This window comes from Vigna unguiculata, chromosome 5 (assembly GCF_037176805.1).
Source record: "Vigna unguiculata cultivar grain cowpea cultivar isolate G323 ecotype 2 chromosome 5, ASM3717680v1, whole genome shotgun sequence".
Classification (NCBI taxonomy): Eukaryota; Viridiplantae; Streptophyta; class Magnoliopsida; order Fabales; family Fabaceae; genus Vigna; species Vigna unguiculata.
This window is the reverse complement of record NC_140796.1, coordinates 10,863,099-11,007,277: the sequence shown is the minus strand read 5'-3', so window position 1 is coordinate 11,007,277 and position 144,179 is coordinate 10,863,099. Positions and strand designations below refer to the sequence as shown.

The 144,179-nt window shown below is 31.3% G+C and overlaps 11 protein-coding genes and 1 non-coding gene across 21 annotated transcripts; 7 read left to right on the top strand and 5 right to left on the bottom strand.

The window, feature by feature from the left end:
- Positions 1 to 10,352: 10,352 nt before the first annotated feature.
- On the bottom strand, positions 10,353 to 23,915 carry LOC114185648 (cuscuta receptor 1-like). Of its 6 annotated transcripts, XM_085673529.1 has the most exons (16): positions 23,566 to 23,915; positions 23,335 to 23,478; positions 23,014 to 23,175; positions 22,798 to 22,947; positions 22,613 to 22,693; positions 22,317 to 22,472; positions 19,536 to 19,610; positions 18,657 to 18,812; positions 18,143 to 18,298; positions 16,526 to 16,681; positions 14,115 to 14,270; positions 13,368 to 13,442; positions 12,978 to 13,130; positions 12,748 to 12,897; positions 12,477 to 12,609; positions 11,119 to 11,250 (listed from the first exon to the last, which is right to left on the bottom strand). In XM_085673529.1, exons 1-16 carry the CDS (start codon positions 23,900 to 23,902, stop codon positions 11,244 to 11,246), a joined length of 2,247 nt encoding a protein of 748 aa, XP_085529655.1. In that variant the 5' UTR covers positions 23,903 to 23,915; the 3' UTR covers positions 11,119 to 11,243. The 6 variants fall into 6 exon arrangements, with proteins under 6 accessions (XP_085529650.1, XP_085529652.1, XP_085529654.1 ...); XM_085673524.1 differs by having other exon boundaries at positions 10,353 to 12,609; XM_085673526.1 differs by lacking the exon at positions 13,368 to 13,442 and having other exon boundaries at positions 10,353 to 12,609.
- Positions 23,916 to 42,272: 18,357 nt separating this feature from the next.
- LOC114183904 (mitochondrial uncoupling protein 1-like) lies at positions 42,273 to 45,797 on the top strand. Its single transcript, XM_028071081.2, has 9 exons — positions 42,273 to 42,612; positions 43,659 to 43,877; positions 43,982 to 44,060; positions 44,157 to 44,290; positions 44,390 to 44,488; positions 44,577 to 44,681; positions 44,828 to 44,902; positions 45,156 to 45,242; positions 45,508 to 45,797. Exons 1-9 carry the CDS (start codon positions 42,529 to 42,531, stop codon positions 45,541 to 45,543), a joined length of 918 nt encoding a protein of 305 aa, XP_027926882.1. The 5' UTR covers positions 42,273 to 42,528; the 3' UTR covers positions 45,544 to 45,797.
- Positions 45,798 to 49,566: 3,769 nt separating this feature from the next.
- LOC114185474 (RING/U-box superfamily protein) lies at positions 49,567 to 54,610 on the top strand. Its single transcript, XM_028073210.2, has 4 exons — positions 49,567 to 49,832; positions 50,315 to 50,662; positions 51,934 to 51,992; positions 53,406 to 54,610. Exons 2-4 carry the CDS (start codon positions 50,408 to 50,410, stop codon positions 54,406 to 54,408), a joined length of 1,317 nt encoding a protein of 438 aa, XP_027929011.1. The 5' UTR covers positions 49,567 to 49,832; positions 50,315 to 50,407; the 3' UTR covers positions 54,409 to 54,610.
- A 4,909-nt stretch (positions 54,611 to 59,519) lies between these two features.
- Positions 59,520 to 65,062, top strand: CAC3 (acetyl Co-enzyme a carboxylase carboxyltransferase alpha subunit). Of its 2 annotated transcripts, none has more exons than XM_028072251.2 (12): positions 59,520 to 59,809; positions 60,192 to 60,546; positions 60,699 to 60,773; positions 61,439 to 61,546; positions 61,668 to 61,828; positions 61,953 to 62,067; positions 62,150 to 62,304; positions 62,776 to 62,827; positions 62,912 to 62,980; positions 63,246 to 63,323; positions 63,412 to 64,492; positions 64,785 to 65,062. In XM_028072251.2, the coding sequence occupies exons 2-11, from the start codon at positions 60,229 to 60,231 to the stop codon at positions 64,489 to 64,491; spliced, it is 2,211 nt and encodes a 736-aa protein (XP_027928052.1). In that variant the 5' UTR covers positions 59,520 to 59,809; positions 60,192 to 60,228; the 3' UTR covers position 64,492; positions 64,785 to 65,062. The 2 variants fall into 2 exon arrangements, with proteins under 2 accessions (XP_027928052.1, XP_027928051.1); XM_028072250.2 differs by having other exon boundaries at positions 64,753 to 65,062.
- Positions 65,063 to 69,119: 4,057 nt separating this feature from the next.
- DET2 (3-oxo-5-alpha-steroid 4-dehydrogenase family protein) lies at positions 69,120 to 70,146 on the bottom strand. The gene has a single exon (XM_028071154.2). The coding sequence runs from the start codon at positions 70,050 to 70,052 to the stop codon at positions 69,267 to 69,269; it is 786 nt and encodes a 261-aa protein (XP_027926955.1). The 5' UTR covers positions 70,053 to 70,146; the 3' UTR covers positions 69,120 to 69,266.
- A 15,306-nt stretch (positions 70,147 to 85,452) lies between these two features.
- LOC114184940 (cuscuta receptor 1-like) lies at positions 85,453 to 90,270 on the top strand. 2 transcript variants are annotated; one of them, XM_028072356.2, is made up of 10 exons: positions 85,453 to 85,919; positions 86,015 to 86,152; positions 86,269 to 86,427; positions 86,510 to 86,659; positions 86,746 to 86,823; positions 86,940 to 87,095; positions 87,283 to 87,357; positions 87,509 to 87,658; positions 87,739 to 87,888; positions 88,032 to 90,270. In XM_028072356.2, the coding sequence occupies exons 1-10, from the start codon at positions 85,571 to 85,573 to the stop codon at positions 90,188 to 90,190; spliced, it is 3,564 nt and encodes a 1,187-aa protein (XP_027928157.2). In that variant the 5' UTR covers positions 85,453 to 85,570; the 3' UTR covers positions 90,191 to 90,270. The 2 variants fall into 2 exon arrangements, with proteins under 2 accessions (XP_027928157.2, XP_027928155.2); XM_028072354.2 differs by having other exon boundaries at positions 85,454 to 85,919; positions 87,503 to 87,658.
- Positions 90,271 to 94,918: 4,648 nt separating this feature from the next.
- LOC114183980 (cuscuta receptor 1-like) lies at positions 94,919 to 99,665 on the top strand. 3 transcript variants are annotated; one of them, XM_028071199.2, is made up of 9 exons: positions 94,919 to 95,392; positions 95,491 to 95,646; positions 95,736 to 95,894; positions 95,976 to 96,125; positions 96,293 to 96,448; positions 96,634 to 96,708; positions 96,870 to 97,019; positions 97,104 to 97,253; positions 97,378 to 99,665. In XM_028071199.2, the coding sequence occupies exons 1-9, from the start codon at positions 95,071 to 95,073 to the stop codon at positions 99,537 to 99,539; spliced, it is 3,480 nt and encodes a 1,159-aa protein (XP_027927000.1). In that variant the 5' UTR covers positions 94,919 to 95,070; the 3' UTR covers positions 99,540 to 99,665. The 3 variants fall into 3 exon arrangements, with proteins under 3 accessions (XP_027927000.1, XP_027927001.1, XP_027926999.1); XM_028071198.2 differs by having other exon boundaries at positions 94,920 to 95,392; positions 96,864 to 97,019; XM_028071200.2 differs by lacking the exon at positions 96,870 to 97,019.
- Positions 99,666 to 102,450: 2,785 nt separating this feature from the next.
- Positions 102,451 to 102,523, bottom strand: TRNAK-UUU (transfer RNA lysine (anticodon UUU)). The gene has a single exon. It is a non-coding gene; the product is annotated as a tRNA-Lys (tRNA).
- A 95-nt stretch (positions 102,524 to 102,618) lies between these two features.
- Positions 102,619 to 107,464, top strand: LOC114183531 (protein PEP-RELATED DEVELOPMENT ARRESTED 1, chloroplastic). Its single transcript, XM_028070581.2, has 9 exons — positions 102,619 to 102,963; positions 103,814 to 103,969; positions 104,724 to 104,792; positions 104,897 to 105,067; positions 105,538 to 105,681; positions 105,880 to 106,029; positions 106,142 to 106,207; positions 106,441 to 106,500; positions 107,173 to 107,464. Exons 1-9 carry the CDS (start codon positions 102,673 to 102,675, stop codon positions 107,218 to 107,220), a joined length of 1,155 nt encoding a protein of 384 aa, XP_027926382.1. The 5' UTR covers positions 102,619 to 102,672; the 3' UTR covers positions 107,221 to 107,464.
- Positions 107,465 to 111,495: 4,031 nt separating this feature from the next.
- Positions 111,496 to 115,783, top strand: LOC114183864 (uncharacterized). Its single transcript, XM_028071024.2, has 5 exons — positions 111,496 to 111,750; positions 113,054 to 113,200; positions 114,212 to 114,314; positions 114,947 to 115,121; positions 115,486 to 115,783. The coding sequence occupies exons 2-5, from the start codon at positions 113,087 to 113,089 to the stop codon at positions 115,532 to 115,534; spliced, it is 441 nt and encodes a 146-aa protein (XP_027926825.1). The 5' UTR covers positions 111,496 to 111,750; positions 113,054 to 113,086; the 3' UTR covers positions 115,535 to 115,783.
- Positions 115,784 to 117,750: 1,967 nt separating this feature from the next.
- LOC114183628 (uncharacterized) lies at positions 117,751 to 119,162 on the bottom strand. Its single transcript, XM_028070710.2, has 2 exons — positions 118,523 to 119,162; positions 117,751 to 118,038 (listed from the first exon to the last, which is right to left on the bottom strand). The coding sequence occupies exon 1, from the start codon at positions 118,893 to 118,895 to the stop codon at positions 118,557 to 118,559; it is 339 nt and encodes a 112-aa protein (XP_027926511.1). The 5' UTR covers positions 118,896 to 119,162; the 3' UTR covers positions 117,751 to 118,038; positions 118,523 to 118,556.
- Positions 119,163 to 124,169: 5,007 nt separating this feature from the next.
- PHT4;2 (phosphate transporter 4;2) lies at positions 124,170 to 128,618 on the bottom strand. Its single transcript, XM_028070467.2, has 8 exons — positions 127,967 to 128,618; positions 126,961 to 127,187; positions 126,205 to 126,553; positions 126,079 to 126,123; positions 125,511 to 125,657; positions 125,069 to 125,206; positions 124,779 to 124,812; positions 124,170 to 124,669 (listed from the first exon to the last, which is right to left on the bottom strand). The coding sequence occupies exons 1-8, from the start codon at positions 128,369 to 128,371 to the stop codon at positions 124,500 to 124,502; spliced, it is 1,515 nt and encodes a 504-aa protein (XP_027926268.1). The 5' UTR covers positions 128,372 to 128,618; the 3' UTR covers positions 124,170 to 124,499.
- Between the last annotated feature and the right edge of the window lie 15,561 nt (positions 128,619 to 144,179).

Here is a 144,179-nt window from a genome sequence, read left to right as displayed (position 1 = left end):
ATATATATATATATATATATATATATATATATATATATATATATATATATATATATATGCTGCAATAAAGACATAAGTTTAAGAGACACTCTCAAGTCAAAAACCAACCTCCCCGAGTAGAATATGGGACAGACAAACTTTCACAAAAATAATCATATATGACTCTATATATATATATATATATATATATATATATATATATATATATATATATATATATATATATATATATTACTAAAATTTTGAATTTTAACTTCAGTTAAAAGTGGTATTTAATGGCAGTTTTAACCACCACTATTTTCTTTTTTTTGTCGGTTAATTAATCGACATAGAATTTGGTGCCACAAAAGTACTATAGTGTCGGTAATTATAACTGCCGGAATAATCGTCACTAAGAGTATTAAAGACAGTTTTAACCGCCTCTAAATTTACTTTTAAAAAATTATTTAATACTTAGTGGCATTTATAACCGCCAGAAAATTCAAAAGATATAAAAATTTGGAACCAGCACTAAATTATGACTTTTTTAAAATAAAAAAATCTAAAATTTATTTTTTAATATATTTTGAAATTAAAAAAAAAATCTAAAATCTATTTATCAATCTATTTTGATAATTACATTGGCCTTATCAATAATAAATTCACATAACTCTTATACTTCATAACCACTTTGAGGTAGGTTTTCTCCCATGAAAGGACCGCAACAATAACTAGATTTCCTTGTTTCGTTTTTAGATCGTTAGATAAAAAAATTATGTAAAATTTAATAAAAGTAATATTGGCCACATAAAAATTTCTTGGATCCCTAATATTGCAAACATTGCAATGAAGCTGCAGAAATAAAATGTGATGAAATTTAATTTTTCTAAATAAAACTATATGTATGGTCAATTATTTTGTAGTATTTGTTAAAATGAGCAATTTATAATTTCTTTCCCTACATTATTCCTGTAGAAACTTCTTACAAATCTAGTAAACTATATATCTTTTGCTAATATATTTTTAACAAAAAAATGAAATTATTGTAAGTGAGCTTGGACATTTCCGCCCTGTTCTTATGAATGGAATTACTGTTTAGAAGAAAGTGTGAGCGACGATTCAAAGGTTATTTTTGCATTCGTTTAAAGGGGATAAGAGGTGATGATAGACGATGATCAGTGGAATACGTTGAAAATTCAATCACGCTGTACGTAAAGAGATTATAAGGGATTACATCCATATTTACATAATTATCCTTTGATTATTTACTATTTTCTACACACTGCACATGGAAACTAATAACTTCCTCAGCAAGATGGCTATTCAATCTAAGCAACAGCAAAACATACAGACCCCATATCACTACACATAGCAGATTCCTAAATAAAATAAAATTTATTATTCATTTTTTAAAAATAAATTTATGATTATTTCAAACAATCAACACAAATTAAATAATTATTTTAAATTGTTTTAAATTATTTATATAGTATTTTATATTAATTTTAACATTAGAGATATTTTGGTAATCTCATTTTTTTATTTATTAAAAGTTTTTTTTAATATGTCACATCACTCAATTCAATCACAAACTTTCACCAATTTCATTTTCTAATCCACTCTAAAATCACTTCCTAATCTCTTAAAAAGAACAACATCAACTTCACCCTCTAATCCTTTCAATCTCTTCCTCTTCCTCTCCCTCTAATCATTCATCTCAAAAAAACACGGCCTTCAAACTACAATTTCCATTACAAATTAGTGGAACACAATTAAAAGAAGTGATAGTATTATGTTGTCTCTATCATTGTTATTAATTATATTATTATTAACATAACTTCATCTTCATAAAATAAAGTGCAGGTTTTTTCATATAATTATTCGTGTAGCTACAGGAGAAAATTTTATCCCTAATTAGCTCTTTGACGTAACAAGGATGGGCACAATATATAATATTATAATATATTAGAATAAGGTCCATGAATTAGACAGGGTACACTCTCAATGACTGCAACACTAATTATGGAGAGAAATCTATCTTAACTAGTTGAGTTTTTTAAACATAATCATAAATCATAAGCTATTATTGTCCTGCAGCAACATTAGATACATGTTATTCTAGAAAAATAAAGGCCAAAGAAATGCATAGTAAATAATATGGTTTTCTTTATTGTGTATGAGTTGAACTTGCTGCTTAGATGTGTTCAATGTGTGTAGTTTCTTAATTCACCAGCAACCATAAGCATTTATTTGGCACCTTTTTGTGCAGAATATCACTTGAACATGGCCCTGCCTCTAAATTTCAGCTTTTCCCATCATCTGTGTCCCAAAGAAAGCATGTATATGCTGCTATAACATTGTTGAAAGAAGAAAAGTTGTAAACAGTTGCATTTTAATTATTTATGTAAAGATTTCTTCTTCTTTTGTTCAGAAGGGAACATGTATAATGTATTGCACACTAGTTATAGATGTTACACCAATGGTTTTAACGAAGGATCAAGAAGAACCGGGACACCATGAATTTTTCTCTCCTATTTTTCAGAATTATAAACATGTTCAGAAGCATAACAATTTATATAAGATGTGTCTCAAACTAAATTTCCAAGTTAGAACCTTCGTCGAAGCTAATGTTAGGCCCATCACCTTGTTCAACAGACTGGGAATCTAGTACCACGTCCCCACTGCTACACCTGTGTAACAAACTTAAAGCCGAAGAACAAAAAACTCAAAAATGGATGTTATCAATCTTGTCAGAATTGCATATGCCACCAAATGTATTTTAAGGAGAAACAGAAAATCCACATTCACAAAAAATAACAAAACATTTTTCAACCTCTAAGCTTGAAACACTCACTAAACTGCTCGCAAGCATTCCAAAGATGAGGATATGTTGTTATTGCCTCCAATAGAAGAACAATTTGTCATCATCCAGAGCAACAAAATGTTTATATGCTCCCTATCTTATACGGATATCTGTAGAAGCTGTAAAATTTTTGAGAGGGTGATCTAAAAATATAGGATGGAAATGAGAAAATAACAAATTAGAAACCTAAAGAAATGTGAATGTTGTTGTCCGGAACATCTATTCCCTCTTCTTTATGCAAGAGGTTCAACCCTTCTTCTACTTGGATTCCTTTATGAATAACATTTTTCAGAATTATAAACATGTTCTTAATTTTCAAGTCGTTTGAGAATTTTGAACATAATAGAATAAATCTGACATTCCTTTGACAAATTACATTCCCACTCACCATCACATATATTGCATCCAAACTTGAAAAATTTAAAACACAATAGTGACGAGTCCAATTAATAACTTAAAGAAAAATTCTAAGATCATGCTTTCAAAATTATTTTAAACGTGTCTTGTAAACAGAACTAACTTAAACCTAAGTTTTACATTCATATACACAAATATATCCAATCTAACGCTTCCTCCCCAATATTGCAGGTTCAGGTTAACATTTATTTATCATATTGCATTCAAGGAAAAAACAAAAAAACTATGAATAAAAGGAGTACGAAACCAATAATCAATATTATTTATCATCTGAACATAAAAATAGAAATTAGGATTCCAAAATTGAAGTTAGGTTTATAACAAGCTAAAACTCAAAATTATTCATGGAGAGAATGAAACAACTAAACTAGAGAGAAAAAACACTCACAAGAATTCAATGAAGGAGAAAATGGCTCTGGATAGAAGAGAAGATGCTGGAGAAGAGATGATTCCACAGTAATAAGAAAATGCAACAGTTTCATAGCAGTTTTGAAATTGATGATTCCACGAAAATGGTGAGCTCTCCATTAATATAGAACGAGAAAGAAGCTTGGGAAACTTGCATTGGTAAAAAAGCTTGAAAGGCGGAAGGAACTCGTGTGCAACAGTGGAAGACAAAAGAAATCAAGGTAAAAGAAGAAAAAAAAGAGAAAAATTAACTATTTCATTTCCCGTCAGTTTTAAATTGACTTTAAATACAATACAAATTTAAATTTTGAATAAGATAGTGTCAGTCATCAAGAACCACCAAGAAATAACTGCCATTATAATATATTTTTGTTGTAGTGATATATATATATATATATATATATATATATATATATATATATATTTATATTTGTTTCAATATAAAATCTCTATGGACTAAATTTAATATGGGTTAATAAATATTTTTATCCAACCCTAAGACTATTTTTTCATATTAATCTTACATTTATTCAATTAAGTTAAGTTCATATATGTTAAAATGTGATGAATTTGTTGGTTTGAGTTAGGATTCATTTAAAATAGAAATACATGGAGTGGAGTTAAGATTTATTTGTTATATATACATTTTAACTTGAATTAAAACACTTGCATGATTTCAAAACATTAAAAGTAATGAAACCGTGTTCAAAAAAACGATTTCTAATATATTATATTAAAATTATTTTTTAAAATATAATTTTATGTATTTCTTTTTATGTAAACTTATTTTTAATTTTAAACTATGTCTTAATAATTTAGTTAATAGTTTTTAAAAATTTTCTTACCTTTTCTTAAATTTTTATACAATTATATTTCATTTATATATATTCTTTCTTTTGATATATTTATTAATAATTTAATTAATGTCAATATGTATATTTTTTGTTTGTATTCCATAGGTTTTGCTTTTTTATAGTTTTACTGAGGCATTTATGTTTGTTTTTTTTTTAGATTTTGGTTGTTATTTCGTATTTGGATTTTTTAGGATAACATCTTGAAACTTTCTTTGCTTTCTCTCCCGTTCATCTTATTTTTGAAATCCTAACTTTATAATTTTCGTTTTAGTTTTTGCTTTGATTGTGAATGTTTTGTTGTCTTGATCAGGTGATTCTTTGTTTTCATTTTGGTTTTACTGTGATGGTTTTGTTTGCATGTCCTATTACCGTCTTTCCCTTCATCTTTATGTTTTTTTTTTTCAACCCATATTTGTGTTGGTTTTGTTGATGGGTTGATTGTTAAGGTTTTTGCTGTTTTGTTTTTGGTTTTGATTTTTGTTGTGGTTTAATCTTTGATCTTAAAATGTAGTTGTGTTACTGTATTTTCGTGGATCTTTGAGATGGCTCTGTGTTTTTTTTTTTGCATTTTTTATTTATTTTTGTATGACTTCATTCTTCGTATTGTCTTCTAAAGTTCCACTTTTGATTTTTCTTATTTTTATGTTGCTTATTTTGTAAAGCTTGTAATGGCAAAAAAATTGGATATGATCAAAGATATTGAAGAGTAAATCTTTTTATTTTTTGGATTCTCTGCTCCGTTTGATTTCTAACCTGTTGTGTTTTTTTTCTTCTTATCTGACCTTAATACCAAGAAATACGAAAGCATTTAAAGGCAAAAGTGGCATCTGATGCATGCAAGGTTCATCCCCTTATTGATGAGTTCATACCAAGTCTTAAAGGCGAGAATAAGATTTGCTTTACACACCCAGAGAAACTACTAGGTGTTCCATGTTTTGCTTTATTTTATTTTATATTATATTATTTTAGAAGACCTATTTTATTTTATATATGTTTTGTATGCATTAATGAAATTCTAATTTATTGGAAGACACACGTCTTGCTGGATACAATTTCACATGTATGAAATTAATTGTTTTAGCAATGAAATAATTTTTCTTCCAAAAAGATTTGTAACCATAAGGCGGTTGAATTTGACATTTAACAGGTGAACATGATGAGAATCATCAAAGGGAACTGCTCGATGAATTGAGAGCTAAAGTATAATCATTGTGTTATAAAGCTTAAAAAAAGAAAACGAGTTTTTGTTCATTATCATTTATCTCATCTCATGTAAAATGCAAGATCATAAAGCATAGAAAAAAAATTATATCAATGATATTAACATGCCTATCCTGATGGACTATAAATTTACTAAACTTTTTTAAATAGCAGTATGCACCACCTGTTTTTTTATTTTTCTTTACAATTTGTTTTTTCATGGTAATTATGATATCTGCAATATCTCATACGTATACTACTTTATCTTTAAGTTTTGATTATTATTTTCTTTTTCTTTCTATTTTCTATCATTTTACTTAACTTTTTACGATTTTCATATTGATGATTGATAGTAAATACTAAATACGACTATATAAGATACAAACACCATATATATTATAATTAATTTGAGTTTCTTAATATATTTAAGTTATTATAAAGTTTAATCAATTATTTTTAATTTGTTTAATTTTTTATTTTTTTTGTGAATAATAAGATTAATTTATTATTGTCAAAAAGTATTGGATATAGAAAGTGGACATCTATTGATTGTAATGCAAAACTAAGATATAAAATTTATAATTTTATATTTGTACTTTAAAAATAAAAATAATTTTATATTTTGGAATTTGTATTTTTCCTAAACTATTTTTTTCACCTTCCCCACAAGATTTCTGCTCCTTTTCAACTTTTTATTTTATTTTCCCAAGACGTTCCAAATTCAATATAGTATGGTAAAAAATTTTCAATGAAACATCTGGATGTCTTGGTCCTTTCAAAATTACTTTTCAAGACCATTTAATAACATGTGAAACACAACTTACTATTCAAAATCATTTAATAGCATGAAAAACATAAATTACTATTTAAGACCATTTAATACAATAACTTACTCTATTAATAAATCTTACATTCAATACAAACCTGCACAACTTTCAACGAAAATCTAAATTTATCATTGGATTGAAAATCTAAATTTACCACTGCTCAAGAAACTCTACCCAACTTCCCATGAATTTTTTATAAATATATTTGCATAACGTCTAAATAATGAATACAAAATCTGAATAAACGTTTATATAAATTTTTGTAATTATTATTTGTACTGCTCCTGCTAATCATCATTGCACCACTATTCTAGATAATTGAACTGCTCCGTTAATTTGAACTACTCGAAATAAACGTTCTGATGATTCAATTGATTGGGATTCAACTATTGAAGTAATTCATTAATCTCTCTTGATATCCGAATATGGTGCACGTTTGTATAAATATTTTTTCATTATTATTTGCACTGCTTAAGATAATCATCATTGCATTGGTCCACATATTTCAACTCAACTATTTTAGATATTGTTCAATCTCTCTCACACGCTTTCATCATTTAACAATTTCAGATTCCAACACTTAAAAGACCTGAAAATGATATTCACAAAATACATTTTCAGAAAGACTTGAAAACTTCATTTTTATATTTTATTTACCAAAGTTTTTGTCATCATCTATTTCCAAATTTGGTTGATTAAAAATTATTTTTGTTATTTATTTCTAAATATTATTTAGTATTTAAATTAAAATTTATATTCAATATAAATATATTCCAAATAAAATATTTTTTTATAAATAAAGTAATTAATATATTATTCCTATTAAAATTGTTTACATTTACCAATTCATCAATAAATATTTATTAAATGGTTTACATAAATAACTTATAAATGGTTTTATATTCAAAAATTATAATTGTTTTGATTGCATTGCAAATAAACGTAATCCAAGATAATATGACAGTGATGACTGCTCATGAAACAATGCAACTATCTTTGTATTAGTAAATTACTAAATTTGAGCGTATTCCAACTCATGAAAACACAACTTTCAATAAACACATTTTTAAATTTATTTAACCATTAAAATGATTATTATTTTTGCATTTTTGTTTAAGTTGATTATTCATGTGTGGACATTACTTTTGCACAAGACCAAAGTACTCAATATTCCTATATTTTATTTTAACAACTATATGTACATATGAGTTTCATTTCAATATAATATATAACTCAATGTACATTTTAAACAAAAAGAAAATAAAATGTGTGTACCAATCAAGAACTAATTATTATAAATTTAATGTCTACATTGATAACAATACCTGCATTATTTTTGTTTAAAAATGTTAACATCAATCTTACATTACATTTGCATTTTTGTTTAAGTTTATTTGTGTGTGGACATTAATTTTGCAAGAGACCAAAGTTCTCAATATTCCTATATTTTATTTTAACAACAATTTGTACATATGCCTTTCATTTCAATATAATATATAACTCAATGTACATTTTAAACAAAAACAAAATAAAATGTGTGTACCTATCAAGAACTAATTATTATAAATTTAATGTCTACATTGATAACAATACCTGCACTTATTTTTGTTTAAAAATGTTAACATCAATCTTACATTAAGTTTGCATTTTTGTTTAAGTTGATTATTTATGTGTGACATTACTTTTGCACGAGACCAAAGTTCTCAATATTCCTATATTTTATTTTAACAATATGTACATATGCACTTCATTTCAATATAATATATAACTTAATGTACATTTTAAACAAAAATAAAATAAATGTGTGTACCCATCAAGAATTAGTTATTATAAATTTAATGTCTACATTGATAACAATATCTGCATTTATTTTTGTTTAAAAATGTTAACATCAATCTTACATTATGTTTGAATTTTAGTTTAGGTTGATTATTCATGTGTGGACATTACTTTTGCATGAAACCAAAGTTCTCAATATTCCTATATTTTATTTTAGCAAAAATATGTACATATGCATTTCATTTCAATATAATATATAACTCAATGTACATTTTAAACAAAAACAAAATAAAATGTGTGTACCCATCAAGAATTACTTATTATAAATTAAATGTCGACATTGATAACAATACCTGCACTTATTTTTGTTTAAAAATGTTAACATCAATGTTACATTACGTTTGCATTTTTGTTTTAGTTGATTATTCATGTCTGGACATAAGTTTTGCACGAGACCAAAGTTCTCAATATTTCTATATTTTATTTTAACAACTATATGTACATATGCATTTCATTTCAATATAATATATAACTCAATGTACATATGCACGGAACAAAAGTTCACAAAATAGCTAATTACTATACCTTGCCATCAACCATACCCTTCAGATTTATTCTCAAATGTAATCATTTCAATATTTCAATATAAATTAAGTATAACTATAAACTATGTATTGTGTAACTATGAATTCTATAAACTATGTATTGTGTAACTATGAATTATATCAATATATAATGAACATAATCAATGGTCTTGAATAATTAAATAATGAAGCAAATTGTCATAATTAGCTAAAATCTAAATGATATATTTACAAATTCACATAAATTATATCAATAATAATAATATTTTAATTTAATTTTTAACTAATATAATATATAATATTTAAACAAAATACCTATAACAACAATAAAAAGAAACAAATCGTGTATACGCACGGATCTGGTACTAGTATATATTATAATACAAATACCACAATACATTTAGGATAAATAATCAGAACCGCTAATTTCAGGGGCTTAAACCACATATGCATCGGCGCTATACATACCCATTCTGAATCAAATTATTTCACTCTTTCTTATGTTTTCAACACGTCCTTTCGTAAGAAAAATGTGGTTTACGTCTTATTCTATTTATAAAATTTCATTCTTTCTAGATCTCGTAGCCTAAGAGATTAACGAAAAAAATAGTAAATCATAACTACTCTGATTTTCATGAATGAATCCAAGTCATCTGCTATTATATATATATATATATATATATATATATATATATATATATATATATATATATATATATATATCCTAATATTGTAAAATTGCATTTTCTGTTATCTTAACCAATTGCGTCATGATACTAATTGTCATGATTTTCTAAGAAATCACACATGGCTTCTAAGAAAACTTTGTAAGGGTCACATTCAGGTCAAGAGATGTAGCTTTAAATTAAATGAATAATGAATATATTTTTCAATAAATTATTAAATAGATCAAAAAAAAAATCATTCTTCATTTTTCTTAAGAATTCATTTCTTTAAAATTATCTTCATTTTCTCTATGATTCGAGATTAATCATCCATCTATTTTACGATGGAGTCTCACCTCTATGTAGTCACTAAAAAATACCAAGCTAAGTCAATCATAATCTTGATATGGGAAAGCTCATATTTCTCACACAATTTATCCTATAAATTTCTCTTCATTTTTTTTAATTGGTGGGATTTTTATCATTCATCTATCTGAATCAATTGAGGAGAGAGGAAAGTTATACTAATATGAAATAATAGAGGTGTTGGTTGCATATGCTAAAGCTTTTGAGTTTTATTCGCTTGCTTGGGGTGTTTTTGGGCACTGAAATTATATTTCTTGCAATAGAAGATGTCTCCATGTAGGAGAAGTTAATATCTTACATTTATTTAATTGAGTTCAGTTCATATATGTTGAAATGTGATGAATTTGTTGGTTAGAGTTAGTTTTCTTTTAAATTAGAAATACATGGAATTAAGTTTATTTGCTATATACTTATTTTAACTTGAATTAGAAACACTTGCATGATTTACTTTATTGAATCAATCTCAAACAGATATCCTAGGGATACAAGGAACATATTGCATATTTCTTACACCACAAAACCTACAAACATTATCCACAATAAAGTAGTAACAATTTAAACCGACCAATTCCATGTAGTAAAACCATGCTTGCCTCAAGTAAGGATTGATGTATAAAACTCCAATGGTTGCTATCAGTGCTAATGTGTATGACACGACAAAGCTCACACAAAAGACATAGATGTCCAGCAAACTATCATTACCTTTGTGAGTATTTGTCTCATTTGGAATATTTGTAGAAGAAGGATTACAACTCTTTAGTAGTGGAGGTCCACAAAGGAATGGGTTACCCTCATAGCTGCTCTCATCAAATGTGGCAAATTGGTTTGTCCATTCAGGTATTGGACCTGATAAATTGTTGTGTGCCACACTTAATACTTCAAGTGAGGTTAGGATATTGAGCTTTGGAGGAATTTGACCATTCAACTTGTTAAAAGAAAGATCTAAACTCTCTATTTGCTCCAAATTCGAGAATGAATTTGGAATTCGTCCACTCAAATCATTATGAGACAAGTTCAATGTTTTGATTCTTGTCAAATTTCCAAGCTCGTATGGGATATTCCCCTTTAGTTTATTTTGGGATAAATTAATTCCTGTCATGTAAATAAGGATGCTTCCTATGTAAGTATAAGTACTTCTCTTTGAAGTGAAACTTGCTTTCTCTTTCTTATACTCTGATGGCAATGGTGCTTGACTATGTTCTTCAACAATGAAGCTCCCCTTTGATGCTTTTAATAATGGATCAAGGTTCTTATTATCAAAAGGCATTGTCCCCAAGCAGTGGGGAATTTCTCCAGAAAATTTATTGTCTGAAAGATCCAACATGGTTAAATCTATCAATTGACATAATTGTTTAGGTATATCCCCATTAATGTGATTACTTTTTAAAAGGAGAAAATTCAACTTTGTATAACTAAGGTCTTCTGTCATATCTTGAATGTTGCCAAATATTTCATTGTAGCTAAGGTCTAACATCACTAAAGGAGAGTTTCCATTGAACATCTTTTTAGACAATCTTGTTAAATGGTTATTGCTCAAATGGATAAATTTCACAGAAGAATTTAGAAATGATGGCACAAGACCAGTCAAATTATTTTGGGAGAGATCTAAATAACTCAGATTTCTAAGTTGTTGTGGCAATTCTAATGGAATGAACCCTTGAAAGTGGTTATTCGACATACGAAGTTCTGATAATTTTGAAAAATTTGTCAAAATTCTTGGAATGTTTCCTACCAAATGATTATTGCTTATGTCCAATGAAATGATAGATGTGTTAAAAATCCTTCTCGGAAGTGTACCACTAAAGTTATTATCATTCAATGATAGATACTCCAAATTAGTGGGTATTGTAAAGATGGATCCCTCGAGCATATTATTTGAAAGTATCAAGGTAGTGAGTTGTTGTCCATCTTCAAATATGTCATCTGATATTTCTCCAGCCAATTGGTTGTTTGAAAGATCCAACTCACTCAATAACTTCATTTGGCCAAACTCACGAGGAATTGAACCTTGGATCAGGTTTCTAGACAAGTTTAGATTTCCCAAATTTGGAAAAATTGAACTGATATTCTTGCTTGGAATTTCACCAGTTATGGCATTGTTAGACACATCAATACTTCGTAACTCAAGAAGGGGATGCAATGGTAATTGCATGCTACCAGTCAAGGAGCAATTTCTAAAAGTAACTTCAGTCATTTTTGTGTTGTTTTCCAACAACCAATGAGGAAACCTTCCTTCCAACTTCAAATTACCGAAATCTAGTATATTTAAATCTTTTTGATAATGAAGAAATTTGGGAAGCAGAAAACTACTAGTTTCAATGTTTGAAGACAAGCTAAGCTCGCATAACTGAAATTTTGGAATCCAAGTGTGCAAATTGTGTTGTGAGTCCAATATAATTTTATTGCCTTTACCCCTTATGGCTATAAGGTTTGAATGATTGGCAAATGACGAAAAAGAAATAGGAACTTCAAATTGGTTTTCTGTAAAACCAAATTGTTCAAGTGATGTAAGTGTTGCAATTTTAGAGTCAAACCTTCCAATGAAGTTATTTTGAGAAAGTTCCAATATCCGAAGAGATGTCATGTTAACGAAAGAATTGGGAAGAGATCCTTCAAATCCATTATCTATTAGATATAACTCTTCCAACTTTTTCATCTTAGACCAATCTGAATGAAAATTTGAAAAAACAAGAAAACATCTTGCAAGGGTTATAATAAGAAAGATATAAAGATTTCAATGAAACTAACAAAAAAATTGCATAGAGCATGTATTTCAAGAATAACATTAAATAATAATATAATTACCAGCTGCGGAAAGGGTGTCATTTATATGACAGTGTGAAAGAGAAAGTGTTTTTAAGGACGTCAAGTTTCCAATACTTTTAAAAAATTCATTTCTCATGTTATTATTTCCATCCAATGCCAATCGTTCTAGCTTCCTTAAATCATGAAAATCTGCGCAGTAGAAAAAAAATATTAATCTTAATGTAACAACTATGAAATTAATTTATCTTTGTAAAAAATCATAAATATACCTTCGGCTACAATGGTTCCTTTCAAGTTATTGTAAGATATAGAAAGCTGTGTGATGGATGATGATAAAGCTCGTAATGAGTCTCTTAGTTTGTCTCCATCTATCATATTCCCATCTAAATCAAGAAAATCCAATCTACTGAGACTTATTGGGCCTGAAACATATGTAAATTGAATTAAAAAAAGTAAACAAACTTTAACTGGCTAAATTAGATAGATCATGTATCCCTAAGAAGGTGACAAATATATTTTGTGCAAAAGTAAATATATGAACTTTCGACAGAATTATGGGATTCAGCAATGTGTTAGTATTATGAATATATTTAATATATCATTTCTTTGTCCCTAAACAATTAATTAAACCATTTTAAATCATTTTTTTTCTTTAATACCTTGATGGGTCACAAAATTATGGATATTATTATCCCCTAGATAAAGATTCGTCAAATTGGATAAAGTCGATAGTCCTGCAAAAAAAATAATAAAAAAAAAATCAATGAAGAGTTATATTTTTCTTCGCTCAGAAGCATTATATAACTAGTTTACTTTCAAATAACCAAAACTTTTATTTTTCCAAAAACTGGTGTAAGTTTAACCTCTAAATGTCGACTTATGTTTAATGAAAGATATTAATGTAAATTTCAACTTTTACTATCTTTACTTATAAATAAGCATTGGAAAATAGATAAATAATCTCTAAATACTTTTTACTAAGTATTTGATAAAGAAACAAGGACTTGATAACTAACACATTATGTTGAACTTACACTCTCATATCATATGAGGGTAAATTAGCTGTTGTTAGAAGTTTGTGTTGACTATTTCCAGGATGGAGGTCATTATCGGATAAATTAACATTGGATATATATTAGTCGCTAATATTATACATATTATTTTTAATCTCTTTTAGTACTGGTATTATATATTATAAAGTTAACAAAATTAAAAGTAATATATGGATTAAAAATTATTAAAGTGATATTTGCAAGATTAAAATGAGTAACTTTTTAGTATAGAAACTATAAGATAAAATTGGTAGCATTATGCAAAGTAAATGAATAATCAAATCTTAATTCTAAAACATTAGAATAAAGCGATAAATAATGAATGTCCTAAAATAATCTATAAAAAATACTGACCGCTTATATCGAGTGCTCCTTCTAATTGATTGTCGCTTAAATCAAGATATTGGAGATGCGGAAGGTCCGTCAGAGTTGAAACAAATATGTTGTTCAATCTGTTTAAACTCAGGTCTAGGCGTTGTAAAGTCGTTGGCCATTTAAATGTCTCATTCTCTAATAAAAATAAAATTGAAAACATCAACATCTGTATCACTGTAAATAAAAATAATAAGAATGATGCATATAGGAAATATTCATATCTACTTAAATAAATAAGTGTTGTTTTTTTTACAGTATTTTATGATATAAACTATTATATATCTATATACAGTAGTTTGTGTACATTTTTAATATTAATTATCTTAATAAATTAATAATGATTTGTAATTCACCATGTAAATATTTACTAAACTCCTGATTAAATCATTACTTCTAACAAATAATTGAATATATTAATTCTAAAATATTAGAATACAATATATCTGGAAATATTTTTTTAATATTCTAAAAAGATAATGGATAAAGATATTGATTATTTATATCCGGCGATCCTCTTAACTGATTGTTGCTTAAATCAAGATATTGAAGATGTGGAAGGCCACTAAAAGATGAAATAGATATGTTGCTCAAACTGTTATTCGATAGACTTAGATGTTGTAAATAGAGGTGTCAATTTGGTCCAGTCCACAGGGTTTGGCCCTGATCCATGTGGCTAAGGCCAAAAAAGTCCACATCAAAAAAGCGCCCCCAACAAAGAAGTCCACAGGGCCAAAAACCCTACAAAAGACCTGTGGCCAGGGCCAACCAATGAGCTTTCATCTTCCACATGAAAAATATATTACTATATGTGGGACAGGCCCAACGAACCAAAAAAGCACCACGACCCGAATAGGTCTAACGACTCGGACCTGCCCAATGACCTCGACAAGAACGACGACTCGAACGGGCCCGATGATACAAATAGGCCCAACGACCCGAACGGTGCCGACAACAAGGATGGGCCCATCTGGGTTGTTGGGACTATCCGGGTCATCGGGTCCGTTCGGGTCGTCGGGCTCGTCCGGGTTGTCGAGCCTGGCCGGGTCGTCCGACCCGTACAAGTCGTTGGGCTCGTCTGGGTAGTCGGACCTGTTTGAGTCGTAGGGCCCGTCCGGGTCGTTGGGTCCATACAGCTCGTTGGACTCGTTTGGGTCGTTGGGCCTCTCTAGATCATTGGACCCGTTCGGATCATCGGGCCCGTCAGGGTCGTCGGCCCGTTCGGATCGTTGGGCTCGTCTGGGTAGTAGGGCCCATTCGGCTCGTCGGGCCCGTCCGGGTTGTCGGGCTCGTTTGGGTCGTCGGGCCCGTCCGTGTTGTCGGACATGTCCGGGTTGTCAGGCCCGTCCTGGTCGTCAGGCCATTTTGGTCGTCGAGCCCGTCCTCTTCGTCGGGCCCGTCCTGGTCATCGGTTTGTCCGGGTCGTCGAGCCCGTCCTGGTTATCAGGCCCGTTCGGGTCGCTCGACTTAATCTTTGACTCTAGCTTAATGTAGTATTATTTGGGGAACTAACCCACCTTAGCCCTAGTCCTAACCCACTAGAGAGGGCTTTGAGGGTTGGGGCTTTTTTTTGGCCCCCTCATTTGAGACCATAAAATGGAGCTTTATGAAGAATGGATCAGGACTGGCCCATGGGTTAGGGGCCAAATTGACACCTCTAGTTGTAAATTCGTTGGCTTTAAATGTCTCATTGATGAAAACAAAATCGAAAGCATGTGGTTATGAGTACTCACTCACCGAGAATAATACCGACTCTCTTTGGTTATTAAATATACTAAATTATTAAAAACAAAACTTACTTATATTTAACATTATTAAAATAATTTAAAAATTATATTTTAGTTTGCCATATTCTTGTTATTAATTGTAATTGAGTTTAATTTAAAAAATAAAATAAAATAACGATTACTCTTAAAAATTTAGTTAACACCAAGAAGTAAAATAAGAATATAAATTGTGTATAAAAAAGTGGAGAATTCTTTTTATATACAACTAGTATTGTGTCTGTGTGTATGCATTTTTTTAAATATACCTGCTATTATATTAGTAGGTGATGATAATGTAATGTTATTAAGTTAATATATAAAATAAAATTATATTTATTAAAAATAGAGTGAAATATATAAGAAAAGATGAGAGAATAATTATTGATAAATAGAAAAAAAGAGAAAAGCAGAAATAGACGATTTTATAAAAATATTTGTAAAAGTAACGATCAATTTTTAAAAATTAAATAAATAATTATATTTTAAAGAGTAAAATTGATATTTAAATATATGAAAATAAGAGAGAATATTTTTATATATTGTTATATAATGTTATAGATTATAAATATCAATTATAAAATATTAGAATATAATGATCGATAAGAAATACTAATAAGAAATACTGACCGCTTATATCCAGCGCTCCTGCTAACTGATTGTTGCTTAAATCAAGATATTGAAGATGTGGAAGACCACCGAAAGATGAAAGAGATATGTTGCCCAAACTGTTAGATTGGAGGTCTAGCTCTATTAAATTGGTTGACCATTTAAATGTCTCATTCTCTGATAAAATCAAAATTATGAGAATCAACTTATCGGTACTCATCGTAAGTAAGGAACTGCATATAATGGAGTCATAAGAATTAAAAAAAATAAAAATAAAACTAAAAATTAACTCAAATGTGAAATTAAATCTAACCAAGATTATATGAATTTAGATAAAAGAGGAGGAAAATAAAGAACAAATAAGATAATGAATATAAAATATTTAATTTTATGGGACATAAATTAATCCAATCCAGCGCTCCCTCTAATATTTTTGAACACGTAGTAACGGATAAAAATAATAACTGTTTATATCTATTGTTCCTTCTAACTGGTTATTGCTTACTTCAAGAAATTGGAGATGAAAGAGATCTCGATATGTTATTATCGAGGTGTAGCTCTTGAAAATTAATAATATTAATGTATTAATTAATTTAATGTAACTTTTAGCTAATTAAAAATTGACTAATCTACCGTTGAAGTAAAGTATTAACTAATTAAAATTTCAATAATTAGAACTTTTATAATCAATATTATTTTGATATAATGGTGTAAAAAAATATTTAAAATTAAAATCTAATAAATTAAAATTTGTATAAAAGTGAAAAATTAAAAATTAAAAGAATCAACAAAATGGTAATTATATGGGGAGTGAATTGGCTTTTCACTCAAATCTTCCTACTCCAAAAAAATATCATTCTCTTCACTCTTCCAAATTTATTATTATAAATCATCACAAATCAACTTATATAAACACAATAAGTACCTGCATTTCCATCCTCTGGAATTGATAAAAACAAACAACTGCTAAACATAAAGAACCAAATAGAACTTTTTGAACGTGTAAAAGATTAAATTAAAGCATAAAAGTAGGATAAAGCACAAAATACAATTAATTTTTTTTTTTTGGTAAAATCATTGTGTGTCTTCTATCATATTGTTTTAAATCTTTAAAAAAAAATCCCAAATATTCTCTAATTAAATTTTTAGCCTCTAAACTTTTAAAAACTTCATATATCCCAAAGTCATCATAAACACATGGACTTGGATATTAAAATAATAATTATTTCAGGATATTAAAATACTTAAGCTTAGAAGTTTAATAATATAAATAAGTTTTAATTAAGCTGAGGGTTATTTAATTAAATTATTTGAAATTTCAGCATCTTAAATGTTGTTAGTTTTTTATTTTAATTACTAAATATTCTATTTGAGTCAAATATTGTAAAGCTTTAATTGATAAATGTTTGTTAGACTCCTAATTAAATCATGATTTTAACACATGAATTTTTGTAAAGCTTTAAAAATTATTAAAGTGATATTTGCAAGATTAAAATGAGTAATATTTTAGTATAGAAACTATAAGATAAAATTGGTAGCATTATGCAAAGTAAATGAATAATCAAATCTTAATTCTAAAACATTAGAATAAAGCGATAAATAATGCATGTCCTAAAATAATCTATAAAAAATACTGACCGCTTATATCGAGTGCTCCTTCTAATTGATTGTCACTTAAATAAAGATATTGAAGATGTGGAAGGTCCCTCAGAGTTGAAACAAATCTGTTGTTCAATCTGTTTAAACTCAGGTCTAGGTGTTGTAAAGTGGTTGGCCATTTAAATATCTCATTCTCTAATAAAAATAAAATTGAAAACATCAACATCTGGATCACTATAAATAAAAATAAGGATGATGCATATCGGAAACAATTCATATCTACTTAAATAAATAAGTGTTGTTTTTTTTTTTACAATATTTTATCATATAAACTCTTATATATATACAGTAGTTTGCGTACATTTTTAATATTAATTATCTTAATAAATTAATTATGATTTGTAATTGACCGTGTAAATATTGACTAAACTCCTGATTAAATCATTACTTCTAACAAATAATTGAATACTATATTAATTCTAAAATATTGGAATACAATATATCTGGAAATTTTTTTTAATATTCTAATAAAATAATGGATAAAGATACTGACCATTTATATCCAGTGATCCTTCTAACTGATTGTTGCTTAAATCAAGATATTGAAGACGTGGAAGGTCACTGAAGGATGAAAGAGATATGTTGCTCAAACTGTTATACTGGAGGTGTAGCTGTTGTAAATTGGTTGGCCATTTAGATGTCTCATTCTCTGATAAAAACAAAATTGAAAGCATGTTGTTATGAGTACTCACTCATTGAGAATAATACTGACTCTCTTTGGTTATTAAATATACTAAATTATTAAAAACAAAAATTACTTATATTTAACATTATTAAAATAATTTAAAAATTATATTTTAGTTTGCCATTATTAATTGTAATTGAATTTAATTTAAAAAATAAAATAAAATAACGATTACTCTTAAAAATTTAGTTAAAACCAAGAAGTAAAATAAGAATATAAATTGTGTTTACAAGAGTGGAGAATCCCTTTTACATAGAACTAGCATTGCGCCGTGTGTATGTATTTTTTAAATATATGTAATATTATATTAGTAGGTGATGATAATATAATGTTTTTAAGTTAATATATAAAATAAAATTATATTTATTAAAAATAGAGTAAAATATATAAAAAGAGATAAGAGAATAACTGTTGATAAATAGAGAAAAAGAAAAGAGTATAAATAAACGATTTTATAAAAAATATTTGTAAAAATAACGGTCAATTCTCAAAAATTTAATGAATAATTATATTTTAAAGGATAAATTTAGTATTTAGAAATATAGACACAGAATAGAGAATCATATTTATATATTATTATAGATTATAAATATCAATTATAAAATATTAGAATATAATGATCGATAAAAAATACTAATAATAAATACTGACTTAAACCATTTAAAATCATTCTTTTTTCTTTAATACCTTGATGGGTCACAAAATTATGGATATTATTATCCCCTAGATAAAGATTCGTCAAATTGGATAAAGTCGATAATCCTGAAAAAAAAAATAATAAAAATCAATGAAGAGTTTTATTTTTCTTAGCTCAGAAGCATTACATAACTAGTTTACTTTCAAATAACCAAAACTTTTATTTTTCCAAAAACTGGTGTAAGTTTAACCTCTAAATGTCGACTATGTTTAATGAAAGATATTAATGTAAATTTCAACTTTTACTATCTTTACTTATAAATAAGCATTGGAAAATAGATAAATAATCTCTAAATACTTTTTACTAAGTATTTGATAAAGAAACAAGGACTTGATAACTGACACATTATGTTGAACTTACACTCTCATATCATATGTAGGTAAATTAGGTGCTGTTAGAAGTTTATGTTGACTATTTCCAGGATGGAGGTCATTATCGGATAAATTAACATTGGATATATATTAGTCGCTAATATTATACATATTATTTTTAATCTCTTTTAGTACTGGTATTATATATTATAAAGTTAACAAAATTAAAAGTAATATATGGATTAAAAATTATTAAAGTGATATTTGCAAGATTAAAATGAGTAATTTTTTAGTATAGAAACTATAAGATAAAATTGGTAGCATTATGCAAAGTAAATGAATAATCAAATCTTAATTCTAAAACATTAGAATAAAGCGATAAATAATGAATGTCCTAAAATAATCTATAAAAAATACTGATCGCTTATATCGAGTGCTCCTTCTAATTGATTGTCGCTTAAATCAAGAAATTGAAGATGTGAAAGGTCCATCAGAGATGAAACAAATTTGTTACTCAATCTATTCGATCTCAACTATAGTTCTCGTAAAGTGGTTGGCCATTTAAATGTCTCATTAATAAAAATAAAATTGAAAACATCAACATCTGTATCATTATAAATAAAAATAAGGATGATACATATAGGAAACAATTCATATCTACTTAAATAAATAATCTAACTAATTGTTGCTTAAATCAAGATATTGAAGATGTGGGAGGTCACTCAGAGATGAAAGAGATATGTTGCTCAAACTGTTATCCCGAAGATTTAGGTATTGTAAATTGGTTGACCATTTAAATGTCTCATTCTTTGATAAAATTAAAATTGTGATAATCAACTTATCGGTACTCATCGTTAATAAGGAACTGCATATAATGGAGTCATAAGAATTAAAAAAAATAAAAAACTAAAAATTAACTCAAATGTGAAATCAAATCTAACCTAGAATTTTTAGAATTTCTATAATCAATATTTAAAATTAACTCAAACTAAAAATTTCAATAATTAGAATTTTTATAATCAATATTATTTTGATATAATGGTGTAAAAGAATTTTAAAATTAAAATATAATAAATTAAAATTTGTCTAAAAGTGAAAAATAAAAAAGTAAAAGAATAACAAAGACAAAATGATAATTATATGGGGGAGTGAATTGGCTTTTCACTCAAATATCCTTACTCCAAAAAATATCATTCTCTTCTCCAAATTCATTCTTATAAATCATCACAAATCAACTTATATAAACACAATAAGTACCTGCATAGAATTGATAAAAACAAACAACTGCTAAACATAAAGAACCAAATAGAACTTTTTGAACGTGTAAAAGATTAAATTAAAGCATAAAAGTAGGATAAAGCACAAAATACAAATAAACCTTTTTTTTTGGTAAAATCATTGTGTGGTCATAGTCTTCTATTACATTTAAAATTTAAATCAATCATATTGTTTTAAATCTTTTAAAAAAAAATCCCAAATATTCTCTAATTAAATTTTTAGCCTCTAAACTTTTAAAAACTTCATATATCCCAAAGTCATCAGAAACACATGGACTTGGATATTAAAATAATAATTATTTCAGGATATTAAAATACTTAAGCTTAGAAGTTTAATAATATAAGTAAATTTTAATTAAGCTGAGGGTTATTTAGTTAAATTATTTGAAATTTCAGCATCTTAAATGTTGTTAGTTTTTTATTTTAATTACTAAATATTCTATTTGAGTCAAATATTGTAAAGCTTTAATTGATAAATGTTTGTTAGACTCCTAACTAAATCATGATTTTAACACATTGTTGAATATTATATCTAGCGCTAAACACATTGTTTAATAATAATTGATAAAGATACTAACCGCTTATATCTAGCGCTCTTTGATAAGAAAAAAAAAAGGAAAGCATGAGACTATATGCTAATTAAGAATAAGGAGGATGCATATGCATAGGTTGAAATACGTTGAAATGGAGTGATATCTACTTTAAATAAAATACTATCAAATAACCTTTCAACGGCCTCAACATATTTTAAAATTTAATTTAACTAAACAATTAGAAAATATGATAAAATGTTCACATATACATATACTACATTCGTAATTTTACAATTAGTTCTATAACTTAGATTGATTGTAGGTAAAATTATTTTTTCTACTCTTAAAAACTGAAAGCATAAACTTATCTGTAATCACTATAATAGGGAGCATGCATATTGGAAAGAAGTCACATCTACCTAAATAAACAAGTGTATTTTTTTTAAATATTTTATAATATAAACTATTATATATACGGTAGTTTGTGGACACTTTTAATATTAATTATCTTAACATTAAATTAATTATGATTTGTAATTAAGTGTATTATGTTTATTATAGAGTCCTATTAAATCACTACTTCTAACCAATAGTTGAATACTATATTAATTCTAAAATATTAGAATGTAATAATGGACAAAAATACTGACCGCTTATATCCAGCGATCCTTCTAATTGATTGTAGCTTAAATCAAGAAATTGAAGACGTGGAAGGCCTCTCAGAGATGAAAGAAATTTGTTGCTCAAACTGTTAGACCAGAGGCTTAGACGTTGTAAATTGGTTGGCCATTTAAATGTGTCATTCTCTGATAAAAACAAAATCGACAGCATCAACTTATCGGTACTCACTAATTAAGAATAAGGAAGATGCATATATGCGTATGTTGAAGTAGAGTGATATCTAGTTTAAATAAAATACTATCAAATATTATTGATCACAACTAACCTAATATACTCCCAGTCCCAGACTCATTCAAGTTGTTCCCGCCTAAGTGAAGCTTTTCCAAAGAACTCAATTTTGAAATATCTAACAATACATATTTTGATTATAGACCGTTAGATATATTGTATAATAAAAAACAAACAAATGATGAAGATTTCTATAATATGAAAAAGTATATGGGTGCGTACTATAAATTGATCTCCAACTCAATTGACTGTTTGTTAAATATAAAGAGTTGAGGGATGAGAGTCCGGTAAGAGCAGAGCCAATATCAGTGTGGTTGAGGTTGTTGTAGGACAAGTCAAGAACCTCAAGATTCTTGAATGATGAGCATAAAGCTGCAAAGAATATATCCTCCATTAATTAACAACTACTCAGCTTTATTAATCAAATGGAAAAGTTACCTTGAAAGTGAAGATCCGAGTCCAATAGATTTCCAGACAAATAGAGTTCCTTTAAAGATGTGAATCCCTCCATGGATGCCAAGATGTCATTACTCAAATAGTTTCGACTTAAGTCAATGACCTCCAGATTACTACGCAGCTTTGGTGACACACTTTCAAAAACTTACATATATGCACATCATGTATTCATTAAAACCAAAAGTTGTGAAAGAAGCCAACAATGTGAAAAAAAGTATAGTATAAGAAAATTAGAAGACCTTCATGCTAATAAGAAATATTATTGTTGTGATTTCTTAAAATAAATAAAATAGCTAATCTCACCGTGGGTTAATGAAGATGTATTGAAGCTGTTATATCTTAAATAAAGAGACTTAAGAGATGGAAGGCCATCCAAACAAGATAGAATGCCGGCAGCAGTATCCAGATTGTTATAACTCATGTCAAGAAGCTCCAGATTTGACAACTCTGGAAAATAAAGTTGAAATAATGAGTAATCCATAAAACATAATACAGAGAAAAAAGGAGCTGCAATGAAGTTTTATTGAATAATACCTTCAGCCTCCACACAACCAACTATATTACTATCCTCCAAGTGGAGTTCCTTCAAATCTTTGAAGACAGAAAAATGGGAGTAATTTATATATTGTTCTGTTGACTTCCACACGCCATAAAGATAGAGTTGCGCCACTCTCCCTGTGGAGGAGTTGCACTCCACTCCTTCCCATTCACAGCAATCCGTTTCGACATTCCAATTGGCATAGTCGAAATGGGAACGTAAGCCCAAAAGAGCTTCTCTTTCTTCCTTCCTACATCCTTCAGAGCACAGAGCTTCCAATAAAAGGAAAATGAGGAAACACAATCTCACACCACCCTTCATTTTTCTCTTCATTGCATCAACAACTTCCTCGTCATCCCTTAAATAGACATGTCTCAATAATTATCCTATAAATAATTATCATAAATTTTAAATATAGTACAATTAATTTATTTTATTATGAGAAAATAACCAAGAGTAGTAGTGATCTTTAAAAAATACACTCGATTGTTTTATTAATAAAAGTCCCTCTAAATAGAGATTTATATTAAAGTTTTATTTTATAAGAATCACCATCTTTCTAAAACACTTTTCAAACATTTTTTCTCTTTCTCTTTATCTTTAAGTTTTTTTTTTTTTATTTGTTTGATGATCAAAGACCACCAATAAATTCATGGTGGTGAGGTCTATACTTCTAACCGATTAGAATCTCAAACAAAATAGTTTAGTATTTTTTAGATACACGTAGTTTTAAGGTCCAAGAATGTAACTTAAAATAGTTTAAAGTTGTTCAAAGTTTCATATCGAGTAGAGATAAAGTTAATTCACAATATATAAATGAGTACAATTCTTACCTTAGAAGTTGGTTTTGTGATATTGAATTAGATTTAAAACTCACTTCCTAACATTGTATAGAAATCTAAGGAGCAACTGTGAGTTAAAGGGTTGTTTAACCAAGGTAATGAGAGTTAGATATTTAAAAAGCTTTTGTTGAGACGATGAATGAGTCAATTGATGAATTTGCTGCTGCGATCAATTTAATTTAACATGTAATGTGTTTTTTTTTATTGATGAGTATGATTCTTTGATATAGTAAATTTTGTTGGTGAAGAGTTAAAGTGTATGGGAAAGGAAAGTTAGATATTTAAATTCAGTGCCTTCATATGAAATTGTGGTTTAATTGGATTCGATGTATGGAATGAATTTGTTGGTTGAGAATGTGAATCATATTGATAACTATGGAATGTTGTTTTGTGAAATTGTTAACCGAAGATGATTTTGTTTTAAGAATAAGTAAATTTGATTCAATTGATATCAAATGGTGTATTTTGCTCGTATAAAACCTAGTTTTTTGGGTTATTGGTGAGAACTTCTCTATAATACCTTTGATCGATTAAATTAGTACTTCTTGAGTTAATATATGATTATACTATAGTTTTCTAAAATTTATTAAGTGAAGAACAGTTCAATAATAGTTAATTTGCCCAACTAAAACTTAGAGAAGAAATTCAAGCTTTTGGTGCAACGTCATCTATTAGTAATTTTAATTATAAAAACTAGTTACATACTAAGCAGCTTATTACTAATTATTAAAACAAATAAAGTCTAAAAAAATAAAAAAGAATGAGTTGACGTCAACTAATAGGCCAAAACCAGCACCAAGTGGAATCCAAAATAGACTTACTTCTTCTACGATTATGCTATAACTAAAAATAAATTCATATCAATATATTATTCGTTATAAATTTAAAATATAATTTATACATTTAAAAATATTATTTATTACAAAATTTTAAAGATAGTGTAATTAATAAATTCAATTGATATTTATTTAGTTTTAATTATATAAAATAAATATGTATACAATCATCGAGAAATAATAGATTAATATAATATATAAAAAATACTTTTGTAGTTTTCAGCAAGGAAAGAGCAATGAAGTTTTAGTGATTATGAAATGACAAGTCCACTCTTGGCGTGGAAGAGTTGCAGTGCAGTCCTTCCTTCCCATTCACAACAATCTGTGTGAAAATTCTAAGAGAAAGTTTCCACGAAATCAGTGTGAAAATTCTAAGAGAAAGTTTCCTGAAGAGAGTTTCCACGAAACGAGTAAAGGAGTATGTAGGCCCAAAAGTGCTTCTCTCTCTTCCTTTCAACATCCTTCTCACACCACACGGTTTCCAATAAAAGGAAAATGAATAAACACACTCTGCATTTTTTTCTCTTCATCTCATACTTCATTTGGTCTTCATCCTTTAAACAGGAAAGCATCACTTAATACCTTTATAGATGTTGACTTGACTCAAATCAGAAACCAACCTCCCCGAGTAGAAGACAGACAAACTTTCACAAAAATAATCATGTGCTATGTAAATAATATTTATTTATTTGATTCTTTTATGACTATATATATATATATATATATTTGTTTCAATATAAAATCTCCATGTACTAAATTTAAATAAGGGCTAATTAATATTTTTATCCAACACTAAGCCTATTTTTTCATATTAACCTTACATTTATTCAATTAAGTTAAGTTCATATATGTTAAAATGTGATGAATTTGTTGGTTTGAGTTAGGATTCATTTAAAATAGAAATACATGGAGTGGAGTTAAGATTTTATTTGCTGACTATCGATTTTATTTAATTAAAATAAATATTAATAGTTAATTAAACATAAAAAAGACGAAGGAAAAATAAAAAACGATGACTTGACTTCATCCAGAAGCCACATCCACCACCAACTTAAATCCAAGATAGACATGTCTCATAAATTATGCTATACTTAAAAGAAATTAATTAATATTACTAACAATCATATTTTTTAAACTCTATTAGGAGAAGGGATCGAAATCGCAACATCCTCCTCGCATATTACGTTCTAAACAAAATTATAATTAAAAATAAATTTGAATATAATTATTATTTTCAAAAAGCAAGAAAATTTAAAATTTTCAATGACAATAAATAAAAAAATTAAGTTGTAAATAATTTATTATAGTTCGAAATCCAAAGTCAACTGGTAATTAAAAATTACAAGTTCCAAAATAAAATCCCAGTAGCTATTTCTCCCGCTTCGTCTTTATGCATCGTCATCCTCACTTGGAATCACATATGCTTTTATGTGACAAGTCACAGGATCGTTACGAAATACAAATAGAAAAGGTGAGTTTAAAAGAAGTAAGCATGCATAAATAAGAGTATAAACCCATCACCTAAAATAACTTAGCCAATTTATTATGTTATCAAGACCTTTACACTAGAAGGTACATAGACAACCCCAGTCTCATAACCTATATGCGATCAACACATACTCACTCATGATCTTAGGGATTCCACATGCTTCCACGAACCTCCCCGCTCGTGGTCCAACTTTACGAACCTCTCCGCTCGTAGTCCAACTATATGAACCTCCCTGTTCGTAGTCCAACGCGCGTGAATACTACCTGTTATGAACCTCCCCGCTCATAACAACCTCAAGTGTGAGCACAAAACATATGAACATTCCCACTCGTATTCCTACACAAGAGTACATATAATACGAACCTTCCTGTCTGTATTAATCATGCATTTCCAACTCCATTACAAACTTCCCTGCTCGTAATTCATCCAAGCATATCCTAGACCAAGACCCTTGCAACAAGCCATGCAAAAACACCACAAACGCACCCTACCACTACATTATCGCCTGACGCAGCCTAAGCGTCACCAAGCGAAGTTGTAGTGCAGACCGCTTGGCGATCTCAACTCACCATCGGGCGCTACCTTTTCCAGGGTCCTTGGTTGTCTTTTCGCTTGGCGGTCCAACCAATATCATTAGGCGTTATACCAATAGCGTGAATATTCCTGGTTTTTGAACTTCACCAAAGGTTTTAACACATCAAACATCCATGCACAAATTCAAATTACCAAATTTCATGTCTATACATTGCACGTGACTCAAATTTACATTATCACACCTCATACACATTAATCCTATATGATCACGTACACTTTCCAATTTAAAGTCATGCCAACATTTGAATCCAACTAAGAATGACTCATGCTCATGGAATGTAAAATCACCAAATACATCAATAGCAGCAATTATCAACAATTGATAATGGAATCACACAACACTATCAACCACAAAGAATCCATAACATCAACATTGCCCTAGAATCTATAAAACTAAAAAAAATGAACAACAATGCTTGCATCGCCTAGTGGCCCATGATTGTCACCAAGCATTTTCTAGGAAAACCCAAAACACGGGCTCAACAACTTGAGGTGCCTAGTGGGCCTTCATTGCCGCTAGGCAGTTTCTAAGCAGAAACCCATAAACTTTGAAAAAACATACAGCTCCCCTTACCTGAATTTCGTCTCTCTAGCCCTTTTACACTCCTTTCTCTCTCCATCTATCAATGTAAAAAAACTACTCGACTATAAAAATGAAATATTTAATGCTAGTCAAGGTTCAAACTCACATCCACCCAATTACCAAGCATATGCACCACCAACAAACCAATAGATGTTTCATGCACATAAACCAACACAAATCCACATCAAAAGCTCATGCATACACAAAAAGTAAAATAATAATTAAAAATCCCACTAATGGAATACACAAGACTCAAACCCAAGTCCTTTCAACAACACCTAACACACTCAACCACTTAAGTTGCTACTCACGGTTATTTTATGCCCCCAACAGGTAAAATTAATAATCATTTTGTGCTAAGTTATGATCTTCCATAATTGTGATTTAATAAAATAACATTATCATTGGCTTTGACAAGTAGAAGTAGAAAGGGAAGTGGTTCGGCTCCAACTATACCAGGGATGATGTAGACGACGCTCATCAATGTGAACTATATGTTCTGCATGGTACAAGGAAGACACTAGTGGTTCGTGGAATAGTATTTGAGGCAACCATTGTTCTTCATGGTATGGAGCTAACAGATGATGAGGTTAAGGTCATAATAGAGGAAGTCATTGTACCAGATGCTTTAGTTCCTGTGCCAACAGATGAGGTATATATTGTGTCACAAGCATTTTAGTCTTTCCTCGCCTGGCCTAAAGATTTGGTTGGTTCTATTTTTGACCCATCGGTATGGATCCCCAATCTCATCTTATAGTACTCTGCATTTTAAGTTTACATGTTATTTATGTTCACAATCAAATTATTTTTTCCATGTAATAATAGTCGCATGAAGTGGAAAGTCCTAAACCTATGAAGATTCCAATATCTTTGGACGATCCTCTTGGTGCATTACACCAACTTGCTAACATCATAAGTGACAAGTCGATGGTAGTTTCATGGGATTCTGATGTATTTGGGAGAGATAGTGACATCCCAATGTACCTGCATAAGCAAGATGTCTTTGAGCTTGCATCGAGGACAGAAGAACTGAATATTACCCTTATTCAGTTATGGATGATGTAAGCATATAAACCATTCATTATGTTTAACTAATTTATCTAGTAATTTATATTAAATAAATGTTTTTGTTCAGGTATATATTTGGTGTCAGTAACAATATGGGGTTGAGTGATGTATATGGGTTCATAAACCTGCCACTAACTCATGTAGGCAATAAATTTGATGACATTCAAGCATACATTACCCAATGCTTTGGACGAGGGAAGGAAATATATTGTGTCTTGTATATTGTTGGGTATTTGTAGTTTGTTGACTTCTAATTATAATCTGTCATTTTAAGGTAAAACAATGAATTTTGTTTTGATTGCAGGCATCATTGACAACTACTTGTGATTTTCATGAAGGACAACACTACTGTGTGGCTTTGTTCCTTGCACAGGCCTCCCTATAACCATCTCAAACAAGTTATAGATTGGTAAGAACCTACTTTTTATGAACTTTCTTTCTTATATAATTGTATCTTAACACCTTACTTTTTTCATTGTTCAATTGCTGGACATAGCATGTTGTTAGAGAAATCAACTGCTATGACAAAAAGGCTAGCATGGTTGGGTCCAGGTTTGCTATTTTGGTCTATAGTATTATAATTATTCAATTTCTTTTCTTTCTCAATTACTTATAATTGTGCATTCATTGTAGCGTAATTTACAAGTCGGCTCATATAAGTGTGGTTATTATGTAATGCAATGGATATCAACCATTGTACATGCTCGTATCACAAGTGGTTGGAAACAATAATAGTTTTACTATATCAAATACTTATCTACAATTTTGTCTTAGTTTAGATACTAATTTAAATTATTCTCTTGTGTGCAGAGATTTAGTACCACTACATCAATTCCCGTTAAGTCCATCAAATATTTAAGGATAACTTGTGCAAAGTACATTATACAAATGTATAATAGTACTTAGTATATTTGTTTATGGTAGCATATGAGATTGTAATGAATACTACATTAATATGAATAGTATTTAAGTATTTTGCCACATTTTCTATTTGAATAGCATTTGGCTTTTGTTTCTAGCTGGTTTTGGTTTTCTGGTTGAAAATTTGCAGGTTAAATATGGTGATTATGAATAAAACAAGACCAGAATTTAAAAAAAGAAACGACAACTTTATGCCTCGATTTTAACCAAAACTGAGGCAGAAGGTTATTATGATTTTTTAATAACTAATATGCCTTGGTTAGACCAGAACCGAGATAGTAAATCTAACTTTCTGCTTCGATTGGACGAGACCTAAGGCAGAAACTATATTTAATTTTTTTTTTTAATTTCTAATACACCATTAGGTCTCGGTTGGACAGAAATCAAGACAATAACTATTTAATATGCCTCAAGTTAATAACCGAAATATAAAGAAGTGTCTTTTTATCTCGACAATATATACCTCGGATACGTATCCGAAACCAAAAATTAAAAATATTTGCTGTCATTTTCCTTCCCCACATTAGTGACTTAAGTAGGCATATTTCGTACGTGGTTGACCATGTCAAGGAGTTTATTTTCGTATGAGATACGCACAGCATATGATATCTACATCATACAGGTAATAATGACCAACCATTGAATGTGAAGTTTACATATGAAGACCTATTACACAGTCTTCATGTTTGCACCTCGCCAGCTGTAACTTTACAATAAAATCAACTGTAACATCATATCTGAACCCCGATGTACGTCGACTTAATAAACACGAATAGAAAAGTGTTCCTAGACACTTACGTCTCCATTATATAAATATTAAAAGGAAATAGGATAACAAAACGCGTAGAATTAAAGATTTTTTTTTATCAAAAGATATCCATACACTTAGTGTTCATTTTAAACATTTCAAATTTTAAATATATAGATATATATGAAAAAATGCAGACATAATAAATAATATAATATGATAAAAAGAATATCAATTAACTGTATGTACTGCTCCAATATTCATATATTAATATATACTTTTTATTTGTTTTGGCAAATTTCTAGAGCAAGAAAAATGAAAATTTGTGAGTGAAGTAGGTAAACAGTGTTTTCGGAAGAGTGAGATGCCTTAGTACTCGGTGTGTGGATGGCATGCCATGTTCTTTTCCGATTTGTTTGTTTTGCTGATAACAAATGGTATCTTCTTTGTGTGGTTGGAGCATTTGGGTTCATTAAAATCCCATAATTTCCCACTTTTTCAGAGCAATGAATCTAATTCAAGTGGCATCTGATGCTTTAAACGTGGAATTTGAACATTCAAGGGAACTTTTTTGTATCTGAAGTATATATAGTTAATCGCACTTTTGTGATGTGGGTATGATACTTAGACACAATGCTGCCACTTCAACCTTTTTATTGATAAATGATAGATAAATAGAAATTTTAAAAATAATGAATTATTAGTTAAATAATTAATTAATACAAGGAATAGCAACAAAATAGTAATTTAATTGTTTTTAATATTTTGAAAAAGTAAAAGTATAATTGATGTAAAATAAGTAACGCAAAATGACTGATAAAAAAAACAATTGTTATCTTCTTCTAAAATCACGGCTATAAAGGAAGAGGATAATATTTAATATCCACACTATAAGTAATTTCTATCAAAGAATTTAACTAGTAATATTTAATTACATCTATTCTTTTAACTACTTTTTCTATAAAATGTGGTGTTAGATTCAATGTTGATTGGGTTAATAAGTTCAAAGACGATTGGATCATGATTGTCATATATTATATATCTTTGCATTTGGGTTAGGTTAGGTTAAGTTATTTTTTTTAGCCAACACATTGATAATTTGTATTTTTGAGATTTTGGTTTGTATTTGGAGTTTAACATTCTTTTGGAATGTATTTGGATTGTATTGAAGTTTATTTATATTATAATCAAAACTATAATTTAATTTTGACTATTTTTTCTTTTTTAATTAAGTGAGCTAGTGAGCAAACCTGTTTAACCCACCAACCCATGGTGGACCAAGCCGAGTTCATATTTTTTTGGCTCACTAATAAGGGAGCTGGGTTGGGTTGGCTCACTAAGTGACTAACCCGTGGTGGGTCGAGCCGGGTCGGGTTACCCGTTTTGACACCTCTAATACTGATAGCCTTCACTTTGAAAAGTTAAGGCTAGGAGACTATGTGGTGATAGGCTTAATATCGATTGTGTTGGTAGTTAGGTTAAGGGTCAACCTCCTTTATCAGATTTAATATTAATCATTAGGAAATTGTGTAGATAGGCCCAATATCATTGGGACCTTGATCAGTAAAATGGCCGACTTGATGAGCTTAGTAAATGGCCGACTTAATGAGCTTAGTAAATGGCCGACTTGATGAGCATTGATGGAAGGTTTCACAAAGGATGCGAAGGACTACACAATTAAGAGCGAACATAAATGCAGATGGCAGAATTAAAAAGACATTGAGCAGGAATAAAGGAGGGGGGAAACTAAGAGGTTAAAGAATGATGAGTATAAAAAGACTTTCAGAAATAGGAAGAAGAGGGATCATTGATTGCATGTTCTAGTAGATAGGATTTTATCTCTTTCGTGACCATTGTGTTCCATGGACCCACCACCTTGAATACACGTAGTATTTTCTAAAGGAAAAGTGTGGCTTCACACTTTACCTCTAGAAGCACCATCACCCTCATACTCCTCTCGAGCTCTAGAAGACAAACAATGGATGTGCGGTGTCATTAAGTTCCCTTAGATTTTTAATTCATAAATTTATCTATTGTTCTATATTTCGTCAAGGAAGCACTACATGCCTCCTTTAAGCCTTTCACGACCATTGTGTTCCATGGACCCACAACGTTGAATACATGTAGGATTTTCTAAAGGAAAAGTGTGGCTTAACACTCCACCTCTAAAATCACCATGACCATCATACTCCTCTCAAGCTCTAGAAGACAAGCAATGGATGTGGTGTCGTAATTCATTAAGTTCCCTTAGATTTTCAATTCATAAATTTATTTGTTGTTCTATATTTCCTTTTTATTCTTAAATTTTTTCGTGTCTTCTGTCACCAATTATAGATGTCATTAGTGATTATTCTTTATAGAGATTTGTGGGGTAGGATGTGGAAATAGTGGCAAGAGATCCCGTGAACAACGCATAATCAAATATATAGTGGAGGGCCAGAGAATATCTTATTTTAGCACATGATCATGACTGATAATGTAAATTTTTACCATTATTTTAGTTATCTTTTGTTAACAAAATCAACTTCTCTTGAGTTTTTAACCCACTTAATCCTCATTTTTACTTTGCTTTGATGAATAAATACATTTAGGGTTACATTGATCTAATTATACCACTAATCACCATTTGCCTTAAACCAAAAAAGTTTTCAACCATAGAAGAAAGGAGAAAAACCATTTTGGAAGATTTAAAGCCATGCAGCGAATGCTAAGCATCAAAAAGCCAACGTTGAGCGCTATTCTTCTCGCAATTATGTGTGTTGAGCGTTAGGGTCACCATTAAGTGCAAATTTTCTTGCATGTTTGGGCGTTAAGTGTAAGACCCGAGAAATTTAATTAAATAAAAAAATAATTAATTAATAAATGTGGGTAGTGTGAGCCTTTATGCCATTTAATATTGACTTTTATGGTGTGGAAAAGTACTAACTCAAATGGTTAAGAGTACTTGATTGTGTTGAGATGACTTAGGTTTGAGTCTTATGTATGCCCAAATTGTGTGTTATTTTAATTGTGCATTTTTTGATAATATATAATTGATTGTGATGAGTTTTAATAAAATCCTAGATTTATAGGAATTATCACGAAACATGAATTTGTTGAATTTGTTGTGTATTGGTATAGATAATCGAATGGTTGTGTGTTTGAACCTGGTCTATGCAAAATAACTTTTTTTTTCCAAAATTCTTTTTAGCATGACTGTGAAGGAGCAGAAACCCTAGATGTCTAAGAGGGCAGCTGAAAGGAATTTTGAAACCACCATAGAACCAATATTGAATGACCTTTAAGCTAATTTTATTGGAATTTTATTTTTACTGTCATTAAGGTTAATCAAAGCATAGTTAAGTGACCAATTAAGGGTGAGAGAGTGGTTTGTTGGGGCTGCTATTGGTGCAACTGTGAGCAGAGAAGTTTGAGAGTAAACATTGGATTAGTGAGAGAGATAAGGAGTTGAATGGAGGGGAGAGCAATAAGAAGAAAAAAAATGGTATGTGAAACCAACTCTGGCATGGGATAAGTTATTTATAGAAAAGGTATTAGTACCTTATGATGTATATCATAACATGATTCCCTTTAATCAAGTGTGAAAACCAAATATAATTTTTTAAAATATTTCTCTTTCCCAAAAATCAAACAAATAATTTTTATATTTTTATTATGAAAATATTTATTTGTGTCCAATAAAGATTAATTTTGCTCTTACATATTATCATTTCATTCATAATGAAAAAATAGGGTTAAATAATTCTTTGTGTAAAAGGAAATTTGTTTTGAAATTTTTTTTTCATATTGACCTGGCTATGAGGTGTAAAAAGATGTTTTTTTCAAAAAAAAAAAAAAATCATGTGACTTTGATAAAGATTAACCTCACTGGTACATATTTTTATCTAGGGTTAAATATGTTTTTGGTCTCTCAAGTTTTAGTGAATTTTGGAATTAGTCCCTCATTAAAACTTTATACCAATTTAGTCCTTCATCTTTCAAAATGCGTGAATATAGTCCTTTTAACCAGATTTTTTTAAGTTTATCTGACGTTTCAAGCACATTTCATTATAGTATTTAAGTTAAAATTGAAGCAAAAATGTGTCAAACAATGTAAATAATTTAAATACTATCATGAAATACGCTTGAAACGTCAGATAAACTTAACAAAATTTGGTTAAAAGGACTAAATTCACGCATTTTGAAAGATGAAGGACTAAATTGATCAAAAGTTTTGATGAGGAACTAATTCCAAATTACGCTGAAACTTGAGGGACTAAAAACATATTTAACCCTTTTATCTATAATGAAAAGTTAGGGATTAGAAATGAAATCAGGCACAATGTAAATGTATTCTCCACTTTAACCTTCAAGAGGCCTTTTAAAGACAAATTTGTTAAGGAGTTACATAAGTATTAAACATTTTAGTTTTTTAGAAACAATTAATTATTTCACTTCTTTTAATATTTATTAGATTACTTTTAATTTTTTATGTACTTTAAATTGAAAAATATTCAATTTGACAAATTGAAATAGCTAATATTTCACACATAATTTAAAACTGAAAATTACATATAATATTTCCTTTTTATACAGTTTCAATCAAAAAATAAAGAATTCTAATTTAAAAAAAGAAATAAAATTAAATTCCATTAATACTAATGGTTCAACTATTCTAAATAAAATAATCTGTTATAATGCATCGATATTTCAAATTATGTTACATATGTATGTCTAACATGTATTTGTATCTAACATGTATTTGTGTTTGATATGTATTTGTATCATATATTTTAAGATACTTTATCGATAATTATCAATATACTTATCAATAGTATAAAATTTATATAACAATAGTATTTTTAGGGTTTTGTTTCCCCTTATCAGTGGTTTTGGATTACTGCTTAAGTAACTTTATTAACTAAATCAAAGAATTGAAAAATTGTGTTAAATTTTATATTTCGTATTCTAGCAGGCAAAGGCAACGTAGGATCCAGAAATCCAGAAGAAACAGGAATCTTTATATTGTTTAAAAGGTTGAATCATTAATTTATATTGTTATAGCAATTAGTAGGAATCTTCCTGTAGTTATTAATATATTTAGTTTGTTTTATGTTATGCTTTGCTTAATGTCTATCACTATTTTATGTTATACTTATCATTATTGTTATTGTTCTACTAAGTCATAAATCTGTTCAAGTATTTTTATCAGGGTTCATAAATTTGCTTATTTCTACGTTGCTTCAAGTTATATTATTTCGTTGTTCTATTCCATTTATTTGCAGATCCACTTGCTATTATTCTTTTGTTGAGATGTTAACTACCGAAAATGTGTCACTGAATAAGTCAGAAATAACTAAACTGACTAAAGGTTTTGAGCAGATGAGGGCGGAAAATTTTGCATTGATGGTATGGCTATAATGTTTCTTGATACTATTGTGACATTTGATAGGTATTCTGTGATATTGAGTACTTCATTGATTTTGACTCAGGAAAAACTGATAATTTTACATATTATTGTTTGTTGATTTTTGAACTTATTATTATGTTCCTTCTCAGACACAATTCTTAGAAACTTTACTGGCAAAAGATTATGGAGGTTCTGAAGACTTGCTTTTTGGAAAATTGCAGTTTGCATTTGTTACAGATTGATTTCTACTGATGATATGATTTGGTATTGATAGGAAAATTTATAGGGTCGGAATAAGGATAAAAACATCCTAACTAGGCCTGGGTATAATTTACTAAATTATACTAAACTATAGTTAATTATACTATATTAAACTAAAATGTACTAAACTATTCATAATAATAATTGAACTGTACTATAAAATAGTTTAGTTTTAAGAAACTAAACTTATGTTAAGTTAACTATTGAACTATAATAGATTGAAAGAGCAAAATACCTCAAATAAAATATTGGTATTAGGATAAGAATTGGACTTATGTGTTTTATGTCTTACGTTCTATTCTTTCTCTTTTATATTGAAATATTTATTTTATTTTGTCTTAATTTTTTTCTTTACTCTTTCTTTGAAAAAAATATAAAATATTTATAATTAATTTATTAAAAAACATTATAAACTAATTCAATATCTTATTTTATTTTGAATGAATTTTACTATGTAATGTTATTTTTATGTTATGATTTTACAGAAGTTATTTTTAAAAATTAAATTTTGTGACAGCCAACATTTTTATAATTTTTTATTTATATTAAAGTTTTTTGTAACTTAAATATTAAAATTAGTATAATAAATATAAATATTGGTACTAACGTATTTTTTATTTAAAATCTTATGTAATATTATTTTTTAGTTTTAAAATATTTATTACGTGGCATCAACTTTTTTTAAAGAGAATTTATTTTAAAAAATTCTTAAAATATTAATTTTATAACTTTATAAAATTTCTATAACATTTTTCACACAAATATTAACGAATACAAATGTTAAAGAAAATATTAATTTTGAGAATTTTCTAAAATAAATCCTTTTAAAAAATTTTACGCAACATAATAAACATTGTAAAACTAAAAAGCAACATTACATAAGATTTTAAAATATAAAAAATAAGTTAATACCGATATTTATATTTATTATATTAATTTTAATATTTTAATTACATTTTAAGTTACAAAAAACTTTAATATAAATAAAAAAATTATAAAAATGTTAATTGGTGTATTGAAGTATGATGCATATTTCAAGTATTATTTTCTAAGCACTTTCAAATTATAAACTTTAGATTATTATTGCGTAGTACAATCATATGTAATTAGTGCAATTCGATTCAAAATAGTGTAATTCAGTTCAAAAATAGTGCAATTCAATTCAAAATCAATGCAATCCGGTTCAAAAATAGTACAATTCAATTCAAAAATAGTGAAGTTTATTCAAAATCAGTGCAATTCGGTTCAAAAACAGTGTAGTTAAGTTAAAAATTAGTGCAGTTCAGTCCAAAAATAGTGCAGTTCAGTTCTGACGTAGTGCAGTTCATAAAACAATTCAGTTTATAATAGTTCAGTTCAATTTATATTATAGTGCAGTGCAGTTCAGTGCAGTGCAGTTCAGTCCAGTTTATTTGTAAGAATAACAGTTCAGTTCAGTTCATCTGAATTGTTTTTCAGTTCAGTGCAGTTCATGCGAACAGTCTTTTAGTTCAGTGCAGTTTTTGGTAGTGTAGTGCAGTTTGGTTTATTTTGCTCAGCCCTAATCCTAAGAGTAGTTTGAACTCGCATATCTTTTTCCAAAGCCTTCTCAAGTAGTCAATCGTTGCACTGAGGTAGCTTTAAGCTCCCTTCTTTATAATATATATTTAAAATTGAAATATCAATGTGTTTTCTATAGGTATCAATAATTAATTATTTAATTTTTTTATATTATCAAACTATTTATTTAAATATTCTATTTAAAATTATAATAATTAAATATAATAATATAAATAAAGTATTTATTTATACATTATATTAAATTTCTTAATAAAAACTAAAAAACCTTAAAAAAACAATGACCCGTGAGTAAGCACGGGTCTAATACTAATTTTATATACAAAATACAGTTAACTAAAGAAAGATAAATATATTTATGCCAGCTTTAATCAAACTCTTATGATTTATACTTAATTCTATATATTCAAATGTCTAAACAAAATCTTATGAATATGAACGTCATGATATAATATGAGAATTTTAATGTGTTTAACATTTCAGTAAATCAGCATTCGAATCATACATTTGAAACAACTTATCGATATATATTAAATCTGCATAATATTGCAGGATTTAATTATGATTACTTTAATCAATTTTAAAAAAATAATAATTTTAAGGCATGGTGTAATTTAATATGTAACATCTCATTTTACTAGTATAAAATTAATAAAATAAGATATTTCATAATAATATTTAAAGACAAATTAACTAATAAGAGTATAATTATACGATCCTTTAAGAATTCAGATTATAAAATTATATTATTTATACAACAATCCTGAACCTTTAAAGGTATTCCTATACTGAACGTACAAACTGCTCATACCTCTCATGCAATCTTATGACTCTAACTACGGACTCCTCACATGTGCCTTCATCTCCTCCCACCAAAATGGTGATCATCGTAAAAGAAGAAAATAACACAAAACCACAAAGTGCAAGGGTAAGCTAGTATGCAAAAGAGTTGTCCTAAGACCATTTAAATCATATCAATTATAATTCATACATTGTAACTCTAATTAATTTACATAACTGTACACAAATAGTTGACACTAAACTCGATTATCCAGATACATGCATTTGGATTCGGAATCAATAGAGACTTACACTTGTGGTGGCCTCTACTACTCTGCAGAGCCATTGTCAATGGGTTTCACCCTACCACACACAAGGTTAATCCATAATCATCTAAGGTCATTATCCTATCTTAGACTAGGATCTCTTGCTACTCTCACCACATGAACCATTTACTCTATTTGAATGTGAATGATCATTAGAGTTTTAGGATATCATCTTACTTGAATCCATAGTCCAATGCATATACTAAATTAACACCACCATAAAATCTACCCATGAGACCCATGGAATTACGTCAAATATATTCTTAATCATATTTTCATATTCACATATCGATAATTTCATCTCAAATTTCAAACATCAAAAACAATCACATATTTTAAAAAAACATGCCAAGTCAAGCCTCAAAATACCAACATCATCCATGCATAGCTTCATACATCATATTTTTAAAATTTAATCAGTCAATCACAGGTTAAAAATAAGGAATTAAAATTTTGCAGCACTCTCTCTTAAGCTAGATTTTTCTCGCTTGGGTGAGATTGTTCTCGCTTAAGTTAGATTTGTCTCGCTTGGACGAGATCGCTCTTGCTTAAGTTAGAAATTCTCGCTTAAGCTAGAATTTGAATAGAGAACAAAGTGACATTCTGCTATTTTCGCTTAAGCTAGATTTTTCTCGCTTGGACGAGACTTATCTCGTTTAAGCTGGAAATTCTCTCCTAAGTTAGAATAGCAGATTTTCACTGATTTTAGCATGCAAAACCAAAAACAATACAACCACTCCAATTTAGTATACTCATCAAACCAACACATCAAGATGCAATCAAAGACCAGGATAAACAATTTATTTCAAAATCTAAAAGATGAACCTAGCTTCCATTACCTCGAATGTAGACCAAGATTGAAACAATGAAACCTCAAGGACAATTTTCGAGTTATAAAACCCCAAATCAACACGGATGGGGAAACTATTTGGATGGATTTGAAGAGGACTCCGCCACGAACCAAAAACTAACCTCTAATTCAAGTAGAGATGAAGATTAGAAGAGAAAAAAAAAGGAAGAATCAAGGTTGTGTTGGGTGGGAAAAACATTGAGTTGAGAGAAAAGAATAAACAAGCATTTTGAGAAGAGAATTGAGGTTATGGTGTTTGTTTTTAGAAAAAAAATGGCTTTTTTCATAATCTAGAAAGTATAGCTTTATTAATTTACCAAACAAAATATCCCAATTTCACTATAAGAATATATTATATTTCAAAAAATTTCAAATGAGTCATTTTCGTTAAATTTTTCTGTTACCTATATGATATATGACGTGCTTGCATTGTTACCTTGTCATGTGCGGTGGCGGAACTTGACCAAAATTTTAGGGGGGCCAAATTATTTTTGTTATATATAAATTATTTTTTTTAATTAAAAAAAATTAATTTTTTTAATTAAAAAAAATCAATTTCTTTAATCATTTTTGTTATTCAAAATAAGCACTCGTGACAATAGAATCTAAACAATATAACAATGGATAATTTTCTAGACGCATTTGATATGGACCCCATTTTAGATAAACCCTCTATACCTCATCAATTTAATTTGGTAGGTATTACCAAATTTGAATACGCTTTTCCAGATCACGTTCTAAAGTATTTTCAAATTCATTATATGTAACTTTAGGAACCTTAGAGAGTTGTTTTTCGTTTTCAATATTTGGATTCTCATGAAGTTTCTTAATTTTAGATGACGTAGATGCATTTTTTTTCATCTTCATCACAAGCCTTCCTCTTGAAAAAAAGAATTAAATCTTTTACTCTTTATCATAATTTTTCTAATATAAATTTTTCACCTCTCACCTATTTACAAAAAGATAAAATTATGAATACCACAAATTAAATCTTAAAAGCAAGATTCAATATTTTAAGAAAACTAATAACTTCTAAATGATTAGCTTCCCTTACCGTAGACTAGATTCCTAATCTTGTTCTTCCCTTACACAACTTCAAAGCCTAAAATAGCTCTATCTACACAAATAAGAGTTTGATGAACAATTAAAGCATGATTTTATGATCTCTAACAGATAAAGATATGCCTAGAGTGTAGAAAAACCACATACAAGAGAGAAACATATTGCTTCAAAAATAAAAAGGAAAATATGAACTTACTCAAAAGAAGAAATTGTTCGATTCAAGATATTCCTTAATTCTTCAATTTTGTCGTAGTGCAATTCGATTTTGAAAATAATAAGAAATTGATGGTGAAAATTAAGATGAAAATAAAACGGGAGAAAGAGATGAAGGCACGGAAGAGAGAAACCAAATAAAAAAGTTTAAGAAATTATATTAGAAAAAAAACATAATTTTTAAATTTTAAAAAAGATTTTTCAAACTAAATTAATATAAATAAGGTAATAATATATAAATAAGTAATAATATATAAATAAAGTAATAATATATAAATATATTTTTTTAAATATATAAAAAAAAAATAAAAATCAATTAACATAAATAAAATAATAATTTATAAAAATTATTTTTTAAATATATAGAAAATAAAATAAATAAAAAATGGTTTGGGGAGTCGTGGCTCCCATATCCCTTCATACTTCCGCCAATGGTCATGTGCTTAAATATTGTCAGATAATGTAAATTATTTATGACGTACTTGCATTGTCACCTTGTCATGTGCTTAAATATTGTCACATAATGTAAATTATAAATAATGAGGATCTCTCAAAGATTTGTTAATATATTAATCTAAAATTATTCTTAAAGTTAATAAAAATTATAAATTTTGAAAATATCAAATTAGAAAAATATATAATATTACAAAATAAAAAAATTATAAATTATAAATTTATAAAATAATTTTAGGTAAATGTATGATTAGGTAGGTATAAATGCATAATATTGTTGAATTTCTAACACTTGGCTCCATTGAACTTGAAAGTCTGGCATGCTTTTGTTGAAACTATACCCTGTCATGAATGAGAAGTGACAAATAAGGTGTTTCTTGAGCAGGTGTATTCATGATTATGCGAATTTAGAGGGTCAAACTGAAATATTATTCGTGTGATCTTAGTTATTGCCCTTAATTAATCACTATATCTCTGCAGACACATGTAATTGAATAAGCAAATACAGAGCATTACAGTTCAGTCAATTAATGGCTGCATCCTTATGCATCTCTCTACCTAAAATAAGGAAAATAAATCTTCAAAGGACTATTTTCCCATACAAAACGCGAGCATGCTTAAAACATGATGGCTCATGGTCCAACTAAACTAATAATACAGGGTAACGCATGTTTGAAGTAATTATTATAAAAATTATACGTTAATACGTGTAATTGCATTCTAAAATTAACTTCTATGTTTAGATTTTAATATAATTCAGTTTCGAACTTTTAGGTTTATATATATTTTCATATGATTCTTGGAGTATTCCCAACACGAACAAAATGCTATATAAGAACTCCTCTGCCTAGTACTGAATTTCACTGTCTTAATGTCGTTCTTCTGAACACCAATTATTTTCTTCTCTCTCTTCCTGTTTTGTTTTCTATTGCTTCTTGAATTCTCTGTCTTCATTTGTTGTGAACATCTTTTGGCCTTGTCGAAGCAATGGTGGGAGGTGGCAGTTCCAATTCTGACATCTCCTTTGCTGGCATTTTTGCAAGCAGCGCTTTCGCTGCATGTTTCGCCGAGGTACATCTGTCACTCTAATATCTCTTTCTTTTCAATAACTCTCATCTGGGTATTCACTTTATCAAAGTTTCTCTTCTGGGCAATTTCTCTTTGTTGTGATCATGTGTAAAAATCCCGTCTTTTTTGCGTATTGGAGGTTAATTTCCCAAAATGTTGTGCTTTCTATTCAAATTTCTTGCTAGCTACGTACAGTAATAGGTCCTATCTGCAGTGATGGCTGCAATGGACCTTTTCTTAAAAGTCTTGGGTGATCTTGCTATAGTGTGACAAATCATGTATCTGATGAGTATCTGAGAGCTTCTTCTTTTTTGCGTTTAAGTAGTCCTTAGTTGATTTTGATACCTTTTGAATTGAATATGGGAGGTGGAACTGTGCTTAGTTATCAAATATGGTGTGCTGGTATAAGTGCCTAGCCAATTGCTACTTGCGTGTTGTGTATTGAACAATGGCCATAGAGGAAAGGTGTTTTTTACTGATATGATGATGACAGACAGGTCTTCGCACTTTTCTGTTTGATTTCCATGGTTCAATATGGATGATTATTTTCCTGGGGTTTTTCAAAACCTTCCGCATCTGTTATTTTGGCCACAACACGAAGGGTTTTGAATTCTCTCTACGACTGTAACTATGGCCACATTGGCTGCAATCATGCAACACTATGACTACAACACCTCAATTTCGAAACCTTGATTATTCTCTGGTTTGTGGATCTTGGAATTAAAGGGGTGGGATCAATTGATTTACTCTAAAATCATAATACCTGTTTGGCTAACCTGTCTAATCTTTGGCTGCACTGAAAATATTGCTTAAGAAACAAATATTTCATTAGATATCTTACGTGAAACAGTTAAAGATGTATACTAAAATTTTCCTTAGCTGCGAATTGTAGTCCTATTACTCTGTAAAGATTGGTAATTGGTTCTGCTTGTTATATATTTACTAAGCTATCTTGTGTTTTGAGTTCACTTGTCATATTGCTTTAACAAATACTTAGTCTTTGTGTTGTATATAACTATTTGTTTGAAATTATTGCTCCAATAATTCAGGTGTGTACTATTCCTCTCGACACTGCAAAAGTTAGGCTTCAGCTTCAAAAACAGCCTGTGATTGGTGACGTGGTGGCCTTACCTAAATATAGGGGAATGCTTGGAACCGTTGCAACCATCGCCAGGGAAGAAGGTCTTTCAGCACTTTGGAAGGGGATTGTACCAGGGCTACAACGTCAATGTGTGAATGGAGGCTTAAGAATTGCATTATATGATCCTGTGAGTTTGGAACCTTGCATTGGAGAATGTTCATTTATTTGCAGTTCATTTCCACCGTTTGCTTATGTGATCTGATGACATAGATTTCATGGGGTTTATAACAGGTTAAGAGCTTCTATGTTGGACCTGACCATGTTGGAGATGTTCCATTGTCTAAGAAAATTCTTGCAGGATTTACAACTGGTAAAGCCCATTCCTGGACATTGTTGCTGTTTTAGAATTATTGATACATTATGCAAAACCATGATGTTGAACCACATGAACTTGTGTTATCATCAGGTGCTATGGCAATTGCTGTGGCTAATCCAACAGATCTTGTGAAAGTTAGACTTCAATCTGAAGGAAAATTGCCCCCTGGTGTGCCCAGGCGTTACACTGGATCATTAAATGCTTATTCAACAATAGTGAGACAGGTATTTGCATATAACTTAATATGGTTTGTGAAAATGGGACGTGTATTCAGTCCTTTTTCTGGTTATACTTGGTTTTGTTCACTTGCTTCCTACACATAGGAAGGAGTTGGTGCTCTTTGGACTGGGATTGGACCCAACATAACAAGAAATGGTATCATTAATGCTGCTGAATTGGCCAGCTATGATCAAGTGAAACAGGTAATGCAAAAGACACTGGACTTAATTTTGGAGTAAAACTTTGTATTCTCTTCATTTTACTTTTGTATAACTATTTCTTTTGTTGCAGACTATTTTGAAGATTCCAGGATTCACCGACAATGTGTTAACTCATCTTCTAGCTGGTCTAGGGGCAGGGTTTTTTGCAGTTTGTGTTGGTTCCCCTGTTGATGTGGTAATTTCTTGTTGTTTACTTGTGAATATACATAGTTGAGCTTCTTATTTCATATTTCTTACATAACATCTTTTGAGCTCTTCATTATTCTGTACTTTTATCATTCTCCTAGTTCATTATGCTATCTTCTTTTGTTGTATGGACAGGTTAAGTCAAGAATGATGGGAGATTCTAGTTACAAAAGCACCCTCGATTGTTTCATCAAGACATTAAAAAATGACGTATGATTGTTTTCCGCTATTACTATTTTTCTCTCTTGCATGTTTTCTTTGATTTTAGTTAGTATATTGCATGAATATAATTGCTCTGGCTTTTTATTAAGATGCATCACAAAATTTTACAGTGTCAAACTTTAAGTGGTGGTGACGAAGCACGATCTGCTAAACAAACTGCCTTGATAATTTCTAGCTTTGGCTACATTACATCATTGTAAATTTGCCACACTTAATTGCTTATGGAATGTAATGTTTGCAGGGACCTTTAGCTTTTTATAAGGGGTTCATACCAAATTTTGGACGACTAGGATCATGGAATGTGATCATGTTTTTAACTTTAGAGCAGGTACAAGTTGAATGCTTTGTAATACCTTTCCTTTTTATCACCTTCTACTTATTTTTATCGCACACATTTTTATACCACACTTATCTATTGAGATAGAGATCAGAAAACCCAAAAGTTGCAAAAGAATTTTGTATCGACTTAACCATGACAATTGTGATTATGGGTTGAGTCTCGTCATACTGATATTTTCGCACTATTCATATTGCGTTAACCTGTTAAATTGAGCAGTTTTCAATCTCACTTGTTTTTGTGTTTCCTGTGACAGGCTAAAATCTACGTCAAAAGATTAGAATCAGCTTGAACTCAAACAGTTAGCCGTAGAATTTTCTTCAGTAGAATTCAACTTTCAAGAGAATAAAACTTTTCTCTTCAGTTGTTTATTGGAAAGTTCCAAAACATTTATTTTGTGGGGGGAAAGGAAGTATCAACAAATGACAATAGTTATGTCATCTCTATGTAATTCTCATAAATTTTTTGCTAGTTGGGCTTAGTCATGCAGTGTAGTGTGTTTCTTCAATATCAAGAGAAGATAGGAGCTTAACAAAGGTTTTCTCACTGCAAAATCCCTATTCTAAATCTTTTTTTCTTCACTGCACACAACACAGTAATCCACAGTACAATTTTCTTCTCGCAAGAGGAGAAATTTTATTCAGGACCCATGAAGATGAGTTCAAATGATATTAGTTGAACTCAACTTACAAGTTTAAATACAATGAAATGTCAACTCATTCTATATCAATACATTTAATAAGTAATATCCTAAAAGTTAATTCATAAGAAAGAACTGAATAAAGAGTTCAAATGTAAGATATTACGCAAAAATTTAATTATAAATTAAAATTTCTGCTCGGTTCGAAATAGAGTTTATACATTTAACCCCTAGATTATTATCTATACCTGTATTATAAAGAGATACCACTTTTTAGTATCCACATTTTCTTTTCTCAGTTTTGTCCTTTACATAAAAGTTTTTTAAAAATTGAAATCATAATTTTACTAATTTTACTTTTCAAATAATCATTTTTTTTAATTAACAGTTTTTCTCAATTTAACTATTTTTTTTAAACTTAATAATTTATTAATTAAAAAATTATATACAAAATAATAAAAAATATTTATATTTAATTTTATAATTATAATAATAATATTATTATTATTAATTTTATTATTTTTTATTATAAAAAATGTGAATACAAATAGGCGTAGCATATATGTTTTTACTATTATCTTGTTATTTCTCTCCATCATAAAATTGAATATGTCTTACTATAATTAAGGAAACTATTTATTTAGAAACCATGCAAATCGTATATTTTAATATTTGTTTTCATTATTAATTTATATATTTTTTAATTGAACAAAAACATTTTTTATCATTTTTTTTAATTTCTAAAAATTCTTTCAATTAATAAAAAATATAGTTTATTAACAAAATTTGAATTGAGTTAAAAATGAAATCATTTTCTAAATAAACAATATCTAAAAAGGACCTATGTGCCAAAAAATTATTTACATTGTTTATTGAAAAAATGTATACAAATTACATAATCAATAAAAGATTTTAAAAAAAATTCGTACACGAATTATAGAAAAATTGAAAAATAGAAGTGGAATCCTGCATGTGACCATATTCTTATTTAAAAAATATCACAAAGTTTTCGCTAGAATGATAACATGTGAGTTTGAACATGAAATTTTATCTTAACTTCATCTTCTTATAGAAGAATGGATATATCCGTATCCATAGTTTTTTATTTACCGTTTTAAATATTAATTAATATTTTTTACAAAAAATATTAAAATTAAGATAAAAAATCAAATATTAAATTTAAAAAGTATAAATTTTTTATCAAATATTAAAAATGAAATTATAATTATAAATATTGAGTATAAGTATGATAAATCAATTGGATAATTGCTAATTAAATCATATAATAATATCAATGATCAAATGTATAGATTATAAATAAATTATGACTCAGTAATACTTTAAGTTGAATCACGTATTCGTGTTTGATACATATCTATATGATATATTTTAAAATAGGATATTTTATCAATACTTATCAATAAAATATGTAATCTATAAAATAATAGTACTATTGTGATGACAATAATTTATAATTTTTTTATTTTGATAATATTAATACATATGATTTTAATTTGAATTCAAATTATAACAATGATATATATTTATCATATTTTAAAAAAATTTATATATTTTTTAATATACATATACTACAATATAATATTTTATTATTTTCAAAATAAACATATCGACGTATCATAAATATGTATTATATCAGATACAGGTACCATATCCGTGCATCATAATACATAACTAAAATATATAAAAATTATATTACGTATTAAATTAAAGATATGAGTAGTTTAAAATAGAAATTATAAAGTCGAAGACAACATATATGTATATATTATTTTTTTTAGATTTGATTTGAAAAATAGAATATTAAATATATTCATATATGTGTCCAATTGATACGAGAGAATTTCCTGTAAAAAAATATGGATTCAAATATAATGCTCAGGAACATGAATTTATTTATTCACCGAGCTCAACTTCGTAAAAATAATCACTGCGCATCTGAACATAAATCACCTTCTAAATATACCTCTTAAAATATATCTACTTCGGTAACAATCTAAAAATATTATCCAATATTGGTAAATTTCCAATACAAATATTAGACCCGAGGAAGAAAACACTTTTCACCGTTCACTCGGTTGAAAACAATTTTTGTTATTTTCGTATGCACTCAGAGTTTAATATTCTTTTGAATGCATTTGGATTCTATAAGAAATTTATTTAAATTTAAATTTAAATTATAATTTAGTTTTTTTAGATTGAAGATAATTTTTTTTTAATTAAGTGAGTTAATGAGTTAACACGTTTAACTCACCAATCTGTGGTGGACTGGACCGATTTCGAATTTTTTTGACTCGCTAATAAGTGAGTCAAGTTAGATTGGTTCACTGAGTGATCAACCCGTGGGGGGTCGAGTCGGATCGAACTGGGTTGCCTATTTTGACAGCTCTAATTGGAGTCTTGTAACTCAAGGTTGGTTTTTTTCACTTAAAGCTTTCATTAAGGGTATAAGGTTTTTTCTTTTATAGGCAAATGGTAGGTAGTGGAGGAGTTGAACCTACAACTTCTTTTACAACTTCTTCCATCATTTTTTTCAAATCTTTCAAATCAATCTTATATTTCTCAAAATTTAAAATTTAGTGGAGATGTTGAACTCACATCCTTCCTTCTAACTTTTACCACTAGGTCAACCTCATTAAGAACATAAATGATTGATAGAATAATTCTAAAGTTGAGAATAATAATAGACATCGAGAGAAAAATGTGATTAGACGTTAAAACTATGTGAGCGATAGAAAAAGAAAAAAGAGTGAAGAAACTAGAGAAAAACTTATAAGTTAACGAAGATTGAGTCATAGGAGTAGGCATGAGAACACAATCCATCCTTATTGTTTCTTGTAAGAGATTGAAGGTGTATTTTTTTTGACTGAGGTGGATGTCAATGTGATTGCAACAAACTTCTAACCTTTTATTTTTTGAACTTTCTACCATACAATAAAAATGTGTTAATAATTCAAGTTGAGTTAACAGGACCACATTAGATGAGAATGAGAAAGATGACTAATATATAAGTATAGTAACTCATAAACTCACTGTCTTAAGGTTTTTTGGTTAGGAAATGTCGTGGTCTCTTATATGGACATGTTCACAACTCATTGGTACCAAATATCTAATTTCTATGTATAAATACATAATATTGTTTAATTTTTATGATTGTGAGTCATGAGTTTACATTTTATTGATATCTTTGTTGAATTTCTAACACTCGACTCCATTGAAACTTAAAAGTCTCGCAATGGCATGCTTTTGTTGAAAGTAAACCCTATCAAGAATGAGAAGGGGGTGAATAATGTGTTTCTTCCGAAGGTGTATTCAGGATTATGTGAGTTTACAGGGTCAAAATGAAACATTTGTGTGATCTTAGTTATGGCCCTTGATTAATCACTATCAGCATACACATGGATTTTATAAAGCAAATAAATGGAAAGTATTATATATAAAAATAACTATTAATTTTTAAAAAATAAATAAATAATTATATTATAAAAAATAAATTAAGAATAAAAAATTGTAAAAAAAATTTAGTATATAATTATAGATTATTATTAAAAATATACAGTTATATATTATTAATAATTATAATTATAATAATTATTAATATTATTTAAATATCTAAATCGGCAAGCAAAATAAAAACTATGAATTCTGAACACTTCAATAGAACTCTTCGAGTACTCTTTGATTAAACTTTCTTAAAATTTTGCCCTAAAATTTTATTTGGATACACAAACGAACAAGTGAGATCTAATTCGGGGTTTAAATTACACTTTTCCTCCACTAAAATACTTTAATATATTTTCTGAAAGTGTCATATTTGTTCGTAAAAAGCACATCAGTACGTTGGATTTGGAGGGTCTCTGCGTCGCGGCGAAGTAGGAAGACGCAAATCCGAGACAAGAAGCTTCTAGCTCCGTCAACTGCGAGTTTGTTTCTTCAATCTTAGCTTCTTAGTTCTAATTTCTGAATTTCTTCCTCAATTAAAAATCTTATCGATTCAAAATCCCTTGTTTTTTTTTTTTTTCAAAGGGTTTAATAGTGTCCCTGTGTTATCTTCCCTGAATTTGAACCTGTTTGAGCATAAATGCCTCTGATTCTTCTAACGCCAGATTCGATGCTCCACAATTTCACGGCATTCTTGTTTGTCTCAGTTTAATTAATATGAAATAATTTGCATGCCTCTGGGTTCTTTTAGATCTTCTATATTCATTGATTTGATTAATGTGATAAACGTCAAATTAAATAAATATACAGTTTCCTTAGCACATGTTGAATGCTAATAGTCTTTCTCTTTTATTTATTTTTTCTTTTTTCATTAATTGTCGTCTCTGGATATATGTCTCTTATCTGTTATTCACCATTTTTTAGGGTTTAATCTGATTTTTTTTTTCATCTCTTTATGTTAAAGGAGGAGGAGGCGTATTTTGCGTAACCCTATTATACCCGTTTCTGAGCAGTGGTTGGAAAGATTGTGAGTTGGGGGAATAATTTTGGTTGAAACATGCTTCAGATTCGGCTTAGCAGGGCTCCTGCATCAGAGGGGTCAGCAGGGGTGAAACAGTCACCTGTTGAGAATGTTACAGTTGCGTGCCCTGATCATCTGGTTCTTGCTGATCTTCCTGTTGCAAAGGGCATTGGTGCAGCCACGGCTACTTCTCTTGTGAAAACTTTGGGCCGTAGGTCCCGTCGCCAGCTTGGCGAGCGAGTCCATTTCTGTGTTCGCTGTGATTTCCCTGTAGCCATTTATGGACGCCTGGTAATTATTTATGCATGGTTGCACGTTTTTAAATTGAGATCTCTGTTTGTTACAATGCTTTGAATCATGACAGGATCTAAGTTGTTTGATTCCAGTTTAGCTTTTGTGTGGGATTTTTTTTCAAAAGTTTATTGAAATATTATTTGGCGTAGTTCCAGCCTTTATCTGATGCAAGATAGAGAAATTAATTTATTGAGTAGAGTATGCTAGCTGCAATACTGAATGTTTATTAAGTGGAAACTCAATTCTTTTCATGTACATTCGATTTATTGACCAGAGCTTTCATGGGAATATAAGTTTTATGTTCCTTTATGCCTTTGATTTGGAGTTAGCTTCTTTATTTTAGGGCTATATAGAGTTATTATCCTCTTAGTATTTTCCTATAATGGACTTATGGTTTTATTCTTTAGCATTTCTTCATGACACTGGTTATTACATTGACTGTGTTGCTTTATTATCTTAAATTTGCTTTTGAAATGAAAAATATATATCTAATAATATCTGCATCGAATACATTTGTTTTTCTATGTAGCATGTTTTCTTTCAGAGTTCTAGATGTAAAGCATGCTCTCAGAAGCAGACCTGTTTATTGACATGGTTGTCATTGTATAAAATTTAGATTGTTTGTCTTAGTCTCTCCTAAGTGTGCTACAACAATGACGATAGTCATAGTTCAAAACCAAATTCGCAAGGATATACTATTCACCTTTGAACCTATTTAATAATTTCTCACAATGTCCTTGTTTCCCTCTCCCCTTTTTCATAGGGCTAATGTCCATATGATCTCCTGTCCCGACCAATGACTCCAGTGGTCTTATTTGCACTTGTTCAAGATGCCTTAACTGGATATCTGTTAGTTTTTCCTATATTGATATCTTGTTGTGCACAATCATTCCAAATTTTGTCCCTCTTTTGTGTGCTTGTTGGCTATACATTCATCTTAACATTCTCATTTTTGCAACTCTACTTTTTCCTCATCCCTTCAAAGACCATCCATCATTCACCATTGTAATTGGTCATAGTAGTAAGATAAGACTTTCCTTTGAACTTGGTAGGTACTTTGTTATCACAAATAACCTATATTTTCCTTTTATATCGTATGCGTAACACATTTATTAGTTTCTCCATAGTTTTGCTATATTTAACTTAGAAACACGTGGTATGACATCTCTAATTTTTACCTCAGTCATTTATCCACTGAAACTGTGCTACAACTAGTTAAATACTTTGATGTTGGCTGACTTTAAATTAACGTGCTTATGGTCATGCAGAGCCCTTGTGAGCACGCCTTTTGTCTGGATTGTTCTAGAAGTGATTCAATGTGCTACCTGTAAGAATATTTCTATCTTACTGATCTTCATACAGAAATCAATGAATATTGGTGTCTTTTGGATCATAATGTTTTGCTGTATGTTTTAACCTTTTAACTCATTTGTCTGGGTCCATCATATATAGGACTTCACTCTGAATCATAATATTTCCTCAGCACATTCTTTAGATGGTTCCATCCCCCTTTTTCGTCCTTTTACCGGTGTTTTTCACATATTAACTAAGTTGAAGTTAAGCTATGTATGCTTTCAATTTTCAAGAGGTTCATTGTGATTTTATATTTCTGAAGGGCTATTGAACATTTTCTTTTTACATGATTTCCAATGAATTTGGTATTACTTTGGAAATATGATATTAGAATTCATTCATAAATATTTGTAGACACCTCTTGCTTGCCATCATTTGCACCTGATATGGGGCCGATGACATGATTTTAATTGGTACATTTATATGGGGCCAGTTACTCCCAAACCAAGCACTGCCAGCTTGAATAGGTGTGAGTGATTGGTATGCGAGCAATGTGTAGTAATATACTAAAAATACTTAAATAAGCATGGAAAACGTATCGTTTTTTATTCATTCATTTATTTACTGTTTTCCATGTTTTTTTTGAGCACCCGAGGTATGTCCATTGCTAAATAACTTCAGCTTTTGGAATATTTAGTAAATGACAAGGTGTCACTAACCTGACCAATTGGATCAGAGTTTGATTCCTCTTAGTCCCTTTATTTTAATAGAAAGTTGAGTTTTAACACAAGTCAAGGTGGGTTTGTGCAGAGTTTACACTTCAAATTTCAAGGTCTTTTTGTGAGGCAAGGCCAGTTTGGGGATGCCTGTGGGGGAGATCACCCTGGGCCCATGGTGAAGAGGGCCCTAAAAAAAAGTTATTTCTATTTTGTAATGATGCTTTAACTTCATCTTTTTTAATAAAATGATTAAACCCTCTACACATGTAATAGTTTGTATTTATGAGTAAAGAAAATATTTTATGTGCAATAAAATATATCATTATGAAATATGTATTTTTATTTTAAAATATTTATACATCAGTCAAGGCCTGTACAAAGAGCTCTGAAGTGTGATAAAACTCTAGCCTAACGGTCTAAAGTTTTAAGCGTACTTTGGAGTCCTGCTGAGGAGGCAAAGGTTGTGTACAGTATTTACAAAAAAAATAAATAAAAAATTCGGGGTCCTTATTTATTATTTCACCTTAGGTTCATAAGATGTCAGGATCGACCTTAGTGTAAGGGGGGCATGTTGGATATAAAACCATACTTGAGCTTTTACCTAATGACTGAAGCTTTCTTGATAGTCTCTTCAATTGATAGCTTCCATGTATAAAAGTTCTCTACCTTTTATGTTTAACATCATATGGTTATGTAAAAAATGTTTTTTTGACATTCTTGGGAAACAGGTGTGATGAACGAATCCAGAAGATTCAAACAATCAAAATGATGGAAGGAATCCTGATTTGTGCTGCCCCTCATTGTCTCAAATCTTTCTTAAAGAAAGCTGATTTTGAATCTCATATCCAAGACAGCCATGCCAACCTTCTTCGACCCAATGCTGATAAAGAAGATGGAAACGACTCAGAAGCACAGAGTGTTAGGCAATCTACAGCTTCAGATTCCACTGCTAGAGGTCCCCAAAGAACAGTTTTTTCTCCTGGTTCGAATTCCCAGCAACATGATCTGGAAGATAAATCTCGTAGACAGACACCAAGAGAGCAACCACCTTCAAGGCAAACCCTGCAGCCAAAGCCACCATATTACGGTCAACAACACCCTTCAGATACCATGTCTGGCTCTGTTGGAGGCGGACAACAGGGTTTTCATCAACAAAGTTTTGACATGCAGCAACCCCCACAAGAACCTTCCCAGTTTTCTGACAGGCAGCAAGCAGTGGGTCCAGAGACCCCATTTCCTGAGTATGCAACGATGCACCCTGCACAACCTTCCAATGTTCCCTCCCTGGTTACTTCAAACCCAATGTTGAACCCTCCTCTGCCATTTGGTTACCCCCCTTACCCAAATGAACGAGCTCAACCCTTTTATGGTGGTCCCTATGATATGCCTAGGCCGGACTCAGGTGCTGATATTGGTGGGGAGCAGAGTTCATTATTGGGATTCCCACAAGGTGCCCCAAATGGCCCAAATTTTCCAGGAAATTATCCCCAGCCCTGGAACTCAGGAATTGGTGGTGTGCCTTTTGAACAAACACAGGGAGGTATGGTTGTGGATCCAAGGGAGGGCAAAGGTATATTGGCACCGCAGCCCATGCCCCTGCCACCACCACCTCCGCCTCCACCCAACATGTCACATTTGAAACAGAACTACTATTCTGGGGAGCTTGGGCATGATGGTCAGGGTTATGGGTGGCAGCATGATAACCGTGATGGCTTTGGTAGCCAGGGCTAGTTAGGCTTTCTATCGTTATTCTATTGGATATATCTGTTTACTTTTGAGGATGTTTCTGCGCATGTTTGTCTCGTCATGCATTAGTCGAATCGCTAAACAGCGATTAAACCGTTTACTTTTGGGCCTATTTTTGTATTTGTATATTTTAACTGCATTGAGCTTTTTTTTACATTATTATTTACCAAAGGCAACGAAATTTTTTGTCCCCTTGGGTACTAGAATCACGATATAAAAGTGAAATCATAACGAGATGGCTCTCCAATCATAATGTGCGTGCAATCAGTTTGTTCCAGATGATATAATTATCCCTCACGAGTTTCAGGAACAACAGCTTGTTTGCACGCGGTGATGTTGGTGGATTTATGGTTTTCGCTACTGGCTGACTCTAGTGGGTCAACTTTGCTCCTCTGCAAAAGTACCTTTTGCGGAATTAAACTTTATATGCGCTGAAAACATTAATATCCAGTCATGTCTAATTTGGATTTGGAAATGGTGCCAAATTTGGTTTTTGCATATCTGTTTCTTATCCAGTCCTTGTAATATGAAGACATTTCATTGTGAATGGGTTGTGGTCCTGGCCATGCTTTTAGCTAGCTTTTGTGTGGATAATTTTTTATACAGGAAAAGAAAATAAGATAAAATAAATTATAGTTTTTGAATTAAATTTAGTTTGTATAATGTCAATTGAAAGAACTTATAATTAATTCATTTAACTTTTTTCTTCTCTTAGATACTTAGAATTTATAACTAGTACTTTATTTTGTCTTTTACTTGTTACCCATAGCAACATCAACTATAGAGAATTTTTTACTACTGTCTTTAACTGTTGAGACTAAACCTTGTTTTGTTTTTGGTAAATTTCCAAATTTTATTATAGTAACTGTGACACAAGTAATATTTCCAAGTCCTTATCTATTTAACATAATCGTTTTTTTAATTGGTTCTCCAAATAGTACCTTAAGTATTTGTATAACAAGTCTCTTAAACTTACACCACTCACACAACAAAAGAATGTTGTGTAGATAAGATTATGTTCAACATCTTTCAAAATTGTGGGTCGAAAAGCTTGAATCTTACTTTATTTCATGTATATCTAGAGTATAAGGGATTACAAATAAAGAAAAAAGTAAATATAAAAAATTGCCAGATTGTGTGTTCGACGCTTAGATTTTAATCACATAATACCTGACTCATGGAACTCTTCTTCTTGTATGTCAGTCATGAATCAAATTTACATAAAAACTCTTCTTCTTGTTTGTAACTTCATACAAAAAGGAAATTATGGTGTGATGGATCTTTTGAAGTGGAGAGATGAATCAAATTTACATATAAGATATAAGAGATTAATATCACTTATAACTCAGATTTTTAAGGTAAGGAGTTTGTGAGTATTTCTTTTATATATTACTCAACCTTTTTAAATTTATATTTAAATTTTTTAACATGGTCTAATATAATTATTGTACTAACTTGATTTATCGTAACAATGTATAAACTTTGATGTCTTTCATTGTATAATGAACAAAAAGAAGATTTTCAATCTCTCAATGGTCCTTTAAGTATCTATATCAAAACATGGTTTAATTTGGTATATTTAGGCATTTAATTTTGTTTTGGTCTCTATAGTTGCTTTTTATTCAATCGAGTTTCAATATTTATTAAATAAAGTCAATGTCATCTCTTTTGTTAAATTAGTGTTAACTTTATTTGGAATGTGACAACAAGTCATTCTAATAAAAGTTTAAATTAGTAGTTTGATTCATATATTTAGGCCTATGATTTATTTATCCCTACATTGTTTTGGATTCAACTAAGTCCCTATATTGTATAAATAGAGATAATGTGATCCTTCCATCTAATCAATGTTAACATTGTTAGAATCCAAACCTTCTTCTCCATTTTCACTCTTCTTTGGTGACACAATCTCACCAAAATCGTCTCCTTCATATTCAATATCATAAATTCTTTTCATTTTTGTTTATTGCATCATCAAAAATAAACACATGAACTCACTTATAACTTTTGAGTTCATTTCTAAGATCCCCGAAAGACGATACTAATAAATAAGGGACCACATTGCTCCTATATAAAAATATAGAAATTCAATTGAATTAAAAAAAATCATTTATTTTCATGTCTTTTTGAGATTATATATAAAAACAAATAAAAAAGACTAAATATAAAAATCAAATCAAGAACTAAGCGTCAAAACATAGAATAACACAATAGAATAGCAAAGTAGATCTTAAACATTTATTTTCATGTCTTTTTGAGATTATATATCAGACGTCACCGTTCATATATCAATGAATAGAATTTTTGTTTTTATAAAATACAAATTTTTGTGAACATAAAATAAGTTTGAGGGTTTGGAATGTAAAAAGTAAAAGTCATTATATGAATCACCTTAATATTTATTGTGATTTCCTCAATCAAATAAGTGTAGCTTACTGAAATATGTGCAAAATAAGAAATCGGCATTACTTATGGCCAGTGGCATGATCCACACTCCATTCCTATTATTGAAAATTTATTTTTTTTTAAAATGAAATCACGTTTTTATAGTTATTTGTTGAGTCACGTGACATTTGGTATCTTTCTTCGGTCTTAGTAATTTTGATGATTTCATAACTTCCGAAGAATATATAATTGATCGTACAAAGTTACTAAATGTGTTGTATCTAATAATTTTCTAAGGTGTTTTAGTGTTAGAATCTTAAAACGGAAATAATTTATATATTTATTTATTAAACATGTGTTTATATAATTTATTATTAGATTATTAGTAAACAACTAACTACAAAAAAGTATAAATAATTCGTAAATAAGTTTCAGTTTAAGCCAAATAGAATTGCAGATCACCAAACCTAGCAACATATTTTTGACTTTCTCACTTTTTTGGTCCGCCGTCAGTTTCCTTTTTAACTTCCGTTTAAGAAACCCTAACACAACATAAACACTCAACCACATTTATAATACACATATTTTTTTATAGTTTAACATTTTTTTCATTTTTGATTTCATAAAAAAAAATTCTTTGTTTATATTTCAAATTTATTTAATTACGTAGAGATTAAAACTTTAAACATTTTCATTGATATTTTTCCTTAATTTATGTTGTTATTAAATTTTATTAAATTTATAAACACTATTTCAATACATAACTGTAGAGATTGTAATTTTAAAAAAAATTGGTTAATATATTATCTTAATTTATATTGCTTTATACATATGTATATGATAGACAGCATATCTATGCTGCTAATAAATTAAATTATTTAGTTGCACTCCAAGTTACTTGTATATTTAAAATCGAAGAAGTAATAGAAGGTACTGGAGCATGCACGTGTAGGGCCAAGATGAAAGTTCTCAAACATACATCAACGGTTCTCTTCATGTATCTACTGATTTTCTTTAATGATTAAATGATCAATATCAGAAAATTTTTGTGATTACCTTTTAATTAGGTTTTTTTCTTTTTCTTTTCGTAATAAGAGACATGACTTAAAAAAAGTTTAGTACTGTTGGGACGAACAACTTAGTCCTATAATCATTCCTTCTATTATTTTATAATTACCGTTTCTTAATAATTTTTTATTTTTATTTTAATTTTTTAATTCAATATATTTTTTCAACTGTACCTTTTTATTTTGTAGTGGATTGAAAATAGTTTGAGTATAACTTATTTAAAATTTTGACTGAAACAGAAAAATTAAATGTTTTTTATAAGAAAAATCTTAAACAACTATCTTATATAACTGAGAGAATATTCATTTATAAAATTTTTAAATTGGTTCAGTATTCTTAATTTTGTCCTCCAAATATATACTGAATTAAAAATTATAAGTATTCTACAAACCAAACAAAAAACGTGTTATATTTAAACATAGGGTAAAAGTTCATGTATACAAGGTAAGTAACTCTGATAATTACAAAATTGATAATAATTTACATATTTAAAAAACATTATAATACATTTTTACATGTAAAAAAAGGATTTAATATATATATATATATATATATATATATAATTTTATTAGACGAAACTAATAAACATGTATAGTATAAATTATTAGAAATTATAACTAATTTTAATTTTTGTTTGTGGTGATATCATAATTGTACTTGAGACTCGTAGATATTTTTATTGAAAATTTTTATTTTTTTAAGATTTAATAAAATCTGTTGACGTAAATCCAAATAATGGTATGATAGTTAATGTATTGTTCCACATGTAAATAAGCATAGTTTAATTATATTCTCACTAACTTTCACATTAATTTGTTTTATAGGGTCTTTTTATCTTTTCTTTTTAAAAAGTACATTAATATATAAGTCAAATAACATGTTAATGGTCACATTATTAAAATATCACATATAAATCTGCTATATATATATATATATTATACATAAAATATCTTATAATATATTTAATACTATGTCCATATTAACACAATTTATGCTATATTATATTATATTATATTATATTTTATTTGGTTTGTTATATGTGTATTAAATATTTAATATGATTAATACAAATGTTAGAAAATTTTTTTAAAAAAAATTCACAATTATAAAATCATATTTATCCTAAAACTGATACAAAGTACATACTTGATCCAAAAAAAATAAATTATATCCAGCCATTAATTAATTTTTTATATTTACCATAAAATTATTTATGATTACAATATCTAGCTTAAAATAAATTAAAATAAATTAAAATAACTTCAGATGGAAAACTATTATAAAATTTCTCAAACTCTCATTGTATAAAATCCCGGCACTAAAAACTGAACATTTGAAACATGAAATTAGGAAAATCTTAGACAAAATCCAACAAATTTAACTAAAATAAACTTTAATATCATCGAGATAAATGAATTTATACTTGATTTAATTTTACAAAATCAATAAAACGAATTTATATTTAGTATAATTTTTGTTCTAGAGCTTCAAGACTGTGTGAGTAGCTAAAGAACATTTTTTTGATTTGGTGTTAATGTTGGTGTGTTGTTTTTTTACGTTACACAAAAGATTTGTGTGTGTGTGTTTGGATGAGGTGTGTGTATATGCTTAACGGCCAAACCGAAAAAAGCTGGCTCATTATTGTGAGTTGTGACAGTCATTGAGCATAAGAAGTATCGCCTCCTTCACTTAGGTGTTTGGCCTTTTCCTTCTTTGAATAACAAAACCCCAATCTCTTCCTTTGCCTTTCACTCCCTCAACAAACCAACAACAACTACTCCTTTTCTCTTCTCTGTTTTCCTCTTTTTCATTGGCGATCTCACCGAAGTTCTCCCACTTAAACACACCCCTTAATTATATCGCATTCTCTTCCTTGCCATTAGATTGGACTTTCTCCTCTGCCTCTTTCTTCTGGATCTTCAACCTCTCCCTGGTAATTTCCCTAGAAAACTTTTCCTTCTTTTTCTCCTACAAAGTAGTGTTTGCTTTCCTCAATTCCAGGAGCTTCGTAAATGGTTTGTGAATGAATGGTTGTGGTTTCTATTGATTGTGGGGACTTGAAACTCTTGCTCAATGTTGCTTGGATTTTGTGAAAATGGAGCTTAGTTGAGTAACTCAAATGGGTTCATGACAAGATTTGTTTTTTTTTTTTTTCCTTTGTTTTCCTTTGGATCGAGATAAAGCTTTTGTCTTTTTTCATTCTTTTTTCAAATTCCCTTTCTGGGTCTTGTTGATTTTGTCTTGTCGCTTCCTTGTTGAGTGTTGTTTTTTTTGATCTTATTCTGAGTTTCTCGTATTATTGCTAATTTTTTCAGATTTTTCGGATTTGGGGGATCGAGTTTGAAGGGGAGAATGGCTGCTTCTTCTGCGTCTCTTGCTGGTGCTTCTGCTTCGGACCTTTTGAGAAGTTCAACCAGCGGTTTCAATGGTGTTCCTTTGAGGAGCTTGGGCAAGGGAAGGTTGATTGTAAAGAGTAGGGATTTTAGTGTTGCTGCCAAGCTGAGGAAGGCGAAGAAGTATGACTATCCTTGGCCTGCTAATCCTGATCCCAATGTGAAGGGTGGGGTGCTGATCCACCTTTCCCGTTTCAAGCCACTCAAGGAAAAGCCAAAGCTTGCCACTTTGGATTTTGAAAAGCCTCTTGTTGATCTGCAAAAGAAGATCTTTGATGTAACTTCTTGTTTAATCTGTTTGCGTCTTTGTATGTGTTGATGAGTGCTTTGTTTGCTTGACTGAGGGTTAATTTGCAGTAGTTGTCTGATTCATGGAGGTTGTGCTGAATGCTAATGGCTAATAGGAGTATTTTTTATGGTTGGAAACAGGTACAAAAGATGGCAGAGGAAACTGGGCTGGACTTCACTGATCAGATTCAATTATTGGAGACTAAATACCAGCAGGTTTTCGTGTCTTAACAAATAAATTTTGTTCTTAAGAAAACTGAATTACTGTGAAAATTGTTGATGATTATGATTGTGGGCTCAGTCTCATACTTAAAACAAGAGTTCTTATTAGAATACTGCAACTGTGGTGCTCTCTGATTGCTACTTTCTTGATTGAATATATAATTATTTTTAAATTTTAACCCACTCTGATTTCTTTTTGTCTTAAAGAAACTAATTTAACCCTAGTGTCATTCATGTTAGCAATCCCTGTGAAAAGTTCTTATTCTCTGTGATTTCATAGTTGCTTATAGTATGTGTTGTTTCTGAAATGCAGATTCAAGTGTTTCTGCTATATATATATATATATATCTATCTATATATATATATATATATATATATTGTTTTTTATTTTTTTTTTCTTCTCTTTATATTTAAGCAACTGTGATATCTTCGGTAAAGAATATTATTGTGTTTTTATATTGTGTTGGTGTGAGTGTTATTGACTTGTTTGCATTGCACTTGTTCTTTGCCTGTATTATGTTATTATTTTGTTATAGAATTATCTGGAGTTTCTTTATACAAGATTCAAATATATATTTTAATGTTTTTCCTCCCAATGCTTGCAATTTCAACAGTAAATTTGGTAAAAGTCTCATTTTTCACCACTCATTATTTTTCAGGCTTTAAAGGATCTCTATACGCATCTGACTCCTATACAGCGGGTCAACATCGCAAGACATCCTAACAGGCCAACTTTTCTTGATCACATCTTTAACATAACTGAAAAGGTGTTCTAAGTATTACTTTTGTTTTTAACTTCAATATTCTAGTTATTTCATTTTCTTATTTCTTAATTGGTCTTGTGTATGAACCACTTTACCTGAAATTCCATGTTTCTTCATGTTTCAGTTTATGGAAATCCATGGTGATCGGGCAGGTTATGATGATCCAGCTATTGCTACAGGTATAGGAATGATAGATGGTAGAAGATACATGTTCATTGGTCACCAAAAGGGTAGAAATACTAAAGAAAACATTCAGCGTAACTTTGGGATGCCAACTCCTCATGGGTATGTCCACTAGGAACTCTAGTTGATGCAACAAATTACTAGATTTAAGATAACGTCTGAATGCTAATTTACATTGATTTTATCTGCGCATTTGACACTGATGGTAAACTTCCAATTGAAACAGGTATAGGAAGGCTCTTCGTATGATGGAATATGCAGATCATCATGGGTTCCCCATAGTTACATTCATTGACACACCTGGTGCTTACGCTGACCTTAAATCAGAGGAACTAGGACAGGTATGTTGTGGGTTAGGGTCTAAGATTCTTTGGCTTTCTTTTGTTACAAGGTTAATCAATTTGTTGATTTTCATACTTGCAGGGTGAAGCAATTGCTCACAATTTGAGATCCATGTTTGGTCTGAAGGTTCCAGTTATATCTATAGTTATTGGAGAAGGTGGTTCAGGTGGTGCCCTTGCGATTGGATGTGCTAATAAACTACTGATGCTTGAAAATGCCGTTTTCTATGTTGCAAGGTGATTTAGTTTTTTACTTTGCTATTTGCATAATTTATAATATTTTAATAATTATTTCAATTACAGGCTTTTAGCCCCTCACCTGTGCATGTTAGATTTCAATTATGTTACATATTGTTGAGTTTAGTCCCACAAGCAAGCTTCATGGTTGTATTATATAAATTTTATCTCTCACTTTAAGAATTCAGAAAAACAACAGAATGTATTTTCAAATTTACTATTAAGAAAGAACTCTTTTTATTATGAGAAATGAAAACTATAAATTTGGGTCATACAAACCATACATGGAGGATCAGGAATAGAAGTTAGTAGTCACATGACCACCTAGAAAAGTCATTGTTTGATTTACTATTATGTATGTCCGTGTTGTGATATGGTTGACTACTTGTGCTGTCATGAATCATTTTACTAATTGAAGAGGTCTTACTGTTGTTTTTTGCTGGTTTAACCTTTATTTATTACGTGATTTAGTCCAGAAGCATGTGCAGCAATCTTGTGGAAGAGTGCTAAAGCTGCTCCAAAGGTATTTATGACCCCAGTACTTTGACTCTTTCATTTCATAATATTTTTTTAAATTCAACTATTTTATTTTTATTGTCCTATGCAGGCTGCTGAGAAACTGAGGATTACAGCTCCTGAATTGTGCAAATTACAAGTTGCAGATGGTATTATACCTGTAAGAAGCTATTGATTATGCTTTTCTCTCCCTTAAATCTTGTTCATGTACATGGAATTTATCATCTTAATGGTTTAATTATGAATATATAGAGTATTTTATGTACTCAGGCAAATTTGTTGAATCTATAACTCCTGCTTTGATTTGTTCTAATTTACCTTTTCCTGTGCAACATAAGCATTTAACATTACGTGGATTGATAGCAATATTCTCTTGGGAATAGAATCTAAATAGAGGTTCATTGTTCATTGTTTCTTTTCAATAGGAGCCGCTTGGTGGTGCACATGCAAATCCAGAGTGGACATCTCAACAGATAAAAAAAGCAATCAATGACACCATGGACGTAAGTTTCAAGAAGCAAGAATTCTACTGAAAAACATATATGTGTAATTTTGCGTAAACTTCATATGTTTTACTTGCCCATTATGCAGGAACTCACCAAGATGGACTCTGAAGAGCTTATTAAACATCGAATGCTTAAGTTCAGAAAGATCGGTGGGTTCCAGGAAGGTATTCCTATAGATCCTAAGAGAAAGGTCAACATGAAGAAGAAGGATCTTTCTATCACTAAGATGCCGGATGCTGAACTGGAAGCTGAGGTTCAGAAACTGAAGAAACAAATTGTGGAAGCTAAAGAATCTTCTCCCGTTCCTCCAAAACTAGATTTAGATGAGATGTTAAAGCAACTGGAGAAGGAGATCAATCATGAATACTCTGAGGCAATTAAAGCTGCAGGCTTGACAGAGAGGTGGTTGCAACTACAGGAGGAAGTCGCAGCAGCAAATGCAGATTATGAAAGTCTTGATCCATCGGTGAAGGATAAGGTAGATAAGCTAAGGGTGGAGTTTGAAAAGAAATTGCATGCATCTCCTAATTATGCTCAGCTGCAGAAAAATCTTAAGTATTTCAATGAATTATCTATAGCAAAGCAGCTGTCAGGTACAAGCAAGGACAGTGTCACATTTAAGCAAGAGTTGAAGACTAGAGTTGATCAAGCCTTGAGTAATCCTAGATTAAGGAAAGAGTTTGAAGCATTAAAGGATGAAATTAGAAGTGCTGGTGCATCCTCAGGAAGTGATTTGGATGAGGAGTTGAAGAAGAAAGTCACTGACTTTAAGAAAGAGGTAGACTCACAGGTGGTTAATGCTCTGCAGTCGATGGGCTTAGATGTTGCTGTAAAAGAAGATAACACCACCTACCCAGTTTCAAAAGAACTAAAAGAAGAAATGCAAAAGCAAATTGATAGGATGGTTAACTCATCGGAAGATATTAAGAGCATGATGCAACAACTGAAATCGGAGGTTGCCAAGAATATGAAGTCGCCAAGTTCTGAATCCAAGAATAGAATTTCTGCTTTGGTGCAACAAATTAAGCGGAACCTTGCAGAGGCCATTGACTCGTCCGGCTTAAAAGAACATCTGCAGTCTAATGGAATTCTTGATTCAGTCGCAGACACTGTCACCGATGAGGAGTCCAGAGAGAAAGTTGGTGCAAACTCTACCTTTTCTTAATGTGAGTTCATCTGATCTACACAAAATAGTCTCAGTTCGTTTTCTGAATCATTAAAACATTGTTCTTGTTGGTGCTAAGTTCAAACCTACATCTTGACATGCAGAAAGAAAAGGGTAGTTTTTAACTACTTCTAAGATGGATTTATGTGATTTTGGTTTAAAGATTATAGCAGTGAAAAAATTAGGTTGGATTTATGTGTACACTGTTTTGTTATACCTCATTAGAAACTGAAAGTTTGCACCTTTTTTAACAAACTGCAGAAATGCTGCTCATATGATGTTGGCTGCAACAGGTGAATGAACGGAATAGTGGAAACTACACCAGTGCGAGTGATCTTGATACAGTACCTATATCATCAGCTGGCTGGTTGTGTATGATCTAGCATCAAGGCCATGTTTCTTAGAAACAGTTTTGGTAATTTAAAGGAGATACCATGTTAATGGTGGCTAATATTTTTCTATAATCTTCCAATAGAAGACCAGCATGGGAATAAAAGTGAAAACCATCTTGTATTTGTTTGAGTCAGAATGTTGCAGTTAAATTTAGAATGACCTTTTGTGTTTTTTCTTATTTTTTTCCTGGTTCATTTTTCGATTTACTTAATCATTTTAAATGTTAGATTTCACCTTAAATAGACTGAGACAAACATTGTATAAATTGCTTTAGTTTGAAGAACCAATTAAATAATACAAGTGTGGTGCTGTAAGGTGTTTTCATCTGCAAGAATGATCGCCCTACTTTCTAGATGAGCTTTTAGGCATTGGGAGTGCAAATCCTTAACTTATCCTAGGAAATACTTATGGAAGCAAATTTTGGAATTAATTAATTTAACGTTAACAAATTGTCAAGTGTTGTGTTCTATTTTTCGAAGGATGAAAAATGAATGATAATGTTTGATTGTTTGGTATTCTGTTTGAATGCTTTAAATAGACTAGTACTTCAATGAACCATGGGAATCCCAAACGTAACAGGGAAAAATTGTTGCTAAATAAAGTAACATCCATTTTTCACAACCAAAACTCCAAACACTAAAAACCACAACTTAATTCAGTCACAATACGAATTTAACAACACGGAATCACAACTATTTACAGAGACCTTGTTTAGCTGAAGTACCATACCAAGCCACAATATTACTACAAAACAAACAAGTCAAAAAATTTCTAACAATATCTCTTAAAACAGTTATAAAAAAAGTAAATTTTATTTTGTGATTGTGAAAAAAAGTTTTACACTCTTTCAACAGGATCAAGAATATTGACGAAAAAAATGTAACGGAAAGGACTGTCACTCTTTCAACAGCTATAACATGAATATAATGAAAGAAATCATATCTACTCATTTTAATTAAAATTGAGACTACGTTGAAAATTTTAAAGAATAATAGAATTACATTGAAAATAAAGTTCAAATATTGGGAGAGAAAAATTCTATTTAGTCTTCCAGCTATAATCTTTAGTGTTTTTCTTTTACATTTGCAATAATTTTTAAAAGTCACAATGAGTAAAACTAAAAGTTATTGCCATGACATTTTAAAATACTATTTTGATATAAAATAATTTTTGTGAATTTTAAGGAATAATGTAAAAATGTAATGAATTATACTTTTTTTTCCGTCATTGTATGTGTTCTACTATTAGTATTATCTTTTTTGTTAATTGTGAATTTCATAGTAGTGACATTGAACTTTTGATGAATGTTAGAATGTGAGTCTTCATGTACTTTCTTCATTTGGATATCAAATTTTTTCAAGAAATATTCATCTTCTTTTGATCTTGATCATTCTTTTATATTTTCTTTATTTGTAGTCAATTCCCCTTCATCAAATCCAATTTTTTTTTCTATTTTTCATATGAACTTTGAATACTTATATGTTATTAGCATCTTTAATCACACAAAGTTTATTTTCAAATAAAATTTTATAATTTTTCTCTAATATTTGAGCAACACTTAACATATTTTGAGTAATCTTAGAAATATATAAGACATCAAAAATTAATTTGATATCTAAAATGAGTTTTAATTGAAATTGATCATATATTTTTCACAACAAGTTATTCTTCATTCCCAATTTTGACTTTGGAAATATCTTATTTGTTGAACTCTTTGAAAAGTTCTCGATCATGAGTCATGCGGTTTGTACCACCACTATCTATAATCTTACATTTTGTAGACTTGTTTGTTATAACATATGATGTTACAAGAAGAAGTTCCTCTTTTGATTTGTGCTCCACAATCTTGACATCTTCTTGAGGATATTAGGATTTGCATACCTTTTCCATATGTCCTAGTTGACCATATTTGTGGATTTTACATCTGACATCCACCAACACTTGTTGAGTTGGCAATTATTTTTCTTACAATAGGGACAAAATGGAAAAATCTGTGTTGTATGTGTTTCTTTTGTTGTTCTTGACTATGAAAGCATTATCTCTGGTATGAAGTAAAACACCTTCAACCACATGATCTTCTCTCATTAATTTTCGCTGCTCTTATGCTTACAAGACATGTATCACTCATGTCAAAGTAATTGCAGACAAATCTTTGTTGTGTATTTGAGTATTCCTTAATTGTCTTAAACTCTTTCACCCTTTGCAGCTCAAACTCCCTTAAATAATCTCAAATTTCTTTGGCTAGCTTTAGAGTCATGAACTTGATAAGAATCATTTGTGAAATATTTACAAACAAACATGACTTTGTCTTTGCCTTCTTTGTCTTTCTTTCCTTTTGCATTTTGATTTTGGCCATGGGCAGATTTTTGGGCAACATATCATTTTTTTTCCTTTACAACTTAGTCCCTCTAGATAACTTTGCATTCTTACCGTCCATCGATCCTTGGTTTCACCATAAGAGAGTGGAATAACGATTTGCGAGAATTTCTTCCATTTTATGGTCCCATCCATATAACAAATCGACATCATTCTTAACCTAAAACCTCAAGACATTAAATTTATGGGTCTTTTTCCTTATATAGTGTTTAACTTTGTCATTTTATCCAATTTGAAACTTAAACTCACACTTGGATTATTCTATAAGATAGTAACTCGATGATCGACTCTAATTATGTTATTTTAATAATTTTGAGTTCAGAATATAGACTCTATATGAATAGAAAAGGGATTTTCATTGATTGATCCTTAAGATGCTATTTTAGTGGGCTTGAGATTACATCATTGGTGTGTTACATGAGTATGAAAAAGTGATTTTAAAATGAAACTTTCATGTTCTCGGGTTTCGATTGAGAGCTTTTGCGGTACATCTAATAATTACAAATCAAAATAAAAAACAATTTGAATAAATCTTATTATCTTAAGTCTTTGAGATGCCATTTAAAGTCAAAGTCAAAATTAAAAGTTAAAAAAAAATCTTAAATATAATGATTGATCTAATAATACTATTCTAACATATTTTAAATTAAAACATTACGCGATACTGTAGTGTCAATATTTTCTTTACCCAACTACTTTTGATAAACATTTAAAGTACTTACTACAAATCTTGGAGTTATAAAATCAAACGGGTCTTGTATCATTAGATGTAATGAATATAATTTTTGTATTCTTCTTTTTAATTTCAAGGGTCAGTTTGGTTAAACATAAAATAATTGCTTTTGAAAATAAACTTTTAAAAATATTCCTTATTTAAGAAACAGATAGAATGTGCTATAATTTTCCTTTAAAAATAAATAGATTATATATATATATATATATATATATAAAATTTTTGTATTCTTTTTTAATTTCAAGCAATGGGTCAATTTCGTTAAACTTAAAATAGTTGCTTTTGAAATAATAAACTTCTAAAAATATTACTTATATAAGAAACAGATAGAATGTACTATAATTTTCCTTTAAAAATAAATAGATTATATATATATATATTTCAAAAATCCATTTATTTTATTAAAAATAAATAAAACAAACAAAAATCATCCTGTACTTCTAACACCCTTCTATCTGAATATTTTATAGCAGTATGTAGATTGAAGAACCCAAAAATTCTACATATTTCGATTCTTAAAACATATTATATTCGATTTTTGATGAAGTATACATTGTTCAACAAACAAGACTCTTTTATGTAATCTTTATATGTTATACTGAAACTGTCTATTTCCAAGTACCAAACAAAGTTAAACACACAAAAGAGTAGAATTTCTTAGAACAGGTTGATGATATTGTCATAGAAAGATGAAAATTAGAGCCTTAAAGATTCAAATTAAATTTTCAACACATTTTTTATACCACTCCAGTGACGCGGCATGGGATGGGACCATATACTAAAACATATGTCAATTTCGGAGACAACAACTATGTTCATTGTTTTCACCTAAAATTTGATGGTGAGTGTTCAGCACTAAAAATTGCTATCAATTATATTCATCAAGATTTGCAAATTTTGCGTTGGGCCATAAACAACAACATCAACATTCCTAATCAAAATTCTCGCCATTTAAAGAACAAATGAATAAAACACTCAACTACAACCAGCACAACAACATTTAAAAAATAGATTCCATTTTAACTATGATATCGCCAAAGTTAAAAATTAGAGTAAAAATGTTAAAAATAAAATCACCAAAGTTGTAATTTAAAATTAAGAAAAATCCCATGATCTCAGAATGAGATTAGGCAAACAAAGTTGTCATAAACACAATAAAAATTTTTGTGATCATCATAAACACAATACAATTTTTTTGTGATTTTCCCCTTAATCCAATTCCACATTCCAATTACAATGCAACAGAAAAAAAAAAAAAAAAAAAGAAGAATGATCAATACAAGTAGGGAATAACACCCTTCCTGTGCTTCGGATAATCCTCCCCAAACTTCTCCAAATACCACCTCCTGTTGGCACGCGCCCTGGGCCCGAGGTTCGCAAAAGTATAAAGAAAAAAGCCCAACCCAGCCCATGACCAAGTCATGACAGCCCAGCCCAACCACTCCACAATCTCCCCAAAGTAATTAGGACACGCAACGAGCTCGAACAACCCTCCCCTGGGCACCACGTAGCCCTTCCCCTCGCTCTTCAGCCGCAGCAAAACCCTATCGGCCCAAACATTAATCCCCATCCCACACAGAAACACTGAAAGCCCAATAAAAAACCGGAACCAGAAAAAACCCGATGAAGTATAATCGGTGTGGTAGTGGGAGATTGAACGGACCTGGAGGTAGGCATTGAGGAGGTTGAAGACGAAGGCCATGAGGGCGACGGAGAGGGGGAAGCCCGAGGCGGTTTTTTTGGAAGGGGTGAAGAGGAGGCGGAGAGGGTAGAGGATGGTGCGGTTGAAGTAGTGGAGGATGAAGGGGGTGATGAGGGTTTGGGCTTTGGGGTTGTGGGAGTGGAGGCCGTGGGGGAAGAGGAGGAGGGTGAGCCAGAGCGTTGGGCTTTCCATGAGGAGCCAGGCGAGGGGGGGCGGGAGGTTGGGCCCCCAGCCGGGCCTGTGGTGCTTGCCGTAAGGGGCCTGGAGGAAGGTGAGGGAGAGGAAGGTGGGGGGTGCGATGAGGAAGAGCGCGAGGAGGGAGTTGTGGAAGAGAGATGCGTCGTCTTGGATCATCATGGATGCAATGAGAGTGAGATTTGAAAGTGTGATTACAGAGAGTGGAATGAAGGAGTTCTTCTTTTATTCTTGTTTTTGGGGTTTGGACACACTGCATTGACTAATAAACTTTATGCCAACGGGGGATTGTGGGGACCTGAGGAAAGGGTCAGGGAAAAGTTTTCATTTGATGCGACCATTAATTAGAAATTACTACTGCAGTAAATTTATTATAAAATTTCAACTTGTTACTCATTTATAACTTTTAAAAATTAATTAAAATAAATTTAATTAAGATTTAAGTCATTCATAAATTTATAACTATTTTTAATTAAATTTTTATTAAATATTTTTGGGTGTATAAATTTTGTGAAATAATTATATTTTTTATTAAATTATTATCTTTATTTTTTTTTTGTTATTTATCTTTAAATATAAAAGTAATATTATAATTAATATTAAGTTATTAAGGATAATTTCATCAATCATGGTACCATAGAAGAGACAATAGTTATTTCTCGATTACGATAACATATAAGTTATTATCGAGTATGTGTTATTGAATAACAAATTTTTTTATTAACTTATAATAAAGTTAATAATAGAAAAAATGAAATTAGAGAAATTTTTATGTGATTTATTATTGATAAAATGAGTGTTTATTTATATTATAAATATATTATACAACTTAAATAGTTTATACAATAAATCATAAGAAATCTCATAAATATTAATTAATGAGTAATTAATTCACAGAAGTAATGGTAGCAAATCAATTAATCATATCAATCATAGAAGTAATTATCTGAAATTATCATTAATTTATAACACTCTCACTTATTGTTCTATGTAAACTCATATAATTAAGCTGACAAAGTCCAATTTTGTGAACCAATTACTCAAAAGTTCTCATCGGTAAAAACTTTATAAATAGATTTGTGAAATTTTCACATGAATGAATCTTTTGGATCTGTATATCACCTTTTCAATTGAATAATGCACTATTGTCTTTATCAATGGTTGTTGATTCCATTTTTTCCGAGAATAGACCACAAGTTTGTCTCACATGTTGAATTATGGACCTTAACAAAACACATTCACGACTTACCTTATGTAATGCTAAAATTATGCATGATTTGATGATGTTACTATTATGGTTTGTTTCATAGATTGTCATGAAATCGTTGTACTACCATATGTGAACAAATATTCGGTTTATGATTAACCATTGTAACATTGTGAGAATTTGATAAATAACATGCATATACATAACCAATTATATCTCATTTTGAATCATTTGGATAAATTAAGTTCATATTTGTAGTACCCTTAAAGTAATGAAGTATATGTTTTACATCAATCCGTCTTATAGGAAAATAATTATATCTTGCATAACAAATTTGCAACAAATGTAATATCAAGTCAAGTATAATTAGGAAGATACATTTAGTCCTCCTATAACACCCCAAAAAATTCTTAATCATTTTCTTGAGCTCTAAAAGAGCCTTTATCAACATTTAAGAACCTCATAACCATTGGAGGTACATAATGAATATGACTTGTCCATTTAGAACCTTTTAAGCACTTTTATTATATAAGGCTCTTGATGTACAAAAATATTTTTATTTAAATACTCAATTTATAATCTCAAACATTTGCCCTTCTAATATCCTTGATTTCAAATTCTTTCTTTACCCAATTAATTACCTTTGTGAGCTCATTAGGAGAATTCCAATGATGTTTATGTCATCTGCATAAACAACAATTATAACAAATTCATTTTCTAATATTTTCATATAAATATAAAGACAAAGAGGATCCTTTTTATACCATTTTTTTAATAAGTGCTCATTAAGACCGTTATACCATACACATTTTGATTACTTTAATCAATAAAGAGAGTTGTTTAACTTTTTGAATAACCCTCTTTAGAATCTACCTTGTTGGACAAATTAAATCATTTAGGGATCTTCATATAAGTATCATTCTCAAGAAAATTGTACAAATAAGTTGTAACATCATTTACTAGATGTAAATGCAGATCTTCTTGTGCAATTAGGATAATTAAATATCAAAATGTTGTTGCATCCAATATTAATATATATGTCTCTTCACAAAACAATACTAGATTTAAAAAAAAAAAATCAATGAGTAACTAATTATGCTTTGTCTCTAACAATTTCATAATTCTTATTTTGTTTTTGCATATAAATTCACATGTACTTAACGAGTTTTATACCTTCAGGTGTGCAAGCCATAAGTTCAAAAACATTTTGTTTAAAAGACAAATAACTAAATTTATCGGTGTAGAATACCTTAGTTGTTCAATAATAACTAAAATGGAGATCAACAAATTTATCAAACAAGAAAAATAAATTAAAAAAAATAAAAGAAATTAATACACCTAACAAATAACTAAATTATAACAAATAAATTTAATCATACATTAAAAATACGTCTAACAAATAACAAAATTTAAAGATAATAAATGAAATAAAATTAAGAAAAACTAAAAAGAAAATTGAATAAAATTATAAAAAAGATAAAAACTATAAAGAACATAAAAAATAAAGAAAATTAAAAATAAAACTAAAAAAACATAAGCCGCTAAAAAAATAAAAAATAAAAAAATAAGAAAAATCAAATACATATTACATTTTGAAATCTGGTAAACTACTTATATCAATTTCAAAATTCAAGTGAAGAGTTAACTAGATTTTTTGAAATCCGGAAAAGAGTTAACCAACTTTTGAGATTTCGAAGAAAAGTTAACCAAATTTTAAAATCCAATGAGTTTCTTATTTGGATATCAAAATTCGGTGAGTCCCTTAAATGAATACAAAATTTAGTGAATTGTTTAATCGAATTTCGATGACTTTCTAAATTGAATTTCGAAATATGGTGTATTCTCAAACCAGATTTCGAAATCTAATGAGTTCTTAAACGGTGTTTCGAAATTCAGTGAATTTCTAAACCAATTTCGAACTAATTTCAAAATCTGGTGAGTTCTTCGAAATTCGATGATTTTATAAATCGAATTTTGAAATATGATGCTTTCCTTAATCAGATTTACAAATGCAATGATTACTTAAATTTTTTTCTTTATGATTTTCAAAATCAGGTGAATACCTTTACAAACTGAATTTCCAAATCTGCTGCATGCAAAATACAATACAAATACCATACTATTCTAGTAGGAAAATTTAAAAAATCGTATAATACTTGAACAAAAACGTACCTGTGTGCGTAAAAAACAAATATGAAGGAAATGAAGTAACATGAAACTCACGTACGCCATTCAAAAGAGAGCTTATTTGAAGAAGGAAGAAAATGTCGTTGAAGCTTATGAAAGTGTGAAACTGACTTGGGGTGCGAGATAAGTAAATATAGAACCACCAAATACATTAAATATGTCTGGTAAATAATAATTATTACTTAACTACTTAACTTGGACGAAGATAATGGTCATCGATATAAAAATTTGGGGGTACAAAAGAAAAATTGAAGGTACACGAAGACAAGATAAAGAATGACATTATTTAGCTTTTAATTGGGTGAATTTTGATTTGGATAAATGACCAAATTCGTCTCTGAAAATGATCATAATGTCATTTTAGTCTTTTAAATTTTGTCATGCCAAATTCACCTAATAAAGTAAGAAAATTTCAATTTACTTGACTCATAAATACCGTGGGATGTCTATGTATACAAGAATACCGTACATAGATTTGATCGTGTCAGTGACAATCTTGATGAAGTTATTTTTTTTAATGGCTGCAAATTGACTACATATTTTACACTTAAAAGAAATTCAATAACTATATTACTTATGGGCCTAAAACACCTTCTCACAAAAACCAGGGTGTTTCTTCCTGCACCCTTTTTTTTTCTTCATAAACTCCAATTGCCCATCAACCCTGACGCAATGCAGTCAACTAAATAGAAAACTTTGATTTTCCAACATGCAATAAGCAGTCACAAAGATTTTCACAGCTCCGACACAGCTCGGAGCCACCGGAGCGCCAACGAGAAGGCTCTCGACCTTGTGCAATGCCTCTAACCTCGATTGCACGTAGTGGAGGCTTGCCGGATTCAGCTTGTGAAAAGAATAAAAGAGAAGAAGATATAGATTCACAGTGATGAAAGAAACTATATTATTCACCATCATAAATGTTTCAGTATCAGCCCATTATATAGATGGACTTAAGCATGTGGTAAAGAAAAAACTAATTGCTAACCAATCCAACTATAAACCTAACAGAATGCCACATACTAAAAACAAAATCACCAAAAGCAAAACAGAATAACCAAAAGCTAAATATTATGCACGCTGACATCCCCCCGCAAGCTGGAATGGATGTTGATCATTCCAAGCTTGGAAACAAGATATCGAAACGGCCCTGGAGCAAGAGGATTTGTGAGGAGATTTACAGTTTGGTCCTTGGAAGGAATAGGCATGAGGTGAATAAGTTTGGACTGAACTTTCTCACGTACCAAGTGCCAATCCAGTTCAATGTGTTTGGTTCTTTCATGGAAGACTGGATTTGCTACTATGTGAAGAGCTGATTGACTATCACAGTAAAGAACTACTGGATTTGCTACTATGTGAGAGAAATTCCAAAATCCTGTAGAAGATATATCGGCCATTGAGCTTCACAACTTGCTTGAGCTAAAGCTCTATATTCGACCTCAAACGAAGATCTAGAGATAGTAGTTTGCTTTTTTGATTTCCAAGAAACCAATGCGAATCCAAGGAAGAAACAAAAGCCAGTGACAGACCGTCTTGTGTCTGGGCAAGCCCCCCAATTTGAGTCAAAGAAACTAGTAAGGTGAAGAGAGGACTGAGTGGGAAAAAAGAGACCTTGTGTAGGATTTCCTTTGATGTACCAAAGAACGCGAAGAACGACTTGTAAATGAATGGAAGATGATTGGCTGAGAAATTGACTAAGTTTGCTAACAACAAAGCTAATGTCAGGCCTGGAATTTGTCAAATAGACCAATCGGCCAAGAAGTCTTCTATAGATAGATGCATCGGGAATTGAAGATCCAACAACCATAGAAAGCGTAAGAGAGTAATCCATTGGTGTTGAAAGAGGTTTGAAGGCTAACAAACCAGTATCTTGTAGAAGGTCCAATGCATATTTGCGTTGATTAAGGGAAATGCCTTTAGAATATCTTGTAATTTCAAAACCTAAGAAAAACCGCAAGGGGCCAAGGTTTTTGATGCCAAATTTGTTATGTAATAGGGATTTGAGTTGAGTGATCTCAGATAGATTATTCCCTACAAGGATTAAATCATCAACATAAGTAAGCACAATAGTAAAACCAGTGAGTGACCCCCTGGTAAATAAGGCATAATCAGATTTGGACTGAATAAAACCCTTTACTGTGAGAGTGACAGTCAATTTGAAATTCCATTGCCTACTAGCTTGGCGAAGGCCATATAAAGATTTTGTGAGCTTGCAAACAAGAGCAGGGTCAGAAAGATGCAAACTAGCTGGTGGTGTCATATAAACCTCCTCATCTAAATCACCATGTAAAAAAGTTGTATTCACATCAAGTTATTCTAAGTGCCAACATTGAACAACAACAATGGAGAGAAGCATTTAGATTGTGGTGATCTTAACAACAAGGCTAAAAGTGTCAAGAAAATCAATTCCTTCCGTTTGAGTAATCCCCTTTGCAACCAAACTGGCCTTATAGCGTTCAATTGAGCCATCCGCTTTATGCTTGATTTTAAAAACCCATTTATAGCCTATGGTCTTCTTTCCTTTAGGCAAGTGTGTCAATGTCTAAGTATGATTCATGTCCAAAGCAAGCAGTTCATTCCTAATGGCCTCTTTCCAACAATCAAACTGAACAACCTCTTGGTATGTGGAAGGTTTAGAGACAGAAGAAACAGATAAACAAAAATGTTTGTAAGAAGAGGAGAGAAAATCATAAGAAAGAGAGTTAGAGAGGGGGTACCTGACCTGAGAGGAGAATGATGTAGAAGAAGTCTCAGCCAATGCACAATGATAATCTTGGAGGTAAGTAGGAGGTTTGGTGGTTCGTTGAGATTTTCGTTGGGGGATGGTAGGGTTGGGGGAATTGGGTAGAGGTTCAGGATGTGGAAGATTAGGAGGTTGGGTAGTCTGAGATGGCAAGGGGTTAATAGGTAGAAGTAGAGGTTCGGATGAAGATATAGGTAAAGGAAAAAGGTCGTCATGTGGAGGATAAGGAATAGAATGCAAATCAGTAAAAGTAGAAGATGGTGAAAAGCCCTATGATTGTTTGTGAGGAAAAATGTTTTCATAAAAATGTACATGCCTTGACAAAAAGAGCTCCCTATTGTGTAAATCACACAGAAGAAAACATTTAACACCTCTTTTATATCCTAGAAAAATACATTTTCGTGCTCTAGAATCTAATTTCTTGCGATGAGATGTATTAGTGGATGTAAAAGCAAGACAACCAAACAAACGTAAATGAGAAATATCAGGTAGTTTATCATGCAACACATAATAAGGGGATTTGTTGTCCAATAAGGAAGATGGAATTCGATTAATTAAGTGGACAGCTAAGGCGGCGACATAGTTCCAAAAGCATTGTGGTAAACTAGAGTGAAACAATAATGACCTAGTGATATTTAAAATATGTTGATGTTTACGTTCAACTAGGCCATTTTGTTGTGGTGTTTCAACACAACTTTTGTGGTGAATAATCTCCTTTGCAGCAAAAATTTGAGCAAGATTAAACTCAGGACCATTATCAGTTCGAATACATTTTATGATTTTATGAAATTGGGTTTGAATGAGAGTGACAAAAGATTGAACTCGAAACCCAGTTTCAGATTTTAACTTCATAGGATATAGCCAAGTAAATCTAGTAGTATGTTCAACAATAGTGAGCAAATATTTGTGACCATGTAAAGATAGTGTAGCAATAGGATCCCAAATGTCAAAGTGTACAAGCAAAAAGAATTGCTACGTGGGCCCTATAGTTATGCCTTCACTTAAATAACCTAAGAAATGTATCAATTCAAAGACAAAGACCAATTCTTCACCACCAACCACTACAGCTACGTGAATGAGGAAAGAAAAAGCAAGGTTTTCTCTCTTAGACCCACATGGAATATTTTATGAATTTTTCTAATGGAAAGAGGGAAAAAAATCTACATGGCCCCACCCTAAAACAACATCCCATCAATTCCTTTTTCTTATTTTGAGAATTCAACATTTTGAATGAAAGTCCAAATCAAAAGAACCCCTGCACCATACATTACAGATTCACTTAAACGTAAACCACCCACATTCTCTTGGAATTTTACATGTTTTTACACCAGTAACGAGAACGAGAATATGAGTCCCAAAAGGACTACACAAAGCAACAAAAAAATCACGTATAACACAATACTGTCATCATCACACAAGGCATATAAAAGATATGACGTTCAATGATAATGGCAGTTCACAGATCAAAGAAACCAACAACAAAACGCAACCACACTCATCTAGTTTTATAATTTAAACAACCAAAAGCAAGAATAACAAAAATAAAGAACTAGATCCAACTCCCCTTACCTGGTTTCCTTGTTCCTAGTGCACTCTCAATGATCCTTTCTCGTCCCCCATGCTTCAACCCTTGTTCCCACTCTAACACTCTTTTCCAACCCTCTCTTTCTCTCCCTAATTTTGCAATTTCGTTTCTCTCTCTTGCTGCCACACTCACGCACCTCTGTATTACACTCAACCTCTCCTCTTCCCAAAATTTTCAGTCCAAATTAAAAAAAAATCATTAAACGAAATTAATTGACACTATAAGCATCAATGGCCATTTAAATGGTGCTTTTACTGCCCTGAACTAATTCCAAGTTGCCCTTCTGGTTTCCCCCCAGAGAATCTCTAGAGTTTCTATATTTTCCTTTTATATATATAAAAAAATACAAAAATATGAAAAAAAACAACTCTCACCTACCGAGGTTCAAACTCACACCTTAACACTTACCAACCATAGGTATAACCATCAAGCTATCATTTAATTCACATTTAATTCACACATACATACCATGTTAAGTCTTACTTCCGCATTCAAAATATATTTGTAAAAGAAAACATAATTAAATAAACATACCACAACACACATAGGACTCAAACCCAAGCCCTCTCCATATAACTAAGTACTCTCAACCACTTAAGCTAGCATTGTTCCTTGTTTTAAAGATTATCAAGGAACTCCCTTAGGGTATTTCCGATTCACCATTACTTGTACTTTATTGATTATTATTTATATGAATTTCCTGGGTCTTACAGGTATCCAGAGAATTAACCAGCCATGACATAACAATGGAATTGCAGCGACCCCACGGGCCAAATAAGTCAAAAGTAGGGGGTAGGCGAGGAAGAGTGCCATTGATGAACTAAAGCTTATTCTTCGAACATAGAGCAGTGGAAACGTCACATGACCAGGAATGATAATTGGAGCCATCCAATTTTATCGGAACAAGAGGGATTCTAGGGTTATCGCCATTGGTAATGAGGTAGGGATTGGAAGAATCAAGAAGAGTAGTATGATGGGCTGCCATGGAGGAAGCGACAAAGAAACAAAATCACTAGAACCCGAAATGGCTCGATGATACCATGTGAAAAGAATAAAAAAGAAGAGGATATAGATTCACAATGATGAAAGAAATTATATTATTCACACTTATAAATGTTTCAGTATCAACCCATTATATAGATGGACTTAAGCATGTGGTAAAGAAAAAACTAATTGCTAACCAATCCAGTTGTAAACGTAACAGAGTGCCACATACTAAAAAAAGAATCACCAAAAGCAAAACAGAATAACCAAAAGCTAAATATTATGCACGCTGACACAACTTCTTTCAGCATCTTGGTTTCTTAGATGAGAGGACCCGCTTGCTCCTCCACTAACTGCACAAACTTCATCAGGTACCGATCTCCGGTCACAATCATCATTCTCCACCGATGAGTTTGCCTCTCACGAATTTATTGCCTCTGATCACTGTATTGGTCATTACGCAACACAAATATATTTAGCGGATTGAAAATTCCAAAATACACTTCGAAATCCTGTAATGAATTTTAGATTATACATTCCAAAAAAAGAAACATGTTCACAACATTAAGTAATTTGGAATGTATTCTCATATTTGCAAATATATTTTGGATTTCACATTTCATAATGTATTTTTGTTTTTTGGGGAATACGTAATCTAGAATATGTTTCTAAATTTGATAGTATATTCTGAATTGGTTAACAACTATATTCAGGATTATTCACTCTAGAATAGAATATCTTTCCCAATCCAGTTATATGTCCCAGATTCATTAATTTGTAACCTATTGGAAATTCTAAATTAACCTCCAGTAATATAGTAAAACGAAAACAACACCTTTATTCAATCCATGAAGAACCTAGTGTGAATGTTTCAATATTTATGAAGCATCAACTGAACGAAGGCAGTAAGGATAGAATCGACAAAGGGTGAGAACGAATGAAGATGAAGAAAGGGTCTGGTTGAGGCGTAGAAGGAAGAAGTTTAAGAGTCTCCTATTTTATTTTAAAGGCTTAAATACCTTTTTCGTCCTCATTTTCGTAGTGTTTGTTCGGATGATTCTCATTTTTACCAAATATTAAATTGGTTCTCATTTTCGCAATTCGTGTTTAATTTAGTCATTTTCTTTGATGTCGTTTAAATCAGTAACAGAGCACTATATAGGTGACATTGTTTGTATTACATTGTACTGGGATGTATTATGTGTATTGTACATGTGGATTAGTGGATTATTAACGTTAACTTCTCAATTTGGGGAAAACAATTTCCAATTAGGTCGCGCTGCAATTATGGATTGACGAGTACAAGCGATTTCTTCATCTCCGAGTTTCTTCATCTCTGATTTGCAGAGGAAGTAACAATTGGACGTGGCGATTTGTTCGTTTGATTTCAATTTTCCAATTAATCGTTTGATTTGTTTCTATAACATTGTTGTCTCCAATGATTACAACCAGAGGTAAAGTAAAAAGATTGAGACCGTGACACAGGATTGCAAGAAGAAGAAGATTGCAGCAACACGAATTGAGAATGGAGGAAGAAGATTGCAGCAACTGACCAACTGTCCAACAATTCATTTTCAAAATCCTAGCTCACCTATTTATCCCCAAATATCTAATTACTACACATGTACAATATACGTAATATACCCCAATACAATGTAATACAGACAATGCCACATGTACAGTGTTCCGTTACTGATTTAAACGACGTCACAGAAAATGACTAAATTAAACACGAATTGCGAAAATGAGGACCATTTTAAAAATTTCGTAAAAATGAGGACCATCCGCAACAAACACTACGAAAATGAGGACGAAAAAGGTATTTAAGCCTATTATAAACTATCATTTCTACCCGTGCAATGCACGAGACACGAGATTTTAAAGATTTAAAATTACAAAAATATACTTAAATTTAATATAATTTTTTTTTTATTTTATAAAACTAAATAAAAAATTTTAATTAATTTTGATAAAAATTTATTTAAGTTATTTATGTACATTTTTAATAAAATATATCGTAGTAATTATTTTAAATAATATATTAAGATTGAGTTAATTAAAATTAAGAAATTAAATTAAATTTTAAATAAAATATTCAATAGATAATGTAAAAAATATATAATAGTTGATTTTTTAATAATAAAGATGATGAACAATATATAAATTATTGAGTAGATTCTATAAAAATACAAAAGATAGACGATAAAAAAATGTAAAGAGTAGATAATATAAAACTATAAATGATAGACTGCGTATATAAATGTAAATAATAGATTCTTTAAAAATACAAATATTAGACGGATGATGCAAACAAAATATAAAGATATAAACAATCGAAAACTACAAATGTAGACCCTATGTAGAAAGATATAAAGAATAGACTATTCTTTTGTAGTTGGTTTTCTATATTATTTGAATTTTGAATTTCAAATTTAAATTTCTTTACCATATTTTTATAGTTTTTACAATTTAGAATTTTAAATTCAAACTTTATTACTTTATATTTTGAATATCAAATTTGTAATATGTATCTTAATTTAGAAAAAAAATATTGAAATTGAAATCATTAGTCAATTTTATATCTTTAAAAGTTTCAAGAATTTATAATTTTCACTTTGCAATGATACACAGATGTCTATGTTATAAAAATTATGTTTTAAATTATTGTTTAAGCTTTTGTGAAATGTCAAAAATACGAGAAAGTTTGTTCAAAAATATTTAAAAATTCATTAAAAAGCTTTAACGTTCTACAACTTTTTGTAGAGGTGTCAAAACGGGTCAGCCCGACCTGTTTTGTCCCGTCCCGCCTTTGGCCCACCTTTTCACTTTACATTTTATTATTTTTTAATTTTGTTTTAAATTTTTTTAAATTTTTGTTTATAAATATTTATACATATAAAAATTTGTTTATATAATATAGAAAATTTATTTTTTTTAATTGTTTTTAATTTTAAACACTAAAAAAAAGCGGGTTGGCCGGTCACGACGAGCTGACCCGCCTTTGACCCGCTAGTGTGACGGGTTAGGCGGGTTGGGCCACAACCGGTTGATGGGTTGGAAACTTCAACTCGCCTTACTCTTTTCTTGGCGACCTGGCAGGTGACTCGGTAGACTTGACCTGCCTTGACATGTTTACTTGTTTGGATGCTAAATTATAAATTTAAACTTTCACATCACATTTTTACAAATTTTATCCTATTGTAATTTTTAAATTTAAATATATTTTATTTAAACTTTGAATTTTAAATTTTCTGTATTGTTCACAATATAAATGTTAATTAAAACAAAATCATTGCTTTTTTTATACTTTAAATTTTAAATTATAACTTATTTTTCAAAATGTTATAAAAATGTGACTTATATGTTTCTTTTTACTTTTTAGTAATAAGAAAGTGATTCTACAATAAGTTTAAGAAAATAAATAAAATAGACAAAATTCAATTAATATATGTATAATTTAAATACAAAATCTTATTTATATATACTATTTATTTATTGTCATGTTTTATTTTGTATATAATTTTATATAAAATAAATATTTTAAAAAGAGAATAAATTTTTATAAATGTATGTACCATATTTATATATCAAATTAGATAATTTTTATGTATTCAGCAAAGTTTTGATTTTATTTTTGTTTTATTTTGAATTTCAAATTCAAATTTTGTTACCATATTTTTATAATATTTTACGATTTTAAATTTTAATTTAAAATTTCATTATCATATATTTCGAATTACAATACGTATCTTAATTTTTGAAAAAAAAATTAAAATTAAAATCATTAGTAATTTTTATATCTTTAAAAGTTTTAAAAATTTATAATTTTCATTTTGTAAGAATACACTTATGTCTATATTCAAAATTATTTTTAAATTAATGTTTAAGCTTTCCTAACTGGTGAAAAATATGTGACAATTGTTCAAAATCATTAAAAAAAAATTAATTTTTGATGATTTAAAGCTCCAAAAGTCAATCAACACCTCTGAAAAGGTAATAGAATAATTGACCATATCACATTTTTTGTGGAAATTTCCAAATACTTAAAGAGAAAGTAGTAAAACGAAACTTACTTAAAAAGATGGTCTGCAATGAACATGAAAACTGGAAAATGAAAAATATAATATTATAAATGAGAAAGGAAAACAAAAATATACGTGTTTGTCCAATTAATACATAGGAAAAGGAAAAATATATTGGAATGCATTTGTGATTTGAGTTTAAGTGTGAGAGAAGTTTTTCAAATTTGAAATAAAATTTTCAGTTTAATCTAATTTGAATATTAATACAAATATAAATAAGTACAAATAATATTTTAAAAATTATTATTAATATTTATATCTATTATGTGATATTTAGATAAGCTTGTTTCAAATATGAATATTCAACCACATATTATTATTATTTTTAAAATTTTAATATAAATTCATTTATATTTTAAAAATTAATTTATATAGTAAAAATTTAATATTAATTTTATTATTAAAATTTGTGAGAGAAGTTAATCAACACTCAAGTTTAATATTAATATTATTAATCCTCCTAAAAATATAAATGTTAGACCGTGAAAAAAATATAAATAATAAAAAATTAAAAAACTACAAATGATAAATCATGAAAAAAAATATAAATAATAGATTCATCTAGTATATTAATAGTAAAGTTGTCATGTTTTAACATAAATTTATATTTCAAACTCTTATTTATAAATTCTTATGGGTAAAGTGGGCATTTGTTAATTTAGGGGATGCAGGAAGAAAAATGGCTGCAGTAAGAAAAGCCCCAAAAATCAAATGTCCAATATTTTTATCTTAAAAAAAAGAATATTCTCTAAAGTGAATTGATATTAGATACTACTTTTATATATATATATATATATATATATATATATATATATATATATATATATATATATATATATATATAACACTTAAATATCCTGAAATATTGTGACTGAAAAAGATTAAAAAAGTCAAAATTCCTTCATCCTTCTTCTTTATATTTTCCATGTTATTTGTTCTCTAAGTTGTTGTACTTTTCTATTTTACAGAGAAATGCTATAATTGTTTTAAGGTTAAATCATTCCATAGGTTTCCATTTTTGTAGCGAAATCTCAAGTAGGTCCCTCCATTTTTATTTGATTCAATTGAGTCCCTATTTTCGAAAATTCGTTGCAATTGGTTCATTTCCGGTAGTTGACCAGTAACGGTGTTAATTATGTGTCACGTGTCAGCACATGATTTTTTTTGACTTTTTTTAATATTTTTTTATAATTTTTTTTTTAAAAATTAAAATTGCCACGTGTCAATCTGACATTGTGCCACGTGGCAGAAACGATGTGATGTGGCAGTGGCAGTGCCACGTGTCAATATTAGATGTGAAAAGTCTTAATGTAGTCCCTATATTTGTTATTTTGTTTCAATTTGGTCCTAATTTTTTTAAAACTGAATCAATTTTATCCCTCTATCAAATTTAATTTTTATATAGATTTACAATGGTATTTTTATTATAATTGATATTTTTAACAAAATTAAGTTTATTTAAATGTATATTCTGCATTGAACTTTATTTAAATATTGTTTCAAATATTTATATATCAATAATTTATCGACAAATGTTAGAATTGTTATAATTTTTTTTAAAAATTTTATATTTGAATTTATAAAGTTTTTATTTTTAAAGCAACTCTAATATTTATCTATAAATTATGGATATATAAATATTTAAAATAAAATTTAAATAAATATTAGTGCAAAATATACATTTAAATAAATTTAATTTTGTTAAAAATATCAACTATAATAAAAATACATTGTAAAAATTATATAAAATTTAAATTTGATACAAGATAAAATTGATTCAGTTTTAAAAAAATTGGGACCAAATTGAGACAAAATAAAAAATACAGGGACTACATTGAGACTTTTCACATCCAATATTGACACGTGGCACTGTCACTGCCACATCACACTGTCTCTACCACGTGGCATAATGTCAGATTGACACGTGGCAATTTTAATTTTTTAAAAAAAAAATATAAAAAAAATTAAAATTAAATAAAAATTAAAAAAAAGTCAAAAAAAACACGTGCTGACACGTGGCACATAATTAGCACCGTTACTGGTCAACTAACGGAAATGAACCAATTGCAACGAATTTTCGAAAATAGAAACTCAATTAAATCAAATAAAAATGGAGGACCTAATTGAAATTTTGCTATAAAAATGGATACCTATATAATGATTTAACCTTGTTTTAACTTATTGAAGTTTTTTTTTTCTCTATTATGATTCTTCATCAATTCCTTATTTTCCCTTTCTCCCATTTTAGTCACCACTTATCGTTTTGTTGTCATTGATCTAATTCAACTGTTTGTCTTTAGAAATAGAGGAGGAAATAGAAAACTTCCATTTTGGGTATGATATAGCAATCTCCCATACGCGTACACAAAAATGGTCTCAAAAGGTATAAATCAATTCCCACCACCATTAGATACAAAAATGATTGATGCTATTGCAATCATGCAGAAGACAACTTGTTTGACGAAATGACGAGGAAAGTATTACTTGGTAGAACTTTCAGTAGTCACGGCATTTGGGTTGAGGTTAACTCGTCCTTCACACTTACCTACCTTTATGGACCTTCTGGATGTTGAGTTCTGTATATTAAAATAATACTTTGCCAAGAAAAAAGCTGAATAATAGAATTTATTTATGTATATACAGAACCGTGGAAGTATCACAGCAACTACTTTGATTTCTAGAAAATCTCGGGTTCTTTTCTTTTCAACTTCCAATTCATCAAATAAAAGATATATATATAGATATATTAATATATACTGTTTAAAACCGTTGATGAAGAGAACAGCCATAGTAGAAAACCGCGGTCGCCACCAACTTTGACTCTGTCATAAATTAGTTTACTTAGTTGGTTCATTCTTATTTAAACGGCCAAATCCTTTGTTACAAAATATAAAGATGAAAATGAAGAACGTTAGTTTGATTTTATTGATTTTTGTTTTGGTGGAAGTGATATGGTGTGAAGGGTGTTGGAAGGAAGAGAGAGAAGCTCTTTTGGGTCTAAATGCCCGTTTTGGCTTCCCTTTGTCTTGGCAGTGGGAAGGCACAAATTGTTGTGAATGGGAAGGAGTAGAGTGCAACTCTTCCACAGAGAGAGTGGCCAAGCTTGATCTTCAGCGCCTATGGAGTGTAGCGTTCTTTCCGTCAGATTGGCATTTAAATTACGCTGATCTTGCTGTCTTCAAAGATTTGAAGAGTCTCAACTTGAGCCGTAGTTCTGGGATATTTGATTGTGCAGACAGTGAAGGTTATTCTCTTACACATTCTATTTCTTGATCATTGTTTACTCACTAAAAAGTGAAGTATGAATAATTATTTCCATTTAATTTGAATACTTTGTAGGGTGGGAAAATCTGGAAGTCCTTGACTTGAGTGACAGTAATATAGATAATGTCACCGACATTCTTGTTTGTTTGAATGGCCTTCCATCTCTCAAGTCTCTGTATTTATCATACAACAGTTTCCATGCAACATTCAACGGTAAGGATATAGATTACATGATGATGACGATGACGTGATAAGCATCTTTTTAATATTTACTTCAAATTGGTTTGCTTCTTCTACAACCTTTGACTAATACATGTGTATACCATTAGCTTTCGAAACTCTGTCATCGAAGTTGCTTAGATTAGAGGTCCTTGACATAAGTCAGAACTCTTTGACTAATGACATCTTGCCATCTCTCGGGGGATTCACATCTATGAAGGAACTGTATTTGTCTGACACTGGATTGGACTCAGATAGTCACATCCAAGGTGGAATAATTTTACCATTTCAATTGTAAAGATAATAGCTTCAGGATAAAATATATGTAATGTAACACACTTTACCTTGCAGGTTTATGCTCTATGTTGAAGAATCTTGAGGTCTTAGACTTGTCTTACAACAACTTCAGTGACAGTGATATTGCATCTGCTCTTAGTGGACTTTCATCTCTCAAGTCTTTAAATTTAGGATACACTCAATTGACTCCAAGATCAATTCTTAGTATGTCACACTTCCTATATTTCAAATCTTCGTTGTTGCTTTTGGTTGAAAATATATGCGAGTGTGATCAGGTTATATGTTGCCAGATATATCAAAAATAAGGTCTTTGGAGATTCTCGACATAGAGGGGAACCAGTTGAATGAGAGTATCTTGCGGCGTTTAGGTTGGTTGTCCTTATTCTTTACTTAATTAAAGTAGATTTGACTCGGTGAAAACATGCATGCTCCTTATTTAGTGTGTACACTCATTACCATATGCTGTCAATTCTGTTTTTATCAGCGAATGATGGATTTACATGGCCAACCAATTTACAAGTCCTGAAGCTGAGTTCGAACAGTTTCACCAATGAATTTCTGTCATCTCTAACTGGGCTGCAACATCTCAAATTCCTTGATTTAAACTACAATCAATTAAACGGGTCGCTCGATATAAGTGGTTAGTATAATTAATTTGATGTATTCGATTGGTTGATCACGTTGGCAGTGACTCATAATTTTTTTTTATGGTGGTTGGACTTAGACTTTGAAACAGAGAATTCTTTTTATGTTGTATGAGCGAAGAAAGAATAGTACTCTTATCTATGAATGATCATAACATTCCATTCTCTATTTGTCTTTAACAGGATTATCGGCTTTAACCAGTTTGGAGAATCTTGATATAAGTAATAACCGAATTAACAGTTTTGTTGTCCATCAAGGTATTTAAAAAAGTCTTCATCATCGGTTGTCTTCAGAATACAATTTTAATCCTGTTGTAAACCATGCTATTTATTTCTTTATTGTGTTTAGTTGTTGTATTTGCTATGTCGTTTTGCCAAATTAAATATTATTTTCCTGTTTTAGTTTCAGGCTCAAAAAGTCTAAGCAAATTGGAAGTCTTTACCTTTGATTACAATCTGATAAATGGAAGCAAACTGAGGGAATCACTACAAGCTTTCTCATCTATTAGGGTGCTTTCTATGAAGAGTAATAAGATTATAGGAACAATCAATGCAGGAGGTAAAAATACTTTTGATTTTAGTCTAAGCTAAATTCGTTTCGTTGTTATACTAAATATAACTTCTTTTTCCATTGTGCAGATTTTCGTGATTTAAGTAACCTTGAACAATTGACACTGGACAATAATTATGACCTTGACAATGAGTTTTTCAGAAATATTGGGGAATTGACTTCTCTGAAAGTTTTGTCTGTTTTTGGATGTGGAATAAACGACACCCTTCCTCCAGCTGGTAATTCAATTTATCATTATAGTTTTTAGATTTCCTCGTTAACCATCACATATTGATCCTACACTTTTTTTCTTTGAAAATTTATATCCTTTCCATCGTGTTCTTATCAAGATCGTTTATTTTTTCAAAATTTCATATTTCAGATTGGTTTAAGCTGAAGAATCTCGAAGAGTTAGATCTAAGTCAAAATCAATTTGAGGGATCACTTCCTTCGTCTTTCTTAAACATGACATCTCTTCGAAAGTTGGAACTTTCACGAAATAAATTTAGTGGACAATTTGATTCTAACATTGCTAGTCTTACATCACTTGAATATTTTGGTTTTAAAGACAATCAATTTGAAGTTCCTGTTTCTTTTACACCATTTGCCAATCATTCAAACCTTAAGTTCATATATGGTGAAGGCAACAAAGTCATATTGGACTTACAACCTAGTCTGCAAACTTGGATTCCTCAATTTCAATTACAAGTGCTTAGTTTGCCTTCAATTACTAATACCGATTCTCTTCCGCTCCCCAGGTTTCTTCTATATCAAAACAATTTGACTAGCTTAGATTTCTCTAGTTGGAGGTTGGAAGGAACATTTCCTCACTGGTTGTTTAACAACAACACAAAATTGACTGAGCTTCTTGTTAGAAATTGCTCTTTCACAGGTGATATCCTGCTACCATTGCATCCCCTTACTAACATGAGGAGAATTGATGTGTCCAACAATAACATAACCGGACAAATCCCCAGTAATATTAGTTCTATTTTACCAAATTTGCAATTTCTAAACTTGTCTATAAACCACATCCAAGGTTCAATTCCTGTTGGGTTTGGGCAAATGAGCTTATTGGATACTTTGGATCTTTCAGATAATTATTTATCAGGAGAAATTCCAAAGAACATATCTGGAGATGGGTCAGTGCTCAAATACTTGAAACTTTCACACAATAAGCTAGATGGACCCATATTTCCAAATTTGAAATACTTGGAGGAGTTGTATTTAGATGACAATAGCTTTTATGGTAGCATACCAAGTAGCTTTCTGGACTCATCTCTCATTTACTTGGATCTAAGCTATAATAATTTAGTGGGGAAACTACCAAGTGTGGTTGGAAATTTGTCATACTTGCGAACACTTTCGTTGTCCAACAATCATCTTGAAGGGTCTATTCCGACAAGGCTAGTGGAACTTGAATATCTATCGTATCTAGATATCTCAGTCAATAATTTGACGGGTTCTGTGCCATCTTTTGTCAATGCTTCGGTGAATTACATCCATTTGAACAACAACAGGTTAAGTGGTTTATCCAAAAGAATGTTCAGCAAAAGATCTTTCTTAATGATGCTAGACCTTAGCTACAATGAAATAATTGGTAGCATTCAAGATATGATGCAAGACCTTTCTCATACAAGGTTGAACATACTCCTTTTGAAAGGTAACCGCTTTACAGGGCATTTACCAGTGCAACTATGCCAATTGGTAGATTTAAATATATTGGACCTTTCTTATAATAATTTTTTTGGTCCAATACCCAATTGCTTAGGTAAAATGCCTTTTGAGAATGATGACCCGGACTCATTAAGGGGTGCATTCAATGGGTTTATTCATGGAGAAAATGCACATTCAGGGGTTTTGGTACGAAATATAAACGAGGAAGCAAACTTCACTACGAAGGAAAGATCCTACACATATACATCAAGCATCCTTGCTTATATGTCTGGAATTGATTTATCAAAAAATAAACTAAATGGAAGTATTCCATTTGAGCTTGGAAACTTGACAAGACTTCGAGCATTGAACTTGTCTCATAATGATTTGATTGGACAAATTCCAACTACATTCTCCAATTTAATACATGTAGAAAGTTTGGATCTTTCTTTTAACATGTTGAGTGGTCAAATTCCTCCTCAACTAAATCAGTTGAGTTCTCTTGCTGTATTTAGTGTTGCACATAACAACTTATCAGGGGATACACCTGAGCAAAAAGGCCAATTTATTACCTTTGATGAAAGGAGCTACGAAGGGAATTCTCTTCTTTGTGGACCTCCATTGCTAAAAAGTTGTCATCCTTATGCACAATCACCTACCATTTCTCCAAATGACGAAGACAATGACAGTCCTGTTGACATGCATGCTTTTGTTGTAAGTTTTGGTGTGGCATACATATCGATATTGTTAGTAATTTTTGCCACTCTCTACGTCAATCCTTATTGGAGGCGATCATGGTTTTCCTCTATGGAATTGATCATCTTGAGTTGTTATTACTTTATGCAAGATAGCTGGAGGAGGTTTTCAAATTCTAGAAATTTGTAATATAGTTTATCTTTTATGCCTTAGATTGACTTGTTATTTGCTATGAATTGATTTATACAGTAAAAATATTAAAAGTTGAATGGATCGTGTTGTCTCGCGTCATTGAATAGACCATGAATTTGTATCCTAAGATGCTTCTTCAGTGCAAGTTGAAGGGATTAGCTTTTAGATTTAATCATATTCAAAAGGGCTTTGTTGTATTCTTTAATCTAAATATGGGCAACCTCAAACTCTTCTCGTCATATTTAAATGAATGTAGGAATTGCAGTTTTTGTTTCTGAAGTGTATTTATGGAGATTTTACTAATGGTGCCAGTTATACAATCATTTTAATACCTGCATAGCGGTTTAAGCTAGTGTAATTTTTACAAGGAGCATTTGTGTGGCAGTAAATATGCTTTTTCCAGACATTTAACTGAAGTTTAGTCCCTTTACAACAAACAACAATCGTGCTCAATGGGTCAATGTGTTTTAGATATACTTTGGTCTTGAAAAAGGAAAAAAGAGAAAGAGCAAAAGAAACACTTGATTAGAGTCCATGCACAGATTATAAGAGCAAAATCCAAAATGGCGAATGTCTTCTCTCATTGTTTCTGATTATCATTTGCTTTCCTAATCTCACACTACAACATTTTTTCACTTTAGACAAAGCTAAACTTGTTCACAGATGTATTAATTTTTTCAGATTGGCCATTGAACCTATTAATTTTTCCTCCTCGTCTTGCAATGATTCTGATAATAATAATGACCTTTGCTTACCAAATTGTTGACACAAAATCTGGAAAAAAGAAACAGTTTGACATTGATGTTGTCAGTTTTTAGCAATTGGTTTTCTGTTTATCTGTTCTTCTGTTTCTGCAACTGACATCAAACATTTTCATAAACTGTTTGATATTTGTTTCTTTGCTTTCTCCTTAAATATGTATTTGTCTCTCTCGTTGGAGTAAGATAGTTTAATAAAAAAATACAGAGTTCTTTTTCTTCCTTGCTTTGGATGTGTGATATTTCTTAGTTTCCTTCTCTGTTTTTGCTCACTATATGGAGGGATTCCATTATGGTATTAGAGCGGGTTAACTCGCTTGTTTCCGCTCTGCATGTTCTTCTTGCGTACTCGAGGCCTGAGGTCTCTTCCAAAGGTAAGGAACATGTTAGTTATAGACCCCAAAAAAGCAAAAAATTGGGATGATACATTATTATTTATAATTTATTTTAAATTTATTGAAATTGAATTTAAAGATAGATAAACTATGAAAGATTAAGTAGGTAAATAATAAAGTAGACAATATTTAAAAATAAATTATTATTATTATATATTATTTAAAGACCAATGTAGGGACTATCTTTTACTATTTAGATTACTAATTTTTATTTTATATATAATATGGTCATTAAATGAGTTTTTAATGTAATATAGTCACTAAAGTAGTTTTTATATATTATGATAACTAAACTAACTTTTACTTAATATGGTCACTTAGTTTTTATATAATTTGATCACTAAAGTAATTTCTATATATACAATATGATAATTAAATTAGTTTATGTATATTGGTCAATAAATTAGTATCTACATAAAAGTAATTAAATTGGTTTATGAATCAAAATCTAAATTAAAATATAATATTAGTTATTAAGATTTTGATTTTAAATTAATCTCTAATTGAAATAAAGATTAATTTCTAAAATTAAGTTTTCTAGCGGTGTTTATTAAAGTATTGACAAATTTGATTAGGACATTAGGAATTTTTAAAGTATTGTCACTTTAATTTCAGAAATATCATAATTATTGAAGATCTCTCAGTAGGAAAAAGATAGTTAATTTGATTTTATTATTAAAATAGGCCATTGCAACTATGACAGAAGAAAAGTTGTTGGAGGAAATTACGAGGAAAGTATTAGTTGGTAGTGCTTGCAGTAGTAGTCATCACGGCCTTTGGGTTGACCTCAGGTCATCTTTCACTGTTACCGTGGTCGCCACTCGCTTTAACTCAGCCATAAATGAGTTTACTTTAATTGCTTCATTCTTATTTAAACGGCCAAATCCTTTGTTGCAAAATATGAAGATGAAAATGAAGAAGGTTAGTGTGAGTTTATTGATTTTTTATTTTTTTTTATAGCTTATCAACAACTTTTATTAGGATAAATGATCAATTTCGTTCTTTAGAGTTTGTAAACTGATATACTTTACTTTTTGAAAATAACATAATTATTGAATGGTCTCAAAATGTGAAAAAGGACAGTATTTGTTTATATCATTAAAATACTTTAATCAAAGTTAACGCCGTTCGCACACATCGCTCTGCCAAATTTAGGTAGTGTTTTCCGTGTACATGCACACACGTCACTTTGTTCATAAGTCTAAAGAAGAGGGATGACAATTGTACGGGATGAGTTTTGCTACTCATTAGTTTTTTAGAAAAAATTTATCCATATTTCTTTACTTAAATTTAATGGGTATTAAATTTTTCTTTTATCTTCATCTTTTGTCTCATCGGATAATGGATATAATTTTATACTTATATTTATATCTGTTTTTTTACTATTTTAAATTTAATTAATTTTTATAAAACAATAAAAAATTATGGTAAAGAAAACATAATATTATCAAATATTCAAATGTTAGGAAGATGGTTGTTTCTTCGATATCAAATATTTTAAAATAAATTATAATTGTTTACATTTTACATTAGAATATCAAATAAAATTTCATGAAAACCAAAATATTTATTAAATTTGCAAACTGCAAACATTAAGGAAACCTAATTGATAAAATTTTAAAATATTTTTAAAAAAAATAAAAGGAAAACAATATTCAAATTAAAATATATTTTAAATGTTTGTTTACTTCAATTTTTAAATTCTAATTAATCTCTTTTTTATACACTAATAAAAATTACAATACATCACTTGATAAAAATGGCGCAAAGAACAAATAATAAAAGTTTGACATAGATCTTGTATACAATTACATTAAATTTTTGTATTGTAATAAATAAAAATTATTTATACAATTATAGTGAAAAAATTACAATATGATTGATAATGAATTAGAAAAAAAATTAGATAAAATATATTGAAATAGTATTCTACATGATAAAAATAAACAACAAATAAAAATATTAAAAAATTAACAAATGTGTGTCCTAGAAATAATTTGAGAGACTATTGAAAGAAATCGTACAAAGGAAAACAAATGTATAGTTAAGGGTATGATAAAATGAAAAATACCTCAAAGATCTAAGAAAATTTTTCAAATATCAACATATATACTCAATGTTGAGAAATCATGAAAATTGTTTTAGAGAAACAAAAGAGTTTTTCAAATGAAACAAATATTTTATGCTAGTAAATGAAAGATTTATGCTATTAAACACTTAAATTGATAGTATTAAACATTCTCATATGAAAGGAAAATATACAATAAAATAAAAATATTTAAAAAATAATAGAAATATTCAAAGGTGAGACATAAAATTTTTTTTATTGACATACATCATTTTAACATGATTATATAAGGTTATGATAAGATGAAAAATATATTAGAGATGCGAATGAGTTTCATGACAAACCAAATATGGCGGGAACGGGTATTATGGTGGGATATATACATCCTCATACCCATCCACATACCCAATTGAAAAAGTCGGGGACTCCTCGTACCCATATCCAATCGATGTGGGATTCTCCGTTGAAACGGGAACGAGTTCGGATAATACCTACGGGAGCAGAGATTTATTTGTCATTCTTACTAAAGAACTAAATTAATAACAAAATTAAGAGATTTTTACTTCGCGAGATGAATTTAATGCCATATGTTTCTAAGGACTAAAGTAATATGTCACTCGCTTCTAGGTACCAATTTGATCATTTTACTATTTTAAGGGTCATAAGTTTGAAGAAGACTTTCACTTGTTGAAAGAAGATAAAATGAAAAATGATTGGAATAGACTCGTTGGAGGAAGCTTCAAAACATTAGTGATCTGTCTACTTTCATCATTGTTTACACATATTATAAAAATCCTAATAATTTTATTGTTTCTTTGTAATTGGAGGAAGACTCAATGTTTGACAAAGGTTTTTATACGGTAAATGGGTTTCTTTAAACTAATTCAAAGCTTTCGAGGCTACTAAAGAAAGCCTTGGTGGAATCTTTTCAAAATTCCTTCTTGCTTTTTATTTATATTTTCCATGTTATTTAGAGATAAATTAAGAGTGAGATTTTTTCCTGAGGTTATGTAAGTTTTTGTATTTTTCTATTTGACAGAGAAAGTTATAATAGTTTTAACTTAAGGTATTTTTTTTTCTCTATTATATTTCTTCATCAATTCCTTCTTTTATTTTCCTTTTCTCCTATTTTAGTCACTTGTCGTTTTGTTGTCATTGTTCTAATTCAAATGTTTGTGTATAGAAATAGATGAGGAAATGAAAAACTTCCATTTTGCGTATGGTATAGCAAAGCAATGTCCCATGCGCGTACGAAAAAGAGGTATGAAAAGGTATTAGTTAATTCCCACTACCAAAAATAATTGAGCAATTTGGATCATGGCAGAAGACAACTTGTTTGACGAAATGACGAGGAAAGTATTACTTGGTAGTACTACTTGCAGTAGTCACGGCTTTTGGGTTGAGCTACACTCATCTTCACACTTGCCTACCTTTATGGAGCCTCTGCTTTTTTTCAACTTCCAATTCATCAAATAAAAGATATATATATATATATATATAGATATATTAATATATACTGTTTAAGACCGTTGATGAAGAGAACAGCCATAGTAGAAAACCGCGGTCGCCACCAACTTTGACTCAGCGATAAATTAGTTTACTTTAATTGGTTCATTCTTATTTAAACGGCCAAATCCTTTGTTGCAAAATATAAAGATGAAAATGAAGAACGTTGGTGTGAGTTTATTGATTTTTGTTTTTGTGGAAGTGATATGGTGTGAAGGGTGTTGGAAGGAAGAGAGAGAAGCTCTTTTGGGTCTAAATTCCCTTTCTGAATTCGCTTTGTCTTGGCTGTGGGAAGGCACAGATTGTTGTGAATGGGGAAGAGTGGAGTGCAACTCCTCCACAGGGAGAGTGGCCAAACTTAATCTTCAAGGCCTTCGGTATTTAAGTTACGCTAATCTTGTTGTCTTCAAAGATTTGAAGAGTCTCAACTTGGGGGGTATTTATGGGATACTAGATTGTGCGGACAGTGAAGGTTATTCTCCGACACATTTTGATCTTCATCATGATTTATTCAGTGAAAGTGAAACATGAAAAAAATAGTTATTTCCATTTGATTTGAATACTTTGCAGGGTTGCAAAATCTGGAAGTCCTCGACTTGACTGAGAATGGTATGGGTGTCACCGACATTGTAGTTTGTGTGAATCGCCTTCCATCTCTCAAGATTCTATATCTATCATCCAACGGGTTCGATCCAACATACAACGGGTTCGATGAAACGTTCAAGGGTGAGGATATGCATTCTTGTGTTATGATGATGTAATAAGCATCTCTATAATTATTATACATGATTACTGATACATGTGTATGCCTTTAGCTTTTGAAAGTCTGTCATCGGAGTTGGTTAGATTAGAGGTCCTTGACGTAAGTGAGAACTCTTTGACTAATGACATCTTGCCATCTCTCGGTGGATTCACATCTCTCAAGGAACTCTATCTGTCTCACAATGATTTGGACTCAGATATGCATATTCAAGGTCGAATAATTTTCCCATTTCATTTCTAAGGATAATCGCTTTAGGATAAAATGTTATCTAACACGGTTTTTTACCTTGCAGGTTTATGCTCTAAGTTGAAGAATCTTGAGGTCCTTGACTTGTCTAGCAACAACTTCAATGACACTGATATTGCATCTGCTATTAGTGAACTTTCATCTCTCAAGTCTTTAGATTTAGGATACAGTCAATTGCCTCCAACATCCATTCTTAGTATGTCACACTTCCTATATTTCAAATATTCATCGTTCCTTTTGGTTGGTTGAAAATATATGTTAGTTTAAACAGTACCTATGTTGTTAGGTATGTTGCCAGTTTTTAGATTTTTTTATATCAGTAAACATGACTATAACATTCCCTTCTCTACTTGTCTCTAACAGGATTATTGACTTTAACGAGTTTGGAGATTCTTGATGTAAGTTATAACCAAATTAACAATTTCTCCAATGAATTTCTTTCATCTCTAAGTGGGCTTCAACGTCTGAAATCCCTTGTATTAAAAGACAATGAATTAGGAGGATCGCTTGATATAAGTGGTGAGTATAGTTAACTTGATGTATTCTACTGCTTCATCACGTTGGCAGTCACTTCTCATAATAGATATTTTATGGTGGTTGGACTTATATTGTGCAGAGATTATTATTGTATATGAGCGAAGAAAGAGTAGTACTATTATTCTATGAATGATTATAACATTTCATTCTCTATTTGTCTCTAACAGGATTATTGGCGTTAACCAGTTTGGAGAGTCTTGATCTAAGTTATAACAAAATTAACAGTTTTGTTGTCCATCAAGGTATTTAAAGCACTGATATAAAAAAGTATTAATCGGTTTCTTTATAATACAATTTAATTCCAGTTGTAAAGCATGTTATTATTTCCTTACAGTGCATAGTTTCTGTATCTGTTTTGTTATGTGATGACAAATTAAATATTATTTCCATGTTTTAGTTACAGGCTCAAAAGGTCTAAGAAAATTGGAAGTCCTTAATTTAGATAACAATATGATAAATGGAAGCAGACTCAGGGAATCACTACAACCTTTCTCATCTATTAGAGTGCTTTCTATGATCAAAAATGAGATTATAGGAAATATTACTGCTGGAGGTGGAAATACTTTTTATTTTACTCTAACTCAATTAGTTTCACTATTAAATTAAGGTTTATATAACTTCTTTTTCTATTGTGCAGATTTTCGTGATTTAAAAAACCTTGAACACTTGGCGCTGGACTCTAGTTCTCCCCTTGACACTGAGTTTTTCAAAAGTATTGGGGAATTGACTTCTTTGAAAAATTTATCTGCTTCTAATTGTAAGATTAGTGGCACCCTTCCTCCAGCAGGTAATTTAATTTATCATTGTAGTTTTTAGATTTCCTTTTATCGTGAATCATCACATATTTATTCTACACCTTTGCATTGTGTCCTCAGTAAGATGACTTTTTTTTTCAAAATTTTATATTTCAGATTGGTTTAAGCTGAAAAATCTGGAAGAGTTAGATCTAAGCCAAAATTCATTTGTTGGATCGCTTCCTTCATCTTTCTTGAACATGACATCTCTTCGGAAGTTGGAACTTTCACAAAATAAATTCAGTGGACAACTTGATTCAAATATTGCTAGTCTTACATCACTTGAATATTTTGGTTTTACACAAAACCAATTTGAAGTTCCTCTTTCTTTTACACCATTTGCCAACCTTTCAAACCTTAAGTTCATATATGGTGACGGCAACAAAGTCATTTTGGACTTACAACCTAGTCTGCAAACTTGGATTCCTAAATTTCAATTACAAGAGCTTAGTTTGCATTCAACAACCGAGAATGATTCTCTTCCGCTCCCCAGGTTTCTTTTACTTCAAAGAAGCTTGACTAAACTAGATTTCACTAGTTGTAGATTGGAAGGAGTGTTTCCAAACTGGTTGTTTGAAAACAACACAAAGTTGACCGAGCTTGTTGTTAGAAATTGCTCTTTCAAAGGTGTTCTCCAGCTACCATCACATCCCCTTACAAGCATGACGAAAATTGATGTATCTGACAATAATATAACTGGCCAAATCCCCAATAACAATATTAGTTTAATTTTACCAAATTTGCAATTTCTAAACTTGTCTAGAAATCACATCCAAGGTTCAATTCCTCCTGAGTTTGGGCAAATGAGCTTATTGGATACTTTGGATCTCTCAGATAATCTTTTATCAGGAGAGATTCCAAAGAACATATCCAGGGATGGCTCTAAACTCAAAATCTTGACACTTTCACACAATGAGCTAGATGGACCCATATTTCCAACTTTGAAATACTTGGAGGAGCTGTACTTAGATGACAATAACCTTTATGGAAGCATCCCGAGTAGCTTTTTTAACTCATCTCTCCAACGCTTGGATCTGAGCTATAACAATTTAGTGGGGACACTTCAAACTGTGATAGGAAATATGTCAAATTTGCAAACACTTTCATTGTCCAACAATCATCTTGAAGGGTCTATTCCGACAAGGCTAGTGGAACTTGAATATCTATCATATCTAGATCTCTCAAACAACAATTTGACAGGTTATGTGCCATCTTTTGCCAATGGTTCAGTGAATTATATCCATTTGAGCAACAACAGGTTAAGTGGTTTATCCAAAACAATGTTCACCAACACATCTTACATAGTGATGCTAGACCTTAGCTACAATGAAATAACTAGTGGCATTCAAGATTTGATACAAGATCTTGCTGATACAAGGTTGAACATACTCATTTTGAAAGGTAACCGCTTTACAGGACATTTACCAGAGCAGTTATGCCAATTGGTAGATTTAAGTATACTAGACCTTTCTGATAACAATTTTGTTGGTCCAATACCCAATTGCTTGGGTAAAGTGCCTTTTCAGAGTGATGACCCTCAAGTATTATGGCTTGCATTTAATGGCTATGTTCGTATAGACAATGGCAAATACTCTATGTTAATACCAAATATAAAAGAGAAAGCAGAGTTCACTACGAAGAAAAGATCCTACACATATACAACAAGCATCCTTATTTATATGTCCGGAATTGATTTATCCAGCAATAAACTAAACGGAAGTATTCCGTCTGAGCTTGGAAACTTGACGAGAATTCGAGCATTTAACTTGTCTCACAATGATTTGATTGGACAAATTCCAACTACATTCTCTAATTTAGTAAAAGTGGAGAGTTTGGATCTTTCTTTCAACATGTTGAGTGGTCAAATTCCTCCTCAACTAAATCAGTTGAGCTCTCTTGCTGTATTCAGTGTTGCTCATAACAACTTATCGGGTGATACACCCGAGCGAAAAGGCCAATTTATTACCTTTGATGAAAGCAGCTATGAAGGAAATTCTCTTCTTTGTGGACCTCCATTGGTAAAAAGTTGTCATCCTTATGCACAATCACCTACCATTTCTCCAAATGATGAAGACAATGACACTCCGATTGACATGCATGCTTTTGGTGTAAGTTTTGTTGTGGCATACACATCGGTATTGCTGGTAATTGTTGCCACTCTCTACATTAATCCTTATTGGAGACGAGCATGGTTTTCCTATATGGAATTTATCTTCTTAAGTTGTTATTATTTTATGCAAGATAGTTGGAGGAGGTTTTCAAATTCTAGAAATACGTAATATAGTTTATCTTTATGCATTGGATTGTCTTATTTTCTAAGATTCATTCAATCATGAGTTTCTTATATGTATTGAATCCAAGTTTTCTGTAGAAATATATCTTAGTTTACTTTGTCCTTCGTTTTATTTTTTTATCCACCAAACTCCAATTACTTTTTAACTTACAAAATCCTCATGTTGTTTCTGTAGTCGGCTTTAGTAATTAAATTTGTAAGTTGCATGTTGCTGAACATGAATGGAATAAGATCGTGGGGATTGCAGAGAGGGAAGAGAAGTGGATCAGATTTATAAATTGATATCAAAATTTTATGAAAACACACTGTTATTTAGTAACATTTAAAAAATGTTGTTAAAGTCTAAAAATTTATAGTCATGTGCAAAGCAAAGACAACATTTAACATTTTTATGTATCATTAGTATATTTTTAAAATTGTTACCAATTAATATCTTTATTATCATTACAAAAATATTGCAATTTTTATTTTTTAATGTTTGAAAAATGTTATCTATATATTTTCTAATAATTAAAAAATTGTTTTCTATACATTTTCTAACATTTAAAAAAATATTACCAATTATCTTATTTTATAACAATCAAAAATTGCTACGTATTGCATTTTGTAACATTTTAAAATTATTATTAATTTATCTATTTAGAAATAAGAAACACCAAATACTAAAAATAGTAACATGTAGTATACATTGACAATTACAAATGATAAACCATAACACTTTGTAGCAGTCCAATAATCTTAAGATGTTATCAATAATTGTTTTAGAAGCCCAAATTTTACAAGGTTTTATATCAGCACCAGCAATTATATGTTATCAAACAAATATTATAACTAGAATTAAAAAGAAAGGAGAAGAAGAATCGTGTTCAATTAAATTTTGTTTCAGGATTTACAGAAGCATTCCTTTCTCTTATACATGAGAAAACAAGAGATGGATGCAATTTAATCTCTAACCATCAAGGTGTCAGATGATGAATAGCAACTATGTCAACATCGTAAACGGAAGTGCTTCCAAAATCAGAATTATCAGTTAGATTCTCTTGGAGCCATTTTGAGTTCTTGGGACTAATGTGACTGTCCCATCACCATAAATACATTCTTCTAGAATCAGCATGGAACAGAGTCGCTTTGTGTTTGATTTGCTTGTACTGGAAGGTATTCTTCCAATAGGATCTAGAGAAATTCCTGAAGCAATATCTCATATAACATTGGCTAACAGAAGACCCATGCCTACAAATTACAACTGATAAACTCAAGAACAACTTCAGAACTAACAAGACATTCATAGTAAAAAAAATCTAATATATGAAAAGTTTCATCTAAAATTAGAGGTTTCGTTCCAATTTGTTAAACATAACTTCCATAATTACTAAATATAAACACCATTTTTCTATCTTTGGTTATCAAATCTTTTTAAATATCCCCACCCTCACATCTCTCAGGTATGTCACTCACTCTTAGGATAACTCCGAAGCTTCTTCTTCACGATAGAAGCTTCCAAAACCTACCTCCCTTTAGGCTTGAAACTTTGCACAAGAAAAATGCTTCTTTGCTGCTTGCCTAAATACACAGCCTTTTGCTTACTGCATCCTCATCATTATTAACAGAAAAAACTAAAATATCAATCTCAAACGGGCTCTAATATTACTGTTAAGTTTATTGGAAGAGAAATACAAGGAAGATTAGACAGTAATGAGGTGTCAACTGAACAAGTCCAAAGAAGATAACATAATATTATTTTCAACCTAAAATAATTAAGATGTAAGAGTCCTTTTATTGATATATTTTCATCATATTTATTTTTATCCAATGTGTGATTTAGAATTCCTAATAGAAGAAGAGGGAGAATAGAGAGAATGCTTTACAAATATAAAATGTGTTTTGGAAAACTAATTCGGTAAATATATATGTGAAATTTCCGACCTTCTCCTACAGGAGGATTACTCTGATCTTTAATGACAGCAACTTTGTAATATCGAGTTCTCTTACAGTTTTATTTTTAAAAAATATTTAAAAAAAATAAAAGGAAAAAATATTTAAATTTCGCTTCGTTCGAACTCAACTCCTAAACGATACAAAACTTATTGGATATACCGAAATACTTAAAAATTCTTCATTTGTTTCCGTTCACGATCATTTTCAACTTCGATATTATAATCTGATTATAATAAATACACTTCTTATTACTAGAAATTATTGATTAATCTATTGATTTTGGTAGATTTTTTAATGTTGCTTTACTGATGGGAAACTTGTTGTTCAACCGGTTCTTCAACAACTTCGTCTATCTCTAACAATTTGTAAAACTTGAATAACTAGCTAGTTTTCTAATACACTATTTAACCAAAGGAAAGAAGCATGAATAAGTATCTGTCTATCATTTAATTTTGAGGGTTAAACTGAAGGAATCTACAAACCTGACTACATTGATGCATTGTATGGTTTTTATAATGAGAAAAAGCCTGAAATGATGGTTTGTCCTCCTACCCTGAGAGCAAGAGAACTCTTGCATGTATGGATTGGTATTGATATGTCGTACAATATGAATAGGTTGTTAATCTTCAATGGTGTTTGCTGCACTACAGTTGTCTGATTGTTTTTATACATTCTAGTGCTGCACTTCAATTTGAGCACATTTTTTGGGTTTGTTTTAAGGTCTTTTCTGTTCTTTGAAGTACTTGATTTGTGTAGAATGAAACTGAGATTTTTTAAGGTTTTTTGATTTGTTGCTTTTAATTAGACAGCTATAATTAACTTTTGACTGAGCTCTGCAGTATAAATATTAATGGAGGGAAGTCGAATGTGTTGATTGGTATGTATGTGTTAACGTAGGTTTCTGTTAGTTTCAGACTGAAAGTAAGTCAAATCATAAAATTTAAAATTAATATTGAAAGCGCCGCCGTCTGTGGGAATCGAACCCACGACCACATGGTTAAAAGCCATGCGCTCTACCAGCTGAGCTAAAACGGCTTTGTTAAAATGTTTTGATTATTAATTAAAAACCTAGTTTAAAACATAGTTTTGTTCTATTTTTTTCAATATTTTCATTGTGCTAAAACCCTGGAATGTGAAAAAACCCCAAGCTTTGAAGAAGATAATTATGAATTGAAATCCACGAGATGATTGTTTCTGCACCCTCTTGCTCCTACACCTATCCCAATCTTTTCCAATCTTTCTGTCCAAAATTAAGTTCCTCGCAGCACCGATGCAGGTTGAGGCTGAAAAAGCTCACTGGAAAGAATCGCATTTCGGCATCCATTGGTAGTTACGAGGTGGGTGGAGGATATCCGGAACTGGAGAAGGATGAAAAGAGGAAAAACAGAAAGTCGCTTTCAGAGCCTACTCACACGGAATCCTTCCTTAGAGGAGGGGAACAAGTTATATCTGTCTTGGAAGAAATGATTACCCTTGTGAGTTACTACCACTGTTACTTTTGTTACTAGGGAAAGAGGTTGAATTTGTATTCTTCAGAGTTAAACTTCGTCGCATTTAAGGTTGTTGTTAATGTTTTCTTTTCATGAAATGAGATATTGTAGCTTTCTTTGTAACAACAGTGAAGAACACACTTCTAAAAGAGACTGGAGAACAAGCTTATTTGGACAAACTTCTACGGAGTGTTTTAGGATGGAAAAATAAGAAAAAAGAATGAACTGAACTTCTCTGTAAACTAAAATTAATTTATATATAAGTTCAAAAGAAGAATTTTGAGAAGTTATACATGAGAACTTACACAAATGAGTTTATACATAAGCTAATTTTTGTTATGGACAGTTTATTGCATTTTTTCTTTATATTTTTCTCACCTAGAAGTGCTTATGTAGAAGGTTGGCCAATCTCGCTCGAAACTGATATATTTCTTGTTATTGTATAAATTGCTATTTAATTTGAAGTTTAATTGGTTTTTTCCAATAAAATTCAACATGTTCTAATTAATTTTTTCATCGTTCTGCTCTAGCTAAATTCTTCTATAGTTTATTTCTCATTGACATGGTGTTGATATACTTTTTGGTTTAAGGTAATTTTAAAAGATTTCGTTGTTGAATTTTTTTCTCTGTGTGGCTATGCATGCTTGTCACACATTTTCTCGGTGAAGATAACTGATTATTTGTGTGTTTGTGTCAGTTTTGTATAAGTATTCGCAGTGATTAGTTTTTCTTCTTGTTGCAAATATTTATTTTTGTGGTTCTTTACTTGATAATTAGTGAATCAAAATGTGTGATGATTCATGAGCTTGTATTATGTGTACAAATTTGTGTTCAGTTGGATGACATGGACATGGACGAGGATTCTGAGAGAGTGGCAGTGGAGTTGGCTGCACAAGGAGTTATAGGAAAGAGAGTTGATGAGATGGAGTCTGATTTCATGACAGCCCTTGACTACATGATTCAACTTTCTGAGAAGGACCAGGATGATAAGGTATGGCTTTCTTAAGAGATTATAACTCATCTAGATGAAGTTAGAAATCCATGTGTTCTGTTCTGCCAAGATTTTTTTTTTTTTTTTTTTGTAATTATATTTTGAGCAAATCTACAGAAGAAACCCTTGTAAATAGAAACAGGGTAATGTTTTCATTTTTTTAAGAAATGAATTTGATACACTATTAGTGTAAAATATTTCTACACTGCCAATCAGTAAGAATTCATCTTAAGTATGACTGCTAAAGTAATTGTCAGGATTGCTTGAGTTGTGTAAAAGATTTAACTTGTTAGATTTGTTTAAGTTTTTATTTCATTACTGATGTAAGACACATATAAATGAAACAGTTAATTAAGAGATCAATTGAACTCTCTTAAACATTTCTCACATTTTCCAGTCTCAAGTATAGTTATTCAGAAATCATTAATCTTAAAATGCATGGTAATCATGATTGGATAATAGTGTGAAATACCTTTACACCGAGAGTGCATTTTAATTAATTTTTTTTTTGTATCGTGAGTCTTACTGACTGCAGCAGCGTATTTGAACTCAAATAAGCAACCAGACATTTGTTATCAACATGATATTTTGTGTCCTTCAACCACACTGCCCTGAAAATTTTACTTCATTGCTGTTAGTATCCTTTAATTGATGATTCCTATAGCATAATTTTCTGTGCTGGTGAGCCGTGAAACTTTCATGAAGTTGTGATTTGGAATATACTGCTTATGTATTTCATATTATTTCCTTTTAGCGCAAGGAACTGTTGGAAGTGATCAAAGAGACAGTGTTATCACATCTAACAAAAAAATGTCCGCCCCATGTAAGGAACTTTTTTTAGCTACTTCTTGATAATTTTCTAACCAAAGGGCAGCTCCAGATTACGCTCTTTTGATTAATATGGAATTTTCACCTTCATATTTTTAGGTTCAAGTAGTTGGTCTTCTGTGTAGAACTCCAAAAAAGGATAGCCGGCATGAATTGATGCGCCGAGTTGCAGCTGGTGGTGGTGCATTTAAAGGCGAGAATGACTTGAAGATTCATATTCCAGGGGCAAATCTAAATGACATAGCTAATCAAGCTGATGATTTGTTGGAGGTATTTATAGAAACTTCACTTATATATATCCACTGAGATTGTCTGTTGAACTTTAAAATGTCTAGTACTCATACTTGGGTAACGATTTTATTGTCGTTGTATGGGGATGATGAGAGCAAAATGTACTTGGAAGACCTTGGGATTGGTCTAAATTGCTTTAGCCTCTTTTACATGTCACGATTCACAAAATGCTTCATACCCTCTTATAATCGATTATTTTCATTCTCACATCTGCAAATCATACGAATCAAATTTACTGAGTGCCTTCTCAATTTAGGTGTAGCTGACTTTATAGAGTAGTTGACTTAGAAGGTTCTAAAATTTTGGGTTATAATGATATGTACTCTCTTAGTTATTTTTGTTTTGCTACCAGGTCTGTTTATTAAATTATTTCCTTGTCTCTCGGGAGCAGCTTCAATTCTTACCCAAACTGTCTGGTTAATTTTTGGTGTTGGGCCATACTTTTTCAGGCAATGGAAAATCGTCGTGTTATCCCAGACCGAAAACTACTTGCAAGACTTGTTTTGATTAGAGAAGAAGCTCGCAATATGATGGGAGGGGGAATTATGGATGAAAGAAACCACCGTGGATTCTATACGCTTCCTCAGCCTGAGGTATTTGAAATATAGTTTCCATATTTTGGTTTTAGCATGGTTGTCACTTCTACTGAAATATTTACCTGGCACAACATTTCTGTTTCACAAGATATTGCTGTTTATTGCTAAAAGTGATGGGAAATCAAAACTACACAGATATCATCTTTCTGTGACAGAAATACTATCTTGGCATCCTTAAAACTGTTGACTGTGCAGGTGGAGTTCTTGAGCAAATTGGTGGCTCTAAAACCTGGGAAAAAGGTGCTTGATATGATAAGAAATGTGATGCAAGGAAAAGATGAAGGTGCAGACAAGTACGATGAGGAAGACACTATGGATCCCGAACCAATTGAATTTCTAGGAAAGGTGGGTTGAATTGCATCCTGCTCGCGTGTTATTTAACTAAGGGGTGTGTTTTGTTATGAGTGCAAGTTATAGACACTTTAAGCATATTTAACTTGCGTGCAATGATATGCAGCCAATTTTAACAGGAGAGAAGACACTTCCAGTACGCCCTGGCATGTTTCTTGAGACTGTATCCAAGGTAATGCAAATGCTACATCATTCTTTTTGTGTTGAATGTATTATTTTGGAGCCAAGTGGACATAAAATATTTGGTCCAGTTGAAAATTTCACACGGTGGACTCCTGATCTTTTTAACCATGATACCGTCTCCCATACTTTTTGATAAACGTTCTGATTGTCACATTAGATTTGAATGATCTTGAATTTTGTAATGCATTTCAAACTAATGTTTCTCAATTCTTATTTTAACAGGTTTTGTCTGGTTTATATGCTGGAACTGACTCTGGCATCACTGCACAACATCTGGAATGGGTACGTTCTTTTTCTCAAGTTCATAAATATTTCTATTTTCAAGGTCAATGTCCCTGTAGAGTATGTACTATAAAAACTAGCGTATTCATGTGCTAGAAAGTTCCTTGTATTGGAAACAGTGAAACCAAGCAGAAAATAGTTTTCTCAATCCAAATATCCCTATAGACTTGTTTAGTTCAGGAAAACGTTCCCTGTTTTCATATTATGTTTTCAAACTAATCACAATAAATGCTACATTAATTTTGTTTTCAAAGATTTGTAACTTTGTGTAGAAAATGATAAAAACAATAAAATAGTAATTTTCTTCATTTCTTATCACAGTTAAAAGAAGATATACTTTTATATTGTGAAAATAGGACATGGTAACTGAAAATATTTTCTCAAATCAAATAGATCCTAAGTTTGACATTTGAAGGCAAGCTTGCTACACAAAAATTTCCTCATCCCCATTTATTTAAGCTAAATAGATTGTGCCTGAAGAACTGTTCAAATCTTAAATAGTCAATTGTTACTCCTATAGAGCATTATTGTTAGTGGAAGCCGTGATGGTTGGTGGCATCACGCGAATATATGTTTGGTTTTGCTGATTAAATTATCTTCTAAAGTAAACAAACAGCCATGTCTATGATCACCTAATTATTCTTTCTCTTGTTTATTACTCTTGCCTTTCAGGTTCATATGAAGACACTTGAAGTTCTTCAGGAGATAGCATTTGGCTAATTCTCTATATATCGTTTATATTCTTTTTGACGAGGTGAAGCATGATGACCCGTTTGTATCCTACTATTTTAGCCATTTTTTGCTGCCAAAAAAAGACTTGATAGGCTGTTCATAGGGACAACATAAGTGATAGTATAAAACTTCAGAACATTTGCAAGATGGCAATGTAAATTTATTATTCATAAGATGAAAAATGACATAAGTAAAATCTTTTATAACTTGAATGGATTACGTTTTAGATTTACGTTTTAGATTATTTTTTATATTTTTTTATTCAATTAAGTTTTTATTTCTGTAAATAAGTTCAATATGGTTCCATGTGTTAAATTTGTGTTACCACGATTTATTAGTATTATATGTTAAAATTTAAATTAATCTGTCACGTTTCCATGTGTTAAATTTGTGTTACCATGATTTATTAGTATTATATGTTAAAATTTAAATTAATCTGTCATGTGTTAAAATTTGGGTTTCTATCTTAGAATCTTTCTAGTTTTGATAACGCTAATGTTAATCTAACATAAAGAATTACATTGAGTCTATTTTATAAAATACAGATTTAGATGAGAAAAAAATAGATAAGATCAAAATGAATCAAAAATCCATGTGTAGAAATCAAACTTTTAACTTTAATTTGGATTAGTGGTCTATTATAATTTTTGTTTCTTAGGCATCTTGGTCAATTAAGAGTGAGATAGAGCATATATTAACTAAGGAAAATGATGTTTTGATAAAAAATATTTTGACAAAGTTGACAAGTTTTCTATAAATAGGATTGAAGTAGATTAACCTTTTATTTTTCAATTAAAAAGAAGTAATAGAAGTAGTACTTTTTTACTTTATTTAGTAGTCTGTCAAATTTTGTCAAATTTTTTTTTGTGTTAATGTATCATTTCCCATTAATTAAATTGGTCTTGACACTTAAATGATGAAGAACATATAGATGTACAAGTATGGATGATTGATTTTTTATCTTTTTTTAACCTTAGGGTTAAGATTCAAGAACAAATGTGCTAGACTCTGTCCCAAAAGAGGATAATATTTAATGAATAATCTTATCGATGATATCCTATCATACTTAATTGAAATATTTTTTATAAATTTAATAATAATGATAAAATTTAATTTTATTCTTTTATTATTGTAAAACAAAAGTATATACATATGTTGTATATGGGCATAGACACGTGTGTTTCATATATATATATATATATATATATATATATATTCATATAAGTAGCATATTATTAAGATAGATAATTTTTAACATTTTATAATGATTTAGAGAAATCACGTTTAAATATTTGTATTCATTGTATAACATTTTTATTTTTATTTAAAGAATTAAATTCTTCAGAAATAAAGGTGATATGATATGATTAATTAACGTCCCATTTAATCAATCATCCTAATTAAAAGAAACGTCACATAGAATAATATAGTAGTGCGATTTTGGAGCCCAAACACTACTCCTTACAATATTCAAGGCACACAACAATGCCAAAACTAAACAAGATACAAAATTCAACAGTAATCAAATTGAAATTTAAAGAACAAGTAATACATGGGCCATAGTCCTATAATAAAGTCAAAAACAGTAGAATCCAGCCTAGGTGGGCTACGCAGCGAAACCATCATCTCTCTGTTGACCAGGGTGTTTCTCGCATCTGCTCACATCAATAAATTGATGATCATCGCAAAAAGAGGAAACCACACATACAAGACATACATCAAACAACAGAGGGTAGGCTAGAGTAGAAAAAAAAAAGTATTTATCATACAATTATATCTCTTACATAGTCAGATATACGTACATCATCCAATCATGTTATGACTTGCAAACAATACACTAAAATTCAGACTCGACTCATCCAGATACATATAATTTAGTCGGATTCGGCGGATGCTTGCACTTGTGATGGATTTCCCTGCTCTACCAAGCTGCTCACCCCCGAGCTAAGTGTTACATTATCTCAACCCCAACCCACAAGGTTAGCCCTTAATGGATTTCAAGCCTCCTGCTACTCTCACCACAAGAGTCAGTCCGCTCTGTATGAGACTAACTGACTCATTAGAGTGTCAGGATACAACCTTACCTTGAATCCTTACCAAATTATATAGATGGGGCACCACCATGAACTCTCACTAACAAGGGTCATGGAATTACGTCCCGACCACTGAAGCACCACAATGAGGTCTCACCTAGAGGCTCATGGAATTATGTCCTGTCCACATACCAATCATATTCAACCAACAAAGTAATGATACATTTATCATGCATATAAATCTCATGCCAACCTTTATAATCAATCCTAATTCATATTCCATGTTGAATCCATTCCAACTCATCCCTCCCAATCCATGAATATAGAAGTGTATTTCATACCGACACCATGCCACTTTGATAATCAACCATCCCATTTAAATCACATGCGAAGATCATAACAAACCTATCATTCTCAACCCATGAACCATATCACTCATGCATAATCATTCATCTCATGCTTTTAACATAACATAACAATTCAATTCAAGCAAGTGCCAACTATCCAAGAACAAAGAAGCAACAAAATAGCCAAGCACCCTCGTCCAGCTCCTCGCTTAGGTTGAAAGGTCTCGCTCAGGCGAAAGGACTCTCACTTAGGCGAGCTCCTTTCGCCTAGGCGAAAGGTCGTCATACAGGAACAGTAGCCTTCTGTGCATTTTCGCTTACGCAAGACTCCCTTCATCTGAGGGAGACGTTCGCTCGCTCAAAATAGGGTTGGTCGCCTGAGCGATAACTCGCGTAAAAGAGCCTGGGCGAGGCTATGGTAATATCGCCTAGGCGAGACATGCTCGCTTGGGCGAGAAAACCAATGTTCACCATTGTTCTATCGTGCAACAGTCCAACAACACAACCCAAACAACACAATAAGACATCTCATAAGCTCACAACAGCATACAATCCAAACAAATCATGAAATATCACCCAAGCAAGCATGAAAACCAAAGATTTAGCATAACCCTAACTTCCTTTACCTGGAAAGGGCTAATATCAGACTTTGACTCTTAAGCCAACGAAACCAGTAGCTCCAAGAGCAGATTTATGAATTGGAACAACGACACAGAAAGGAACGAGGTTACCATAGTGGACCTCTAGCGAAAAAATACGAAAGGAGCCTTAGAAAGAAACTAGTATGAGCTGAGAGTTAACTTACGTGAAGTAGAGTTGAGCTTAAAGCTAGCTTGACCAAGAGGGGACCAAACCCTAGCAGAGCTTTCTGTTGGGAAGCAAGGAAAACGTGAGAACGAATATTCTCTGAAAATGAGATGGGATTAGGAGTGTTAGGCTGATTTAGGGACTTGGACTCCCTATAAACCTGCCCTAGACTAAACAGATATGGGACAACCTCTTGTATTTATGACAAAAAATTAACAAAGAAAAATAGTGGGTCTTACAATTAAGATTATCATTGGTGTAATTATTATTAATATCATTTTTATTTTTTTATACTTCAAGTTTTACATATATATATATATATATATATATATATATATATATGTCAGTGATATTAATACTTAATAAATATTTATTTATTATAAATTTTAATTATATCGGATTTTGATAGAAAATGTTCATTTTTTTATTATTTCCACACTTTTGTAATATTCGTCTTAATTTTTATATTTATTTTCATTTTTATCTATAGTTTATAATTAATTTAACAAATTTCTATTAACTTTTATTTGAGATTTAGTTTTCTAACTTATTTATGAGACACATTTTCACTCAATGATATAATTATTTAAAATTTTTATTTTATATTTATATAATTGTCAACGGATTTTTTTCGGATGAATACAAAATTTTATATAAGATTTGAAAAATATATAAGTTGTCATCGATAAAAAAAAAAGAGATTAGTTAGTTTTTGTTTGAAAAATTAATCTATTAAAAATTAAAAATTAATTAAATTAATTTAGGTTAGTAAAAAATTAGAACCTTTCTTTTGATAATAATGTTTGATTAATAAAATCCAAAATTAGATAAAAAATTTCTTACAAAAATGATAAAAGAAGAAAAATAAAATTATAGGTTTTGTTGACACCCCTTTTATTATCCACACCTGTATGTCCTCGTTTTCTACCACCTTTTCAGTTATACTTTTATATCTTACACACCCTAATTTCTTTTCTTTTTCACCTCCCAAAACCTTCATCCGCTCTTGAGACGTCACGTGACACCCTCCAAAACCCTAACATCAAGGCACACCTCACCAACATTCATACACGACACCATTGGCTCACGCACACCTCACTTCACTCACGGGGAAGAGAACAGGAGAACACATACACTACGAAACAGAGAAGGGGAAGCGGAACGTGATTCTTCTTTCTTCAGAGAGGGGCAATCAAAAAACCCTAACGCCACTGCCTCACGAACGCACAGTAGCGGACTCTCACTGCAGTATCAGTCACGCCAGTAACGGGTTTGCAGCGTTGACTCATTATCCTCGTGTCCTCGCAAATCCGACGAGGCCGTCGTTGCGGGTACCAAATACTTTCCCTTTCCTTCTCTTTTTTTTTTGTTTTTTTTTTTTTCGTTTGGTTAATAATTTATTCAGAAACTGATTGGGATTTAATCGAATTTTACCATGGACTGTTGACCGAATTGGAGTTGATTTTGAGTGGCTTGGAGTGTGCATTTGAGTTGCTTTTGTTGAAAAATTAGATAACCTATATGCGTCGTCGTTTATAACTTTGGATTTAATTTTTCTGTTTGGGTTTAAACGCACTAGATTGGTGGTTTGTTGTGTGATTGAACATGAATTCGGATGGATGCGGTTTCTAAGTTTTGGTATAGGCATTTTCTGAGTTCTTTGGATTTTGGGATGAGTTTCTGACTTTATGGTGTGCTGAGGTCTGGTTTCTTGATTAAGATGATTGCTTTATCTCGTTTGATTGGAGTACTCTCTCAAATCACATCGGTGCATTTTGGCTTCTTGTTTCTTCTGCGTATGCTTCAAGCACTTACGTTTCTAATTCCTTCTCGTGTTGTTCCCAATGCTTGTTGATGTTTGTCACATGATCATATTTGTTGTATTTACGTTGAGACCTTAAACTCTCTGATTGTTAGATTGTTAACACTATTTTTTTTTTGCTATAGTAATTACGATTAAGTCATTGTTGAACGTGCTTATCGTTGATGTTCCTCTGGTTATCAGTTAGTCGAAGAAAAGATCATAAAATCTGCTAAATAGGATCTATTTGATACAAATATGAAGGATAGCGTGTTGGTCTGGGTGTCCATTATTTATATCGTATGTGGTTTTTCTCAAGGTAATTGCATAGTCTTTTGAATAAAGAGCTGGTAAAGGTACGAGACAAAGAAGGGGTATGATTGCCAATATTTGATTTTAAGTGGACAAGGTATTTGACCCAATACTACATAATTTGAAAGCTAAGGAACAATGAATTTTGTTCATGCCTACATGCATGAGTCTAGATGCATCTTATTAAAGCTTATTTGCCTTTTGCGTGAGTTTTTTTTAATATATGCGAAATATATTATGGCTATATCCCCTCTTGCATGGTATAATTGTTAAATCTAATTGTATGCAATTGAAACAATATGTGTGGGATCCCCTGGTTTTTTATGCACCAGTACTAGGCTAAAATTGAATTTATGTTGTTTTGTAGTGTTATCTTTCAGTGAGTCTGTTTATTACTAGGAGGTTTCATTAATTTTCTTTCCTTGGTTGGTTTGTTTTGGGCCTATGTTGTTCGGAACTACACTGTTTTTATTCCATTTTTCTTACTAACAGTTGTTTTATCTTGATTGAAATTTTAATAGGAGTTCAGATCTTGTAGTCATCACTTTGGCCTTATGAAGGGCATACGCATGAAGAAAAGATTGAAACACATGGTGGAGCCGGATAAAAATTGCCAGACTGGGATTGAAGATGTTGCTTGGCTTTGCTCCCTTCAAGAGTCTGAGATTGTAAGCCTCTTTACTTGTTCATTCACTTGGTCGATAACATTTCATGATCGTTTTCTTTGTTTTAGATTATCTAGGTTGGTTGCTTTAGATAATGTTAGTTTAGGGTTTTTAAGTGTTTTGGTCAAAACTTTGATACCAGAAGTCATGGTCAGAGATTTCAGAGGATGCAAGAATCACACTTTTGAGCAGTTTTTAATAGAATCATAATATTACTGGAGAGGGTAGATGGGTGGATGTACAAAAGGAATGGAGATAAGATATCTTCATGTTAAAGCTTTGGATTTTTCTTGGGATTAATTGTACCTTGGGTTTTAGGGCATCAGACTTGTATGATTTTAGTCCTCTGGATTTCGTTTGTGCCAATTAGAACTTCCAAGTGTTGCTAATTTGTGATTTTAGTTCCTATGTAATTGGAATTTGATAATGTGGCAATGACTTGTGGTATGTTTAGAAGACTAATATCTACAATACTTAGGAAGTCAATTTACACAATTAGAACCTAGAAAACTAAAATCACACATTTGCAGCACTTAAGAACCAATTGTTATAGTTAAAACCTGAGGGATTGAAATCAGACAATTGTGATATCTGGGAGACCAAAAGTAAAATTAAGCCTTTTCTTGCAGGATATAAATATCTTCCCCAGTCTACCACCATTCTACTTATTCTATTTTCTTGGTACAACTTAATTGTTTTGGAAGAATTTGAACCGGTGAAAGCAAAATAATCAGAATTATAGTTCATTAAGGAATGCAGTGTGGCAGAGTCAGTTTGTGTCTTAGACCTGGTTATATGTGCAAATCTAAGTAGGCCGGTTATATCTTGTTCATTGTGTAATATATCCTATACCTTAGAAAAGTTAGATATGCGAATATAGTTTCAGGTGTACCCAGTTACTCATGGTTACTGGGGTTATGCTTGTTTCTTAGATTTGGATTTCTCCTTCACTTTCAAGTGCTATTTCTCTAGTAAGAATTTAACTTAAGATGGTCAAATTTTGAAAATTTTCAGGACATGCTGGTTGGCTTGAAATTGTTGATCATTCAGCGTGCAAAAATGATAGGTTGCAAGAAGATGGCTGATAAATTCAACCTCAAAATGATTCGAGCCATTGGTATGCTCTATGCTCTTATTTTCCTTGTATGCAATGCTTTCTAAAATTTCATATGAATAATGTTCATTGATTGTGGATGCAATAAAAAGAAAACCCTGTGGCATATTTCTTGTTAATATATGTATCTTTTTTGTTTGTTTTGTTGTATAATGATAAGATTAATGGTGAGGCAATGTTCTAGAAGTCATACTATTTGTTATATAAAAAACACATATCCCTTTTATCAGGACTTAGTTATAATCTTAACCTTTATAAAGTGACTGGATTGCACTAACATTCTGTTTATGTAACAATAATTCAACAATTAATTCAATCAAGATTTTAGGATGTTCTTTTCTTGCTTTCATCCATTTAAATCATTGAAGGACACTGGCCGGTCCGCTGATGTTGTGTCTGTAGTGTCGCATGCATACAATGAAATCCTAGCGAATTGTTGTCATGCTTCATGATATGCGCGAGCAATTTGAATTTCTGAGATTTAGAATTGAATTTAATTGAATTTTACTGCGTTCATTGCAAATTAATTGAAATTTTTACTATTGAGTGCATAAAAACCAATCCAATTTGTGTCCTTTATGTGACATGATTTCTAAATACCTACATTTTCTAACTTCCAATGAACCTCTGTGCAGCACTTGTTTTGATGGAACATCTAAAGTCACAGATAAAGGAATCATCACTTATATCCAATACATCAGCTTCAGTTTTAGATGCTTGCAACCTATTGAAATGTAACAATGAGGTTAATGCAAATATTGAAGAGCTAAATACAAGTCTTGGTGCTGATATACAAACATTTATTGAAAGGTATGTTTACCAAGCTAATTTATATTTATATGGTTTACCAAGGTTATTTATATTTATATGGTAGTGTGGAATATTCAAGTAGTTGTCCATAACTTAGGAGAAATTATCATATGTAGGACTAGCACATGACACGGTCCTGACTTATCTTTACATGACATACTTGAGATTTTCAATTTACAAGAACCACTTAATAACCATTATGTGGTCATGATCTTGATTTGATTAGTCTTAGGCGTCACTATTTGAGTTTTTTCAATTTATTTGTGATGAAAGATGGGAATTAAATTGACCACCACTCCTTATGGCTGTTGTGTTTTTATGAGGTTTTTATTTATACCAATTGTGATATATTATTTGTGTGCAGTCCACCAACATTCAAACGAAAGAAGCAAAAAGTTCAAAGTGATGAATGAAAGGTTTGCGGTTATCGGAGGATTCATAACTGCAAAGTAACAAAGATTTCTAGCTTGTCTTGATTTAAGTTTTGCTTTGGAAGTTCTCATTTAGATTTTCTCCCCAATTCTTGAATTAGCATAGAAGAGTAATTAATTAGGCTGCTCATAGTGTCAGATGGGGATTTTGTCTTTCATTTCTAAAATGTAATTTTAAATACTCCTTATTTTTTATAGTGCAAGAAATTTATATAGCAACATAGTTACAAACTTCTGCGTGTTGAGATTATATTACATCAATTTACATATTGTAAATTTAAGAATTAGATGTGTGCTTAATAATAATCATACTTGATACCATCTTTGTTGGGGAATTTTTCAAAATTGTCTTGTTCTCTATGAAGTTGTATTCCGTAAGATAGTAGTGAAATAGAGAAGGGAGAGAAAACATGAAAAAAGTCTGTTAAATAATTGACGGGAAAATAACAATGATGTGAGGTGAAATTGACAGACAATGTAAAGAATTCATTTTTATTTGAAATATCTTATATGTTTTTTCTTTTCGAATTAAGCCTCCATACATTCCTATTAATTATTAAATAGGGCTTGACGAAAGAAATTAATTCTAACAATTGAAACTATTTATACTAACATAAAAAAGAATAAAACAAAAATAGTATCACACCATTGCAAATAAACAAAGTATAACCAAGGAAAAAAAAGACATCACACATAAATTAAAAAGTAGTGGCAAATATATATGTACTAAATAATGTCTCACAATTCAAGTACTTCTCGGATTTATTGAACATAATTTTGTTGATGTGTTCATATAGTTGAAAATTTATTATTAACATCATAATTTTTCAAGGTACTTGATTCAACAATTAATTGTTGAGAATCGATTTATTAGACTATTGCTAGAGTTTTTTTTTTTTTTTTAAGATTCTCACAAGGTTCACCTCTCATAACAAACCCTTTTGTTAACCGTTGTTACCAACCTTTGCAAGAAATTTATAACAGATTTAGACAGATTGAGACAAAGTTGCTAAATACATGGATGTAGGAATTGTTGCCATATCGAAAGCAAGGGTAGAAGAAATGAACCACCAAAGTGTTTGAGAGATAAAGACATAGATGGATCTAAACAGAGAGATAAAAAAAAGTGTTTGAGAACTGAGATACACTTCATATACAATCCTCAATGCTTATCAATAAAAAAAATATTGGAAAAAACTCTACCTTATCAAATATTGATTGATTCTTGATGAGTGAATACACCGAGGTGAATACAAATAAGCATTATTGGTACCACCATACCTAAGAATGCTCGTCGTTAAGCAAGATTGAGGATATCAAAATATGCATGTATATCACAATCTACCTAGTGTCAAGCTTGAAGCTCTTGGAATAAGCAATTGAGAATGAAGGAGAATATCTTCAAAGAACAATTCAATCTCACTTTTAAATGTAAGAAAAATTAATATAACGGTCACCAAGATGTTTCATCTAACGATGATACTTTCTTTTATTTATTTTTTTAATTAGTAAGCTGTTCAATGATAACCTACTTCTACAATTCTTTTTAGAAAATGATAGTTCTGGTGTAAACTTTATGTTAAGATTTTCCTTTAATTTCTATAGTTATTTTAAGAAAACAGTTTTATTTCATAACAATGTAAGTTGTTATTTTATATTAAAGTATTAATAACATTTAACGAATAATTTGGTTTTATTTTCATTTAAAATAAAAAGGGTTTCTCCAACAAAAGTAAAATTATTGAAAACAGGTCAAAGAGTTCAATTTAAAAAAAACCCAAACACAAAGAAGATGCTTTTGCAGTTCAAATATCAGTGACCATACCTGAACTCAGCTGTGTCATCTAACTGTGCTAATTTATGTACCAACCCTTAACTTAACATTGGAAGGTAGTGAAACAAATTCTTCAATACTCAAAAGGCACTATGATTATGGAATTTTGATGTAACAGCCTCTTCTCAGTACCTCAATGTTCCCGATAACTCAGTTGCAGGCAGAGTTTGAAAGGGTTATAGTTGTTAATGTGTGATAGAAGTAGTTGCCTCTACAACATTCTAGACCTCTATATTCAGTTATGCACTCCTTCAGCTAATACTAGAACAAATCACAATTTCAGAACTGAATTTTTTTTTTCAACGCTCTTGATGGTCAAACTCTAATACACGCAAATACATTAATAAACAAATAAGAGTCATCATGCAAAATATCTCTTCAATATCTTTGGATACCAGTAAGGGAAAGTATAGAAAATCATTGGAAGAACACCAAAGAAAGGCCTTTATACAATCCTAACCCAAAAACTATTAAAGGCAAGAAACTATTTTATAGATGATCAAATGGAAATTCAGTAACTCTAATGATTGTTTTATTCAATTACATACAGAAGTTCTCAATATGAAGTGTAACAAGACAAATTGTTGGTCTTCTCATCTTCTGTGATTCCATTCAAAAGGGTTCTTTCAAATCTTGTAAGGTCATTGCGAACCTATACCAAAAACAAACTAATTCAGGTTACTTTGTTAAGAGCATACTAAGCAGAAGAAAATGCACGAAGGGACTTTCAGAATTATCCAAACATTCGCAGAAAGAGATTTAAAGCTGAAAACGATACCCTTGTACAAAGAAACTTCATAATATTGTAAAGTAGAAGCTAAGCTTAGTAAAATCCTAGCACATCGTTCTTGTGCAATCTTCTCAGGCTTTTACTTTAAATGAATCATACAAAACTTTTTTAAGTTCAAGAAACATGATCAGCTACTTAGAATCTCCAATATATTTCTTCAAGAAGCTCGTTAAGAAACAACATGCGGAAATTTTCCTACTTCCAAGTCTTGCCAAAAATGGTTTGTGATCAATTTCTGATTTGTTGACCTTGTAAATTATTTTACACTGAAAGTGCACAGAAATTAAACTCGAGAAAAAAAATATATTGAAACACAATTATCATAGAGATTCACATGCAAACTCACCTCAAACAAAAGGGACCAATCCGATGACTAGAAATCAGAACACTTGCAACACAGGTCTTTTCCCAAGCCTCTTGATCTCTCTATCCATTTTCCCAGTAAGCATCAATCCAAACATCTTAAAATCACACAAGAGCGACCAAAAGGGGTGTCCAAAAGTTGCGGGAACATTCCCTTCCACAAAGAAGTGACTGTACCAGGCACAACCATACCCAGAAAAGGGCACAAAGAACAAGAACCACCAGCTGAAGAAAAAAGAACAGAGCAAGAAGAAGATACTGAAGAGCGTGCCCACAAAGTGCCACCTCCTCGTGGATGGCTTTGAATGCTGGTTGACATAAAAGGCCCAGAAATCCTCCAAGCTCCTGAAATTCATGGCTTTCAGAAAAGCATAGGCAAAAAAATCAGATTTTGATCAGAACCCAGTTGGGGAAATTGGTGAAAGTACGAGGGGGTGTGAATTTGAAGGGATTGAGGTGAAAGAGATGAAGAGGGTATTCCTGAAAGCGATGATTTGGAAGCAAAGGTTTGAATTTGATGGGGTGTTGGAGATAGAGAGGCCCACAGAAGAAAAAGGGTCAGAGAGATTATGTTGGGATGTTGTTGAGAAGAAGAGGAAGGGTAAGGATTGGTTCTGCTGTTGGACTTCTCTTGCTATTGATTGTTTGTTGAAGGGGAAACTTGATTCAGTGCAGTGGCAATTCACACATTCATACAGTTAATGTTCTATGATTATCTGATGAAATATTCAACGGTTCAGATCTTAAACGTGTCTTACCATGGTTTATGTAAACAGAAAACTTATACACACATTATCTTATTCTCTAATATTTTTAAAGTTTTACTTTATAGGTATGCATACATTTAATAAAATACAAACTATTATTATTATTATTATTATTATTATTATTATTATTATTATTATTATTAAATTATAATTTTAAAATTGATTGAAAACTAAGTAGTTTTTATTTCTAACTCTTTTATTTTAAAAAATATTTGGTATTTTTAAGCGTTTAAGATGTTTCATCTTATTTTTAAAGCTGCCCAAATGAAATGGAAAGAAAAATTTTCATTAGATAAGTTGAAGAGAAATATTAATTCTTGTATCTACAAAAATATAATTATTAAATATTATTTTTTATATTTAAGTAAATTAAAAAAACCTATTAATTTAAAATTTAAGTTAGTATATCAAACAAACTTATATTAAATGTAATCAAGAACGTTTAGAATTGAAAATTAAGGAAAGTTATAAATTATTAAAAAAAAAGTTAAGAGTTATAATTAATTTAAAAAAATTAGACACTAAAACTACATAAAAAATTATAAACCAAAATTATAATTTTGCGGAATATAGAGATTAAAATTATAACTAATGAATAATAAAATTATGATATATATTCAATGGTGAAGATATGATTATTGTGCTACACCGATTGCAGACAATTCAGTATATACTTCAACGTCAAGTTAGTCATCTTTTTCAGTATGTCGTTTCACCTTTTTATCTGTAGTTTTATTTTTATTTTTCTTATGTATCCTTTGATTTTGTTTGTTAGGTAAAAATTGCAGGGGAAAAACAAAAAGGAGAATTGGAGACATTACATGGTTCTTATCTTCTGTTTTCTTTATTTGGAAGGTTTGAATCCACCAATTTCAATTAACTTAATTCATTTGAAACTATGTCAATTTATTAATATTTGGATATGAGTTCATTAGATTCCAATATTTTAAATGAGTTCTTAAGATTGAGTTTTGTAACTAAGAAAAAATCTATTGAAAATAATTAGACATGTTCTTCATCGAAGTTTAATAATTAACAAAACTAATAGATACTTCAGGTTGATTTTAAATTATATGGATTCGGTTATTAGATCCAATTAAAACTAAATTATTATCGTTTGAGTCTGTATTTTGCATGTTATTTTTATGCAAAATCTTAATTTTATATTACAGAAATTAAGAAGATATTTTTTAAAATGACTAATTTCTTCTGACTATCAACATTATTATCTTTAATTTATTTATTTATTTCTATAATTACTATTATACTTTTATTATTAATTTTTGAATAAAAATTGATAAAGAACTTAAATAATAAACATAATAACATTCTATAAAAAAAAAGGTAAAAATAAATGGAAAGAAAACTAATAAAATAGAAAAGATCCTAATACTAGATTTTAAAATGTTTAAAAATAGTTAATTGGATAATCGAGTTAGTTCAAAAAATGTATTTGAAGTTGGAACTAATTTAATGATGGAGTGAAATAATTCAATTCATTAAACTAGTATAAATTAAATATCTTTTTTCATATAATATTCAGTTTGTTCCTATGAAAAAGCCACACTATACAAGGGGTTAAATAGTGTGTTACTGAAAATATGAACATTTAGACTAGTGTTTGATTGAAACCATTTTAAAAATTATAAGTTCTCAAAGTCCTTATATTAAGGTAACCTTGTGTATAAATAAAAAATATTTTTTATATTAATTTATTAAATAAATTTTAGAATACGTTCTCAGTTAATTATTATATTTGAGATACTACAAATTCTATTTTTAAAAGACATTTCCAATATTAAAAATGTATTTAAATTATTTTTAACTAAAATTTATAAGGAATGTGAAATTATGGGATATATCAAAACATAAGATATTCCATTTTTAATAATTATTGATAAAAAAGTTCAACTCATAACTTACAAAGGATGAAAGTCAAGGTTGACTTGTGCAATGGAGTTATTAGATATTCAAGATGTATCTAAGGATATATTAGAGTTTTTTTTTTTTTTAAATTACATTATTATTGGTTCTTGTTATTTTCTCTTTAAATATATTTATAAATTATATTGGTTTTGAAAGATAATTTGTTCGTTTAGAATGAGAAAAAAAAAAGCTTTAGCAGAGATGTTTGACATTGCATGTATTATTTTTTTTCTCTCTTTCGTGTTTTTGTTGTTTGAAAGAGACATGTTCCAAATTGTACTAAGCATGATTACCTAAACGTTTAATTTTGTTGGTTGATACGTTAATTTTGATTCGATAGATATCAGATAACACTAATTACAGATAGACCAATGTAATGTTGATATAATCGAAACTTTTGAAGTTATAGCTCGTTACAAACAATTCTTGAAAAAAAAAAAAAAAGATATCAGATATATTAGGTGACACACTCTTTATATTTTTGCAAGACCATTTTAGACTAAAAAGTAGGTGTTTCATTCACACCATTTAGATGACACTCTTAATTAATTTTTAGTACTTTATATATATATATATATATATATATATATATATATATATATATATATATATATATAATACTCCCTTTTCTTTAGATAGTTTTGTTGTTATTATGTACGTGGTTTACCACCAATCAACTAAAACATATTCTACCAAATATGAGAATTTTTAGTTACATTCTTTATAATTCTTATATGTCTCGCTAGGAATTTATTAGAAATTTAAGGCTCACACATATTAGATAGAAACGATATTTGTAATATGTCTCACTAGGAATTTATTAGAAATTTAAGGCTCAAACATATTGGATAGAAATGATATTTTAATATAGTGTTCAACTTTCTCATTTCTTCATTTCTACTCATGCAAGACTTAGACTCAAACTTGCATTCTCAACAACCTCTTCCTAAACGATAAGTCTCTTCCATATTGGTACACCCTCTTGAGTGGACGCATTCCCAATCCTGAGTATCCCTTTCATATCGTCATTCATCTTAATGGGGCACATTTACCTTAATCTTTTGTCAATAAGACTTTCTATATACAAAGTCCATATTGTACTCATATGAATCAGTCACCAAGACTAATTATCAACTCTGATACCATTAGGGTCCTTAGAGAAGGGTTCACTAGGGTGACACAACACCAATGAGATCCAAATCCAACCCGCAAAAAGGAATTAAAACCACTTCTAACCCAAAACCTTAAGACAATGGCTTTATAAATCCCCATCCTTTTATGGTGTTCAATTTTCTTATCTTTGTACAATGTGAGATTTAGACTCACACTTGAATTTTCAACATTTGAAAATTCAAGTGTGAGTCTAAATCTCACATTGGGCAGAAATGAGAATGCTAAGCAACATATAATGATAAAGATTCATAAAGTCATTGTCTTAAGAATTTGAATTGCAAGTGGTGTCGATCCCTTGTGTGGATTGGGCTTAGGTCTCATTGGTGTTATATCTCCCTTGTGAATTCTTCCCCGAAAGACCCATCAATGGTATCAGAGACGATGGTTAGTCTTAGTGACTAGCTTATACAAGTAAAATATGATCAATGTATAGAAAGTCTTCCTAACAAAGGATTTAGGTAAGTGTCTTGTTAAGATGAATAACGGTACAAAAGTGGTACTCATGTTCAGGAATGCTTCCACTTGAGCAAGTTGTACCAATGTGGATGAGACTCACCCTTGAGGGGCAGATTGTTGAGAATGCAAGTCTAAGTCTAAGTCTCACTTTGGGTAGAGATGGAAAAGTTGAGCATCATATAAGGATGAAGACCTATAAACTCATTGTCTTACGATTTTAGGTTGGAAGTGGTGTCAATCTCTTATGTGAGTTGAGCTTAGGTCACATTGGTGTTTATCTTCATAGTGATCCTCCCTCGAAATACCTATTAGCGGTATCAGAGTCAGTAGTTAGTCTTGGCAACCAACTCATACGAGTACAACATAGTCTTTGTATCAAAAGTCTTCTTAACAAAGGGTTCAGGTAAGCACGTCACGTTAAAATGAACAATGGTACAAAATGGGCACTTGTAATTAGGAATGCTTTTGCTCGAGGGAATGTGTACCATTATGGAATAAACTCACCTTCGAGGGGAAGATTATAAAGAATTGAAATGTGAGTTTGGCCCGACCTAACTGGTCCTTTGGTCTGACTCGACCCGTCTCGACCTTTAGTCCAACCTCTTGGCTCGACCTTCGCCCTGGCCTGACACGACTTGACTTTTGCCTAGCCTGACTCGACTTTTTAGACCTGTGGATTTTCTTTTTATTTTATCCAAAAAGCAATTCAACATCTTAGAAAATTTCAATTTCCTTCTTTTTTTGAATAAATTTTAAATTCTACTATTTTAGTTATTTTATATACCTTCTTGAAATTCCTCAATTTCAATTTCTCTTTAATTTTCTCATCTAAACATATTGTTTCCCTTGAAAGAATTTCAAATTCTCCAAATAAATAAATTACTCCCTTAAATTACCTCATCCAAACACACCATTAGATGACCAAAAACATATGTAGTTCTATACAAAAGAAATATATTTAACCATGTTATTTTGTTAATAGTTTTAAAGGTGTATTAACATTTTCAAAATACCCTTAAAAATAGAAAAGAAAATGGAAAATGTACAATAATTTGAAGAAGTATTTCAAAAAGAGTCCTAAATTTCATGAGAATAATATGCCAGTATCTAGTGTTAAACTTCATTGAAAACGTTAGATGTCAACTTAAATTAAAATTTAGAGGGAAGTGGCTAAAGTTTTAAAGAAATAAGAGTATTTAATAATAAGCTCGAAGAAACATTTTAGTTATTAAAAAAATTAAAATACCGTGCTAAACATAACTTACACAAACATATTTATCACACACATTCCTCTATGTTTGCATGTAATTTGATAGTTCAATAACAATATAACTCTATGTTAAAAAATATCATAGTTCTACAACAAACATTTCTAAATAATCAATATTCTAGAAATACTTCACATATTTGTGAAAATATTTTTCCCCACATACAATTTCTGACTCCCCTTACCAATGGACTAATTTAAGGGTTGATAGTGGCTGTAAATCTTCCAATTTTTGTTTGTGTAAGAAAGGAGAGTTGAAAATTGATTTTCATACATTCATTTACTGTAATATGATAACTTTTTGAATTCATAATTTTCCTTGCTTCTGATGGCCTATACGGGAAAATGAAGGATTTTTTGAAGGGAAAAGGTCACAAGACTTGGTCGCTTGTGGCAAAAAGATTCCAAAAAATAGTTGTCGCAATATAGAGACCAGCTGTTACAGTTAAGAATGCTTGAAACGATCCTAGCCACTGTACAAAATAACCAGTTCCAATTGTGCTTATGATAGCTGCTACAGTTCCAGCGGAGTTTGAGATTCCTGTGAAAGTTTTGTTATTGTTAAATAAATCAATAACCATTATGAGAAAAACAGAAGGCAAAAGGAAAAAGATAACATTCCATACAACAAAATTTGCTCAGCTTCTTACCATGCAAGGTTCCTGCATACTGAGGAGCAATATCCTGATCATCATGCAAAATGTTGAAAGACGTGAGGGTAAGATCCCATTGAGATTCATAAGTTCATGCACAATGTCTCAAAATGTAGTTCATGTTTGTATAAATATTTCAGAATGTCCTTTTCTAAGAGGAAAATCAGAACATGAAATGAATTGGATTTCTTTTACAAGTTATTATTCATTAGTTAAATTCAACTTTTAACTTCTTCAAATATATCATAATGCTTTCAGGGTATGTCCAAATTTTTAGTTGAACTTACTTGTATGTTAAGCATGTAACCAGCTTGGCTGAAAGAACTGAGGCTCAAAGCAATAGTCAAGAGTGTTGCAGCAATGGCGGGTGTATTGGCATAATTCAAGCAGAGCAAGGTCACTGCTGGCCCAAGGAATCCAATGGTCTGCAATTTACCAAGTATGAATCAGATTATTGTTGCAGAATGCAGATCAATGTCCTTGTACTTGAACATGTATTACTAAAATCAACATGGATTCCATGAAACAAAATCAACATGAATGAGATATTGGTTTCCATCCCTTAAGATGAATTCCTTTTGATATTGGTCTCTAATTGCTTCAAAATGAAAACAGCTTATCTAAAGTGGTCACTTTAGTCAAGCATTTTAGATGATCCTTATTACTGAAACTGGCCAATAACATATAGATATAATCACATTCTTCTCCATGAAAGGCTAAAAGAGTTACCTGCATAAACTTCCGAACAAATATTGTAGGGTACCCTGCCTTGATTAAGAAGTCTGATGCAACACCAGCTAGATAACCAGACATAGCCATTGTTGCCCATGGAACCGCACTAAACCAAGCTGCATGCTTCAAGTTCACATTATATACCTATAGAAGAAGAAGGAAAAAAAAGTTTATCATGATTGAATGTTCCTGCTTTCACTATCATATTTAATGATGATTAGCATAAGCTTTTTTAGACTATAAAATTAGCTAACATAAGCATGGTGTAAATGTGATGAATAAGCATGTGGAAAACTACAGTTATTAACTTGGTAGGTAGGAAAAACTATTCTAAAACAAACTTCTTAAAAGTGCACAAGTAAAGGTGTATCTACCATTGAATTTTGGTGGGTGAAAATCACAATGTACTTTTTATAAAATCAAGGGCAAAGAAACTTTTACTCATGCACTTTATATACCGGTTGGCTTTAATAGAGTTCTTATTCGTATTTTCCAGGTAACAATAAAAAACTAGATTATAAAACACTCAATGTAAAAAGTAAGAGCAGCCTAAGAAAGTAATTACGCTTTTGAAATAAACCGGCATCCATGAGAGGAGAACAAAGTAACCCTGCAAATTAAGTGAGATTAAAATTAGTATGGCTAAATTTGGGTTCATGGAAGCAAGTCCTTATCTTCACATAGAACTCACCCAGTTATTCATTGCATTGGCAAATATTATAGCCCATGATGGCAATTTTGATAACAGTAGGTGTAGTGGTGGGAACTTGTTGCTCTTCTTTTGTGAAGAAGTTTTCCCAGCTTGGATTAACCTTTGTTCTGCTCTGCTGATGAAATTACTTTCTGCAGGATCATCTGTGACTCGATATGCCCATGTCATCACCCAGAGCAAACCAAGGGATGAGAATAAGATGAAAGGACCTGAAATTCCTATAGTGGACAACATAATTGGTGTCAGCAATAAGCCTACAACATTGCCTAGATGAAATCCAGCCATTGACATTCCAAGTGCACTTGCCCTCTCATTAGTTGGAAACCACCTATTCAAGATATGAAGATTAGATCAGTTCTGAAAATCTAGAGAACAGCTTTACATCCACAACAATGAGATGCTTATAAGAGAAGCCTATTAATGGGACCTTGAGTTCTTTCTTCAATAATACCAACAAGACACTAGGTAGATTAGGCAAACCATTTTAAATGATCACACCTAAAACAAGAGGAGGACCTTTAGCAACACACTCCTTCATTCAAACAGTCTTTACTGCTGATTAAAAAGTTATTGAAAACTACAAAATGATGAGTGTGACTGACAAAAATTCGTGATTTCAAACAAACTTTAACCAAAATCAGATAATATATTCAAAAGGGTATGTTAAAAGAGTGCTTTGCAGAGTCTTGACCTGAGATAACTAAATATTTATGTCAAAGATTCTAGAGGCGTCACCTTGATATAAGAGTGCTCATGGCTGGAAAAGCTACTCCTTCAGCCAATCCAAAGAAAGCACGAATTGCCAACAAGCTCATTGTGGAGTGGTTTGCTGCCAAAGGTGTGAGAAGAGTTGCCAAAGACCACAAAAACACACCCCAGGCCAACACCCTCTTTCCTCCATATTTATCTACCAAAGCTCCTCCAATCACAGAAGAGAATATGTAACCCCAAAGGAAAGATGACTGATTTTGCATGAGGTATGAACTTCATGTTAGCCAATGGCTCCACCACAAACAAATGGAAGCATAGCAAAATGTTCTGATTTTAAAACAGACATATGTATTATCTAAGGAACTACTTACCAATTTGAGCTATGTTATTGAACAAAGATAAACATTTGACTTCATCTGAATTTTTCAAAGAATGATTTTTCAAGTAACTAGGAACCAAATTTAAACTCTCTCTGGTTCTTTTACATAAGAAAGGAATTCATGCAATTTTCTTTTCTAATTGTAAGAAATAATTATTAATTTTGTCATACCTTTAGTTTACTGTAAACTCTATTAACAAGACAGTCATTTTTCAAAGAGTACAGTTAACTATAGCAATTTAATTCTATAGGTATTATTTTCAAGATAAAATTTAAATTTGTTTCATTAACTTCAACATTTTCATTATTCTCAACGAAGTCACTACTTTTTCCTTACACAGGATATTTTTCGGTGAACAACAAAGTTGTCCTGTTTAATTAATTCTGGGAACTATTTCTGAGACCATAGTATATAAAAAAATATATATGAAGAAAACAAGAGACAGAATAATATCAATTTTTTATTTTCAAACAATATGACTGAAACAGATATAAAAATAGGATTCTCTTCAAAAAATAATAGTTCTTCTAAAAGTCATTGATGACTTGTTTTGCCTTTTTGTGAGCATGTGGGGGAGAGAGAAAGAGGTGAATTTATTCAATTTACTATTCATGATCACATGTTTGGTACTTTTGTGGCCTGTGAAGTACCTGAACAATGCCGAGAAAAGAACTGGACCAGCCATGTTTGGCAGCAAGAGGAACAATAGCGACAGACATAACCACACGATCTGCATTACACACACACATGACACATGCAACCAAAGACACCACCTTCAACCTCTCTGGGATGCTGAAAGCTACACCTTCTTCTCTACCTCTCACAAACATGCCTCCATCTATGCCTTCTGCACTGCACCTCAGACCCCATTGTGACTTTTTCTTCCTCTGCAACAACCCTTCTCTGCCTTTCCATTGCAACTTTGCTGGTGAGATTCTGGGCACAAATCCGAACTCTGATTTTCCCCAATTGCCAAAACTCAAATGGGGTGTCAAAGATGAAGACCTCCTGGAGGAAAAACGTAAGAGGGGTGGTGCTGAATTTAAGGTAGCCATTGAAGGAAAGAAAAAGTGTCACAAATTGATCATCAATGGATTGTGGCACAGAAAATTATGAAGGTGTTGTGTGAGGCATGGTTTTAACTTGAAACATTGTACGTATCTCCAAACCAAAGGGTGTTTGGTGGGAACGAATGCGTTGAATAAGCAATCAACAAGAATTGAAGATGAAGAAAAATTAAAGAAAGATGGAGGAGTTTGCTTAGGGGGTTGGTGAGAAAATTGAAAGAGGCACTATGGATTAAAAATTGAAATTTGCTAACTCTATCAATATATTAAAATTAGCGCGTGAACGTTGTGGAATTAGACAATTGAAAATAGGGTACTGAATCTACATCCTACTTAAATTAATGTTTGGTATTTTTATAACATTTAATGTATAATATATTTTACATTAATTAGTAAAATATACTTATTTAATATCTGATCCTGGAACATTAATTTATAAAGGTCGGTTTAAAAGAATATAAGACTTAAATATAATTTTAGTTTTTTCCAATAGGCTTAATTTGTAACACATGCGCTATCACACATGTATGTATTTATACGTGATACTATATTAGTAGATGATAATATTATAATATTATTAAGTTAATATATATATATATATATATATATATTAAAATTATATTTATTAAAAGTAGAGTGAAATATATCAGAACAAATAAAAGAATAATTATTAATAAATAAAGAAGAAGAGAAGAAATAGAGACATCTGATTTTATAAAAATTTTGCAAAAGTAACAGTCAATTTTTAAAAATTTAATAAATTATTATATTTAAATGGTAAAATCGGTATTTTAAAAAGTGTACGGAAATCCCCTTTATATATTGTTATAGATTCTGATCTTCTTATTTTAAAATAGATATTTTCCATCGTCTATTCTTAAAAAAAAAACATAATTTTGATTTAATATTCTATTTTATACTTGTTTTATTTTTATTTTTTTTAGTTCCATTGAAGTGTGACATATTTATTTAAAATAATGTCACTAAAAAATAAATTCACTAAAATATAAGATACAAAATAAATACTGAAAAATTAAGGTTTAATTAATCGTATAGTACCCAGTTTGGGGCTAGTGTGTCAAATAGGTACCCGGTTTTAAAAAAGTGTCAATTGCATTCCAACTTTTGAAAATTGCTTCAATTAGGTACCTTTCAGACAGAGTTGACTAACGCCGTTAGTCAACGTGCCACTTGTCAATCTGTGGTTTTTTTGATTTTTTTTTAAAAAAAATTTAATTTTTTTTTAATTTTTAAATTTTTTTAAAAAAAATTAAAAATGCCACGTGTCAAGTCCCTGTGTGTGACACGTGGCATTGTCAGTGTCACGTGGCATTGTAATGTCACGTGTCAGTGTCACTATCAGATGCCATTGTGATGATTTCGATTTAGTCCCCATTTATGTTTTTTCGTTTCAATTTAGTACCTACTTATGTGTATTTGATTCAATTTTGACCTAATAATTTTTAATAATTAAAATATTTTTTAATAAAATTAAAAGTAATTAAGTATAAAAGTTTTAAAAAAATTAAGTATTTGATATTTATATTAAAATTTAGTGGTAAAAGTCATTTTATTAAGTCATTTTTAATAAAAAAAATAGCATAACATTCATACAAATAAATATTAGTACTTAATTTTGTAAAAATATTTATACTTAATTATTTTTAATCTTATAAAAAATGGATTACAAAAATATTTTAATTATTAAAAAAAAAATTGGGACAAAATTGAATCAGATACACATACTTAGGTACTAAATTGAAACAAAAAGACATATGTGGGGACTAAATCGAAATCAACACAATGACATCTAATAGTGACACTGACACATGGCATTACAATGCCACGTGGCATTGACAATGCCACGTGTCACACACAGGGACTTGACACGTGGCATTTTTATTTTTATTTTTTAAAAATTTAAAAAAATATTGAAAAAAAATTTTAAAAAAAAATTAAAATTTAAAAATAAAAATAAAAAAATCACAGATTGACACGTGGCACGTTGACTAACGACGTTAGTCAACTCTGTCTGAAAAGGACCTAATTGAAGCAATTTTCAAAAGTTGGGATGCAATTGACACTTTTTTAAAAACAGGTACCAATTTGACACAGTAGTACCAAACTGGGTACCTTACGATTAATTAAACCAAAAATTAAATATTGACTTACAATTATGAATCCTCCAAAATAAGATCAGATGTCTCTTTTAAATGAAAAACTAAGATTGAACACAACTAGAATAGCCTGTAAGCCTTCTTTTTCAGTACTGTAGAGTTTGGGCCTGGCCTTTTCGGAGGCCCAAGGCCCTGCCCTACAGAAGGGCACCCTACCCTACCACAAGCCCTCCATTCTCCTCATTCCTCAACTTTTCTTTTCTCAGAAAACAGTTCTCTCTGCTCTCTTGTCCTCTGCTAGGGCACACCAGCCACACGCCTCCGAGCTACCAAGACTCTTTCTTTTCCAAGTAAGTAAGCTTCGGGACTTCTGGTCCGTTCTTTTCCTTTTCCTCTCCGTTTAAAACGCGTGGGTCAAGTTGGGGTTGAGTTCTTGACTTCGTTTTGTTCCTTTTTCCATGTTTCAGCTATACTCGAGTTTCTGGATCTGTAATAACCCCTTAGTTAGGGTCTGCTTGCGTTTGGGTACTCCAAAACAGAGGTAAAGGGAGCTATGTGTTTAAGTTTAAAGTTACCGTGGCATGTTTATGTTCTGTCCCATGTTGTGGGTGCTTGAATGGTGTTGAATCGTGAAAATAAATGGTTGGCCATGTTCTAGATGTTGCTCTGTGTCATTTTCCTGCCTTGCATGTGTGTTTGGGAGTGGATCTGGGCGGTTTCCGCCGTTGCATGTGGGTGGACAGTGGTGAACTTTGTTATTTTCGCCCAAGCGAGCTCGTCTCGCCTAGGCGAGAGTACCAGGGTGCTCACTGCCACGAGAACTCGCCTAGGCGACCCTTTTCCGTTTTGAGCGACGCATAGTCTCGCTCAGGCGAGAAGGCCTCGCCTGAGCGAGATCCCGTGAAGCCTCCACTGTCGCGCGTCTCGCCTGGGCGAGAATTCACTGTTTCAGGAAGGACAGCATCTCGCCTAAGCGAGAGTTCGTGGAAAAACCTGTTGCTTATCTCGCCTGGGCGAGAATTCGCTGCCTCTGTGAAGGCAGCATCTCGCCTGAGCGAGTTCGCGAAGGCGTGCCCTGTATTCCTTGCTGTTTGGATGGTTTGTTGCATGTCTTGATTAGGGTATCCTTCCTAAATATGATATAAGTGCATATGCTTGGGTGTTTGGATATTTTTTTATGAACGAATTTGGCATGTTTGGTACGAGATTGATCATGAGTTTGTGACTTCGTGATGCTTTAACATGAAAATTGGATGTTTCAAGATAAAGGTGGTGGGTATGGTATGAAACATGATTTTGGTGTGATAGGCGTAATTCCATGAGTCCCATGGGGAGACTCTATGGTGGCGTGTAGTGTATATATTAAGATAAGGATTCAAGTAAGGATCGCATCCCGAAACTCTAAAGGGTCAGTGAGTCTCAAGTAGAGTAAGCTGACCCAAGTGGTGAGAGTAGCGGGAGGCCCTAGTCTTTGGCAGGATAATGGCCTTAGACGCTTAAAGGCTAACCTCGTGAGTGGTAGGGTGAAACCCATTGGCAATGGCTCTGCAGAGCAGTAGAGGCCACCACGAGTGCAGGCATCCAGTGAATCCGATCTTAATATATGTATCCGGATAATAGAGTCATAGTGTCTTGCTTGTTTGTCATAACATGATCTATGTGCCTCTGTGTTGTATGTCTGGGAATGTTTATACATTTATTCCTTTTATACCATGATAAGTATTATATTACACTAGCTTACCCTTGCATGTTTGTGTTTGCTTTCTGCTATGTTTTCTCTCTTGCGATGATCACCTTCTGGTGGGAGCAGATGGGAGGGAGGTTCGTGATGGATCTGGGAGACGCAGCGGTGCGGCCTAGACTTTCCTGTTTGGAGGTCTTAGGAATAGTTTCAGGGCCAGGAGGCCTTTTGTATCAGTTGCCAGTGGCAACTCCTTTTGCAAAATTGTTCGGATTCTGTTAATTTTCTTTTCGTTATGGCATGGTTGTATGTCCATGTTTTCCTCTAAGTACTCCTTGGGGTGACTGTAATAGTCACTTTCCGTACGTTGCATGTTTATTCGATTGGCTCTCGTTATCAAAATTTTATGACGCTTTATTTGGTAGATTAACCTATTAAAATGGGACGTCACACTTTTATGGTATCAGAGCCTTCGTTCCTAAGTGTCTGTGGGCCATGTGTTTGCTTAGCTTTCGTTGTGTCTTTTCTGTCATGTTTAGATGAGTTTCCAATCTAACCGAGATCTGATGGTGCTTTCTGTGTGTCCAGTGATATGGCACCCCCTCGTGTAGCTCCTCCTCAACCTTCTCAGGGTGATGGGCAAGACCTAGCTAGGGCGATCGAGGCTATGGCTGCAGCCTTGACGCAATAGAGCAATGCTATGATGCAACAGCATGAGGCGGCGATGCAGCGCCAAGAAGCCTCTCTTGAGCAGCAGCACTTCATGATGCAGCAGATGGAAGCTGCTAGGCAGGCTGCAGAGGACGCTCAGAGGCAGCATGTGGATGCTCTCCGTCAGTTAGGGGAGAATGCTGCTGGTGCTCAGGTGTATGGTCCTCATCCCCGACCTCCACCCCCAGAATGGAGTTTGGAAGACTTCTTGAAGCACCAACCTGCCAAGTTTGATGGCAAGAAGAGTCCCGACCAGGCGGACCAATGGATGAAGGATATGGAGCGCATCTTCGATGCCAAGAGGTGCCCCGATGAGAGCAGGCTTGCTTTCACTGTTTACATGCTCACCGGAGAGGCTGAGCATTGGTGGGCCAGCATGAAGCTGGTGATGGAGGAGAAACGTGAGGACATCACATGGAGAGCCTTCAAGAAGAAGTTCTTGTCTGAGTATTTCCCTGATAGCGTGAGGTACGCTAAGGAGGTAGAATTCTTCCAGCTGACACAGGGAAACAGGTCAATGGCCGAGTACGCCGAGCAGTTCAAGCATCTGGGGCATTTCTACACCATGCCGCTCGATGAGGAGTGGCGTTGCAGGAAATTTGAGAATGGTCTCAGAGGAGACATCCGTCTGATGGTAGCTCCACTGTCCATTAAGGACTTTGCGGCCTTGGTGGAAAAGGCCAGGGTCATGGAACGTATGAAGGTAGAGGTGGAAGCTCAACAGCAGCCACAGCAGAGAGTTAGCGGACCATCTGGGTCCCGGCCACGAGTTGAAGAAAGGAGGAAGCCTTACGCTAGACCCCATCCACAGCCACAGGGATCTGGAGGTTTCTCTTCCCCACCCGGCAGGATACAGTGTTATCATTGCGGAGGACCGCATGCGAAGAATTTCTGCCCACAGCTACCAGGTTTCCGCAGATGCAACCTTTGTGGCAGGGGGGGCCATTTCGGCAGAGATTGTCCTTCTAGGAGGGGGGCAGTAGCACGACCCTCACCACAGACTCCGAGTCAGAGTTCAGGCCAGACTCAGCAGAGAGGAGGAGGCAGCAGGCCTCAAGCTACAGGCAGGGTCTTTGCGACGACTGGGTCCGAGGCAGCAGGTTCAGGTAACCTAGTTATTGGTTGTTGTGTGATTTTTGGCAAGTCGTGTTGTGTGCTTTTTGATTCTGGAGCGACACACTCATTTGTGTCAGAGTCTTGTGTGCGGGAGTTGGGTCTGCCGGTGTGTGAGCTACAGTTTGATCTCGTGGTATCTACTCCGGCATCTGGGTTGGTTAGAACTTCTTCTGTGTGTTCTAGATGTTCAGTTGAGATAAAGGGACGCGTATACAAAGTTAATCTTATATGCCTCCCTCTGCAAGGGTTAGATGTGATCTTGGGAATGGATTGGCTCTCTGCCAATCGCGTTCTAATCGACTGCCGGGAGAAGAAGTTGTTGTTCCCCAACTCGGAGGAACCCGAGCTAATATCTTCTCATGAGGTTATGAAGGAAATTTGGGACGATGCACAGTATTATATAGTCTTTGCTAGGACGGAAGTCGAGAAAGAGGAAAAGATATCAGTGATACCAGTGGTCAGAGAATTCGAGGATGTGTTCCCTGAAGAGGTACCAGGTTTGCCTCCGAGGAGAGAGGTTGAGTTCTCCATAGACTTGGTACCCGAAGCCGGTCCTGTATCGATAGCTCCTTACCGCATGGCGCCAGCCGAGTTGGTGGAGTTGAAGAAGCAGATAGAAGAATTGCTTGAGAAACAGTTTATACGGTCGAGTGCTTCGCCATGGGGAGCGCCTGTTTTGCTTGTGAAGAAGAAGGACGGTGGCTCAAGGTTGTGTGTGGATTATAGGCAGCTGAACAAGCTGACTATCAAAAACAAGTACCCCTTGCCAAGAATAGATGATTTGATGGATCAGCTACATGGGGCGTCAGTGTTCTCCAAGATTGATCTCCGGTCGGGTTATCATCAGATTCTGGTGAAGGCAGAAGATGTTGAGAAGACTGCTTTCAGATCCAGATACGGGCATTACGAGTATGTTGTCATGCCATTCGGTGTGACTAATGCCCCGGCTTTGTTCATGGATTACATGAACCGGATCTTTCGTCCGTTTTTAGATCAGTTTGTCGTGGTCTTTATAGACGACATTCTCATCTACTCCAGGACGCAGGAGGAACATGCCGAGCATCTGAGGATAGTGATTAGCCTTTTGAGAGAGAAACAACTGTTTGCCAAGTTGTCAAAATGCGACTTCTGGATGAGAGAGGTGCAGTTCCTGGGGCACATTATATCAGCTCAGGGTATAGCTGTGGATCCAGCTAAGGTAGAGGCCGTGATACAGTGGGAATGTCCCAAGTCAGTGACTGAGATTCGGAGTTTCGTGGGTTTAGCTGGCTACTACAGGAGATTTATAGAGGGGTTCTCTAAGATAGTGGCACCCTTGACACAGCTAACCAGGAAAGATCAACCGTTTGTATGGACTGATAGATGTGAAGAGAGCTTCAGAGAGCTTAAGCAGAGGTTGACGAGTGCTCCAGTGTTGGTAATCCCAGATGTGAGTAAACCCTTCGAGGTTTACTGTGATGCCTCTCATCAAGGCCTTGGGTGTGTCTTGATGCAGGAGAGGAAGGTGGTGGCTTATGCTTCAAGGCAGTTGAAGGTTCATGAGAAGAACTACCCCACTCATGATCTAGAGTTAGCAGCGGTGGTTTTTGCTTTGAAGATTTGGAGGCACTACTTGTATGGTGCACAGTTCCGTGTGTTTAGTGACCACAAGAGCTTGAAGTATCTCTTCGATCAGAAAGAGCTGAATATGAGGCAGAGGCGGTGGATAGAGTTTTTAAAGGACTACGACTTTGAGCTTCTCTATCACCCAGGGAAGGCGAATATGGTGGCAGACGCATTGAGTAGGAAGACAGTGCATGTGGCACACTTGATGATAAAAGAGATGGAGTTGCTAGAGAGCTTCAGAGACATGAAGTTACAGTATGAGTTGGAGCCGGAATTCATTAGGTGTAGCACCTTGGTTATATCTAGTGACTTTTTGGGCTTAATCAGAGAAAGACAAGCCACGGATGCTAGTCTACAGAAGGTGAAAGAACTACTGGGGACGGATCAGACCAAGGAGTTTGCCTTGGGCAGTGATAGTGTGTTGAGATTCAGAGGCAGGGTTTGTGTACCAGAGGATGTTGAGTTGAGGAAGTTGATCCTTGAGGAAGGACACAAGAGTCGTCTTAGTCTACACCCTGGCATGACTAAGATGTACCAAGACCTCAAGGAGAACTTTTGGTGGCAGGGCATGAAAAAGGAGGTTGCACAGTTTGTATCGGCCTGTTTGACTTGTCAAAAGGCAAAGGTGGAGCATCAGAAACCCGATGGAACGCTTCAACCTTTGGATATTCCGGTGTGGAAGTGGGATAGCATAGCTATGGATTTTGTTACCCACTTGCCTCGCACCGTGAGAGGACATGATGCTATCTGGGTAGTGGTGGATCGTTTGACGAAGAGTGCTCACTTTTTGGCGGTGAATCTCAGAATGTCTATGACCAAGTTGGCCCAGCTCTACATCCGAGAGATAGTGAGACTTCATGGAGTACCTAGTAGCATAGTGTCTGACAGAGACCCCCGGTTCACTTCCAGGTTCTGGCAGGCACTGCAGGAGGCTATGGGTAGCAGGTTGAGGATGAGTTCTGCTTATCATCCTCAGACGGATGGCCAGTCAGAGAGGGTGATTCAGTCCTTGGAGGACTTGTTGAGGACATGTATCTTGGATCACCTTGGCAGTTGGGACGAGGTGTTACCGCTGGTGGAGTTTACCTACAACAACAGTTACCAAGCGAGTATAGGGATGGCGCCTTACGAGGCTTTGTACGGGAGGAGGTGTAGGACTCCTTTATGTTGGTACCAGGACGGTGAGTCAGTTTTGGTTGGACCTGAGTTATTGCAACAAACCACGGAGAAGGTGCAGTTAGTGAGAGATAGGTTGCAAGCATCACAGAGTCGGCAGAAGGCATATGCAGACCGAAGAAGGAGGCCCTTAGAGTTTGAGGCTGGGGAGCACGTGTTCTTGAGGGTGACCCGAACCACTGGTGTGGGGAAGGCTATCCGCTCAAGGAAGTTGTCTCCTAAGTTTTTGGGTCCGTATCAGATCTTGAGAAGGATAGGGCCCGTGGCTTATGAGATTGCTTTGCCACCCCAGTTAGCTAATCTACACCCAGTCTTTCATGTTTCACAGCTACGGAAGTATGTCTTTGATCCATCGCATGTCTTGGAGGCGGAGGATGTGGAAGTCAGGGAGAATCTCCAGGTAGTGGTACAGCCCGTGGCTATAGAGGATCGCCAAGTGAAGGAGCGGAAGGGAAGAGTCACTAGTCTTGTGAAGGTCATCTGGGACCGGAGGACAGGTGACTCTACTTGGGAGCTTGAGGAGGACATGAAGAGTTCATATCCGCATCTGTTCTAGTAAGTCTAATTTTTCGAGGACGAAAAATTTTTGTTGTTGGGGAGATATTGTAAGCCTTCTTTTTCAGTACTGTAGAGTTTGGGCCTGGCCTTTTCGGAGGCCCAAGGCCCTGCCCTACAGAAGGGCACCCTACCCTACCACAAGCCCTCCATTCTCCTCATTCCTCAACTTTTCTTTTCTCAGAAAACAGTTCTCTCTGCTCTCTTGTCCTCTGCTAGGGCACACCAGCCACACGCCTCCGAGCTACCAAGACTCTTTCTTTTCCAAGTAAGTAAGCTTCGGGACTTCTGGTCCGTTCTTTTCCTTTTCCTCTCCGTTTAAAACGCGTGGGTCAAGTTGGGGTTGAATTCTTGACTTCGTTTTGTTCCTTTTTCCATGTTTCAGCTATACTCGAGTTTCTGGATCTGTAATAACCCCTTAGTTAGGGTCTGCTTGCGTTTGGGTACTCCAAAACAGAGGTAAAGGGAGCTATGTGTTTAAGTTTAAAGTTACCGTGGCATGTTTATGTTCTGTCCCATGTTGTGGGTGCTTGAATGGTGTTGAATCGTGAAAATAAATGGTTGGCCATGTTCTAGATGTTGCTCTGTGTCATTTTCCTGCCTTGCATGTGTGTTTGGGAGTGGATCTGGGCGGTTTCCGCCGTTGCATGTGGGTGGACAGTGGTGAACTTTGTTATTTTCGCCCAAGCGAGCTCGTCTCGCCTAGGCGAGAGTACCAGGGTGCTCACTGCCACGAGAACTCGCCTAGGCGACCCTTTTCCGTTTTGAGCGACGCATAGTCTCGCTCAGGCGAGAAGGCCTCGCCTGAGCGAGATCCCGTGAAGCCTCCACTGTCGCGCGTCTCGCCTGGGCGAGAATTCACTGTTTCAGGAAGGACAGCATCTCGCCTAAGCGAGAGTTCGTGGAAAAACCTGTTGCTTATCTCGCCTGGGCGAGAATTCGCTGCCTCTGTGAAGGCAGCATCTCGCCTGAGCGAGTTCGCGAAGGCGTGCCCTGTATTCCTTGCTGTTTGGATGGTTTGCTGCATGTCTTGATTAGGGTATCCTTCCTAAATATGATATAAGTGCATATGCTTGGGTGTTTGGATATTTTTTTATGAACGAATTTGGCATGTTTGGTACGAGATTGATCATGAGTTTGTGACTTCGTGATGCTTTAACATGAAAATTGGATGTTTCAAGATAAAGGTGGTGGGTATGGTATGAAACATGATTTTGGTGTGATAGGCGTAATTCCATGAGTCCCATGGGGAGACTCTATGGTGGCGTGTAGTGTATATATTAAGATAAGGATTCAAGTAAGGATCGCATCCCGAAACTCTAAAGGGTCAGTGAGTCTCAAGTAGAGTAAGCTGACCCAAGTGGTGAGAGTAGCGGGAGGCCCTAGTCTTTGGCAGGATAATGGCCTTAGACGCTTAAAGGCTAACCTCGTGAGTGGTAGGGTGAAACCCATTGGCAATGGCTCTGCAGAGCAGTAGAGGCCACCACGAGTGCAGGCATCCAGTGAATCCGATCTTAATATATGTATCCGGATAATAGAGTCATAGTGTCTTGCTTGTTTGTCATAACATGATCTATGTGCCTCTGTGTTGTATGTCTGGGTATATTTATGAGTTAGGGGTTCAAATATTCATGAAACTGTGATATTTGACGTTATTTCTCGTATTCTGATGCGTCGCGCAGTCGCTGGACTAATTGACTTGGTCGATGGGCGACTGTGTATTTATCTGATATGTGCAGTTTTAGTAAAATTGACTTTCTCGACTTTTTAACCGTTGGATTGAGCTCAAATTTTGACATTTGGTTCATAACATGCTATTTTATGGTTTGACCAGTTGGATCGTCGATTAGATGTCTGTAACTTAAGAAATGTGTCACGCATTACTGCAATGATTTTTGGTTTGGTGATTATAAATTTTCTTAGGAATTTTGGTGTAAGAATTATGGTTGTGGGTTGTGCTTGATTGTATGGAATTGCAGGTACTTAAATTTTGGCACTCATTTATTTGGGATGAATACTATTTTGTGATATATGTATGTCTTGGTATGCATTTATAAAGTATCAGATGAATGAATTTGCATGAGTGATGTGATTCATGGATTTAGGGATGGCAACGGGGCGGGGCGGGGACGGGTTTCGCTATCCCATACCCATCCCCGCATAAAAAATTCATCCCCATCCCCATACCCAAACCCAACGGGTATCAAACTTTTTTCCCATCCCCATCCCCACCGGGTAACGGGTATAATCTCGTACCCATACCCATACCCGTGTTCTAACAACTTCAATATTAATTTTTATAAAAGAAAAAAAATTACGGTAAAGAAAACATAATATTATGAAATATTCAATATTAGGAGGATTTTCTTCGATGCCAAATACCTTAAAATAAATTATAATTGTTTACATTTTATATTAGAATACCATATAAAATTTCATGTGAACCAAAACATTTATTAAATTTGCAAACTACAACATTGATGAACTTAGTTGATAAAATTAAAAAATATTTCAAAAAAAATATAAAAGGAAAACAAATATTCAAATTAAAATATATTTTAAATGTTTGTTTACTTCAATTTTTTTAAATTCTAATGAATCTCTTTTTTATACACTAATAAAAGTTATAATATATTACTTGATCAAAATGACACAAAGAACAAATAATAAACATAATAATAAAAGAAAAACAAATATTCAAATTAAAATATATTTTAAATGTTTGTTTACTTCAATTTTTTTAAATTATAATAAATCTCTTTTTTATACATTAATAAAAGTTATAATACATCACTTGATCAAAATGACACAAAGAACAAATAATAAACATAATAATAAAATTTTGACATAGATTTTGTATCTTTTGAACTTCAATATATGTTGGATAGTGACGAAAAAATATTCATAGCAATTACATTAAATTTTTATATTGTAGTAAATAAAAGTTATTTATACAATTAAAGTGAAAAAAATTACAGTATGATTAATAGTGAGTTATAAAATAACAAATAATTAGATAGAATATATCGAAATATTATTCTACATGATGAAAATAAACAATAAATAAAAATATTAAAAAACTAACAAATGTGTGTTTTAGAAATAATTTGAGAGACTATCGAAAGAAATCGCACAAAGGAAATCAAATGTATAATTAAGGTATGATAAAATGAAAAATACCTTAGAGAACTAATTATTAAATTACGTTTGAAGTGGTTAAAATTAAATAGAAATATCATTAGTGACCAAAAAATTTGTCATTAAATTACAAATAAATTAGTAATTAAATTGGTCACTAAATCAAGTATCGATTCGATCATTGAATCAGTCACTAATTTAGTCATTGATTCAGACAATAAATCAACTACTACCACCAATGACGAAAAATAATGACTGATATGGGTTACTAACTAAATCAGTCACCATTTCATGTTTTTTTTGTAGTGAATTATCATATACTATTCCTAAATATCATTATATATATATATATATATATATATATATATATATATATATATATATATATATAATTTTAACCACTTCAAACAGAATTTAAAGTGAAAAAATTACATTATGATTAATAATGAGTTATAAAATAAAAAATAATTAGATAGAATATATCGAAATATTATTCTACATGATAAAAATAAAAACAATAAATAAAAATATTAAAAAACTAACAAATGTGTGTTTTAGAAATAATTTGAGAGACTATCGAAAAAAATCACACAAAGAAAATCAAATGTATAACTAAGGTATGATAAGACGAAAAATATCTTAGAGAACTAAGAAAACTTTTCAAATATCAACATGTATACTTAATGGTTGAAAAATAACAAAAATTATTTTAATGAAACAAAAGAGTTCTTCAAATTAAATAAAAATTAATAATAATAATAATAAGTAAAGAATTTTTTTTATATTACCTTAAATTGAGAGTATAAACATTCTCATGTGAAAGGAAAATTTATAATAAATAAAAATATTAAAAAATAATATAAATATTCAAATGTGAGGCATAATATTTTTTTTTATTAACATACATCATTTTAACATAATTACATAAAGGTTATGATAAGATAAAAAATATATTGGAGATGAGAATGACTTTCATGACAAATGAAATAATTAAAAGAAAAAACAATAGAAAAAATATATATATATATATATATATATATATATATATAGGAGTTACTTGATTAATTGTGAATATTTTAATAATTTAAACGAGAATGGAGATATGGCGGGGACGGGTATTATGGCGGGTATATGTACATCCCCATACCCATCCCCATACCCAACTGAAAAAGTCGGGGATTCCCCATACCCATACCCATACCCAGTCAATGCGGGGATTCCCCGTCAAAACGGGGACGGGTTCGGACAATACCCACGGGGACGGGTTTATTTGCCATCTCTACATGGATTGTGAATTATGAACTTAGATAAATCTTGGCATGCGATTTCAATGAAATGGTTGGTATCAAAATGGCATGGTATCGGTATGAAGTACAATTCTATATTCATGGATTGGAAAGGATGAGTTGGAATGGATTCAACATGGAAAATGAATGTGGATTTGGTTATAAAGGTTGGCATGAGAGTTATCTGCATGATAAATTGATTGAGTATGATTGGTCTGTGTCAGTGCGTAATTCCATGAGCCTCTAGGTGAGACCTCATGGTGGTGCTTTAGTAGTCGAGACGTAATTCTATGACCCTTATTAGTGGGAGTTCAAGGTGGTGCTCCATCTATATAATTTGGTAAGGATTCAAGGTAAGGTTGCATCCTGACACTCTAAGGAGTCAGTTAGTCTCACTTAAAATGGACTGACTCTTGTGGTGAGAGTAGCAGTAGGCCTTAAACTCATTAAGGACTAACCTTGTGTGGGAGGATTGAGACATTATACCACTTGTAACACTTAGCTCGGGGGTGAGCAACTCGTGTGTGAGCAGAGATATCCACCACAAGTGCAAGCATCCGCCAAATCCGACTATATTATATGTAATCCGGATTAGTCGAGTCTGACTCTAGTGTATTGTTTGAGAAGTCATAACATGATTGATTGATAAATACTATTTGGATTGTGTGATAACATGTGACTGCATGATAAACTGTTTTTACTCTAGCTTACCTTGTTGCTTGTTTAGTTGTCTTGTATGTGGTTCTTCTCCTTTTGCGATGATCATCAATTTATTGATGTGAGCAGATGCAAGAGGCACTCGAGGTCAACAGGGAAGGGATGATTCGCCTGGACCGGATTCTACTGCTTTGGGCTTCGTTATAGGGCTATGGCCCGTATATTTGCTTGGCCTTTAATTTTAAATTGGAGTATTGTTGAACATTGTATCTTATTTAGCTTTTGCCATCGTGGTGTGTTTTGAGTATTGTAAGGAATTATATTTATGTTCCAAGATTGTGCTGCTATATTATCCTGACGTTTCCTTCAATTAGGATTAAATGGGACGTTACACTGGATACAATTTTATAAGTTCAACCAATTACATAGTCCAAGGTAGTAAAAATTTAGATATTTGTTGACATCGAATTCTATTTTATTTTCAGAAAATTTATCTATTTTTAAATGTACTTATTTAAAAAATTATTATGTCAATCAAATTATTTATAAAATTTGTAATTCAATTTTATTTTTACTTTCTTTTCTATTTGTTTACACTTTAATTAAAACATAGACTAAGATACACAAGGAAACAAATATTTTAAAATTAAAGTAAAGCAAAAAATTTAGATGGGAGCAAAAGAATATTCTGAAATAAAAATAATGTTGTGCGGAAAAGACGGTGCGTTAAGTTGGTAAAGGAATAGTATAATTTTGACTTTAAAATTATTAAAATCTTAGAATTTTAAAATCGTGCTAGTACGATTTTATTATAAAATTTTAAAATTATGTTAATTTAATATAATTTCAATTAAAACTTAAAAATATATAATAAACTAAAATTGTATTAAGCTGATATAACTGTAATTTTTTTATAATACACTAAAATGGTATTAAAGAGACAAAATTTTAATATCATCGACGTAACTTTAACTAAAATTAAATAAAAATTATAATAAGATAAATCGTATCGAAATTTTTTTCGGAATGAAACTATATAGCACGACTTCAAAATTACTTCATCTTAATAATTTAAAAGTCAAAATTATACGTGCTTTTGTCGCATTAAGTTACGTGTTAAAGTGAAGGTAAGTGGTAGAGTAGACACATTACGTGGTACCACGTGTGGGAATGCGCACGTGCCACCAAACACCAAGACCACCTAATCTCTCCACGTCACCAATTGTGGATCCATAGACTTCTCAGCATCCCAGGAAATTACTGTAAGCATTCATCGTTATTCATTGACTTTTTGTTTCTGACACATGCAATTATTAAATTAAATTAATATGATTTTTCTTTTTTTCATTTAAGTTTTGAGATGAGGTATGATAATCATTCTTATTTATATTTTGTTCAGCATTAAGAAATATAACAAAGATATTATTTAGTGTAATAATAGAATTATTTCATTTTTAACACTAGAAGCAGTTAAGATAACATTTATAAATTTATAACAATAAATTTACTAATTTATTAAGCTTAGTATAACATTGAAATAGTTAATATTTGTTTAAAGATTAACATTTTAAAATAATATTTCAATGTTTTAAACAATCATGTATATATATTTCAAAGCTATTCTTTAAATATAATTATTCCGAGAACCTAAAAGATAACTTAAGAATAGTGGTGATTTTTATAGAAGGAAACACTAATATTTTAATAATAAACATTTAATTTATATAAACTAATATTTTAATAATAAACATTTA

Coding starts and splice junctions, on each gene's coding strand:
- DET2 (XM_028071154.2), bottom strand. CDS start 70,052: ATGATGATCCAAGACGACGCATCTCTCTTCCACAACTCCCTCCTCGCG.
- LOC114183864 (XM_028071024.2), top strand. CDS start 113,087: ATGAAGGGCATACGCATGAAGAAAAGATTGAAACACATGGTGGAGCCG. Junction 113,201..114,211: donor CCCTTCAAGAGTCTGAGATT/GTAAGCCTCTTT, acceptor GAAAATTTTCAG/GACATGCTGGTTGGCTTGAA. Junction 115,122..115,485: donor ATACAAACATTTATTGAAAG/GTATGTTTACCA, acceptor ATTTGTGTGCAG/TCCACCAACATTCAAACGAA.
- LOC114185474 (XM_028073210.2), top strand. CDS start 50,408: ATGCTTCAGATTCGGCTTAGCAGGGCTCCTGCATCAGAGGGGTCAGCA. Junction 50,663..51,933: donor TAGCCATTTATGGACGCCTG/GTAATTATTTAT, acceptor ATGGTCATGCAG/AGCCCTTGTGAGCACGCCTT. Junction 51,993..53,405: donor AGTGATTCAATGTGCTACCT/GTAAGAATATTT, acceptor CTTGGGAAACAG/GTGTGATGAACGAATCCAGA.
- CAC3 (XM_028072251.2), top strand. CDS start 60,229: ATGGCTGCTTCTTCTGCGTCTCTTGCTGGTGCTTCTGCTTCGGACCTT. Junction 60,774..61,438: donor TGGAGACTAAATACCAGCAG/GTTTTCGTGTCT, acceptor ATTATTTTTCAG/GCTTTAAAGGATCTCTATAC. Junction 63,324..63,411: donor CAATCAATGACACCATGGAC/GTAAGTTTCAAG, acceptor CCCATTATGCAG/GAACTCACCAAGATGGACTC.
- LOC114183531 (XM_028070581.2), top strand. CDS start 102,673: ATGATTGTTTCTGCACCCTCTTGCTCCTACACCTATCCCAATCTTTTC. Junction 105,068..105,537: donor AAGCTGATGATTTGTTGGAG/GTATTTATAGAA, acceptor ATACTTTTTCAG/GCAATGGAAAATCGTCGTGT. Junction 106,501..107,172: donor CTGCACAACATCTGGAATGG/GTACGTTCTTTT, acceptor CTTGCCTTTCAG/GTTCATATGAAGACACTTGA.
- LOC114183980 (XM_028071198.2), top strand. CDS start 95,071: ATGAAAATGAAGAACGTTGGTGTGAGTTTATTGATTTTTGTTTTTGTG. Junction 95,895..95,975: donor CTCAGATATGCATATTCAAG/GTCGAATAATTT, acceptor TTTACCTTGCAG/GTTTATGCTCTAAGTTGAAG. Junction 96,709..96,863: donor CAGTTTTGTTGTCCATCAAG/GTATTTAAAGCA, acceptor TCCATGTTTTAG/TTACAGGCTCAAAAGGTCTA.
- LOC114183628 (XM_028070710.2), bottom strand. CDS start 118,895: ATGAATTTCAGGAGCTTGGAGGATTTCTGGGCCTTTTATGTCAACCAG.
- LOC114184940 (XM_028072354.2), top strand. CDS start 85,571: ATGAAAATGAAGAACGTTAGTTTGATTTTATTGATTTTTGTTTTGGTG. Junction 86,153..86,268: donor TTTCCATGCAACATTCAACG/GTAAGGATATAG, acceptor GTATACCATTAG/CTTTCGAAACTCTGTCATCG. Junction 86,824..86,939: donor GAGTATCTTGCGGCGTTTAG/GTTGGTTGTCCT, acceptor TGTTTTTATCAG/CGAATGATGGATTTACATGG.
- LOC114185648 (XM_085673524.1), bottom strand. CDS start 23,902: ATGAAGAGAAAAATGAAGGGTGGTGTGAGATTGTGTTTCCTCATTTTC. Junction 23,479..23,565: donor TGGTTGTGTGGAGGCTGAAG/GTATTATTCAAT, acceptor TTTATTTTCCAG/AGTTGTCAAATCTGGAGCTT. Junction 18,299..18,656: donor AGGATCACTGGATATAAATG/GTCAGTATCTTT, acceptor TATTTTTATTAG/AGAATGAGATATTTAAATGG.
- LOC114183904 (XM_028071081.2), top strand. CDS start 42,529: ATGGTGGGAGGTGGCAGTTCCAATTCTGACATCTCCTTTGCTGGCATT. Junction 44,061..44,156: donor TCTTGCAGGATTTACAACTG/GTAAAGCCCATT, acceptor TGTTATCATCAG/GTGCTATGGCAATTGCTGTG. Junction 44,489..44,576: donor GCTATGATCAAGTGAAACAG/GTAATGCAAAAG, acceptor CTTTTGTTGCAG/ACTATTTTGAAGATTCCAGG.